At 37.8% G+C, this 144,179-nt stretch overlaps 7 protein-coding genes and 2 non-coding genes across 16 annotated transcripts; 6 read left to right on the top strand and 3 right to left on the bottom strand.

Annotated features, from left to right (window-relative positions):
* Window positions 1–45,328: 45,328 nt before the first annotated feature.
* On the top strand, window positions 45,329–49,084 carry LOC111878992 (MACPF domain-containing protein At4g24290). Of its 2 annotated transcripts, none has more exons than XM_023875456.3 (7): window positions 45,329–46,112; window positions 46,271–46,509; window positions 46,624–46,825; window positions 47,152–47,220; window positions 47,564–47,750; window positions 47,834–48,000; window positions 48,132–49,084. In XM_023875456.3, exons 1-7 carry the CDS (start codon window positions 45,825–45,827, stop codon window positions 48,822–48,824), a joined length of 1,845 nt encoding a protein of 614 aa, XP_023731224.1. In that variant the 5' UTR covers window positions 45,329–45,824; the 3' UTR covers window positions 48,825–49,084. The 2 variants fall into 2 exon arrangements, with proteins under 2 accessions (XP_023731224.1, XP_023731223.1); XM_023875455.3 differs by having other exon boundaries at window positions 47,561–47,750.
* A 390-nt stretch (window positions 49,085–49,474) lies between these two features.
* TRNAW-CCA (transfer RNA tryptophan (anticodon CCA)) lies at window positions 49,475–49,546 on the top strand. Its single transcript has one exon. It is a non-coding gene; the product is annotated as a tRNA-Trp (tRNA).
* A 12,304-nt stretch (window positions 49,547–61,850) lies between these two features.
* LOC111879022 (YTH domain-containing protein ECT4) lies at window positions 61,851–66,121 on the top strand. The gene is made up of 8 exons (XM_023875499.3): window positions 61,851–62,055; window positions 62,665–62,723; window positions 63,028–63,117; window positions 63,359–63,750; window positions 64,188–64,616; window positions 65,079–65,291; window positions 65,378–65,524; window positions 65,781–66,121. Exons 2-8 carry the CDS (start codon window positions 62,696–62,698, stop codon window positions 65,874–65,876), a joined length of 1,395 nt encoding a protein of 464 aa, XP_023731267.1. The 5' UTR covers window positions 61,851–62,055; window positions 62,665–62,695; the 3' UTR covers window positions 65,877–66,121.
* A 571-nt stretch (window positions 66,122–66,692) lies between these two features.
* Window positions 66,693–78,316, bottom strand: LOC111878996 (MACPF domain-containing protein At4g24290). Its single transcript, XM_023875464.3, has 6 exons — window positions 77,773–78,316; window positions 77,443–77,681; window positions 76,157–76,358; window positions 67,945–68,131; window positions 67,632–67,798; window positions 66,693–67,528 (listed from the first exon to the last, which is right to left on the bottom strand). Exons 1-6 carry the CDS (start codon window positions 78,049–78,051, stop codon window positions 66,905–66,907), a joined length of 1,698 nt encoding a protein of 565 aa, XP_023731232.2. The 5' UTR covers window positions 78,052–78,316; the 3' UTR covers window positions 66,693–66,904.
* An 8,920-nt stretch (window positions 78,317–87,236) lies between these two features.
* LOC111879013 (putative serine/threonine-protein kinase YPL150W) lies at window positions 87,237–90,574 on the bottom strand. Its single transcript, XM_023875491.3, has 5 exons — window positions 89,186–90,574; window positions 88,572–89,012; window positions 88,250–88,426; window positions 87,926–88,026; window positions 87,237–87,791 (listed from the first exon to the last, which is right to left on the bottom strand). The coding sequence occupies exons 1-5, from the start codon at window positions 90,212–90,214 to the stop codon at window positions 87,347–87,349; spliced, it is 2,193 nt and encodes a 730-aa protein (XP_023731259.1). The 5' UTR covers window positions 90,215–90,574; the 3' UTR covers window positions 87,237–87,346.
* A 16,058-nt stretch (window positions 90,575–106,632) lies between these two features.
* LOC111879034 (small nucleolar RNA R71) lies at window positions 106,633–106,739 on the top strand. Its single transcript, XR_002845993.1, has one exon. It is a non-coding gene; the product is annotated as a small nucleolar RNA R71 (small nucleolar RNA).
* Window positions 106,740–114,084: 7,345 nt separating this feature from the next.
* Window positions 114,085–117,242, top strand: LOC111879019 (uncharacterized). Its single transcript, XM_023875496.3, has 9 exons — window positions 114,085–114,452; window positions 114,543–114,599; window positions 114,755–114,832; window positions 114,930–115,066; window positions 115,192–115,291; window positions 115,382–115,444; window positions 116,329–116,577; window positions 116,662–116,722; window positions 116,801–117,242. The coding sequence occupies exons 1-9, from the start codon at window positions 114,204–114,206 to the stop codon at window positions 116,896–116,898; spliced, it is 1,092 nt and encodes a 363-aa protein (XP_023731264.1). The 5' UTR covers window positions 114,085–114,203; the 3' UTR covers window positions 116,899–117,242.
* Window positions 117,243–121,941: 4,699 nt separating this feature from the next.
* LOC111879021 (uncharacterized) lies at window positions 121,942–123,969 on the top strand. Its single transcript, XM_023875498.3, has 8 exons — window positions 121,942–122,069; window positions 122,181–122,264; window positions 122,372–122,452; window positions 122,542–122,681; window positions 122,777–122,897; window positions 122,968–123,040; window positions 123,335–123,397; window positions 123,474–123,969. The coding sequence occupies exons 1-8, from the start codon at window positions 122,008–122,010 to the stop codon at window positions 123,546–123,548; spliced, it is 699 nt and encodes a 232-aa protein (XP_023731266.1). The 5' UTR covers window positions 121,942–122,007; the 3' UTR covers window positions 123,549–123,969.
* Window positions 123,970–136,772: 12,803 nt separating this feature from the next.
* LOC111879005 (uncharacterized) lies at window positions 136,773–141,598 on the bottom strand. 7 transcript variants are annotated; one of them, XM_023875478.3, is made up of 9 exons: window positions 139,537–139,676; window positions 139,210–139,438; window positions 138,938–139,141; window positions 138,622–138,714; window positions 138,417–138,524; window positions 138,014–138,337; window positions 137,726–137,818; window positions 137,589–137,633; window positions 136,773–137,052 (listed from the first exon to the last, which is right to left on the bottom strand). In XM_023875478.3, exons 2-8 carry the CDS (start codon window positions 139,366–139,368, stop codon window positions 137,607–137,609), a joined length of 1,008 nt encoding a protein of 335 aa, XP_023731246.1. In that variant the 5' UTR covers window positions 139,369–139,438; window positions 139,537–139,676; the 3' UTR covers window positions 136,773–137,052; window positions 137,589–137,606. The 7 variants fall into 7 exon arrangements, with proteins under 7 accessions (XP_023731246.1, XP_023731247.1, XP_023731248.1 ...); XM_023875479.3 differs by having other exon boundaries at window positions 139,210–139,461; window positions 139,537–139,673; XM_023875480.3 differs by lacking the exon at window positions 139,537–139,676 and having other exon boundaries at window positions 138,938–139,136; window positions 139,210–139,412.
* Window positions 141,599–144,179: the final 2,581 nt, after the last annotated feature.

The following is a 144,179-nucleotide window of genomic DNA, read 5'->3' as shown; positions in this document are numbered from 1 at the left end:
CTCGGTACGTCTGGTCCGCCCTCTTGGGGCCTACAGCCTATCCGGACCGCTCGCTGGGCCTTCGGGACAACTGGTCCGACCTGGGTATCTTGGCCTACAGCACAAAGCAGGACCCGCCTCAACCCAACTCCAGTTCAAACAACCATGTGCACATAAACATACAATCATATAACAATCCACAGTCAACAAACCGATCAAACAGATCACATAACATATCATCATCCTAACCAGGATACCGACCTAACCGGTCACTAGCATAGCATCACCCTATATCTCAGGATACCGACCTCAACCAGGTCTCTAACATAGCATCACCCTATATCTCAGGATACTGACCTCAACCAGGTCTCTAACATATACCCCCCTAGCTACCAGGATGCAACATATCAAAGCAATATCATAACAACAAATACTCGGATCTCAATCCGATAAAGGGCCGGCCGTGGTGCCTTAGACCCTATTGATATAGTGAGGATAACTCACCTCGAAACTGCCGACTGAACAGATAACCCAAGCTGCTACGATCACTGATACGATCTCCACCACTGGACAACCACCAAAACACTGAACTCAAAACAATATCCAACAATTACCAAACTGCCCCTGGAAGTCAACTGGTCAACCCTTGGTCAAAGTCAAAGTCAACCCCTTACTAACTCTACTTGCTGAGTCAACCCGATGACTCGCCGAGTCCCCATGCTCAGAACTTTCCTCAATCCGCGACTCAACTCTCTGAGTCACCCCGAGACTCGCCGAGTCCATCAACTCTGAGTCCTTCCTCACTCGACTCACCGATTCATACCTTGACTCACCGAGTCACAGCTCAACCAGAAGAAACTTGGACCTCACGACCAGGCTCGCCGAGTCCAAGAACAGACTCGCCGAGTCTAAGGCTATCTTCAACCTACTCGCCGAGTTGTTCTTCCAACTCGTCGAGTTCCAATCCATCTTCAAGCAACTCACCGAGTACACCTTTGTGACTCGCCGAGTGCCTCTAGATCTCATTCCAAACAGAACCTTCCAGGCCATGCAATTGATCCAAAGCGTAGATCTAGCCTCCTACAACCCATCCATCACGTAAAGTGGCGAACTTTACGTGAATCCAAAGAGATCTAGGAATTTTACACTTTAGGGTTTGGGTTTGGGACAAGATAGCTTCACCAATCACTTATCAACAGGGACTTTATGCGATTTTGGATCACCACTACTCCAGATATGAGGTAGCATCCTCAGATCTATCTTCCAATCCCGAAATGACTCATGAAATCCTCCAAAAACCTCAAAACAACCACCATGGATAACAATAAGGGAAAAAGGGTTCAAGACAGAGGATTCTTACCCCAAAGATGAGCCTAACTCATGTAGACTTTAGATCCACAAGCCCTCTTGGTGCTATCCTCGAATTCCTTCAACTTCTTTTCACAATTTCCCTCTTCCAAGCTTCAATCCTCTCAATAATGGAGTTTCTCACGATTAGGGTTTTCTCTGGAACTCTCAGGGTAAATAGAGGCTGAAGAGAAGGCATAACATCCTTTAAATAGGGGGCAAACCCCGAAGATTAGGGTTTTCCTCGCCCAGCACCAACTCGCCGAGTCCAGCCGCCGACTCGCCGAGTTGGCCACTTAACACGCGACCAAAGTCGCGACTCTACTCGCCGAGTCCACTCATGGACTCGCCGAGTTGCCCTTATACATTTTCACTTTGAACCCTGAACTTGCACTCCTGAACTCAGGATGTTACACAAAGTTTCAAGCTTTAAGAAGCTTTGACCCGTCTTCATGTCCTAAACCCCTTCTTGAGCTTAGTGTTGGGTGTTATAGCCTTGTGAGGCCTTGCATGATCGTAAAGTTAGCAACTTTACATGGTAACTTAATACTAGGAGGCTGGATCTGGAGTTTGGAGCATTAGAATCGACTGGAATGAGTTTAATGAGAAAGGACTGAAGAACTCGACGAGTGGCTAGGGTTTTCCTTAATCTTCTGGACTCTACATGGACTCGACGAGTTTGCTAGCAACTCGGCAAGTTGACTCGGGTTTTCATGATTTACTGAGCACTGAGGAACTCGACGAGTAAATGAGTTGCACTCGACGAGTTGGGTCAGCTTTGACTGTTGACTTCCATTGACTTTAGGGTTTTGGTCAAGCTGTGGATTTTGGAGGTTAAGTAGGGTGGAGTCTACACCAGCAGTTCGAGTGTGGAATATATTGCTTTACTCTGCAAGGTGAGTATTCTCACTATACTTACCTAAGTGGAAATACTGTGTGACCGGAGGGTCTTATTTGAGTTATCTATTGGAGGGTCCTATATGCTTATACTGAGTTATGTGATATTATGCATTTTGTCTTTGTGATATATGTTATATTTTTGTGCCTTACCGAGTTAGGTCTTGTAACACCGTAAAAATTAAACAATTTTTCGCATTTGAAAAACACATTTTAGTTAAAACATTCATTCATAAATTGTCATAACATCATGTTTTTAAATCACAAATGTCTCCCAAGATCAAATACATCCAATCCCATAGGTGTGTACGAATCAAGTCGGCGCCTTCCCGCGGTCATCACTGGTACCTGAAACATATAACACTGAACACTGTAAGCATAAGCTTAGTGAGTTCCCCAAAATACCACACTAATCACATAATAGCCACTCAAGGCTATAACTCTGTTGACCCTCTGGTCAATGTGTCTCAGTGGGGCCCTCCAGCCCCAACTCTCTGTGGGCCCTCTGGCCCTAACTCTAGGGACCCGAAAGTCCCGACTCTGTAACTCTGAATCATGCATATCACATATCACAACAAATCACAACACATAATAACATGCAATCATACTAGCATATAACTCTATAATATTCTGTCTCTGAACTCTATTACCACACTAGGTAAAGTATAGTGAGAAGACTCACCTCGGGTATCTCGGTAAATATATGTCTCGGAATGAATGTGCTCTAGCCTCCGCCTAATCACACAAAGTAATACACCCATAAATACAACTAAACTCAACCCTACAGGTCAACAAGGTCAACGGCCAACTTTGACCGGACTCGGCGAGTCTATACGTGTCTACTGACTCCCTTGGATCCTCTCTTGATACGTCGAATATTTCCCTAACTCGACGTGTTCCACCTGGCATGAATCGCGGGGCCACCACGACTCAACTCGCCGAGTCTCAAGAAAAACTCGGCGAGTTCCAGCTTGACTCAGCCTCCCCTTAACTCTCCCTGACTCACTGAGTCGACCCCTCAACTCGGCAAGACCACTCGCTGAGTGGTTACGGGCAAACTTCATGCTACTCGCCGAGTCTGTTCTTCAGACTCGGCGAGTCCATGCCATGCATAAACTCAAACTCACTTCTGAGGTCAGATCTGTTCCATACAATCATAGATCTGGCCTCCCTAGGCATGATAATCATGTAAAGTCCAAATCTTGGTGCTCAAACAACAACTATTTGCTCATAAATGATGTTTTAGCCCCATATCTCATAACTCTAGGCCAATACTCTCATGAATCCTCATAAAGATTAAGGAATAAAGCTTCTCTGGACCTCTATGGATCTCATCTCAAGCCTCATCACAAATAGGGACGAAATGGACATCAAATCTAACCAACAAAGGGGTCAAGAAACCCTAAACCCCCATGTTCATCATAACAATAGAAAAGGGAGCCAAATTATACCTCCAAGATGATGCTTTGAGCTCCAAAATCGAAGGATGTCCACCTCCCTTGCCTTCTCTTAGCTAGAATTTCCTTTGCCTTGCCAAACAAAGCTTCAAAGGTCAACAATGGCCTCTTCTCTCTCCCAAAACGCTCAAATCTCTTTAGGGTTTCTCTCTGGGGGTTGGTGGCCGCAAATGTCGGCCATAAGCCCCTTTAAATAGGCCTCAAACCCTGGAAATTAGGGTTTCATTAAACAGCATGGACACGCCGAGTCCACTTTTGGACTCGCCAAGTCCAGACGCAAACCCGCGCCCAAAACCGCGATCCTACTCGGCGAGTTTGGACTCCAACTCGCCGAGTCTCCTCACAAATCACCCAAAAATAAAAGGATAAAAAAAATACCTGGGAATCCGGGGTGTTACAATTCTCCCCCACTAGAATTAGACTTCGCCCTCGAAGTCTTGCTCTGCAAATAACTCTGGATGCTGCTCACGCATCTCATGCTCCAGCACCCAAGTTAACTTTGACCCTTTCCGATGCTGCCACTGGACCTGCACCAGTGGCACCTCTTTATTCCTCAGAACCTTAATCTTTCGATCTCTGATCGCCACTGGTCTCTTAGCATAATTCAGGCTCGCATCCACCTAAATATCCTCTAGTGGCACTACTGCTGACTCGTCGGCTACGCACTTTCGCAACTGCGACACGTGGAAAGTGTCGTGAATCTGACCCAACTCTGCTAGCAACTCCAAACGATAGGCTACCCTGCCTACCCTCGTGACCACCCTGAAGGGACCAATATATCGGGGCCCCAAGTTGCCCCTCTTCCTGAATCGAATCACTCCTTTCCAAGGAGAGACCTTCAGGAGCACAAAGTCGCCGACCTGAAACTCAAGCTCGGATCGGCGTCTGTCCGCATAACTCTTCTGACGACTCTGAGCGGTCAACAACCTCTGTCTGACCTGGTGGATCTGCTCTGTCATTTGAAGCACGATCTCAGTACTACCCATAACACGCTGCCCGACCTCTCCCCAGCAAATGGGGGTCCGACACCTCCTCCCATACAACAGCTCAAAGGGTGGCATACCAATGCTCGAATGATGGTTGTTGTTGTAGGAAAATATGACATCCCTAAAAATCTCGGCCAGAAAAGACCGATTTTCATTTATGCTTTTAAAATAATTTCAGAGTAAATCCTTTTGATTTGAAAGAGTTGCGGAATTTGTTCCCAAAAACAAAACATGATAAAACAATGTTTACCAAAGCATTTCATAAAAGAAATGTATTTTCATTATATAATCAAAACTCGGGGTGTCAAGTTCCGATACAGACCAATAAGCATAAACGATAACATTACAAGTCATTCGAAAAATATATACATATACAGACTTGTAAACAAAACAACTTGATGGTTCGTCCATCTTATGCCCTTGCGCCACTTCCTGTAATACAATTAAAACTGAGTGGGTCAGGCTTGGGAGCCTGGTGAGCATATAGGGTTTTCAACCCACAATAAATAATTATATTTAATTTCCACCAACCAACAATAACCCAATTACCCATTCCCGTTATTCTCACTTTATGTCCCTAAAACAACTAACATAAGGGACCTACTCTAAGAATATTTCATCGGGGCGACAACACATGCTTCGGGGGTTCCTCAGCAATATAAGTCAAATAAGGCAACCATGAGGGGGATGGAGTACAGCGAATGAACACCCAAGTTCATTAACACCTACAGGTGGCGGACCTGCTACTGTTTCCACAAGACTGTCTAGAAAAGTCCGTGGTCGTCATCTAAACTCCGCTAGATGACTAAATCAAACAACAACGAGGCCTCTCATATGTTTATTACACACCAACTATCTACCCATGTTCTACCCAACATATTAGTAGATAAAAATATACATTTTTATACATAGTTTAAAAACCTGTAAAGCATGCTTTAATCAATACATATTTCACATAACAGATGAGGCACACACACACATAACACGTATTTCATAGAGAAATAATCAGATCTATAAGATAGAAGAAAGTGAATACACATTCACACATATAAACAACAATATACTTAATATACTCAAATCATACTTGTATTATTATCGTGTTTATGAAAGGTAGTATACACTCACTTGATCAGAAGATGATCGGACAGCACTACGACTTGCAGAAGTAGTAATCCTCAGCAGATCTGGAAGATCTTCACAAAAAATCGAACTTCTCGCGGGCAGAGCTTCGGCTCGGGAACCGCACTTCTCGGGATCTTCGGGATCTCGGGACTTGCCTCGGGGCTCGAGAATAATACCGGGGCTTCGGGGTATTTCTGGCACGCAAATCGATGCAAAACGGGAGAGAGAAGATAGAAAATAGCAAAAGAACTCGGTTGCCCTCGCATCCTATTTATAGGAGCCTGGAGCCTCGGAGTACGCGGGGCGTACGGGTCCGAAATCGTCACTGCTTACGTATCCGAAGTGCTCGAGTGCGAGTGTCGACATTCCTCGGTGTACGCGGGGCGTACACGAGTACGTGGGGCGTACTTTGGATCAGATCGGTGACTCCTTCGGATAATCATCCGAATTAAAGATTAAATTTAAATACAAATTATTTAATAAACTTCGGAAATTCATATCTTCTTCATACGAACTCCGTTTTCGACGTTCTTTATATCCACGTGAAGGTGAGACTACGCTCTATAACTTTGGTTTAGACTCCGTCGGCTAATTTTAACTTTATTTTTATTATTTATTTTTAATAGGCCGGGATAGAAAAACTTCGTTATAAATTCATAACTTCTTCGTTTGACGTCCGTTCTCGCCTAACTTTTTATCGCTTTGATACCAACAACGAGACCTTCGATCCTCGTTTAGATTGTTTCGGCTAAAAAACCCTCGATCTCAAATCGAGTAAAACAGGATGCATACCGCTAAGCCGAAACTTCGATAAATCATAATTTCCTCATACGAAGTCAGATTTGGGCGTTCTATATATATTCGGAAACCTCGTTTCAACTACTACAACATTATCCAAAGATATCAAGTTTATTTTACACTTCAATTTTTAACGCTTATTTTTATTCTTAATTAATCAAACCACATAATTAAGCAATTAAGCACAAAACACAATAATACTCAAATAATACAATCTTATTATTTCAAAACGGGTTACAAAGGTTAACCTAGACTATTACATTGCTAAAAATGGCAAGCCCGGAAACGCAGGCGTTACAATTCTCTCCACCTTAGAATGATTCCGTCCCCGGAATCACACATCAACAAACAAATGTGGATAGCGACTCAAAATGTCACTCTCCGTCTCCTAGGTGAGATTCGGCCCATTCGTGTGTTTCCATCGGACAAGCACTAACCCAACCATTTTGCGTCGCAACTTCTTAGTCTTTCGGTCAACAATTGCCTCCGGTTCTTCAATCAACCTTTTGTTCTCATCAATTCTCAATTCGGAAATTGGAATTATCTCAGGAACTTCTCCCGTGAACTTCCTCAAATAACACACATGAAAAGTATTGTGAGTTCCATTCAGTTCTTCGGGTAATTCGAGCTTGTAAGCTTGGTTCCCAATCCTCTGAAGAACTTTAAATGGTCCAATAAACCTTGGACTCAACTTTCCCCTTTTACCAAGTCTTATAAGTCCCTTCCACGGCGAGACTTTAAGCAAAACCGAATCTCCAACCTCAAAAGTCATCGGTCTTCGCTTTTTGTCAGCATAGCTCTTTTGACGATCCCGAGCTGCTAGCATTCTTTCTCTAATTATTTTCAACTTTTCAACGGTTTGATGGACCATCTCGGGACCCATAAACTGATTTTCTCCAGCCTCAAGCCCAAAAGACGGCGTACGACACTTCTGTCCATACAAAGCTTGATAAGGTGCCATCTTAATGCTCGAGTGGAAACTATTATTGTAGGAAAATTCTACCAATGGTAAATGTTCATCCCAGTTACCCAGGAATTCCAGGTTACATGCTCTCAGCATATCTTCAAGTGTTTGTATCGTTCTTTCACTCTGACCATCAGTCTGCGGATGGTAAGCTGTACTTAAACACAACTTGGTACCCAATTCCTCTTGTAGACTTTTCCAAAACCTCGAGGTGAAACGGCTATCACGATCCGATACAATCGTTAATGGAACACCGTGAAGCCTCACAATTTCCTTCATGTAAGAATTCGCAAGCTTCTCCATAGACCATTTCTCCTTGGCTGCTATGAAATGCGCACTCTTAGTGAATCGATCCACGACCACCCAAATCATGTCGTGACCACTTTTTGTTCGGGGTAGTTTAGTGACAAAATCCATCGCAATGTCTTCCCATTTACCCATAGGCACAGGTAAAGGTTCTAAACTCCCGTACGGTTTCTGATGTTGTGTCTTGACTCTCGCACAAGTCACACACTCAGCCACATACTTTGCAACATCAAGCTTTATCGTCGGCCACCAGTAGTAGGGTTTCAGGTCCCTATACATTTTAGTGCTACCGGGATGAATCGAGTACATGGTCTTGTGAGCTTCTTCCATCAGAAGATCCCTAATTCCTCCTGACTTAGGTACCCAAATACGATCTTGGAATACCTTTTGTCCATGACTGTTTACACCGAACACCAACGTTTTGCCCAAACGTTCCTCCTTTCGGTCATTCCTTTTAGAAGCTTCCTCTTGAGCTTTCTTTATACTTTCCACAATGGTCGAGACAACTTCAATTCTCAACGCTCTTGGCCTTTTCCTTTCAAGATTGACTTTCCGACTGAGAGCATCAGCAACAACATTAGCTTTACCGGGATGGTAAAGTATCTCGCAGTCGTAGTTTTTAAGTAATTCTAGCCAGCGTCGTTGCCTCATATTCAATTCTTTCTGATTAAAGAGATATTGGAGACTCTTATGATCAGTGAAAATTTTGCACTTCGTGCCATAGAGGTAATGCCTCCATATTTTTAGAGCGAAAACTACCGCTGCCAACTCCAAATCATGAGTCGCGTAATTCTTTTCATGCTCCTTCAGCTGTCGAGACGCATATGCTATCACCTTTTCTCTTTGGGTCAAAACACAACCCAATCCAACCCCAGACGCATCGCTATAAACAGCGAAGTCTTCAACTCCATCGGGTAAAGAAAGTATCGGTGCCTCGCATAGCTTCTTCTTTAGCTTCTCGAATGCTTCTTTATGCTTATCACTCCAAGCATAAGTAGCTCCTTTGTGGGTCAAAGCTGTTAATGGAGTAGCAATCGAAGAAAAGCATTGGATAAACCTTCGGTAATATCCGGCTAATCCTAAAAAGCTTCGAATCTTCATGGGACTCTTCGGTTGTTCCCACTTCATCACAGCTTCAATCTTTGCTGGATCAACCATTATCCCTTCTTGGTTGACCACGTGACCCAAGAATTGGACTTCACGAATCAAAAAATCACATTTGGAGAACTTTGCATACAACTTCTCCTGCTTCAAAACTTCTAACACTTCTCGCAAGTGTCTGCCATGCTCCTCCTGGCTTTTCGAGTAAATCAGAATGTCGTCTATGAATACTATCACGAATTTATCAAGGAACGGATTACAAACCCTATTCATCAAATCCATAAACGCTACTGGAGCATTGGTTAGTCCAAACGACAAAACCAAGAACTCGTAGTGTCCATATCTAGTTCTGAATGCAGTCTTCTCGATATCTTGCTCTCTTACTTTTAGCTGATGATATCCTGACCTAAGATCGATCTTCGAGAAATAGCTCGAACCTTGCAATTGATCAAACAGTTCATCAATCCTTGGCAACGGATATCTATTCTTTATTGTTGCCTTGTTCAGCTCTCTGTAATCGATGCACATTCTCATACTTCCATCTTTCTTCTTCACAAATAACACCGGAGCTCCCCAGGGCGATGAACTAGGTCTAATGCAACCTTTGTCCAATAACTCCTGAAGTTGCATCATTAGCTCCTTCATCTCCGTCGGTGCTAATCGGTAAGGTGATGTTGCTATTGGCATGGTTCTTGGTAACAAGTCAATTCTGAACTCCACTTGTCTATCAGGTGGTAATCCAGGAAGATCTTCGGGAAATACTTCCGGATAATCACACACCACTGGAATACTCTGCATCACCTTCTTTTCTTTCTTAGCATCAATCACGAATGCTAAATATGATGTACATCCCTTGGCCAAACACTTTCTGGCTTTCATTAGGGAAATGATTCCAGAATTTACTCGCCGTTTGTCCCGATACACCATAAACGAATCTTTCCCAGGCGGGTTTACTTTAACTATCTTCTTCTTGCACAATATTTCGGCATCATTGGAGCTAAGCCAATCCATTGCCAACACGATGTCGAAACCATTAAGCTTGATAGGCAATAATTCCTCGTGAAACTTATTCCCATTAAGGTCGATTAAGATGTTTTTCATATGATGACTAACAGGTACAAACTTGCCACTAGCAACTTCGACTAGTAAAGCATCATCTAGTCTATCAACAGGCAAAGCTAGTTTTCTACCAAACTCATGCGAAATAAAAGAGTAGTTGGCTCCAGAATCAAACAAAATTTGAGCAGGTAATTCGTTAACAAGAAAGGTACCTGAAGCGACATCAACTTCATCTTTCGCAGCCTCAAGTGTCATCTGGAAGGCTCTCGCCTTCGGCTTTGGTGGAATGTTGGGCCTAGCTGCTTCCTTCTTCTTCGGACAGTCCTTCAAAATGTGCCCCTCTTCATTACAACCAAAACACATCCTTTTGTTGTTCGGACACTCATTGGCAAAATGTCCAACTTTTCCACACTTGTAGCAGGTTGCATCCTCGCTACATTTCCCAAAGTGCTTCTTCTTACACTTATCACACCACTTCGCTTCGCCTCCCTTTCCTCCAAACTTTTTCAAATCAGATTTCGAAAATTTGCCTTTCTTACCGGAACCAGATGTTCCCTCAAACTTTCTCTTCTCACCAACCTCAACCTTGTCGGTGGTTCTCCCCTTAATCATGTTCTCAACAGACTTGGCAGCCCAGATAGCTGCCTCTAGAGTATGTGTCTGACGTACTAGCACCTCGTACTCCCATGGGAGTCCCTTCGCATACCGGTCCACCTTTGTCAACTCGTCTGGGACGATATGCAAGGCAAACTCCATCTTATCGGTGAAGTTATTGGTGTATTCATCAACTGACATGCTGCCTTTCGTCAATGTCAGAAACTTGTTCTCTAGTTCCAACAGATTTTGAGCCGAGCAGAACTTGCGCTTGAACTGCACCAAGAACTCTGCCCATGCCAATTGAAGTGGCTCATTAAGTCATAAAGTCTTCCCTAGAGTGTTCCACCAACGAAGGGCTCCACCTCGAAACTGACGCACTGCATAGATAGTCTGCAACTTGCCTCTGCAGCCACAAGTCATGAAGGCTAACTCCATTTCTGAGATCCAATCCATAACTCCAATCGGATCCTCCTTTCCATTGAAGGTCGATGGTTTGCAAGTTAGAAAGTCCTTGTACTTGCAGCCCATTCCATCATTCCTTCCATCATGGTTGTTTTGCCTAACTATCGGTGGGTTGGCTTGACCAACAGACCCACTGAAGTTTCCACCTTCCGAGTGCCCTTCATTTAATTCAGGCTCTTCCACACGAATTGACAGTTCTTCACGATTTTGTTGAAGCAACCGTCTAGTTTCATCCATCTGACGATCCAACATCGTCTGAATCATCATTTGCACACCAGCCATGGTTATTGGCTCAGGTGTTGCTGCTACGACAAGTACTTGTTCAATCACTGGTGGTTGATTCCTGTTTTCATCAGCATTCCCAACTCCACTTCTTGTTCTCACCATTTTGATCTACACACCGAATAAGGTGAAATTAGATCCTCAATCACGATAGATATTCAAATCATCCTTATCGCTCCGAAACGTTTACATGCTAGTTCTAATATCGTAGACGTACGCTTAGAATCCTACACACATAAGGTTTCTAGATCCGGTCGGCAACAAACCATAGATCCGAACAAATAATATCATATATGGCAACATATAACATTTAGCACATAAAGCATTTTAGGAAACTTTTCTAAAATAAACTAGTGCTCGTGTCTAAAATATCACAGACACACATCTCAAAATTTCCCTTAGCATTCTAAGTTTAAGTCTAGAAATCCTACAAATTCCTAGTTCGCTTAAACTAATGCTCTGATACCAACTGTGACATCCCCAAAAATCTCGGCCAGAAAAGACCGACACCTCCTCCCATACAACAGCTCAAAGGGTGGCATACCAATGCTCGAATGATGGTTGTTATTGTAGGAAAATATGACATCCCCAAAAATCTCGGCCAGAAAAGACCGATTTTCATTTATGCTTTTAAAATAATTTCAGAGTAAATCCTTTTGATTTGAAAGAGTTGCGGAATTTGTTCCCAAAAACAAAACATGATAAAACAATGTTTACCAAAGCATTTCATAAAAGAAATGTATTTTCATTATATAATCATAACTCGGGGTGTCATGTTCCGATACAGACCAATAAGCATAAACGATAACATTACAAGTCATTCGAAAAATATATACATATACAGACTTGTAAACAAAACAACTTGATGGTTCGTCCATCTTATGCCCTTGTGCCACTTCCTGTAATACAATTAAAACTGAGTGGGTCAGGCTTGGGAGCCTGGTGAGCATATAGGGTTTTCAACCCACAATAAATAATTATATTTAATTTCCACCAACCAACAATAACCCAATTACCCATTCCCGTTATTCTCACTTTATGTCCCTAAAACAACTAACATAAGGGACCTACTCTAAGAATATTTCATCGGGGCGACAACACATGCTTCGGGGGTTCCTCAGCAATATAAGTCAAATAAGGCAACCATGAGGGGGATGGAGTACAGCGAATGAACACCCAAGTTCATTAACACCTATAGGTGGCGGACCTGCTAATGTTTCCACAAGACTATCTAGAAAAGTTCGGGGTCGTCATCTAAACTCCGCTAGATGACTAAATCAAACAACAACGAGGCCTCTCATCTGTTTATTACACACCAACTATCTACCCATGTTCTACCCAACATATTAGTAGATAAAAATATACATTTTTATACATAGTTTAAAAACTTGTATAGCATGCTTTAATCAATACATATTTCACATAACAGATGAGGCACACACACACATAACACGTATTTCATAGAGAAATAATCAGATCTATAAGATAGAAGAAAGTGAATACACATTCACACATATAAACAACAATATACTTAATACACTCAAACCATACTTGTATTATTATCGTGTTTATGAAAGGTATGATACACTCACTTGATCAGAAGATGATCGGACAACACTACGACTTGCAGAAGTAGTAATCCTCAGCAGATCTGGAAGATCTTCACAAAAAATCGAACTTCTCGCGGGCAGAGCTTCGGCTCGGGAACCGCACTTCTCGGGATCATCGGGGTCTCGGGACTTGCCTCGGGGCTCGAGAATAATACCGGGGCTTCGGGGTATTTCTGGCACGCAAATCGATGCAAAACGGGAGAGAGAAGAGAGAAAATAGCAAAAGAACTCGGCTGCCCTCGCATCCTATTTATAGGAGGCTGGAGCCTCAGAGTACTCGGGGCGTACGCCTGTACGCGGGGCGTACAGGTCCGAAATCGTCACTGGTTACGTATCTGAAGTGCTCGAGTGCGAGTGTCGACATCCTCGGTGTACGCGGGGCGTACACGAGGATCAGATCAGATCGGTGACTCCTTCGGATAATCATCCGAATTAAAGATTAAATTTAAATACAAATTATTTAATAAACTTCGGAAATTCATATATTCTTCATACGAACTCCGTTTTCGACGTTTATATCCACGCGAAGGTGAGACTACGCTCTACAACTTTCGTTGAGACTCTGTCGGCTAATTTTAACTTTATTTTTATTATTTATTTTTAATTGGCCGGGATAGAAAAACTTCGTTATAAATTCATAACTTCTTCGTTTGACGTCCATTCTCGCCTAACTTTTTATCGCTTCGATACCAACAACGAGACCTTCGATCCTCGTTTAGATTGTTTCGGCTAAAAACCCCTCGATCTCAAATCGAGTAAAACAGGTTGCATACTGCTAAGCCGAAACTTCGATAAATCATAACTTCCTCATACGAAGTCAGATTTGGGCGTTCTATATATATTCGGAAACCTCGTTTCAACTACTACAACATTATCCAAAGATATCAAGTTTATTTTACACTTAAATTTTTGACGCTTATTTTTATTCTTAATTAATCAAACCACATAATTAAGCAATTAAGCACAAAACACAATAATACAATCTTATTATTTCAAAACGGGTTACAAAGGTTAACCTAGACTATTACATTGATAAAAATGGCAAGCCCGGAAACGCAGGCGTTACAGAAAACTCTGCCAAGGGCAAATACGTGTCCCAACTTCCCCCGAAATCCAACACACATGCCCGGAGCATGTCCTCGAGCATCTGAATCGTCCGCTCACTCTGTCCGTCAGTCTGGGGGTGATATGCGGTACTAAAATGCAGCCTAGTACCCAAATCCTCGTGAAACTTCTTCCAAAATCTGGAAGTGAAACGCACATCTCAGTCTGAGACAATCAAGATCGGCATTCCATGTCGTGATACCACTTCCCTCACGTACATCTCTGCTAACTTCTATGCGGAAGAGCTCTCACTGATAGCAAGGAAGTGGGAGCTCTTTGTCAACCGGTCCACAATCACCTAAATTGCATCGACTCCCCTAGCAGTTCTCGGCAATTTGGTGATAAAATCCATGGTAATCTGCTCCCACTTCCATTCGGGAACCTCCAACGGCTGCAACTTACCATGCGATCTCTGGTGCTCGGCCTTAACCCTACGGCAGGTTAAGCACCTCTCAACAAACCACGCGACATCCCTCTTCATACAGGACCACCAATACTCTCCTCTCAGGTCTAAATACATCTTAGTGGCCCAAGGATGGATCGAGAATTTCGACCGATGAGCCTCTTCCATCAAAATGGTACGCGTCCCTCCCACAAACGGTACCCAGATACACCCCTGGAATGTCATAAGGCCCCCACCATGTGTCACACCCCAAAACCAAGAACGGCGGAAACGTTCTGGGGCGGAGGACGTCATGTACAGTATCACAACACAGTAAATGTAAATAAGCAAACAACATCATCCATTGCATTAAATATATAATTTTAATACAAGTGTGTTCTGTATAGTTATAGACACCAAAATAATGTAAAACAAAATAATATGAGATGAGTCTTGAATGCACTCCATCTTCTCAAAAGCTGGCCTCGGTACCTGTCTACTGATGACCTGAGAATACAAGTTATTTTGAAAGAGTTTATCAGCATTAAGCTGGTGAGTTCATAAGTATTTTAGTGTCAATGTTTGTTGTCAAAACGTTTGAACCTGTCGCAAGTATAAGTTGAAAAATGTATGTAAGTGTTTGAAAGTGTTTGTAAAAGTTTGAATCTCTCAGAAAAACCTATATTTTCTATTAAAGTAACCTTCTACCAAGGCTTAGATGTTTTGTATACTCGTTCGTTGTAAAATTATGTGATTTCCCAAGTGTAACTATCATTTAATAAAATATAGTATGTACATTAATGCTTAAGTGAGGTTATCACTAAAATATGTAATGGGTAAATCATTGTAGTACTGTAGTTTTGTATAATAAGAACTACTGGTGTACTAATTATTACCTTAAACCGGATTTATATTAAGGTATAATGTGATAAATTGCACCATGCTATCAACTGGTAACAACGACATAATGAATGGTCGTAATAAAGAAATGACGTTTGGCACCCGCAGACCTGCAGGTCCGGCTGTAGCTAGCAGCAAGGTGTAGGATAGTCAATCCAGTATAGATCTATACGCAAACTCACGCTCTCCCTCCAAGAGAATTCTGGCTACAACTCGGGCCATGACATTTAAGGCATGCTCCGACACAGTGGATCACAATTGTTAACGTATTCATGTATATGTAATGTTTCTCGTTCTAGTATAGTTGTATATGTTCATGTTTCTAGTATAACTGTATATGTACATGTTTCTAGTATAGCTGTATATGTACTTGTTTCTAGTATAGCTGTATATGTACTTGTTTCTAGTATAGCTGTATATGTACTTGTTTCTAGTATAGTTGTATATGTACTTGTTTCTAGTATAGCTGTATATGTATGATCATGTGTTACCCCGATGGTAACTAACTAATGATGTACTGATAAGTATGAACATGGAAGTACTTTTATGTCTATACATGTATATATGATATATAAGTAATACGGAAACGACCTTCGGATGGTCACCCGAAATCCCACCAGACCACATCCAAATCGAGAAAAAGGAAATAGGGCGGATGACCTTCCTAAGCCCTTTAAACATTATTTATATATCTATACATATATGGTCATGCAATTGATAATATAAGGGCATAAATGACTTTTGAAAATACATTTGAAAGATAAATATAATTTCAAGAGAAGATCGGCTTGATGTCAATCTATAATACAATTTGAAGGCATAAGTTGATAAAACGATTTAAGTATAAGAAGCATTTGTTTGAATCACAGTCTGAAAATAAGTTTGGATAGTAAAAGAGTTTGTAAAACATTTCAAAGTAAAGCAGTTTAATAAACAGTTTGAACAGTGGTAAAAATCGTTGTTTTCCTAGTTATTAATCACATGTGATTTAATGCAATCACATGCGATTTGAAGCAATAACTATAAGTATTTGACTTGTATTCCCCCCCCCCCATAAAGTATTTAAAACATATAAAATCATTTCAAAGGTTGATTCAAGGGGTATGAACTCACTTGTGGTGAGCTGTACGAGTCGCAGTGTCGGATACCGTGCTAGATGGCAAACGGAGACTTGTTTACACGCACGGGCCTAGTTATCATATAATAAGCATATATATAACTAATTAGCCAAATAATAACTTAATAAATAAGTTAATACACTTAGGAATATGTAAACACTTTTCTTAAGTGTTAAAGGTCCTAATGGTTGCATCTAAGTTGCTACGGGACAAGGCAAAAGGGTTTGAAACATCAAATGGCCTTGCATAAGAGTTCACCACCCAACAAACCCCACCCATTGGAGTTTACGGCCGTAAACTCATGGGTTTATGGCCGTGAACTCCTCACATGGTGGTTTTGGGTGTTTTAAAGTGTTATCTTGATCCTAGAACACTCCTAGCTTTGTTGGAATAACACATGAAGTAGTTTAAGGCCCTAGAATGCTCCATAGGGGAGTTTACGGCCTAAAGTCCATTTATCCTAGAGTTTATGGCCGTAAACTCCTATGGGGTGATGGCTTTTAATTGTTTTGAGGCACTTGCACATCAAGGATGGCTTCCATGATTTTATCTAAGGCTAATGGGGACAAGAGGCACACTTTTGTGCCTTCACTTGGAGTTTACGGCCCAAGAGGTGTTCCTTGGCCGTAAACTCCCTTTAAGGGATGTTCTTGATGTCTTTTCCTCCCCATTCAAGTCCTAGGTGTTCAATGGTAATTGTCTTAAAGCCTTAGGGGTGTTTGGAATGCTTTTTACCCTAAAAAAAGGGGTTTACGGCCCAAGAGAGGTTCTTGGCCGTAAACTCCTATAAACTTATGATTTTGAAGGGTTTTGATGTCTAAATTAGGCACAAGCATTTGAGGGTTAAATTCCTTAAGCATTAGGGGTGGTTTAGGGCACTAAATGCCCTTGAAAAGGGGTTTACGGCCCAAGAGAAGTTCTTGGCCATAAACTCCTATTACTTGATGATTTTGGATGCTTTCTAGTCTATAAATATCATACACAAGGTCCTTAATAAGTTGCCTAACATGGGGATGGGTCTAGGAAGCCTTAAAGTTCCATTTTGGAGTTTACTCCCCCAAGAACGTTCTTGGGCGGTAAACTCCCGGATCTTGCAATCTAAACATGTAATTGATGTTATAAAGCATCTAATAAGTATTGAAACACATTTAGTAAAGTAGACTCACAATCTGGGATGAAAACCCGAAGATCCGTCAGAGAGAATATGGCTTTTCTCTATTTGGAATTGTGAATAATGAATTAATTTAATTCAGAAAACTATTTATAGTCCTGGAATATTTTGGCAGAAAATATTTTTATTCCCGATATAGGACTGTAATATTATGAAACTTGGAATGCTCAAATTTCACAAAACCAGGAGCATCCACTCTCCTGATATCTCCTTAAACATAAACCCTAATGTACACAAACTGTTTCGGAAAAGTGTGAAAATCACAGAAACTGGACTAGCCTCTATTGGATAGATAATGTTCGTACAAATGGAAATTTCAGGTTGTCACACAATCGGTAACGAACTCCGAAACCAACCCAACAACTCGCTCTTTCTTCTGCATCTCAGACTGCACAGCCTCAGCCTGTGCCCCACGAATGGCGTCCAATGCTGGAGCTATCACAGTCAATCTCAGACATACATCTCGCTATGGGGTGCTCTCCGCCCTGCGGCTCAGTGCATCGGCTACAACATTAGCCTTGCCCGGGTGGTACAGGATCTCACAATCATAATCCTTGACCACATCCAACCACCTCCTCTGTCGCATGTTTAGGTTGGGCTAATCCATCAAATACTTCAGGCTCTTGTGGTCTGTATATATCGTACACCGAACCCCGTACAGATAGTGACGCCAAATCTTGAGGGCGAACACCACTGCCCCCAACTCTAGATTGTGGGTGGGATACCTCGTCTCATGAGACTTCAGCTGCCTCGATGCGTATGCTATCACATGCCCTCCCTGCATCAGCACCGCTCCCAATTCCAAGATCGACGCATCACAATACACCACAAAGTCCTCCATCCCCTCTGGGAGGGCTAACATTGGGGCTTCACATAGCCTCTGGCGAAGCGTCTCAAAAGAGGTCTGTTGCTCTGGTCCCCATGAAAAAGCGACACCCTTCCGGGTTAATCTGGTGAGTGGCACAGCGATCTTGGAAAAATCCCTGATAAATCTCCGATAATAGCCTGCCAACCCCAAGAAACTCTTGATCTCGGACGGTGACCTCGGCACCTCCCAACTCATCACTGCCTCCACTTTGAGCGGGTCGACCAAAATCCCCTTCTGGTTAACGAGGTGCCCTAGGAACTGGACCTCTCGCAACCAGAAATCACACTTGGAGAATTTGGCGTAAAACCTCTCCGATCTCAGAACTTCGAGGATCTCCCTCAAATGCTCCTCATGCTGCTCTCTGGATCTCGAATACACCAAAATATCGTCGATGAACACGATCACCGACTGATCCAACATTGTCCTGCATACTCTGTTCATGAGATCCATGAACACTGCCGGGGCATTGGTGAGTCCGAAAGGCATCACCACAAACTCATAATGCCCATAACGAATCCTGAACGCTGTCTTCTGGATATCCTCATCTCGCACCCTTACCTGATGATACCCCGACCTCAAATCGATCTTGGAGAACCAAGATGCTCCCTGCAACTGATCGAACAAATCATTGATCCTCGGCAACGGGTAACTGTTCATGACCGTCAGCTTGTTCAACTCCCGGTAATCAATGCACATCCGGTGTGAACCATCCTTCTTCTTGACAAAAAGGATAGGCGCTCCCCACGGCGAGCTGCTCGGCCGAATAAACCCCTTCCCCAACAGCTCCTGAAGCTGCGAGGATAACTCTTGCATCTCTGGAGGTGCAAGGCGATAGGGCACCTTGGCAATACGCGCAGCCCCCGGAACCAAATTGATACTGAACTCCACTTGCCTCACGGGAGGCACACCCGGCAACTCCTCTGGAAATACATCCGGGAACTCATGCACTATCGGAACCTCCTCAACTGACCTCGGTCTCTCTGAATCAACCCGCGTATCCATCACATACGCCACAAAGCCCTTATAGCCCTGCTGTAGACACTGCCTCACCCTAGCGGCCGAACAAAACGCTGACCCAGAACGTGTACCCTCGTCGTACACCATAAGAACTCCCCCACTAGGGTCTCGTATGGTCACCAGCTATCGCTCGCAGTCGATAACCGCACCGAACCTGCTCAACCAGTCCATGCCCACAATGACACAGACATCACCCATTGCAATATGAACCAAATCAATCGGGAACTCAACACTGAAAATCTCAAATACGCACCCACGGATCACCTCTGTGGCATATATCACTCTCTCGTCAGCTATGCAAACTCTTAGAGGCCGACTCAAAGCCTCACGACTAACACTTATATGCTGACTAAAATCCAAAGATACAAAAGACCGACTCGCACTCGAGTCAAATAACACCAAGGCAGGTACAAAATTCACAAGAAAAGTACCTACGTATAACATAATATAAGCATAATATCTCAACATCAACATAAATACACGAAAGAATACATACCAGCCACGACATCGGGCGCTGCGCGGACCTCCTCCGCGGTCAACTAAAAGGCTCTCCCTCATGCCCTCGGCGCCTCGGCCTTCACTGGCCGACTCTCGGTAGCTTTGATGGCGGCAAGGGCAGATCCCTGAGCTGATCCCCGCAACTGCGGACACTCTGCCTTCCGGTGTCCGGTCTGGTTGCAGTGAAAACATACTGCAAACCCCTTGGGGCAGTCCTTGGCCATATGCCCCTCCTTGCCACATTTGTAGTAAGACCCTGCTCTGCACACACCGTCGTGGCTCTTGCCACACTTGCCACAAGTGCGGCCCCTCTGGCTCCCAGATCTCGAATCGGCGGGCTTGGCCCACTTGGCTACCGACTGAGACTGCACTGGTCGCGGATCCCTCCCCTGAGACTCAGCCTCCTCCTTATCCTGAGTCTCCAGCTCTATCTCCCTCTTCCGGGCATTTGCCTGAAGCTCGGCAAACGTCCGGTACATCGAGTTTGCCACGAACTCACGTATATCCCTCCTCAGAATGCTCAAATATCGACTCATACGTGCCTGCTCGGAGGACACGTGCTTTGGGCAGAACATCGCCCGCTCATGAAACATCCTCGTAATCATCGTAACTCAGTACCCTGCTTGAGGGTCAGAAACTCCTAGGCCAAACGCTCCCTCTCCACCTGGGGAACGTACTCATCTCGAAACATAGCAGTGAACCTCTCCCAGGTCACTACTGCAAGCTCAGCAGGCGTATAGTACGCCGTCACAAATTTCCACCAGTCCTTCACTCCCAAGCGAAGCTGGTTCAGCACGAACCTGACTCTCAAATGCTCAGGAGATGAGCAAGTAAAGAAACACCCCTCTATGTCTGAAATCCATCTCATCACCGCAATCGGGTCCTGGGTCCCGTCAAACTCCCGTGGTTTTGTGTTGCTGAACTCTCGGAACAGCAACGCATCACCACCCTACGGCCTCGTCGCAGCTCTAGCTGCAATGGTTGCAGCAACAACAGCCTCACAAAGAGCAGCGTAATTCTCATCAAATGTCTCTATCAACATGGTCTTGATAGACCCGAACATCTCTGGTATCTCTGCCCTGATGGCCGCAGCCACCTCCTCCTTCATGATCCTACGGATCTCCTCATCCCTCGCATCACTGGTCCCTGGCGTGTGGCGAGTCCCAACCATGATCTCTCTCTCTGAAATACAATGCAAGAATAATATCAGGAACTCACTCGAGTATACTCACACTCGAGTACTCCATCCTACTTGTTCCTTGGTACCCCAAGGATTCTTACTTGGACTGTGCACTGACCCGGTGTCTTCAGTAGTACGGGCCCAATACTACCGTCCACACCGCATCAGCATCCACCCTAAGTCCTCCTCCCAGAGTCCTAAGTCCCAAGCACTCTACTCTCTCTAATCATATGATACTCACAAACAGATCTCTCACAATCTCCTCGCTGCTACCTAACCACTCTGAAATATTCATAGGAGCAAGACTCCTAGACTCAAGCATCACATATCAGGCCACTCTAGTCCTAATAAGAATACCTAGTCTCCTCTAGCATGCATATCATAGCTCATCAAATAACATATCACATCATATATTATAACACTTATAATAATGGTATTTTGGGAAATCACCGTTCGGGCGCTGGCAGTTCGTACACACGACTCTGCTCTGTTTATCTCGTAAGTTCTTCTTTTGAAAACTTGTTTTATTATCAAAAAATTTCTCAAATCCTCGGTTTGAGTTCAGATACGCCCGAAGGTGCACCTGAATCCCTCAAACCTAGGCTTTGATACCAACTTGTAACACCGTAAAAATTAAACAATTTTTCGCATTTGAAAACACATTTTAATTAAAACCATTCATTCATAAATTGTCATAACATCATGTTTTTAAATCACAAATGTTTCCCAAGATCAAATACATCCAATCCCATAGGTGTGTACGAATCAAGCCGGCGCCTTCCCGCGGTCATCACTGGTACCTGAAACACATAACACTGAACACTGTAAGCATAAGCTTAGTGAGTTCCCCAAAATACCACACTAATCACATAATAGCCACTCGAGGCTGTAACTCTGTTGACCCTCTGGTCAATGTGTCTCAGTGGGGCCCTCCAGCCCCAACTCTCTATGGGCCCTCTGGCCCTAACTTTAGGGACCCGAAAGTCCCGACTCTGTAACTCTGAATCATGCATATCACATATCACAACAAATCACAACACATAATAACATGCAATCACACTGGCATATAACTCTATAATACTCTATCTCTGAACTTTATTACCACACTAGGTAAAGTATAGTGAGAAGACTCACCTCGGGTATCTCGGTAAATATCTGTCTCGGAATGAATGTGCTCTAGCCTCCGCCTAATCACACAAAGTAATACACCCATAAATACAACTGAACTCAACCCTAAAGGTCAACAAGGTCAACGGTCAACTTTGACCGGACTCGGCGAGTGCACTAGGGCGACTCGGCGAGTCTATACGTGTCCACTGACTCCCTTGGATCCTCTCTTGACACATCGAGTATTTCCCTAACTCGACGAGTTCCACCTGGCATGAATCGCGGGGCCACCACGACTCAACTCGCCGAGTCTCAAGAAAAACTCGGCGAGTTCCAGCTTGACTCAGCCTCCCCTTAACTCTCCCTGACTCACTGAGTCGACCCCTCAACTCGGCAAGACCACTCGCTGAGTGGTTACGGGCAAACTTCATGCTACTCGCCGAGTCTGTTCTTCAGACTCGGCGAGTCCATGCCATGCATAAACTCAAACTCACTTCTGAGGTCAGATCTGTTCCATACAATCATAGATCTGGCCTCCCTAGGCATGATAATCATGTAAAGTCCAAATCTTGGTGCTCAAACAACAACTATTTGCTCATAAATGATGTTTTAGCCCCATATCTCATAACTCTAGGCCAATACTCTCATGAATCCTCATAAAGATTAAGGAATAAAGCTTCTCTGGACCTCTATGGATCTCATCTCAAGCCTCATCACAAATAGGGACGAAATGGACATCAAATCTAACCAACAAAGGGGTCAAGAAACCCTAAACCCCCATGTTCATCATAACAACAAAAAAAGGAGCCAAAATATACCTCCAAGATGATGCTTTGAGCTCCAAAATCGAAGGATGTCCACCTCCCTTGCCTTCTCTTAGCTAGAATCTCCTTTACCTTGCCAAACAAAGCTTCAAATGTCAATAATGGCCTCTTCTCTCTCCCAAAACGCTCAAATCTCTTTAGGGTTTCTCTCTGGGGGTTGGTGGCCGTAAATGTCGGCCATAATCCCATTTAAATAGGCCTCAAACCCTGGAAATTAGGGTTTCATTAAACAGCGTGGACTCGCCGAGTCCACTTTTGGACTCGCCGAGTCCAGACGCGAACCCGTGCCCAAAACCGCGATCCTACTCGGCGAGTTTGGACTCCAACTCGCCGAGTCTCCTCACAAATCACCCAAAAATAAAAGGATAAAAATAATACCTGGGAATCCGGGGTGTTACTGGACTGGAGGGTCCAAACCGAGTTGTGAGACCGGAGGGTCTTGACTGAGATACAGGACTGGAGGGTCCAACCCAATCTGTGAAACCGAAGGGTCTTCAATGAGACACATGACCGGAGGGTCCACACCGAGCCGTCAGACCAGAGGGTCTTCACCGAGACGCATGACCAGAGGGTCCATGTTGAGTTATATCCATGAAAGGCTTATTATTTGTGTATGTGGTATTTTGGGGAACTCACTAAGCTTCGTGCTTACCGTGTTGTGTGAAATTATCAAAACATTTGTTGTCTTGTGTTTTGAACAACTTATACATTTTGTGTTTTGAGAAATATGAGATTGCGTTTAACGTGGTTTTAAAAATGAAAAAAAAAATATTTGAAAATTTAGAGTGTTACAATGATTGTAGGTTGAAAGTGATAGATCCACATGGATGGGAACATGAACACCATAAAATCTAAGTAGCAAAAGGTTTTGCTCTAATTTATGAAAATGAATATAAGGAAATTCTTTTGCTGGTAGATTTTAAAGATTTGATAAATATCATTTTCGTTAGTGGCTATGTTAATTGCCTTCTCAAATTCGTAATATGATTACGACATCCCTTTTCATAGTTCGAATTGTGAGAAATGGAAAGAAATAGTTTGACCGTTCAAGACTTATAACTATAAGTTATGAAAGGGTTTAAACACACACATATATGTTATCCAATGAAAGGTGTATAAGCTTGAGAAGTCTAGATGGAGACTTAACGAAGCATCAAAAATTTGTACTTCAGTTAGAAAGTCAAGAGTAATGATTTTTAGAAGTACAGTTTATTTTTGGGTACATGTCGAAGTTATTGGGAGCATAATTGTTATGCTGACTGTAACAACCAATTTTTTGCATTCAAAAATTTCATTTCTATAAATTACTTTAATTAAAACGTTCGTAGGAAAACATTGTCAAATCATAACATTTCATAAAACTATGCATAATGTCTGAAAATCCAAATCATAAAATAGTGATAATATCAGGGTACAATCCCAAGGAAAACTCATAAAGCAGAATCTGAGGTGTGTGTATGATGTGCAGCTACCGCGCCGGCTCCTTCCCCTTCGTTGAAGAGGTACCTGAAACAAAACTGAAAATTGTAAGCACGAAGCTTAGTGAGTTCCCCCACAGTACCACATACCATACAATATATTGTCAGGCAATTCTGGGGCGCCCGACTTACCCAGGTCAAACCATTCTGGAGTGTTTGACGTACCCAGGTCAAGCCATTCTGGGGTGCTTGACGTACCTGTCGGTCAATTTCACCCGATCACCAGGGATTATTTCACCACCTACTACTACCACATAAACACATAGCATAACATAATGTATTGTCATACAATTCTAGGGTGTCTGACTTACCCAGGTCAAACCATTCTGGGGTGTTTGACGTACCCGTCGGTCTATTTCATCCGACAACCAGGGACTATTTCACCCCCTACTGCTACTACCACATAAACACATGTCATGATAGCACATAAACATAACAGGTAGCAGCAAACCGAGATTAATATCACAAAGACAATCATCTAACATACAATTCCTACTAGTGGGCCGGCATTGTGGCCGTAGACCCACCGCTACTGGAAGGTAACTCACCTCGTAAGGCTGACTGTTGAAAAACTGCTCGGCAACTGAGTGAGTGCTGCTCCGGTAACCCTCCGGCTATAATCTCACAAAACACCCAGTTAGAATCTGGTATCTACTCTTAGGATAAAATGACTATTTTACCCCTAACCAAGTCCAAGTCAAAGTCAACTTCTAGTTGACCCGACTCGTCGAGTTGAGCCGCCAACTCGTCGAGTCCCTAACTCTCTACCTGTCCTTATCCACGACTCTACTCGTCGAGTTCAGTAACGACTCGACGAGTCCTCCCTTCTATGAACGTCGAATGAATCTTCATCCGACTCGCCGAGACGTATGAACAACTCGTCGAGTTCACCTTCATCTGATAAACAAGTCCTCTCCTCGACTCGCCGAGTTGTATGAACAACTCGTCGAGTTCATCTTGAACTATAAGGAGATTGCCTTGGGCTCGTCGAGTCCGTTCTTGCACTCGTCGAGTCGGGCATGTCCAAGTCTCATTTCTCGATTTCCAGCGTACAACTCTTGACCAAAAGGTATATCTAAGCTCCTTCAATCGCTCTAGCACGTAAAGTTACAAACTTTACGTGCATGCATGGGACTTTGAGCTCAAAAGGTCATAAAATAAGCTCTTATGATGCATGGGGCCTTAGATGGATGCAAAAGCAACCCCTAACTTCCTTGTGACTCCCTTAATGGCTTGATTTTGAAGTCTCCACCTCCAACCATGCTTGAAATCATGGTTGGTCACCAAAAATGGCTTATAAAAGCCCTAAATCTCCCAAAAAGGGGTCTAACAAAAGAAATGTCACACCCCCAAACCGGAACGGCGGAAACGTTCGGGGGCGGATGACTTCATGTGGTAACGTAACAAATGAATACATAGTAAAGAAAGCAATACAACCATCATATATATAACTGAAAGTTTACATTGTTAAAAGGTACATGTTCAAAAACCAATTACAATATGATGCCAAAATATGAATTTAAACTGGCGCCGCGGCGTTCCTTCTTCAAAAGCTGTTTGTTACCTGTAATTACTGAATCTGTGGGACATACAAGTAGTTTTGAAAGAGTAGATCAATATTTAAGCTGGTGAGTTTCATAAGTATTAAATGACAATGTTTGTATAAAATGAAATGTTTTGTTTGTTTTGTTTGTTTGTTCCTAGAAAATCCCATATTTTCTACCAGCATAAATGTAGCCTTCTATTAAAACCAATGTTTGTTTCTAGAAAATGTATGTACGTATAAAATTTCCAATACGTCTGAAAAACCCCGTAAATCAATGTGTTTTTAATACTCCATGTGAGTTTTATAACCATGCTATTGAGTAGAAATGCCTATACACAACGTTCTTCAGGCGTTGGAATGTTCTGACGTTTGTCACCCCAAATGGTGGACTGTAGCTAAAAGTCAGGGCGCAGGTTGTCAAGCCCGTATAGATCTATACACAAACACCATGCTCCCCCTCCAAGGGATTCTGGTATATAATACAAGACTTGAAATGTGTACTCGAACGTACGTGAAGTTGATGTCTCACAAAACTTAGTATAAAACAGATTTACGTGTGAAAATGTTCGTTTGTTCTTGTATATGAAAGTAAACTTCTTGAAATAGTGTTTCTAGTATGTAAAAGTTCGTAATGTTCTCGTAAAACTATACCTATTATAGTTTTCCAAAAATGTGTCTCGTTCGCATAGTAATCCCTAGTAAAATGCTCACTTGTTATGAAAAGTGTAATTTTTATAGTGTCTAAGATGGACACATATACATACAGTATAAGCAGAGTGTTTGATTTATACATATATATATCAACATTTTTCATTACAAAATATATGACGTTATCATGATATATTTTGCATGCGAATGTTTCCCTATAATAGTTATAAATCACATATGATTACGTTGATAAAAAGTGTATAATGAAACTTTATATAACACACGATAATAATCGTGTGTTTTACTTGTATTTCCCCCCTTAAAAGAATATAAAAGTATTTATAAAACATTAAAAAAGTATGGATTATAAGGGTATGAACTCACTTGAAAGATCGGAAAAGGCGAGATGAAAACCGAGCAGAATTTCGACTCGAGAAAGCGGATTTTCTCGGGATTCTCGGGAATCTCGGGAGCACAAACGACCTTCGGGACTTGAGCAAGATAATCGGGACTTCTGGGATATCACTTGCACGGAAAACGAGGCAAAACGCAAGAAAGTTGAAAGAGAACTGAGCCCTTTCTTCGGAACCCTCGCATCCCTTTTATAGGGGCTGGGAACCGCCTCCGTACGCGGGGTGTACTTGAGTACGCTGGGCGTACTCGTGCGTCACACATGAGCGCATCCTCAACTGCTTCGGACTCCGGATGGGACTAGACATAGGCTCGCATAGGGTGCGACGTGGACGATCCGAGGCCTAGGCCTTGTGTACACTGGGCATACTCGTGTGCGACTCAGCCTTCGGATAATACCGAAATTTCTATTAAAATTTATATTTTTAATATTTAATAAACTTCAAAAATTCATATCTTCTTCGTACGAACTCCGTTTTCGACGTTCTTTATATCCACGCGTAGGCGAGACTACGCTCTACAACTTTCGTTTAGATTCCATCGGTAATTTTTTAAATTACTTTTATTATTTATTTTTAAAAGGTCGCGGTAAGAAAATTTCGTTAGAAATTCATAACTTCTTTATCTGTCGTCTGTTTTTGCCAGACTTTTTACCGTTGAAATACCATTGTCGAGACCTTCGATTCTCGTTTAGGTCATTCCGGCCAAAAGTCGTTCGATTTCTGTTTCGAGTTTTTAGTTGTCTGTCTCTAAGCCGAACTTGGAAAAATCATAACTTCAATATACGAAGTCGGATTTGGGCGTTCTTTTTACGTACGATCACGGTTTAATGACATCAAACATAGTAGGTAATTATTTAGAGACTTTTTGGACATTTTATTTTCGAAGTTAATTTCATTATATCAAAAGTGGTTACAATACTTGACTTTTTAGCATTACATAGAGTTGAAATATCGGGTTGTCACGTCATCCTCCCGTTAGAGGGAATTTCGTCCCGAAATTTAAAGTAAGAAAGATACTTGTGAATCAGAGAAAAAGATGAGGGTACTTTTGTTTCATCTGATCTTCGCGTTCCCATGTGAATTTAGGTCCTCGCTTGGCGTTCCAGCAAACCTTGACGATGGGTATGCGACTTTGTTTCGTTTGTTTGACCTCTCGGTCCATGATTTCTACCGGTTCTTCCACAAAGTTGAGGCTCTCGTTGATCTCGATCTCGTAGAGTGGAATAACAAGAGTCTCATCGGACAGACACTTTTTCAAGTTCGAGACATGGAAGGTTGGATGTATGTTACTAAGTTCACTTGGTATATTAAGCTTGTAAGCTACAGGGCCGATTCTGGCGAGAATCTCGAAAGGCCCTACGTATCTTGGATTTAGCTTTCCACGCTTTCCAAAGCGTATTAAGCCCTTCCATGGTGAGACCTTCAATAGAACGCGGTCTCCTACCTGGAATTCCAAAGGTTTCCTCCTTTGGTCAGCGTAGCTTTTCTGTCGGTCTCTAGAGGCTTTCAACCGTTCACGAATCTGAACGATCTTCTCTGTCGTTTCCCGTATGATTTCCGGACCGGTGAGAGTGCTTTTAGGAACTCGTCCTTTAGCTAACTGGGTGTCGCCAATTTCAGCCCAGCACAGAGGGGACCTGCACTTACGGCCATAAAGGGCTTCAAATGGAGCAGCCTTTATGCTCGTATGATAACTATTGTTGTATGAAAATTCGACAAGGCGTAAATGCATATCCCATGCCTTTCCAAAGTCAATCACACAGGCTCTCAGCGTATCTTCCAAAGTTTGTATCGTTCTCTCGCTTTGTCCGTCTGTTTGTGGATGGTAGGCTGTACTCATGTCTAGCCTAGTCCCCAGGGAACTTTGTAGTGACTGCCAGAACCTTGAAGTGAATCTACTATCTCTATCGGAGATAATGGATATCGGAACACCATGCAGTCGCACTATTTCCCTTATGTAAGTTCTTGTAAGCCTTTCCATCTTGTCAGTCCCCTTGATTGGTAGGAAATGCGCGGATTTGGTCAATCTGTCGACGATGACCCATATGGTATCGAGTCCACCCGTCGTCTTGGGCAACTTGGTTAGGAAGTCCATAGTAATTTGTTCCCATTTCCATTCTGGTATCTCCGGCTGTTGTAGTAATCCTGACGGTTTCTAATACTCGACCTTAACCTTAGTGCAAGTAAGACATTTACTTACGAAGGTAGCAATTTCTGCTTTCATGTTAGGCCACCAGTACAGTTTCTTAAGATCCAGATACATTTTATCTGAACCTGGGTGAACGGAATATCTCGTGTTGTGTGCTTTGGCCATGACTACGTCTCTAAAACCACCATGTTTTAGTGTCCAGATACGGTCCATGAGGTAATATGCTCCACCACCCTTGATTTCTAGATTCTTTTCCATTCCTCTTAGGGATTCACCCGCCACATTTTCAGGTTGCAAAGCTTCCAGTTGAGCCTCCTTAATTTGGGTGGATAAGTGGGAATCGATAGTCATAGTCAGAGATTTGACTCTCCGACCAGTGTATTCTTTTCGACTGAGGGTGTCAGCTACCACATTGGCCTTGCCAGGATGATAACGAATTTCACATTCGTAGTCATTGAGTAACTCGACCCATCGTCTTTGTCGCATGTTGAGCTCCTTCTGATCGAAAATGTGTTGAAGGCTCTTGTGATCGGTGAAAATAGTACTCTTTGTTCCGTACAAGTAGTGTCTCTAGATCTTCAGAGCAAATACCACTGCTCCTAACTCAAGATCGTGTGTCGTATAGTTCACTTGGTGTGTCTTAAGCTGACGGGAGGCATAAGCAATAACCTTCCCTCTTTGCATAAGAACACAACCAAGTCCTTGATTTGACGCATCGCAATACACTACGAAATCTTCTATCCCTTCTGGGAGGGATAGTATCGGCGCGGTGCACAAGGCCTGTTTCAGTGTTTGGAACGCCTTCTCTTGTTTTGCTTCCCAGTCAAAGGCCACACCTTTCTGGGTTAATATACTAAGAGGTTTCACAATGCTAGAGAAGTTCTTTATGAATCTGCGATAGTAGCCAACGATACCTAGAAATTGACGAATCTCTGTAGGTGTCTTTGGTGCCGACCAGTTCTCAATGGCCTTAATTTTTTAGGGGTCCATGTGTATCCCCTTTTTTCTAACAACGTGGCCCAAAAATTCGACTCTTCGAATCCAAAATTCGCATTTAGAGAACTTCGCATAGAGCTTCTCCGATCGTAGTGTTTCTAAGACTTTTCGTAGGTGCTGACTATGCTCTTCCTTACTTCGGGAGTAGATAAGTATATCATCGATGAAGACGATGACGAACTAATCTAAGTAAGGACGGCACACCCTATTCATTAGGTCCATGAATACTGTTGATGTGTTGGTTAATCCGAACGGCATCACTACAAATTCGTAGTGTCCATAACGGGTTCGGAAGGCTGTCTAGGGAATATCCTCCTCTAGTACTCGTAATTGGTGATATCCGGATCATAGATCTATCTTCGAGAAGTAGTTTGCTCCTTGAAGTTGATCAAATAGGTCGTCAATGCGGGGCAGAGGATAACGATTTTTGACAGTAAGTTTGTTCAGTTCTCTGTACTCAATGCACATACGGAACGATCCGTCTTTCTTCTTTACAAATAAGACCGGTGCTCCCTAAGGTGAGAAACTTGGTCTAATGAATCCTTTTTGATGGAGTTCATTAAGCTGACTGGAAAGTTCTTGCATCTCTGCTGGTGCCAGGTGATAAGGCGATTTCGCTACTGGGGTAGCCCCTGGAACTAAGTCGATTCTGAATTCGACTTGGCGTTGTGGTGGTAATCCCGATAGTTCTTCTGGAAAGATATCGGGAAAGTCACGTACTTCTGGGATGCTCTTGATGTCTTTTAATTACTGACTCATGTCGACGATGTGCACAAGAAATGCTTGACAATCCTTCCGCAAACACTTTTGAGCTTGGATGCACGAAATGATGCGAAGGTTTGTACTTGATTTGTCGCCGTAAATCACTAATGTTTCGTTGTTAGGGAGGTTAAGACGAACTGCTTTCTCAAAGCACATGATGTCGGCGCGAAGAAGACTAAACCAATCCATGCCGACTATGACGTCGAAACTTTTAATTTGGACCGGCATGAGGTTGATTGGGAAAGAATGACCGTCTAAAGTTAATGTACAACCCATGTATATGCAGTTAGTGTTTTCCGTTTTCCATTTCTATAGTAAATGGTTTTTCTAACTTGCTACGTTTATGTTTAAGTAAGTGAATAAAGTTTTGACTCATGAAGCTTCTCTCTGCTCCACTATCGAATAGTATGCATGCATGTGAATTATCGAGAAGAAACGTACCAGCAACTACTGTAGGATCAACTACGGCTTCATCGTGGCCTATAGCCAAAACTCGTCCCACCCCGCCGGTATTTACTGCCTTTGGGCAGTTTCTCTTGTAGTGGCACACCTCGCCACAACCGTAGCAAGCTTGGCCTACACCAGCGTTGGGAACTTGAGTGATCGGCTTTGCGGGATCCTTGCAGAAACGGACAGTGTGTTCCTTTCTGTTGCAGTTGGAGCACTGCATTTCCCGACAAGGTCCATGATGGTGGTAAGTGCATTTGATGCACTTCGGAAGGTTACCCCCATAAGTCTTTGTTGGGTAAGGATTTGTAGGAACGGTAGTAGGTAAAGTAGCAGCATTCACTGAAACCAGTTGTTGTTTCTTCGCGGATTCTTGGGAAGACCCACCCTTCCCTTTATTCCATCCTCTCTTCCTGTTAATGTTGTTGTTGTTTCCCTTTTGTGGTTCTGGTGCATAAATTGTTGAGTTCTGATGACTTCCGTAATCAACAAGAGATTGTGCCAGTTCCTTGGCACTTTCAAAAGTGTCAGGTTTTGAAGCTAACACGCTTGACTGAATTTGGGGCAACAGTCCCCAAATGTATCTCTCTATTTTCTTTCTCTCAGGAGCAATCATATCTGGGCAAAGGATTGTCAGATCGCAGAATCTATTGGTATAAGTTGCTATGTCAGTACCAATCATTCCAAGAGTCCAGAGTTCGTGTTCGAGCTTTTGAATCTCTCCTCGTGGACAGTATTCTCTCATCAACATGATTTTCAAGCTCTCCCAGCTTATGGAATTTGCCACTATCAGAGTAAGTACCTTAACATGGCCATTCCACCAAGTTAAAGCTCTATCAGTAAGCGTGAAGGTGGCAAACTTAACTTTGCTGTGCTCGGGACAAGAGCATATTTCAAAGACTGACTCTGTCCTTTCTATCCACTGCCTCAAAATCATCACACCACCTGTCCCATTAAATATCTGGGGTTTGGCATTCGTGAAGTCTTTATAGGTGCATTCTCGGGGTTGTCCATGACTCTCGCCATGGTTGGAAGGAAGCGTGCCAATCCCCGAGCCAGTAGTAACAGGGGTATTGAGTTGTGACATGGCAGCCGCCACAGCTGCTGTGACTGCTGCTAGGAACATGGCAGCATCAAATTGAGGAGGTGGAGGTGGTGGTGGTATAGGTGCTTCCCCACCGTTGTTTCGTCTCGGGTTTCTACGCGGAGGCATCTTTCAACTATAGGTTGAAAAGATAAAGATAAGAATTCCATAGCATAGAAAATGAATGTGTCTCAAGAACTAAATTGCTATAGTTCAACAACAGATGATAGTATGAGTCTCAAAGATAGAAGAATGAAAGTTATTTGTAAGACTGAAAATATGAAACAAGCATATGGTTTCTCCATAACATTTTAAGGGTTGAACGAGATACTCAACGTAGTAATAATAGTGCCACTTATATTAATATAATAGATGATACAACGATCACGAAAATTTGACCCCTATAAGGGTCTCCGGTTACAAAGTTTAAGAAAATTAAAAACTATTAGCCGAGGTCCTAACTTATAACAAAATTTGGGATTTTGGCAAGCACTACTTGCGACGTAGGTTGCGCTTGGAGCTTGACTCCGTATCCGATTGCTTCGATTCCATAAGACGCCTATCAAAGGTTACAGCTTTATACCTCCAATGAACTGTGGAAGATGCACAAACTCGGGTTCCCTTGGTGTTCGCTTGTTTCCTCAAGCCTTTCCCTTCCTCCTTATGGTCACAACTAGCAAGATCCACCAAAAATGCCTTAGTTTTTCTCAAAAACGGCTAGGGTTTGCTTAAGGGGAGTTCTGGAAGCATTGGGGACGAAAGGGAGGTTGAGCAAGTGGTTTAAATAGAGTGCAAACCCTCATCTAGGGTTTTTTCCGGACAGCGCCTACTCGCCGAGTGCGGACGCGGACTCGTCAAGTAGGTCCTTAAACTTATGTGTCTAACACGCTCCTACTCGACGAGTTGGACTTCAACTTGCCGAGTCCATGGCCAAAGTGCAAGATACTAGAATAAAATACATACCAGGAACCTACACAGATAGAAACATAATGATTATGCTAGTGGAAGCATAATTGATATTCTTAGTGATGAAAGTTATCAATATTATTTATAGGAAACAAAGTTTTCAATTTGCAAGTTGCAATGCTTGGGAATTGTTTCGCAATAATAAGATTTGGGAGAGAGGGCATTCATACTTAATGTAATCTAAAAGCGTTTGGATTAAAGTTTTAATAAAACTTAGTCTTTGACATATATGAATATCGTGTTGAAATGATTCAACATAGGAAATTCGATATATGGAAATATTATAGCAAGAGACTGATCAAATATCATGCCTTTATGTAAGACATTATGTATCAAATCCTATATGCTTCGAAGACATGATTGATTACGTATGATATAATATTCACTTGTTCTGATTTTCCAAATTCCTAGGGCATTAAGAGGGAAAAGGACTAGAATTGGATGTGACTAAAGTTGTTGAACAATTGCCAAGAACATTTTGATGTTATACCAAAGAAGTGTTGCTTATGGATAGTTGGAAGTATAGCATTGGTTGTCAGGACCGTAGTGACATGTTTTAGATTGGGATGATTCTTGATCAAAATTGATGGTCATGTGGGAATATGGGAATGTTTCTATAGTGGGGGTTGATGATTAGAATCTACATGTGAGTTGGGAACTTTAATGCAAATAAGATGTTCAAGGAGTATAACTTGAATTTGAGACTTCATTGCCATGAAATTGTTTTAAGTAACAAAGTTTCAATGGAATATTTAGTAATATCGTTGGTAAAATCTTTGTGACTTTGAAGCCTCGACATCACAAAAGGATATTGCATGTAAGGTTGAACTCTAACACATTTAGTAGTAACAAGAATTTGAAATTGTGAAACGAGCATTACTAAAATAGTGTTCAATCGATCAGTTCACAAAGGAAGGACCATAGAGAGACATAGTATGCATGTTTAACATGACATGACTAATGTTTAATTCAAGTGTTTAGTTGATTACTCGAAACATTATACAATGAATAAAGTCTAATTAATATGGTGATTAAATAATAAAAGTTTTATTTATATTCAATAGTTTTAAGACCATAGTTAGTTAGGTTATTATTGTGTTTCACTTTCCATGTTTTACTTCCCGAATAATTGGATTATTCAAACATCCACAATCGCTCATACTTTTGGAGTAAGTAGCGAAAATGTTCATGAGTACTTGAAAATGAGGGTTTTAAGTATTGGATAAACCCACGATCAGAGAATTACTTCATGGATTTTATCACGAGTAATTTTGAGATGATAATATCTCATATTCTTGAAACAGAGATATATGAGTTGTTTACAAGTCAATTGTGTATTGATAATACATAAACGCATCAGGAACTTGATGTTATAAAACATATTGTTGTGCGTGATTTGATGAGTAAATAGTGCAAGCATATAATTCAAAGTTTATCTGTTCTTTTTTCCCTAACTGGAAAAGCAATATTTGTGGGCCCCTCGATGATTTGATGTCGACATCTGAAGTGCTTGGCCAGCCTGGACTTAATTGATGTGTTCAATTGGTAGTATGAATCAGTCGTCATAAATCGGAAATCAGGAAACAAAACTTGGACAATGAGATTGATTATAATCCATGCCTCATGTCTATACGATATCTTGTAGATTGGAGGAATATTTGATCACTTATCTTAGGACACGTAACTAACTGAGTCAGAGTTCAACAACAGATTTGAGAGCTACAATGTGCTAATAAGTTTTTGAAGTTATACAGACAACTATAGTTATTAGACTTATCCAAGTGGGAGACTGTTGGGTTAAGTGTTTAATCCCATAACTATAATTGGTATACACTTGAATTGATAGTAGCATAGTCCTTTTGGGTTGCCCTCAAACCTAGTAATTGGACAGGATGACATTTGGAGAGAGAAGTTGAATTTATTATTTTATTAATAAATTGAAATAAATGATTTATTAATGTATTATGAAAATAATATATTAATTATAAATCATATTATTTAATTAGTATTTAATCAGAAATTAATTTTGGGATTAAAAGAATTAATTAAAAGTGTTGGGTCTGTTTGGTTATTTATTGAAAGTTGAGGGAAGGAGTCCATGGCCTTATTGGATGAGGTGGACAAAAATCACTTGAGCAAGCCCAATGAATTTCGTCCAAGCCTTGCATAAGGAAAGGAATGGGTTGCCTGGTCGCCAAGCAAAGGGATTAGGGTTTCCTCCTTAAACCCTAGTTTTGACACCAAGGTACCTCAACTATATAAAGGCCTTCCTAGAATATAATTTCGTCTATGCCCTCCTTCTAAGAGTTTTGGACGAAATCTTGGTCCTCTCTCTCTCTCTCTATAGTTTTCCTCTTGCTTAGTTTTGGTGTGAACCACTAGAGGCGTGACACTTGTGACGCTTGCTCTCAAAGTTTAAAAAATACTAGGATTTCATTGTTATTGCTATATAACAATTATGGTATGTTTTTCTTAACCCTATTGGTTATTTCAAAATTACACTAGTAGTATTAGGGGTTCCCAATTGATTTTCAAATGTTGTATGTTCAATTAGAGAAAACATAGATCGGGAAAATTAGGGTTGCATGCACGCATAGGTTTTTGTTTGTTATGCTTAAAACCCATCATAAACACCAAAGCACATAAAGATACTAATCCATATGAAATGCAGACCGGTAGAAAACCAAATGTAGGGCATCTCAAGGTGTGTGGATGTGTTGCACATATGATGATAACAAAGGGTCATCTAAAGAAATTAGATGAAGAGAGCAAGAGGGTTGTTCATCTTGGATTTGAAAAAAGGTACAAAAGCATACATGTTATTCGATTCGGATTTTGGGCCATACCAAGAAAATCAGATGTGGGCTACTGGGGGGTCTCAAGTTAATAAAGTAGTAGAAACATAAAATTGGTCACAAGCCATAACTTCTCAAGTGGACCTTTACACAAGCCTATATCTGAGCCCTACGAGTACTCCACAGACGCACCCATCTACTCCAGTTACTCTAGCCACGTCAAGTTCATCAACCATCTCAAGTGTCATTTGGAAGTTAGAGATTGGCTCTACAAAGCTTACATGTTCATAGAAGAAGAAGCCAACTAAGCTGACAAGATTGCTAAGTTCACTTAAGGGGAGATTTGATACATGAAAAGTGAACCTCTAGCAATCCCAAGAAATCAAGTTCCAAAGTCAGCTTGTGTCCAAGATATGATGAAGTTCCAAAGGCAAATCAATTTCGAGATCAAGATGTTCAGAAGTCAGAAGTCTGTACATGCATTTAATGCGTTTTGTCTTTACTTTGATGTAATAGTTCATATGACTAAGACGTGTGTATCTTTTATGTCAGTTTGTCAAACACCGATCATTATCTAATCCTTAGAATGTTTTAATGGTGTGTACTATGTTCCTCCTTCACTATTTAAGGAGTGATTGTTTCAAAAGTTGGATATTAAAGTGTTAATCCAAGAATAACAATTATTCTCTTCACATCATTTTCAAATTTCTTTCAAGTTTAAGCTCTTTCTTTACATTCTTCTTGTTCTTAAATTACCTTTGTATTGATCATACTCAAGTTTACTTCATTTATTACTTGAATACTTTGTTAATTGATTATCTATTTTCATGTCTTGACTGGTTTACTAGACTTGACTGGACCAATACATCAGAAGCAGACATCGATTAAGTATTAATTCCATGTTTGAGTTTTCAAACCTTGTACGCACATAAATGTTGTTCTCACACAGGGTCCATGGTGTCATCACATACATTCCATTGTTTGAGGAAGACTTTTTCCGAAGATGGAATTATGAGAGGGCAAGACTAGGGTTGAATGTTTGAGTTAGTGTCGAAGATTTGAGAGTTTAAAATATATGAAGAGAAAAGATTCATTTCAATCTATTGCATTTCCAATACAATCTCAATGATTAATATTTGTAATGATTTCACATAATAACCATCGAAAGCTTTACGTCAATGCACTGTAATCATTAATTGTATTCCCACATTATAATATCATTTAAAATAAATTTATAAAACACTATATATATATATATATATATATATATATATATATATATATATATATATATATATATATATATTAACATAGTTACAAAATATTATAAATATGGCTTAATATTTAGGATTTATGTTAAATTCAAATTTCTAATCCTTAACATGCCTCCCTTCATACTTTAATATTTAACAATATAATTCAAGATAGACAATAGGGGCGAAGTTTTCGGCAAAGAACTGGTTTCAAATAGTCTTTTTTCATTGAAAACATTATTTCTTATACAACAAAGTCGGACTTCATTGTCTAATATCTCACTCTTCTCAATGAAGATAGTTTTCTATCTTTAGTATCATATATTATTTATACTTGGCATAGAGATGGTTGGTGGGTACGGAAGATTATCAGAAAAATATGCGAAAAATATTTGGTGTATTTTCTGCATCTAAAAGAATAGCTTGTATTCAGTATAGATGAACTAATGATTCATCAAGACTAGGTTGATGATGTTTAGGTTAATTTTTGCAAAAAAAAATAAGGTTACATTGTGTTTTTAAATATATGTTTTTTGAATAATGCAACTTTAAAATTTGTCTAATGGTTAAATTACATATTTGTTGATGTGAATAACTTGAGTTTGTGTATGTATTTGTAAGTCTCCATGGGTATATCGTATATCTTTGTGTACATGTTTAGGTTGGGCATGTTTGGATTTTGTATTTATATATGACTGACAAGTAGATGTTCTTTGCTTTAGCAAAAGTGGTATTTCCATTAGAAGCTCAACCCGACTAGGTGTAGATCACAAAGGTATGATTACGTGCTCTTTAGTTTACCATTAATATCTGTAAATACAAACATCTTATTGTATAAAAGTTCACAGGATGCTGTAATTATCTATTTTTGTTGTGAAATTTAAGTGAACCTGTTTTGAAGATCAATACTTTCATGTCCATGTTTACATGGGTCTATCACCTGGTATGATTATACAAGACTAAAGTCAAACAATATGTTATTTTTACGAAAACAAACTTCTAACTGTTCAGAAAGGTCTGAAAATAAATCCAAATAATTTTCAAAAATTGCATTGTAAAGAAACTCACAACAACTAGTCGGATCCTGTGAAGAATATTGCAAACTTCTATATACCCAAACATATATGACTGTTTTTTTTTATTAGTTATAACTTTTATTATTAATTAGTTGTACTTTTTTATTGATAAAATGTTATTTTGATTATTAGTTTCATATTTTTATTGGTAAAATTTTGTTCGTATTAGTCCCTGTGGTTTAGTGTAAATTACACGCTTGGTCCCTAACTTATTTTTCTAACTCGGACTGTCCTCAACTTTTAATTATGTAACCTGCCTAGTCCCTATTCTCACATTCCGTCAATTGTTTCCGTTAGACACCCCACGTGCCTTGCACGTTGGGGGTATAAAAGTCTTTTCACATATCCAATGTTATAGCGCCAAGAAAAAAAAGGACGTATCGTTGATCAACGTGATCGGACACAAGCTTCACAGACAAAACCTTTGAAAACCCTTTGAAAACCCTTGAAAACCCTTGATCGAAAGAACCCTACATTTGAAAACGACAATGGCGCCTTGGAGGATACGTGCTACCATGGACGAGATTGACGTTGCTCGTAGATATGGTAAGTGTTTACTCCCTCAATCAGTTAGTAACTTAAAAAGAAAAATGTGACTAACCAATCTTTCCGTGAATATACAGCCGGACATCCGACGATATTCTCTGTCCGATTACACCATGGTGGACAGTTTACAAAGTTCCCTGGAAGAAAGTACATCAAAGGCAAGCAAAATTATGTTGATTTACTAGACATTGACACCTTTTCCATTCACGACATTGACGAGATTATGGAGGAACTTGGGCATATTGATTCAGACGAAACACTACTCTATTATCATTTCCTGAGACCATTTGGCGATTTGGATTTTGGGTTATTTGCTTTTAGTTCAGATCAGGATGTTCATCATCTGGGTACGTATGTTGCTAACCATAAGCTAATAGATGTATATATTGAGCATGGGAAAACAAATTTACATACTTATTCTATGTCCCCCAACCCTAGTAAGGTTAAAATTGTTGAAATTAAAGAGCCACCAGCTTGCTCCAAACAGTTGTTTTTGGAGTGGAATGACTCTCCAATTGAGCATGAGAGTGTTCCAGACCTAACAGAAGTTGAGAATGATAGTCATTTGGACAAAGAACCATCTTTGGTCGACCATATTGAATTTGAAATGAATGTAGAGAATGAGGATGATTATGATGGTAGTGGACACAACAATGGCAGTGGAAATGATGAGTTTGATGATGATAGTGAGAGTGAAGATAGTGATTTTTTTATTGATGAGGACAATCTCATACATGATGTAGATGTGGATATGAAAGATTTCCATATGAACATTGACAAGGATGTAGAATGGGTTGGAGGTTCTTCTGAAAGTAATGTACCTGAAGATACACAACAAGGTGACTTAGAAGTGATCAACACAGAGGTTTTGTTGTCTGGGTCTTCATCAGATGAGGCAAATGATGGTAAGCGAAGGAAAACTATTAGGGCCATACAGAGGGCTTATGAAAATGATGCAGCTTTGGTTAGTGAGCCCTTCTACATTTTTCAAACTTTCAGTTCATCTAAGGACTTTAAGACACAAGTGAAACTACATTCCATAAGGACAAGAAGGGAAATACAATTAGAGAAAAATGATAAGAATAGGGTTAGGTTTGTGTGTAAGGGCACTATACCAAATCTTGCTACTAATGAAGAAGAGAAATGCCCATGGGTTATATATTGTAGTAAGTGGAAGCGTGACATAGATTGGATGGTTAAGACATACACGAAGGAGCATCGATGTCTACAAACAAGGAAAGTCAAAGCATGTGACTATAAGTTCCTTTCAGAGCATATAGTACAAGTTATTGAGACAAACCCAAAGATTCCTATTAGGGCTTTACGAGAGCAACTCCAACGTGAGTACCAGATGGACATTTCGCATATGAAAACTTTTAGGGCAAAGCAGCAAGCTTTAAAGCATGTTCAAGGAGATTATGCCAGCCAATACAAGTTGTTAAGGGACTATGTTTTAGAGGTACAAGCACGTAACCCAGATACTACGGTTAAAATTGATGTTGAAAGTGAAGCGAATCCAACTGTTGAGACAAGAACATTCAAGCGTATCTATGTTTGCATTGGAGCTTTGAAGCGAGGTTTTGCAGCGGGAAGAAGGGACTTTCTTGGACTTGATGGAGCCTTCGTGAAAGGTCCATATCCAGGCCAAGTTTTGTCTGCTGTGGTAAGATCTTCTTATTTCTTCTTGTATTGTATGTTCTTTATTTTAAGTAGTGTTAATTGACCAATGTTTTCTGGTAATTTATGTTTCTTATCAAAGGCATTGGATGGTAATAATGGGATATATCCTTTAGCCTATGCTGTGGTTGAATCAGAAACATTGAATTCTTGGACTTGGTTTTTAAGTAATTTGGGTGATGACTTAGGTTTGGGAACAAATTCCAATTTCACGTTTATGAGTGACAGACAAAAGGTATTGGAACCTATCCAAACTAGGTTTTATAGTTTTATACTATTGATGCAGTTATACTAACATACAAACATGTTACTGTTGCTAGGGTTTGTTGCCTGCGATTGCAACACTATTTCCATGTGCAGAGCATCGCTATTGTCTTCGTCACATACACGACAACATGAAAAAGAACTGGAGGGGAAAGGTGTTCAAGGATCTTCTTTGGGAATGTGCCACGACCTCTAATGTACAACACTTTCATCAAGCAATGGAAAAACTAAAGAAGCTTAACAATGACGCTTATGAGTGGCTGAAACAAATACCTCCTCAAAGTTGGGCTCGCTCCCACTTTACTGGTATAATGACTTTCGATCTCTACTTAATAATTTTAAAAGAAGGTAAATTGAATACTGACATAGAAGTTGTTTATGTTCAGGGAGAGCACATTGTGATGCTCTAACTAATAACCTGTGTGAAGCATTCAACAGCAAGATAGAAGATGGTCGTGATGCACCAATTATTAACTGCATTGAGTTCATCAGAGAGTACATTATGAAGAAGATAGTCAAAGTTGACAAGGAAATTCAGAAAGTTGTAGGTCCTTTGACTCCTACAGCTACAACAATATTGGATAAGATAAAGAGTAAGGCAGAACAGTATGTTGCAACATTTTGTGGTGCTGGAAAATATCAAGTTGTTGGACCATGGCAAGATCAGTGTATTGTGGATGTAGGTCAACAAAGTTGCACGTGCAAAAGGTGGGAATTAACAGGAATTCCGTGCAAACATGGTGTGGCTGCTATTTGGGACATGGGGAGGAATGACAAAGATGTGGGAATCCCAGAATCATTTGTGCATCCATGTTACTGGTTATCAACCTGGAAAGAGATGTATTCTTTTAAGGTTAGTCCAATCAATGGAAGGTCCATGTGGGAGAAGTCAGCTATACCAACAACTCTGTTGCCTCCAAAACATCGTGTTCCCATAGGAAGACCAAAGAAGAAGAGAACAATATCAATTGTGGAAAAGGAGGACTTTGTTAGAGGAAACACAGCATCGAGGGCCCATAGATCAGTAACATGTACGAAGTGTAACAATGTTGGTCACAATGCAAGAACCTGCAAAGGGCAAAGACCAATTGTTGGTGGGGGTGGTGGACAATCACAAGTCAAAGGAAAAGGGAAAGGGAAGGCAACCACTTGATGGTTTGTAATAGGGCTAGTCTTTTGTTACTTTAAATATGAATGGATTGTGTTATGTTACTGCTTGTAATAGGGCTAATATTTTGGTACATTATTTATGAATAGTTTGTAATAGGGGCAGTATTTTGATACTTGTTTTAGCCAATATGTTGGCACTTTTGGATGAACTAGTTTGTCACCCTCATTGCCCTGTAATAGTTTGGTACTAATTAATGGAATGTTTTCTTCTTATGATACACCATTGGGTAGATAATAATTTGGTTTATATTGATTTTTACATTTATATTTTCCATAATAGTTTGGTACTAAATTAGATTGTTATATTCTTCTTATGATGTCACCCTCATTGCCCTGTTATAGTTTGGTACTAATTAATGGTCAATATGTTGCTTATACATCACTTTAAAGCATAATCAATACAACACTGCTACAACCATTACAGTACATTTGCATTACAATACATAGACAACCTAACCAATACATAAACACCATTTTCATTGATCTTAAAAATCTTAACCATCTGCATTACAATACATACACAACTTAACCATTACAGAAAAGGATACCTTCACATTCACTGCTACAACCTAACCATTACAGATAATGATACCATCACATACATTGCTACAACCTAACCATTACAGAAGACTTTACCATTACAATAACAACTCATCCCCACCTTACAACTTGTAAACAAGTATCACCAAGAACAATACCCAACTAATAAATAAACATATTTTCAAGAAAAGATTTTCATTTTTCAGCTTCTTGTTCAACCTCACAAGCCAGGAGATTGTCAATCTGTCACCATGATCCTTTTCATCATCATCTACCCAAGCAATAAATCCTTTACGTGGTTCCTGTCAATTTCAAAAGCCACGGTTACAATACCTATAATCGCATACAGTGATATCCCCATCTAGGGTTACGATTACAAAATTCTCAACTACAACATACCTTAATTGGACATGCGTAAAAGGGTCTTCCTGGATTATTGTTAGTAGTTGAAGTCCGAATTACAGCAGCACGCCCACAATCGCATTGAACCATCCTTGATTTGAACATCCTTAGGTGTAACCGCTTCAAACGATGGAGGATTGAAAGAAACTCTAAATTAGGTTCGATCCTGATGAAAAATTAGTATTTGAAGATCGTTGGAAATGTGAAAAGACTTTTATACCCCCAACGTGCAAGGCACGTGGGGTGTCTAACGGAAACAATTGACGGAATGTGAGAATAGGGACTAGGCGGGTTACATAATTAAAAGTTGAGGACAGTCCGAGTTAGAAAAATAAGTTAGGGACCAAACGTGTAATTTACACTAAACCACAGGGACCATTCTCGTAATTTACTCTACTATCTTTTATGTATGAAAGATTGTTTAAGCCTTTAAGGATGAAATAAAAAAAAAAAAAAAAGGTAAAAAAACTGATATGATGGTTATATAGAACGAGATCGTTAAAGATGGGGTGGACAAATTACACCCGTGAGTTTTTAATATTTTTTAATATTATTTTACTTTTTCCATGTATAGATTGATATTAATACAACCGTATCAATAATAATTTTTAAAGAGAAAATTCAGAAAATAACCAAAAATAATAGGTGGTTTGAAAAAAATAACCAAGGAAAAACACATTTCAGAAAATGACCGAAGGATCCGTAGAGCACCCTCTGCGGAATGTAGCTTTTTTTTTTTGACCAAAGGATCCGTAAAGCACCCTCTGCGGATCTATTAAGCTCTCTGCGGATTTGCTACACCTCTGCGGAATGTAGTTTTTTTTTTCAATTTTTTTTCATTTTTTTGCGTTAATTATAGTTTATTAATATATTTTTTTTTAAATACACTAATACATTATGTTATTATTATGTAAAAATTTGACAAAAAATGTTTTTTTTTTCCGTTTTTTTTTTGCGTTGATTTTAGTTTATTTATATTAATTTTTCTTTTAAATACACTAATTATTGTATTATGTTATTTATATGTATTTCGTTTGTATTAGGTTATTTAAAAAAATATTAAAAAAAATTAAAAAACCAACATTCCGCAGAGCTGTAGCTAGATTCGCACAAGCTTTAATCGATCCGCTAAGGGTGGATTCCCAAAGAGTTCTGTGGACTGATATCAAACATAAGTTTATTATTTTTAACATTTTTTTGTCAAATTATTTACATAATCACATAAGGTATTAGTGTATTAAAAAAAATTAATATTAATAAACGAAAATGAACGCAAAAAAAAACGAAAAAAACGAAAAGAAAAATCAAAAAACATCAATTCCGCAGAGCTGTAGAGGATCCGCAGAGCATTTAATGGTTCCGTAGAGGGTGTACATTGATCTGTAGAGGTATCCACTGATCCGCAGAGGTGTATACTGATCCGCTGATAACGGTTCTGTGGATTCTCAAACAGTTATGTGGACTGATATCGAACATAAGTTCATTATTTTTAACATTTTTTTTGTCAAATTATTTATATAATCACATAAGGTATTAGTGTATTTAAAAAAAATATATTAATAAACGAAAATGAACGAAAAAAAAACAAAAAAACGAAAAAAAATAAAAAAACAACAATTTCGCAGAGATGTAGCGGTTCCGCAGAGTAGCTAATAGATCCGCACAGGATGTTATACGGATCCTTTAGTCATTTTCCAAAATCCATTTTTCCTTGGTCATTTTCTTCAAACATCCTTTTCTTTTTGGTTATATCACAAATTTTCTCATTTTTAAAAGGTTCCTATATTATAAATTTTTTAATATATTTTAATTTGATAATGTAGCAATTAATATTTTCGAAAAATAAATGGTTATATCACAAATTTTCTCATTTTTAAAAGGTTCCTATATTATAAATTTTTTAATATATTTTAATTTGATAATGTAGCAATTAATATTTTTGAAAAATAAAAACTCCTTTATAAATCCCCATTGTCATCCCTGCTCGGTTGCGTGTCTGGCTCATAAATCAATATCCAAATCATCACTTCACTCCTGTCGATTCCACCATCGAATTCGTTAATGGATTCTCTTTCTCGCTTTTAATATCATTAATTAAAGAACGATTTGTGGGTCAAAAGCTCTTCAAGTCTTGGTCAACTTTAGCCCCTGCTTTTTTTTCTTACCACCCCCAAATCCCTCGAATCACTCCATAGATCTCACACCCAGCTCTTCCATCTAGGGTTCTTGATGAAATCTCGCTCTTGAACCGGATTTACTGTTGTTTTTGCTGGTATCTTGCATGAAATAGCAGAACAAAGTTTGGCAAGTGTTTGCAGCGACTCAATCGACACCCACACGTCCATTTATATGGAGTTTTAAGTGGGGCTAACTTCGGCTGAAGTGTGTTAGACAACACTGGTTTATATAAACTGGGTGAGATGCATTTGTAGAGTAAATTCATTCTGCTCGGACTTCGGAGGATTTCAAGTTAAAAATGGCGCTCAAGCTTCCAGCTGCTGAAGCTGCAAATTTTGCGATTCAATCGATTGGATGTGGTTATGATATCTCATTAGATCTGAGGCTTAAGTATCGCAAAGGTGAATCTTTCTCAGATGTTGGTGCTAATCAAAATCGAAATTGCCGTTTGATCGAAATTGAGGAGGATGAAGGTAGAGACATTGTGCTTCCTGGTGGTCTTCTAATCCCTAATGTATCCAAATCCATCAAATGTGATAAAGGCGAGCGTACTCGATTTCGGTCTGATGTTCTCTCTTTTCAGCAGGTATGGATAACTTTACTTTTTTTGTGCTTTTAATTGCTACTTTATATGCAATGATGTATCTGCTTTAATCATGCGGTTTGAATTTCCTTATGCTATTTCTTTCTAGAAATGGATAAATTTGCCTTTAATATATAAGTTTCTGCATTTTTTATTGGCAGATGTCGGAGCAATTCAATCAGGAAATATCATTAACTGGGAAAATTCCTTCAGGCCTCTTTAACACCATGTTTGAATTTTCTGGAAGTTGGCAGAAAGATGCATCCAGTACCAAAACCCTAGCTTTTGATGGCGTTTTCATCTCTTTGTACACTGTTGCATTAGAAAAATCTCAAATGGTACTCTGTGATCATGTCAAGAATGCTGTTCCATCTTCATGGGAGCCTGCTTTGTTAGCAAGGTTTAGATTCAAACCCTTAAATCTTTCAATGCTAGAGATGTATATATGTCATCTGTCTTTTTATTCATTGATAAAATTATTTATTTTTCTTCCTTCTTCTGTTTATTCTTCAAGGTTTATTGAAACTTTTGGCACTCATATAATTGTGGGTGTAAAAATGGGTGGAAAAGATGTTATATATATGAAACAACAGCATGCATCATCCCTTGAACCTGCTGATGTACAGAAAAAGCTAAAGGCAATGGCAGACAAAAGATTTGTGGACTCTGATGGACAATTTATCATTGATTCTGAACACATTTCTCAAAATGACAAGGTACTTTTGTTATGAGCAAATTTCAGGAAATAGCAACCTACTTTACTCTTTTGTACCAATATAGGCAATTTACTTTACTTTTTAACCCTAATAACAATGTGTTTATGTTTCTTTACCCATAATAGCAATGTACTTACATTTTTTTCTTGGTAATAGCAATATATAATTGGTAACTTGTCAAATGTAATATAAGTATGTTGCTATTATGGGTAATATAGAAAACTACATTGCTGATATTGCTATTTCCCACAATTTGCCTTTTTTGTTATTTGTAGTTTATTCTTTAGATTGTTTATAATCATCTTATCAGGCTATTTTTGATTCAGTATAACAACAGAGAGCACAGACTAAGGTTTGCAGATACAGACCCCTCTAGCTCTTATACTTATAAGGAGGTATCTATCCTCTTGCAATTTTTTTCCCTATGATATAACTGAATTTCTGTCGTTTGTTTTAAGGTTAAATGTAAGAAATAGCAACATACTTTCATTGATATGTCCATTATTTCATCCTAATTGTATTTCTTCATATTATATTTTGAAAATTCTACCCAGTTATAGCAGTGTCATCCAAATTAAAAGCAATTTTCACTGCTTAATTTTGTAGATTTTCAAGGTATAAGAAAAAAAGTTGAAAGTAGAATGCTATAACATAAAGAAATGAAAGTAGGATGTTGTAAATAATACACAAATAAACCAAAGTATGTTGCTAAAATTGATTGTTTTCAATTGATAGCAGGATCTTGTAAGCATTTGCAAAAGGAGAGGTGGGAGTGATGACAGGAACCTAAAACATAATGAGTGGTTACATACAGTACAATCAGAACCAGATGTGATCACAATGTCCTTCATTCCAATAACCTCTTTGCTTAATGGTGTTTCCGGAAGTGGATACCTGAGTCATGCCATAAATCTCTATTTACGCTGTGAGAAAATGACCATTTTACCCTTCTTCCCAGATTAGGTCGATTTCTCAGTTAAAACTATAACTTTAAGGTTTTGTTTACAGATAAACCACCGATCGAAGAGCTCCATCAGTTTTTGGAATTTCAGCTACCGAGACAGTGGGCCCCGGTGTTCAGTGATCTCCCCCTGGGCCCACAACGTAAGCAGCAAAGTACAGCGTCTTTACAGTTCAGCTTTTTTGGGCCCAAGCTCTATGTGAATACCAATCCGGTAATTTCAACTTTTCTTTTTTCTCAATGAGCTTAATGGGTTAAGCACTTATCAACTTAATTTGTTTTGTTTTGGAATATAAGGGTAAAATGGTCATTTACTTTCTAATCATTTTACTTTTTGGTAAATAGGTTGATGTAGGAAAGAGACCCGTAACGGGACTCCGGCTTTACCTCGAAGGTAAAAGAAGCAACCGGTTAGCAATCCACCTCCAACACCTCTCTTCCCTCCCAAAAATCTTCCAACTAGAAGACTCCGTAACCGGAACCGGAATCTACAATTCCGATTCCGACGACCGTCGCTACTACGAAAAAGTCCAATGGAAACACTTCTCTCACGTCTGCACCGCTCCGGTCGAATCCGAAGACGAACACTCAATCGTAACCGGGGCCCACTTACACGTAGGGGACCACGGCTTCAAAAAAGTCCTCTTCTTACGTCTCCACTTCTCAAAACTTCTCGGTTGCACTGCAACCAAGAATCCAGAATGGGACGGATCCCCGGGCTTAGCCCGGAAATCCGGCCTCATTTCAACTCTGATAAGTCACCATTTTACCGCGGTCTTAAAACCGCAACCTCAACCCGTTGACATTAACATAAATTCGGCTATTTATCCCGGGGGCCCGCCGGGCCCGGTTCAAGCACCGAAGTTGTTGAAGTTTGTGGACACAACGGAGATGATGCGGGGCCCGCAAGAGAGCCCGGGGTATTGGGTTGTGTCTGGGGCCCGACTTGTTGTGGATAAGGGAAAGATTTCGCTTCGGGTCAAGTATTCTTTGTTGACTTTGGTATTGCCCGATGAAGAAGAAGAAATGGTGGATTAGGTGATGATATGTTTGTAGGTTGTTTTGAACTTTGTATTTTGGAGATATTAAGGTTATATAATGTTTTTTTTTTTCAAGTGATTTGCGTTAGTTATATCTGTTTCGGCTTTGGTTTTTTGTTTTTTTCCTGTGTGTGATGTGTAAAGAAAAGAAGGTACATTTGTGGTGTTGGGGGGTTGGTTTTCCGAGCAAATTGCAACGGTATGTACGAAGGTGACAGTGTTCAACTAATTTATTTATAAATGAAGTGATTTGGATAATATTTTATGTTTGAATTTAGTGGGTGAAATAGATAAGTTCAGCTTAAAAGGAAAAAGGTATGGGAGAATTTGAGGATCTTACATTTAATTGTTGCCTTGTCATCGATATGTAATCGATATGTATTCAATTATATTAGTCGAACCGTGAAATAAATCCATAATTTTCATTTTTAATTGTTTGTAATTATATAATTTAATATTAGATAAGAGACTTGGCTACGTAATTGGTAATTGAAGATGATGTGGAAGTCATTTTCAATCTGAAAAGTATAAAGAAATTTCATAATTGATCGACTCTGTTGTAACTTATAAAGGCTGGCGTCTGTAGAGTTGCAGAACTCATATTGTGTCGATAAAATAAATATATATTGCTTCACATTTAAAGCAAAGGGATCCGTGGCGCAATGGTAGCGCGTCTGACTCCAGATCAGAAGGTTGCGTGTTCGATTCACGTCGGGTTCAATACCCTCTAATATCCCGTACATTTTTTGTTTTTATTATCCTTACACTATTCTTATAGACCTTCCTTTGAATCATTTGTACACTTTCCTTTGCATCTTCGTCGTATACTCGAATTCAAGTGTCTGTGTGTGTGTTAAACGTGATTTACCTCATTATACACCTGTGGCACCTATATTCTTGTCACTAACATATACTTGAAAAGCAAAGTCATAACTTGTACTATAAATTATAACATAAATTAAATATACTTCTTTATCTTTTTTTCATATCCATGTAAAATGGTGATAAATGTTATATTTTGATAATATTTTAATATATATTTATCATCATTTAAAATAGGTAGGAAGAAAATTAAGAATAAAAATAAAAGAACATTTAATTTCTCAAATTATAATCATAATTATACTGTTTTAGTAAATAGCTTCTGATGTAAATTATTAATAATAATTTCGATTTTTTTGTCATATAGGAAATGTTTTCCTCAAGAGCACACAACTTTGAAGATCAAAGTTCTGTTACCAGTCGTAAGGTTAGGAGTTGACATGTTGGTGAAGGTGTATCAAGACATATATACATTAGAAAGAGTTAAGAAAGGTTGCAGAAATTTTTGTTTAGTGGATGATTAAATGTATAAGGTCAGGTTTATAAATTTATTCAGTTTATCTAGTAATTACAAAACCTTATGGATAATAAAATTCAGGTGATTTGAGGTAAAACCTGTCTAAAAAACCGAGATTGAACCAAAAAAGATTGGCCACAAAAAAAACGGATCGAAAAAAGACCGTTCCGAGACTGGTCCTAGAAAAAATAGAAAAAGACTTGACTGTTTTAAGATCAGTTTGATCTCAAAAAAGACCGAAAGCCAAAATATCATTTGTGTAATTAATTATATATATATATATATATATATATATATATATATATATATTTTAATCACAGATCACCCAACTTATTCCCTTCATTATTTTATTAAATTTTATTGTACCATTTTTAGTAATTCTTAATGTATTATTTTGAACCGAAGAAAGGTGTATGTAAAAAATGTGAGACCAGATTGAAAAAGATCAGCATCGGTTCTAAAAATACCGGTCCAATAAAAGAGTAGACCGACTCAAGATCATTTGAGATCGATCCAAAAAAAAAATAGAAAATTTCGAAACCAATCCCAAAAGAGCAAACTGTTTCAAAGAACGATAAAAAATTGTTGCAATTAGAGGTATAAAAAGTTCACAATTTCAATAAATATATATAATTCAACACAATTTGGCCCACACAGTTTGAACCTTTTTTTATTGGGATAAGTTACACCAATAGTTATTCGTGTATGTGTCAAAACACATGTTTACTTCCTATTTTTAAAAATTAACTTGGATTATCCATTGTTTGGTTGAAAGTTGCACATTTCATCCCTCGTTAGTTTAAATTTGTACATTTCATCCCTTACGAAACATAAAATGACTATTATTATTATTAGTTTTTTTTTAAATCTCAACATCCCCATCCACCCCACCCTACACCTTCCATTTACTCATCTATCTTCCTTCCTCTTCTGTTAACTCTTGAAAAAACATCGATCCGCCACTTTCGTCCAACCACCACCGGAGCACACCTCTTAAAGTCAAATTTCGACCACATTTTATTGTTTTGTTTATAGCCTCCCCTATTAACAGAACCATCAACCATTTCTTTTCATGAACACCACCTACACCATGAACCACTTCATGAAACGATCAGTTTTCACAAACAAAATTTTCATTTTTAATTAATGTAAAACACCATGTCACACCCTCGATTGGCGGCGATCGTGGATCACATGTATCAGTTATATTGATCAATACACATAAATATAACACAAAACATTACTTTTCATTAATAATCATCGGTTACATCATAGTTCACATTTTAAAACCCTAATCCCGAGTTGTGTCAGGAAAAAATACAAATTATTGTCATAACAAAGGTCGAACAAATATTACTCCAAACGGATCTCCAAGTACTACCATGCCTGACTTTCAGTTCCTTGAGAATATATGTGCTTTGAAAACATCAACATAATGTTGATGAGTTCACAAATTTGAATATAATTTGAAAATATCTTTTTAGATATAATTAACTTAGTTAAATATAAGTATTTTTAAATTTGGTATATTCTAATAGTGGTTATTGTTATGTTTATTACTTTCTTTAAGGCTCTTGGACAAAGTTGAAATGAGTTCCTATAATCGAGCTCCTGAAAAAAAAAATTGTGCCCCACACGACGCTTCATCAGACGTCGTAAATGTTTAGAGAGTTATCCATGTTGTTACTTACCGCCATGGTTGTCACTAGCAACTACAGGTTAGGGTGTCAACCACGTATAAATTTATACATAACTCTCTAGTGCATTTAAGATTAACGATTACAAGCAGAGTTTTAGCTAAAACTAATTAGCTATGGTGATGAATTGTTGTCTCATTTAAAGTCTATTTTGTTTAGCCTTTGAAGTACATAATAATTTCATCGTGTTGTTGTAGCCACACACACACATAACTCTCCCGAAATCAACACTACTAGAAAAACAGCCTTTTACGACGCGCAATGTGTGTCGTAAAACGCTCAGACGACGCAAAAATGCGTGTCAAGGAAGGCCGTGTCATAACGAGAGACGACATTTTTTTGTGCGTCGTCTATAGACGACGCGCATTTACGACACGCATTTACGGCGCTCATTTACGACACACAATGCGTATCAAGGAAGGCCCTGTCATAAAGGAAGACGACACGCATTTGCGCGCGTAACCTTATGACGCACATATACGACTCGCATTGTGTATCATTAAAGCCCCTGTCAAGAAAGGTCATGTCATAAATGAAGATGACACACATTTTTGCGTATCATAATTTTAAATGTTTAAAACAATATTATTTATAGATTTACTAATTTTCAAATTAAATTTGCATTTAATGTCTCATAATAATAATAAAATACCATATACAAAAAATACAATCCATTGTATAAAATTTAATATCATACAAATAATCATTCCATGGAAAGATAAAACAAATCAATAGAAGTTGTAACAAAAATTTACAAACTAATTAGATACAATAAATATGAAAAACTTGAAATCAATGAGATTAATAGTTCTAACAAAAGCTTCACATGAGATACATACAGTTTGACCAGTAAGCAAGGTTGTTCCCGAATCAACAATAGTTGCACATGAACACGTACATGATATCTTCTGCTAGAAGGTGTCGATCCAAAACTGTTGTTGAAGGTTTCCATGATAGCTGTTAAGATTTAAGCATAACAAGAAACCAATCAGTGTTGGGAATGAGAAGAGAAACTATCCAATATCTGGTGGCCATTGCTGCTCAAAATTCTTAAGATCAACAATGGAGGTCCCCGATTGTTGAATTGAATTATGGTTTGCAACAGAGAATCAAAAGGGGGAAAATTAATGAGATCTCTCCTCCAAATAGAAATCGATGAATTCATGAGACAGATTGATTTCGTTTTGACAACATCCATGAACTCAACTTTAGAAACAATAATAATCATATCGAGAGTGCTAGATTCAGATTCGCTTTCTATTCAAAATGTTCAATTTTTTGTAGGATATGGTCCCAATTTTTACATAGAAACCACCAAATCATTCAAAACTAGAAAAAAAAGTATGTGAAGAAACGAACAATAAATTGATTACCTAGCTCTCTGATGCGGAAGTTTCAAAGATGATGACGAGATGCAATCGACAAGCTAATGGAGCAAATGTAACATCCCCCTCTGGCACGTATCACAATATTGTCCACTTTGGGCCACTCGGCATGAGGACTTCCCAGGGGGTCACCCATCCTGGTACTACTCCCGCCCGAGCACGCTTAACTGCAGAGTTCTTATGGGATTTGCTGCCCTCACGGCTTTAAAACACGTTGTGACAAGGAAGGTATCCACACCCCTTTATAAGGAAATGTTTCGTTCTCCTTCCAAGCCGATGTGATAGGGAAGGTATCCACACCCCTTATAAGGAGTGCTTAGTTCTCCTTCCCAGCCGATGTAGGATCATATCTAACCCACTTTCACCCCCCATTATAGGGTTCGACGTCCCCGTCGAACACATTGACCCATGCCCTAGCTCTGATACCATTTGTAACATCCCCCTCTGGCACGTATCGCAATATTGTCCGCTTTTGGAAGTCCTCATGCCGAGTGGCCCAAAGCGGATAATATTGTGATACGTGCCAGAGGGGGATGTTACAGCAAAGTTACGGTTCTTCGTCTATGTGTTTTTCGATTTATCCGTGGGGAATCAGAAACAAGCGAGAATCAAGATTTGCATTCCTAATATTGATACTTGAGAGTATAATACTGAATTAGGGCTTTTTCTGACAATTTCAACATCGAGTGGGAGATATGGTGGTTCCAGTGGGTAGAAGTAAGTGAGCCTTGATCGATGTCAAAGAACGAGGAACAATCGGTGGCGGCGGTAGGAGTACAAGGGAAAGAAGCAAGCAACACCCGATGTAGGGAGGCGGAGGAAGACCAGAGAAGATTTTTGTGATCAAAGAACACACCCAGAGCTAAAGAGGGAAACAAGGAAGGAAGGCGGGTTTTCTAAATTTTTTGATTTCCTTTTTCCTGCTGCTAGTTGCTGAAGAGCACGTTTGTAAAATTATAAAGCGACATTTCTAAACGACACACCTTTAACATAAGTACCCTCCATGTTTTTTTGTGAGACACTAATTTTAGGGCACGCAAAAATGCGCATCCTAAATTCTTCAAATTTCTAAAGATCTAACGTTATTTTTAGGGCACGACCTTTTGTGTATCATTAATCAGTGCGTGTCGTAAAAATCGTGTCATTAAAGGTCTGTTTTCTAGTATTGCAAGTATATTTTATTATCTATTGAATCTTTATCAAAAGAGGCACATTTGGTGTTACACCCCCAAATCAAGGATGGCGGAAACGTCCAGGGGTGGAGGATTTCATGTATAGTATCACAACAACGAGTATAATAGTGCTCAAAGTAAATACAACCATTCATAAATATAATCAGGAAAGAATTACACGGTTTCAAGTATTACATATTTTAATGATTGATCACGACATGATATAAAAATAGTTGTTCAACGTCGTAGCGTTCCATCCTCAAAAGCTTGTGGTTACTTGGTTTCGTTGATTTCCTGAGAATACAAATAATTTTGAAAAAGTGTCAACAATTAAGTTGGTGAGTTCATAAGCTTTTTAGTTAAAGAGTTTGGAAACCGTTCTTTGTAATGTGTTGTGTGTTACCAAGAAAAATCCAATATTTTCCTTATAAAAGTTATGTGGTCCTAAATCCCAGGACCAAGAATAAACAAGTATTTGCCATACTTAAAGATATAAACGTGGTTTTAAATCGGCATAAAACCCTTTTTGATTTGAGGAAAATCCCGTAATGGATGACGTGTAGTCTTAAATACCAAGACCGAAAGTGTACAGTAATATCCGTGCTTATTGATATAGAAAATGATTTTAAATCGACATAAAACCCTTTTTGATTAATAAAAATTCCCGTAAACTTTATGTGTTGTTAACTCCCTATGTGAGTCGCTATAACCATATACTATAACTTGGTTAATATTATTTACTCTAAATAATCTTCCATCAAAAAGTCATTTTTAACGCTTACTGTGTCTAAATTAACTAGCCCGAGTCTGCGGGCGTTACAAGTGACTCATAGTACCAGTTCTTGGATTCGGGTGAGCTGTACTGTTTATTTGTTAGATTGCGAAGTGAGTTTTATAACTATAATTTGTACTGTATTATGTATCCTTTGTGTGCAGGATGTTGATATGTTGTAGTGGTTTGTTAGATTGTTAGATATGTTATGATTACCTGCATTTTTTGGTTATTATTTGATTGATTGTTTTCATACGTCGACATGTTGTGGTTGGGTTGAGGCGGTTCGGCTTTGTGCTGTAGGCCATGATACCCGAGCTTACGATTGTGGGTTTAAATGTTTCAGGTACTTTAGAGGATCGATGGAAGCCGCAGGCGTGATTGTACATATTACCCCGTTGATTTATGTTTGAGAGATGTTATTAATACTTTGATTTTTAAGGTTATGTTTTGAAACAATGAATTGGATACCTTATGATTTTATGAAAATATCTTTCGAAAATGAAAAAAATTACTATATTTTTTGGGACGTTAAACCACTACTCTTATATGCTAACATATAATAATATATAATGTAACACATAGTATAGTGAGGAAACTCACATGAATCGAAGACCCAAGGAACACGACAACACCCTCACTCTTTGCACTAGTTGCTCCTGTGAACCGACTATCACCGAACAAAGATAAATCCTTAATCAATAACCCAAGTCCTTCAAGTTTGATCCAAAGTCAAACTGGTCGAAAGTCAACAATTAACAATCAACAAAAGTCAACATTCAACCAAGTCAGCGTTTACCACGATGCGAAGACTTGTTGGCCATGTCGTGGGCATGTCAGGAAAAAATAATCAACATGCATGACACCTTCACATCGTAGGAAGCCCTAGTCCATGTCATGGTTCTTGGAAGAATGTCATATTCTTCATTAAGAGGTCAATCCTTACAGATCTAAACCCATAACTTTAGATCTAGTACTTTTTAATGACTTAATGGATAAAGTTTCAAATTTTATCTATTAGGACCTCACCCTAAGACAAGATCTAAAACCCTAAGTCCATTAAGTCCTTAATATGACCAAAACTTAAGCGTGGACACAAGGTACTCTAAACACGACTCTTTATCATATTAATCAAAAGCCTATTGACCTTATAAATCCATAACAAACTCTAGAGTTCCTCAAACTCTAAGAGCATCCATGGAAGGGGTCAAAATCATACCAACCGAACTTAAACTTGCATCAAGAAGAACAAAGGTCAATATGTAACATCCATAAAAATCATGACAATTTTAAACTTTTTAAATACAACCCAAATCCGTAAAGTGTTTACAAAATAGTTTTCAAAACATTTCTGTCATCAGATTTTTCCCAAAATCATAGATCATAACAAGAGGATGTGTACGGTCACGCCTTCGCTTTGTCACGGTCATCCGAAGTACCTAAGACATACCCCAAAATTGTAAGCCAACACTTAGTGAGTTCCCCCAAAGTACCAACACATAACCAAATAAAAAATACAATAACAACATGCAATGGGTCCACAACTAAAAGATTGGATTGTCCATGAGCCCACAACATAAGTTTGACTTGCCCTGGGGGCCCACAATATACGTCTGTCTTGATCCCTAATCAGATCAGTCATCAGACTAAACTACCATGAAGCCCTCAGTACGAGTCTGACATACCGCCCAGTCCTCAGCTCGTATCTGGAATGCTCATGAACCCTCAGTATGAGTCTGGCATGCCCTACTCGACCCTTAACTCATATTTGGATTGCTCTAGGGTTTGTTGGCTACCGCACGGAGCAGTAAAACCTCAAACCAACCCAATATGTCGACATATACCACATAATAAACATATATAGATAATCACGCAAACAGAATCACAGGTAGTACTACAGATCTACCAGACTAGCATATGAATAACTAGCATAATCATGCACATCTATTCCATATTCCGCATATCAGTGAATATCAAACCAATGGGTCGGCCTTGGTGTCTTCGACCCACAAATAGTAAGGAAAACTCACCTCGCAAACCGGACAAAAGCTGATGAGGTCTCGACTCCGAATCTCAGCTCCAACCGTCTCCTATTCCAACCATATGACCAATCTCAATCAAAATCCCAAATACCCAAAATACACTAAAGGTCAAAATTAATCAAAGTCAAAGTAAAAATGGTCAAACCAACTAAGTCAACTCAGCCAACCCAACCAAGTCAACTCAGCCAAATCGACTCAGAGTAAGTACGTAGGGCGTACACGAGTCCTCGCATCTTGACCACCATCGGGGTGGTTGACCTCGTATGCAGGGCGTACTCCCAGAACCCCAAAACTCCCATTAAGATCTTAATGGCTAAAGCTCTTACGCGCATATTGCAAATCCATGGCTAAAATACTCCTAGGAGTCATAAAGTCTCCGAATTTATGACTTAGCGTGCCTAATAAGTGTTTAACTCAAGGTCTTAATCCATTAAGACCTTTTACAAGATGCATGGAGCAAAACTAACCATTTAGGGACCCATTTTTATGACTCAAGACCCTCCCAAAGGTCTGAAAGGACGAATTAATGGATCAAGAACATGCTTTGTTCAAGAACCATCATTTTGGGAACAAAAAGAGACTTTAAAGGCTTACAAATTGGCTTCTTTTTGCTCTAGGGTTGCTTGAGGGTCGAAATCTATGAAAGAGGCTGGATAAGAATAGGGTTTATGTCCATAAAGATGCTTAAATATGAGCCAAGTCCCCAAAATTAGGGTTTTGCATGCCACCCTCGTACACCCAGTGTACTGAGGCATGCCTTAGTACGCTTAGCGTACACCCACATACACATGGCATACTCATCCGACTTAAAATCCACTAAAAGCCACATTGGGCCTCTTTTTACCATTTCTCAACTTATGGACCAAAATTCAATGTACAAAAATCATAAAGCCCAAAATTAGAAAGTACCTTAACATCAGGATGTTACACAATATATGAGCTTTATACATCTAACAACTCAGAAATATGAAGAAGATGATGGATCCAAGCTGGTTCCTTGCTTCCTTGCACCAAAATGATTTTCTCCTTCCTCAAGCTTCATCAATATCTAAGAACAAGGCATTCATCAAGAAACCAAGCTCTCAATCATCCATGGAGGTTAGGGTCTCATGTTGTGACAACCCGATATTCAAAGTCAATGTAATGTCCAAAAAGTCAAATATTATAATCTATTTTGGAATCAATAAAAATAATGTCAAAAATAAAAGGTTCAAAAGTACCAATTGGGATACATAAAATGTTAGATATTGTGTCAAGGTTTTCAGAAATATAAAGAACACTCAAAAAACCGAGTTATAACGAAGTAGTTATGACCAATCAAAGATTCGCGACAAAACTGGTAAAACACTGTTAAGCATGAAAAGTGATATTTCAATAAAATACTTTTTGGCCTTAAGTATCTAAATGAAAGTCGTAGATAGTAAAAAACAGTGAGCATACATAAAAAGAACGTCCAAATATGACTTCGTATGAGAAAGTTATGATTTTTATAAGTTTCAGAACAGCAGTTGACAGCTAAAAACTCGAAATAAAGATCGAACGATTTTTAGACAACGCAACCTAAGTGAGAATTAAAGATCTAGACAATAGTAATACAACGGTAAAAAGACAGATGAAAGTCGACATCCGATGAAGAAGTTATGATTTTTTAACGGATTTATCCTGTCCCGGCCTGTTAAAAATATATTACTAAAAATAAAGTCAAAATTAGCCAACGAAATCTAAACGAAGGTTGTAGAGTATATTCTCACCTACGCATGCATATAAAGAACGTCAAAAACGGAGCTCGTATGCGAAAGTTACGCATTTTTGAAGTTTTTGGCACACACTTCGAGGCTTATCCGAAGGAGTACGCCCAACGTACCGAATGAAGGGTCTCGGATCGGCCACGTCGCCCCTACACCCTCTACTGCAGTCCCATCCGAAAACCATAGACCGGAGACGTCATCGCTGACGTACGCCCAAAGTATGAGGTACGCCCCGCGTACTTCGATGTACGCCTAGCGTACAAAACCTGGGAGCCCTCCTATAAATAGCATGCGATGCTTCCGAGTTTTGATTGCAAATTTCCCATTCACTCTTCCACTTTTCCACTCTCGAGCCTCCCGAAATTATCCTGACACCCCAGTTTCATATCCAAGCCCCGACGAAGGTCTGAAGCTCCGAGATTCCTGAAAAACTCACCACTTCCCGGTCGAAGTGCTGCCCGAGGAAAAATCCCGTCTTCGTTAAATCACCACACTTTCCAGGTGAGTTCATACCCCTACATTTTTCCCGTTTTCTTTAGTTTTAGGGGGGGGGATACCAGTTAAAACACCAAAATATATTTGAAACTTATATTGACAGCGACAACAATGTTGTGCCCTATTTACAAACTATTTTACCCAACCTAAACTTGATTTTGTTACAAAACCGTCGAGTACATGTTAAGAGTTATCCACACCTTGTAACATGTTGAGCAAGGTGTGTACAATTTACGCTCATTATTTCAAATGTCATTTTATGGAAATACAATGACTTGTATAACATGGTTTCATATGAACACACACAACACTTTTGATAAACTATAATAGGTATAGTTTGAACACTTCGTTTGACAAAGAAATAGTAACTCAATGGACTTACAAAACAAATATTTCATTGCACACTACGTGAACTTGTTAATGAATAAACTTGCGAGACATTCTCCTTCGGGGTACTCTTAAGTACCACAGAAAAAGTCCTGTAGTTATAATCAAAATCTCCTAGATGGAGAACATGATAGTTGTGTATAGATCTATACTGGGCTGACAAACCCGCACCTAAGCTGCTTGCAACAGCTAGACCGACAGTTCTGGGGTGACAAGTGTCATAACATTCCGACACCTGAAGAACGTCGCATACGAGGTCTTCTAGTCTTTAGTATGGTTATAACATCTCTCATGGGGTATTAACAAAACATAAAGTTCACGGAAATTCTAAGATTTTGCACAAAAGAGTTTTATTTAAATACAAAACCACACATAAGTATGACGATTTACTTACATATACTAAGTCTCAGTTCTGTTAAGACTACAACAAACCTTTTTGAAAATATTGGATTTTCTGGTAACAAACTTGTAACAAAGTTAAAGTAACTACATTTATTCTTCACTCATAAATTGCTTATGCACTCACCAGCTTTATGCTGATACTCTCTTTTCAAAACAACTTGTATTCTCAGGTAATCAGTAATTCAGGTAACCACAAGATTTCTGAAGTCAAGACGCTAAGGCGTAGATTCTTTTGCTATATTTTGAACATCATATGTAATTTATTTGGAAACAATGTAACCTTTTAAATTATATTTATGATGATTGTATTTGCTTTCTTCACTATGGTTATGATACTGAGCATGACGTCCTCCGCCCCCGAACGTTTTTGCCGTTCAGGTTTGGGGGTGTGACACATGTTGAAGGGGTGGAGGCTGAAGAGGATGCCCTAATCCTTGAGTTTAGATACCTAAATATAAAGAAACCCTAAAAACCATGGGCTTGGGCTGTAGCAGTTGTCACATTGTGGCATTTCTCTTGCCACGCCGTGACGACTATCAGATGCACGTTCCATGCAATTGGCATGCCATGTCGTGGTGCTCCATTCACCATGTTGTGTCATAAGGTTTTTTTCCCAAAAACCTTGCCTTTGATACCTTTAAGTCCTCAACTGGTCCATCATGGAATATGGGTGTTACATTTCATCCGGAACACGTTGGCCTATCACGAAACCCAACCTCTACACCACTTATTTCCAACCTCTTCACCATCGAAAACAACAACCATTGCTGCCACACCCTCGAAAATTGATGCCTTCAACTGCCACCACCTAACCATCAAACCTAGTATTGAATATCGACTACAATTTTTGAACCTTACCTTTACCAAAACCGCCTAGAATTGTCACCAAATCAGCCCCTGAAAACCATCTCAAAAACTGCCTGAAATGTAATCCCCTATCTGTCTCCGTCGTCGATGGGAAGATTTGGGTTCGATATGGACTTGCTTCTTCGATATGAATCTCCTATTTTTTGATTTACAGGTTTAGGGGTCCTTTTTTGAGGTTTAGGTGATGACGGGTGGTGGTTGAAGGAGGTGATGACGGTGATAGGTAGAGGTGTCGAAGCTTAAAAATAGGAGGAGAGAGAGAGAGAGAGAGAGAGAGAGAGAGAGAGAGAGAGAGAGAGAGAGAGAGAGAGAGAGAGAGAAGAAATGAAATTAGGGAAAGGGAAATGGGTGGGATGATGGAGATATTTTTTATTTTTAGTTTAAAAGTGATAAATGAATTAAAGAAAATTAAAAAATAAATTATTAAGAGCTAAATAGTTTTTTTTTTCTAATGTTTAAAGGTTGAAATGAATAATTTTTAAACAAACAATCAACGAACGATCCAAATTAACTTTTAAAAATATGGATTCACATAAGTTTTGAAATATACCCGAAACACAATTGGTATAATTTACACTTTTTGTTTTTATAAAAGAAGTAGAATACTGACAAAAACAAAAAAAAAATATAAAGGCATGCAAAGAGGGATTATCCTAATCGAACGGTCCAAATAAGTTCCCTATTAACTCCACAAAGCAAACATCAGACGTCAGATCATCATTCAGGGGTTTAGCTTTAGAGGGCCCCTCTTCCTCACACACTCTTCCTGTACTACTACTCTGTTTCACACTGAACACTCACGCCTTTCTTCCCTCCCTCCACCGCCACCTTTCTCTCCACCACCGTCTTCCGGCCAAAAATCTTTGCCCCTCCGCCTCCCTCGACGGTATCGCATCGGTTCATCGTCTCCGATCACTTTCCAGGTCAGGTTCCGGCCGAACGACTCTCTTTCGTTGGTCATTCTTATCGTTTCTGACGCCACCCCTGCTGCTCATCTCTTACAAGGGGGATTTTTCTTATGGTGACAATTAGAAAGAAAAAAAAAGGATATTTTCCCCATTATTTTTATGTTTTCGGAATAAATTTCCAGCCAAAGTATTACATTGGGGGTTTTTAATCTCTTTGATATGCTTACGTTTATGCAATTTAATGAAAATTCTCACACGAAACAACTAAACTTTTGAAAAAGCTCATCTCTTTAATATGCTTATGTTTATGCAAATTTGAAAAACTCTTTTCCTTTTTCATTTTTCCCTGCTGAAAGAATCTTATGTTTTCATCCACAAAAAAAAATAAAAAATAAAAAAATTAAAAAAAATCGAGTTATTTAAAAGTTAAACTTCATTTTCTGTTTGAAATTTCTCTATTTCTTACCAATAATCTGAAATAAACTTACGCTGTCAGAGAGAGTATTAAATTGACAAGGGCTTTCGTGTTAATTTCTCTGATTGTCAGATAAAATATTAAATGACAAGGCTTTGGTTTTAATTTGGCGTGTTCTTTAAAACTTTTATTACCTTCACTTGTTGCAGGTGATATAAGCATAATTATTGAAGATCGATAATGCCTGGGGACAAAATGATTAATAATCGTATCCTTTTTCTTGTGCATTTATAGGTGTATGACACTTAATTCTATGTTGGTAGAAGTTTAGGTGGTCAAAATTGCTGAATTTATATTCTTTCGTGGAAATTATGTTCTTTCAAATGTTTGCTTGAATTTGTAACTACTTAAAATTTAATCATAATTTTAGCATAAAGGGCTGAATTCTCTGAAAATATGACACTTATAGTTTTTTGTTCTTGGGTGCTTTAAATGTTTTTCTTTATTGAATTATGAAATAGTTTGTAGTTGTCCCTTTTTTTGGCTTTCAAATATTTTCTTATCATATTCAGATAATGCAGTTTCTTCAGTCATTGGTAAGGGCGTTACAGATCAAAGTGAATATTATCCTCCCACAATCTGTTATGATCATCATCATCCAGGTTTAGAATTCACTCAATTTTGCCTTTTTGGGCTTATTTTTCGATGATGAAAATGAGAAGGGCATTCATGTCTTTTTCATAGACAAAAGGTAGAGGGCGAGTCCCTGTCCTACCTTTTTAGGTGGAGCAAAAATTGCAGTTTTTGTTTCATTGACATCAGTCTTAGTCTTGTCGTGTCATCTTTATTGTGGATTTTGATGATTTATTTGAGATTGGATTAGCTTATATTTCTCTTTTACAGGAAATAACAAAACCTATAATCATTCGGATGGTTCTTGTCATCAAAATTCCAGTGGGGCCTCATTCATGGATAATAATGGTTCACTTCTCTACTTTATGCCTGGCTACAACCCATATGCAGGTCAGACTTTCTTGGGTGTTGATGGGCAAAATCGTCATTTCCCATCATCAGAAGGCATGCCACGTTACTTGTGGAATTCTGCATACAGTGATGCAGGATACCAAAATTCCACGTCTTGGGGCTCGAAATCTGCCATGGTTTCTAATGGTTTAATGAAGTCAAATGCTTTTAGTTCCCAAAGATTCCCAAATTACCTTCTTGATGATATACAGTCAACATCTAATATCTCTCAGTCGTTTCTTCAGACTCCACAACTCTACTCAGTTAACAAGGTGTGTAATCCTTTTTTCAAAGTCCACTTCTTTTGTCCCATAATAACAATGATTGAGTTGACACATAGTTTAATAAGAGTACTTATATTACCTAAAATGACCCTTGATATTACAAAGAGAACCAAAATCAATGTAACAAATGCCTTTTAATGATTGCTAATGGGCAAAACACGTAAATGTGAGTTGGAATCTTACCAAAAAAGATAACATCACATTAAAGGGCAAAATAAAGAAAAAACACTTGCGTACGTTTAGCCATTTAACTATTTTCTTTAGAAATTAAACCATTACACTTTTTTACCATTAAAAAACCAATTTCTCTAGTCACCCGACTTTGAAAAGAGCAATATATACAAAAGCACAACGTATTTTCACCATATCTTAATTTAGCCATGAAACTGTTGTTTTCTTTTTTATGATTATTATAATAATTGCAGTCTGGAGGTGTTGCAAAAGGGTATCAACAATGTTCAAATTTCTCATCTTTTCCCTATCAAAACCAAGGCCTTTTTGCAAACTATTCCATGATCCATGCTTCCAAAGTGAGAGATAAATCATACTCAAATGGAGAATCTGAAGAATTAACTTGTGGGCCTAGGGCTCAAAGCAGCAAACTCGAGCATCAAGAATTTGGGAATTCCTTTAAAAGTGATCAGTATAATCTTGATGGGTTTCAGACTAAATATGAACAAGCTAAGTTCTACATAATCAAGTCATACAGTGAAGACGATGTTCATAAGTGTGTTAAATATGATGTTTGGTCAAGCACGCCAAATGGCAACAAGAAGTTGGATATTGCTTTTCTTGAGGCTGAAGGAAAAAGAAGAGAAACAGGGTCAATGTGTCCGGTTTTCTTATTTTTTTCAGTAAGTGGATTTATATCTTCTTGAGTTATTCAGGACATGACATGACAGTTTGTTACTGTGTCAATGAGACAAAAAATGTAACATTTTTTGTCTCATCCAAAACATGGGAGTGGGAATGAGACTGATGTGATGTCAATGGGACAAAAGTTTTAATTTTTTGTCTCATAGAAAAAGGTGGGAGAGAGACTGAGACCGATGTGATGTAAATCAGACAAAAAATTGAAACTTTTTGTCCTATTCAAAAAAGATAGGACAAAGATTGAGACTGATGTGATGTCAACAGGACAAAAAGTTACGGTTTTTGTCTTATCCAATAAAGTGAAAAAAGGTGGGACATGGACTCACATGGATATATGCAAATGTTGTGAATGAACTTTTCATTCTCATCATTAAAAAGTAAAAGCGGATCTACAAAGTTTGTTCAGTTATATATACAGTTATATATGTCTTGTGATTATGCAGGTAAATGGGAGCGGACAGTTTGTGGGAGTTGCTGAAATGACAGGGCGAGTTGTTTTTGAAAAAGACATGGATTTTTGGCAACTTGATAAATGGAGTGGCTTTTTCCCATTAAAATGGCATATTATAAAAGACATCCCCAACACACAATTAAGACACATTATTCTTGAAAACAATGATAATCGGCCTGTTACTTACACTAGGGACACTCAGGAGGTATCTTTTAGCCATGTCCCAATTAAGTCCATTAAGTAAATAAGGAAAAATTTAAATATAGCTTACCATATTAAGTCATGTATCAGGTTGGATTACAACAAGGTTTAGAAATGCTTGATATTTTCAAAAGCTATCCATCAAAAACATCTTTGCTAGATGACTTGAGCTTCTATGAGAATCGTGAGAAGTCACTTAAAGCCAGAAGGATTCACAAAGTTGCCTTCCAACCAGAGGTGCACATTCTTAGGGCTATTTCTGTTGGTTAGGGTAAAAAGGGAATTCATGTCCTTTGCATGGACGAGAGATGAAGAACAAGTTGTTTTCCGTTTTTGGATCAGACAAAAATAAATGCAAATTTTGTCATGTTCACATCGGTCTCCATCTAAGTTCTAGTGTCATGCATGCCAGACAGAGTAAAATCTATCATGTCATGTCAAATATAATACAGTCTGTTATGTCATGTTATTAAAGTTGACTTTATGTTTGCAGAGGAATTTAAAATCGGGAGAAGGATCAATGAGCACAAATGGGTCGTTGGATCCAACTTCATCTCTCATCAATCTACGAAATTTGTCTCTTAGTTGAAATCTTCCAAGAGATAAGCATCCGGCTTAGGTATTGACTCTTGGGTTTGTGTAGATGGTAGGATTTTAATGAGTTGGTTGTGTTTTTTGTTGTTTATTTTACTGTAATCTTATAATATGCTTAGAGTAAAACTCGGGTTTTAATATCCTACCCTTCTCATGATCAAATCACTGTTGGTGAGTTTGTTTTTACACTTGTCCTATCTTGGTTATGCGAAAAAAAATTCAGGAGTTTTAAGCGTTCAAGTTTTAGTTATGTATGTGATTTTTTAATGGAAAAGTAAGTGTTTTTACCACAATTATTTTCATGTTTTTCAAAATGCATGATGATTTTACTTTTAAAAGATCCTCTAACTGACTTTATAAGACACTTTTAAAGACAGGGTCAAACAGTCGAGAAACATACATACTATTATGCGCTTACAGATTATCCTTATTTGAAACAAGCATTGAAGAGAAATATCAATATGTAAAGTAAGCAAACACGATCCTTGACAAAATCCAAATTCTTTGATTACCAAATTCCCTATTTTAACACAATAGTGTAGTATAAAATCATCATTTTAAGAGAAACTATTTATGCAATCAACATAAACCATGTATGAAATTAATGATGCCCAAACATGGCGTAAGATGACTCGACTCAAACTATACGGCTAAATCTTCATGAGGACCCAAAGGAATTAAACATTCAATATTGAAAAAGTCCCAAAGATGATTAAAAAAAAACTACGTGCATGTATGTCAATGATGCGTAGTAGCAGAGTAATTTGGTCTATCATGGATATAGTATACAAATTAGATATACAACATACAATTAGCAAGGAAACTATTTAATATACATGTTGCAAACATTCACATTAAGTACGCTTAAGTTATGATACAGTTCACCTTTACATGTAGAGATAAAACTTAATCCACATCAGTTGGTTTATTATGCTTTTTCACACATGAAATGAGGAAAAACCAATTTCATATATTTACGAAAAACAAAACGCGCATATCCAAAAATCGCCTAATCTGCCATATTCAGAAATACGAGACTTCATCATCATCATCATCAGGAAAGATGACAGTTAGCAGAGAATACTTGACCCGGAGTGAAATCTTTCCCTTATCCACAACAAATCGAGCCCCTGACACAACCCAATATCCCGGGCTTTCTTGCGGGCCCCTTGTCATCTCCATCGTGTCCACATACTCCGACAGTTCCGGCGCTTCACACGGTGGCCCACCGGGGTATATAGCCGAGTTTATATTGACCTCCTCCGTGGTTTGAGATTCCAATCCCGGTGAACTGTCCCATTCTGGAATCTTGGTTGCAATGCAACCGACAAGTTTTGAGAAGTGGAGGCGTAAGAAGAGGACTTTTTTAAACCCAACGTGTAAGTGGGCCCCGGTTACGATTGATTGTTCGTCTTCGGATTCGACCGGGGCGGTGCAGACGTGGGAGAAGTGTTTCCATTGGACTTTTTCGTAGTATCGGCGGTCGTCGGAATCGGAATTGTAGATTCCGATTCCGGTTACGGAGTCTTCTAGTTGGAAGATTTCTGGGAGGGAGGAGAGGTGTTGCAGGTGGATTGCTAAACAGTTGCTTCTTTTACCTTCCAGATAAAGCCGGAGGCCAGTTACGGGTCTCTTTCCTACATCAACCTATTTACCAAATTCAACAAGTATATTATTATTATATTTATAATTAGCCATGATGTTTATGGTTTCAACGATTATAGAATTAATTAATTAACTAACTACCTACCGGATTTGTATTGACGTGGAGCTCCGGCCCAGAAAAGCTGAATGTATTTTGGTAGTCACGTTGTGGTTGTGGACCAAAGGCAAGGGACAGATGGCTGAATACAGGAGCCCATTGTTTAGGTAACTGGAATTCCAAAAACTGACGAAGCTCTTCAATTGGTGGTTTATCTGCAAACCAAACAGCCCTAAACTTTATAACTTTCACGCTAAATTTGGTTTCTTAATGGATTTTTTTTTTTTTAAAGAAAACCGACCTCCAAATTAGCTTATATTTAAGAAAGGCTAATTTGGGGGAGAGATGTGATGTTGCTCACAGCATAAATAGAGATTTATGGCATGACTCAGGTAACCACTTCCCAGAACACCATTAAGCAAAGAGGTTATTGGAATGAAGGACATTGTGATCACATCTGGTTCTGATTGTACTGTATGTAACCACTCATTATGTTTTAAGTTCCTATCATCACTCCCACCTCTCCTTTTGCAAATGCTTATAACATCCTGCCAATTACTAAAAACTTACTTATACCAGAAAACAAACATTTCTGCAAACCTTAGACATTGTATTAAATAAACTACAATATGGAGAAGAAAAAAAAATGTACTTACATCTCCTTACCAATAATAGCAATATACTTTATTTAATACCCATAAGAGCAACGTACTTGCATTTTGCTACCATTATAGGCAATGTACTTTATTAATCATATTTCAATTTAAATCTTTTTTGTTTTACTAATTATCAGACAAATGTTATATATATATATATATATATATATATATATATATATATATATATATATATATATATATATATATATATATATATATTAGGCATTAATTACATGTTTATATTCTAGAGGGATCATAGTGTAAATATATCTATTATTAATACTTATGTAATCGTGACATTCTGAGAAGATATACAATTCACGTTTTACCAATTTAACTTGGTATCAGAGCCGCTATTCCCTAACCCTAAAATTGGCGTCACAGCAGCCCTCAAGATCATCAACCGCACTAGACATGTTAGATTAAGTTTATGTGTTGCATTGTATTTTACTTAAATTAGAGGGTACCTAATTGTATTTATCTAACCTATATATATTAGGTTCATATGTATCGTATCTTTGAGATAATCAATAATAAACACACGGTTTGATTTGGTATCAGAGCCAAGTTAATCTTTACCTTATTGGCGGCATCCTCACAACAGCCTCTTACGCAAGATAAACCCTAATCACCGATCTGTCAAGAAACTTCATGGCGACCATTGCTGCTTTCACTACACAGGAGAAAACTTCTCATAATTCTCATAAATTCGCTTTTACCCTCACACCCACAAACTATGGGTATTGGAAGGCCATGCTAAAACCCTTTCTCGTCTCCAACAATCTGTTCGGTTATGTCGATGGTACAATACCATGCCCTGAGCCCAAAGTCGGCACAGGAGAGACAATTACAGACAATCCTAGTTACTCTCGTTGGATTTCTAATGATGCTCATGTCCGTATGATAATCATCTCTACCATCTCAGAGGCTTCTTTCCAGCATGTTCAGGGTACCACCTCACGAGATCTATGGCTACAATTAGAACGTGTTTATGCCCCAACCAATTCTTCAAGAGAGTATACATTAAAAACCCAGTTGCTAAAACTCACCATGAAAGGCGATGAAACTCCTCTTGCCTATCTTGCACGTGCACAAGAATATGCTACTGCACTTGCTAATATTGGTGAACCTGTTAAAGACAAGGATCTGGTTCTTCTTGTTATTTATGGGCTACATGAAGAGTATAACGGACTCAAGTCTACCCTCTTAGCTCGTCACCCACCTGTTACCTTCATTGAGCTACATGCCCTTTTGAGTGATCATGATTATATGATAAATAAAAATCTTACTGCTGTCCCTGCATCACAGCCACACGTGTTTGCTGCTTCAACAGAAACATCACTCAACATTAACAATTTTCAAAGCCAACTTCAGTCTCTACAAAGCATGGCGTCCCAGCTTGGCTTCCAACTTAATCCGATTGCTCCATAGAGTGCAACTCCTCAAGCTTTCTATGCCTCACGGCCCCCAAACAACAACCACAGAGGAAATCGTCGAGGAAACTCTCGTGGGAATAATTCGCGTTGGAATTTTCAGAATCGATCTCATGGTGCCAACTCAGGTCCCTCCAGGAAATTCTCTTGGGCCTCCACACAAAACACTGTATTTGGTCATTGCAACCGTTGTGGTATTGGCCATCTTCCATCCCAGTGTCCAAATAACCAAGATGCAAGTAACTCGTCAAAACCGAATTTGCAGGCAAATTTCGCAACCTTTGCTGACAATGTCTCTACTTTCGGCACTACTTGGTTCCCTGACACAGGTGCAAACTCCCACACCACACCAGATCTGTCCAACCTTGACACCTCCGAGTTCTATCGTGGTCCTGATTCTCTTCATGTTGGTGATGGTAACTCTCTTCCTATTCTTCATATTGGATCCTCAAAATGTTATTCATCTAATAAAACCTTTAATCTTTCCAATATTCTTCATGTTCCTGATGTCAAGAAAAATCTCTTATCTATTCAACAATTTTGTCAAGACAACAATGTTTTCTTTGAATTTCACTCCTCTTTCTTTGCTGTGAAGGACGAACGTACTCGCACCACTCTTCTCACGGGACCAAGTAATAACGGTCTCTACTCGCTTCGTCTTCCAAGTTTCAAGTCTTTACCAAAGTTGGCTTCACAGCAACTAAAGCTTCCTCAAGAATCTGGCACCACCGCCTTGGTCATCCACATCAACGTGTTTTTGACACTATTGTTTCTAGTTGTTCGCTTCCTGTTTCTACAAAACATTGTTTAGATTTATGTTCTGCTTGTCGGTTAGGGAAATCTTCCAAACTTTCTTTACCTAGTTCATCTTTTCGAAGCAATAATATTTTAGACTTAATTTATTGTGATGTTTGGGGTCCCTCACCTACTTTATCATTTGATGGCTGTCAGTTCTTTTTACTTTGTGTTGATCATCACTCTCGCTATATGTGGTTTTTCCCATTGACACATAAATCTGATGTTTTTCAAACTTTCACCAACTTTGTCAAGATGGTAGAACGACAATTCAATACCAAACTCAAAAGTGTTCAAACCGATTGGGGAGGGGAATTTCGCAATCTATCTTCCTTTTTCTCATCACTTGGAATCATTCATCGCCGCTCATGCCCTCATACTAGCGAGCAAAATGGTTTTGTTGAGCGACGTCATCGTCACGTGGTTGAAACTGGCCTTACTCTCCTTGCTCATGCCAATCGTATCTTTGAGATAATCAATAATAAACACACGGTTTGATTAGACAGCTACAATCATCCACATCAACCTGCACCTGTTTCTACTCTTTCTTCCTCTTTTCTCTTGTCGATCAGTACACATTGACATTAGCCAATACAATGGCGCCTCTCACAGCATTCACTACTGCAGAGAAAACAACCCACAACTCTCATAAATTTGCCTTTACTTTGTCCCCAAACAACTATGGCTACTGGAAAACTATGTTACAGCCCTTTCTGGTTACAAACAACCTGTTCGGGTATGTTGATGGCACCATACAGTGCCCACCAGCCACCATCGTGTCCACCACCCCTACAGGAAAAGAAGGCGACACCATGACCACATCCACATCTACTACTAACCCTTGTTACAATACATGGGTCTCTAATGATGCGCATGTTCGAATGCTTATTCTGTCCACCATCTCTGAGACGTCTTTTCAGCATGTTCAAGGTAATACATCACGTGATCTTTGGCTGTCTTTAGAAAGTGCTTATGCTCCTCATACTTCTTCTCGTGAATATACTCTTAAAACCCAACTTCTGAAAATCACAATGAAAGAAGATGAGTCCTCATCTGCTTACTTAACCCGTGCACAAGAGTATTCTAATGCTCTTGCTAATATTGGCGAACCAGTTAAAGAAAAGGACCTTGTCATGCTGGTTATCTCTGGCTTAAGAGACGAATACAATGGCTTGAAATCTACCCTTTTAGCAAGACAGTCTCCAACAGCCTTTGTTGAACTTCATGGTCTACTGTCCGACCATGACTACATGATTACAAAGACCTCCACAGTGGTGCCACCAGCCCAAGCGTTCACAACCACCACTAGACAGCCCGGTTCCATGGTTGCTGGTTCGTCTCTATCACAAGATGAAGCAATCCAAGCTGTTCAAAAGCTTGCACAACAGCTGGGGTTACAGCTTCAGCCAACTAATTCAACATCAGCCCAAGTTTTTTACACAAATCGATCAGGAAATAATCGCAACAGCCGATCAACAAACAACCGTGGGCGTGGCAGCTACAACAATCGTCCACAAGGAGGAGGTAATAGAAACCAATTTAGTTGGGCATCTAATCAAAATACTGTGTATGGTACATGTAACAGGTGCGGTATTGGGCATGTTCCGTCTCAATGCCCTAATCGAGATCCCTCCACCATACGTGTGAGACAACAACAACCATCCGCTAATTTTGCAGATTATCGATCCCGGGCCTCCTCTACCTGGGTCACTGATACTGGGTCTAGTCATCATGTTGCATCCGATCTCTCGAGCTTTGATCACTCCGAGGCATACCATGGCCATGACAACTTACATGTTGGCAACGGTAAAGGTTTACCCATTCTTCATATTGGCTCCTCTAAACTCTATTCTCCTAATAAAACTTTTCATCTCTCACAAATTCTTCATGTTCCAGAAATCAAACAAAACCTTCTTTCTGTTCAAAAATTCTGCGATGATAATAATGTTTATTTTGAATTTCACACTTCCTTTTTTGCTGTGAAGGACGAGAATACTCACACTACCCTCCTCATGGGTCCAAGTAGTGGCGGCCTTTACTCCTTCCACCTTCCGCAGTTGCAGTCTACCTTGTCTAAAGTTGCTTTCTCCGCTACCCGTGCTTCTTCCGTCACTTGGCATCAACGACTTGGACATCCCCATCCGCAGCTGTTGAAGTCAATGATTTCTAGATATAGTTTACCTTTATCAAACGATTTTGTCAATTCACCTTGTGATTCTTGTTCTATTGGAAAATCTTCAAAACTTCATCTATCATCTTCTAATTATAAAAGTTCTCATATTTTAGATTTACTCTTTTGTGATGTTTGGGGACCAGCCCCTGTTACTTCTTTTGAAGACCATCGATATTTCTTACTATGTGTTGATCATTTTTCTAGTTTTATGTGGATTTTTCCCTTAAAATCCAAATCTGATGTCTTTAGTACTTTCCAACAGTTTCTTCTTACAGTAGAACGACAATTTCAAACCAAACTAAAATCTGTTCCAACTGATTGGGGAGGTGAATTTCGAAACCTCTCTAAGTTTTTCTCATCTCTCGGCATTACTCATCGCTTGTCTTGTCCTCACACCAGTGAACAGAATGGCGTTGTTGAGCGTCGTCACCGTCATGTGGTCGAAACCGGCCTCACTCTTCTTGCTCAATCCGGTGTTCCACAACGGTTTTGGCATTATGCTTTTGACACAACCGTCTATCTCATAAATCGTATGCCTTCTAGAACCAACTCTAATATCTCACCTTTCGAACATGCTTTCAAACATAAACCTGATTTTTCCTTTCTTCGTGTGTTTGGTTGTCGATGTTATCCACATCTCCGTCTGTATAACAAGCATAAAATGGATTTCAGATCTCTTCCGTGCATTTTTCTTGGATATAGCACCTCCCACCATGGTTATCGGTGCTTTGACCCTCTTTCCGAACGCCTTTATATCGCTCGTCATGTTCGTTTTCATGAACAATTATTCCCTTACCAAATCAGCCCATCATCTCCACCCACATCTTCCTTTGATCCTTATACATCCTCTGTACCTGTACCTGTACCTGTACCTGTACCTGTACCTGACATATCAATTCCTTCCAATACATCCCCTACACCTCCTACGTCACCTACACCATCTCCTTCCAATACATCCCCTCCACCTCCTATATCACCTACACCATCTCCTTTCAATACATCCCCTACACCTCCTACATCACCTACACCATCTCCCGCATCATCTTCTTCCCCTATATCTCCACATGAACCTCCTCTTCCGCCTCTCCTTTATACCTTTGCTCGACGCCCTAAAACTACCACCACCTCTCAACCAGAAAACACCACATCTCAACTAGCACATTCTACCTCCCAACCCGACAGTTCCTCCTCTCTACCTCGTCCTCGTCCCTCTAATTTGCGTCCTAATCCTAAACCCTCTCAACCATATAATCTAGCCTCCTATCATACTACTACTGTTCTTACCAAACCAGCCACCTTTAACGTTGCTAACAAATCGCCTCAATGGCGTCAGGCCATGGCCGACGAGTATTCTGCTCTTCAGCGCAACAACACCTGGTCCTTAGTTCCTCCTCCATCGAATGCTAATGTTGTTGGTTGTAAATGGGTCTATAAGCTCAAACGTGATCCAACTGGGGCAATTACACGTTACAAAGCGCGTCTTGTTGCAAAAGGTTATCGTCAGCAACATGGTCTTGATTATCATGAGACTTTTAGTCCCGTTGTCAAAGCGACTACAATTCGGGTGGTTCTATCCTTGGCAGTCTCACACAGTTGGCCCTTACGACAACTTGATGTTCAAAATGCCTTCTTACATGGTGATCTCACAGAGACAGTCTACTTGCAACAACCACCGGGTTTTGTTGATCCGGACAAACCTGATCATGTTTGTCTTCTCCACAAGTCTCTCTATGGACTTAAGCAAACTCCCCGAGCATGGTTTCATCGGTTGTCAACTGCACTTCATGCTCTTGGTTTTCGTGGATCTAAAACGGATCCTTCGCTGTTTATATACTCCTCTAATGGTGTTCTCTTGTATATGCTTGTTTATGTTGATGACATTATTCTCACAGGAAATAGTACCGCTGATATCGACCGGGTTGTTCAGCATCTTAGTCGCATTTTTGCTCTACAAGATTTGGGGTCGTTATCTTATTTTTTGGGGGTTGAAATTATTAAGCAGGGGTCCGACATTGTTTTGTCTCAAAGAAAATACATACTCGAGCTACTTGAACGTGCGAATTTGTCTAATGCCAAATCTGTGCCATCTCCGATTACTACCACCGCCAATCTTGCCCTTGGCGACAGTCCACCATTTGAAGACCCGGTTAAATATCGTCAAACAGTTGGTGCACTTCAATATGTGACTCTTTCACGGCCGGATATTTCGTTTGCGGTAAACAAAGTGTGTCAATTTATGCACTCTCCAACTCAGAATCATTGGTCTGCGGTTAAACGCATTTTGCGTTACTTACTTGGCACAGTAACAAGTGGACTTTTATTTCAGCGCAATTCCGATAGTGTTCTTCATGCTTACACAGATTCCACTTTTAATGTCTTGAATGCTTTCTCTGATTCTGACTGGGCTGGTTGTTCGGATGATCGTCGATCCACTGGGAGATATGCTATATATCTCGGTTGTAATCTTGTCTCATGGTCTGTTAGGAAACAAAAGACTGTCTCGCGATCATCAACAGAATCCGAGTACAAAGCCTTAGCCGATACAGTTGCTAAACTCACATGGCTTCAAACTCTTCTACAGGAACTACGATTTTCTACTCGTACTGTTCCAGTTCTATGGTGTGATAATCTTGGTGCTACATACCTATCTGCTAATCCTGTCTTTCATGCTCGTACCAAACATGTTGAAGTTGACTTTCATTTTGTTAGAGAAAAGGTTGCTCAAAAACAACTCCTGGTTCAGTTCATCAAAACAGATGACCAGATTGTAGATGTGTTCACTAAACCACTGCCTTCTCAACGTTTTCAGTTCTTGCGGTCCAAGCTAAGAGTCGCTCCCCGACCTTAGCTTGCGGGGGAATATTAGACAAATGTTATATATATTAGGCATTAATTACATGTTTATATTCTAGAGGGATCATAGTGTAAATATATCTATTATTAATACTTATGTAATCGTGACATTCTGAGAAGATATACAATTCACGTTTTACCAATTTAACTCTAATTAGTCTATTTATTTTATCATATATGCAAAATAAAATGAATATTTGTATAGACAAAATATCATTTAAAGCATTTGTGACACCAATACCAAATCTTACAAAACATAGCCATGTTATGTTATTTAAATTGTCTTTTGTTTTTATAAAAACATACCTGGATCAAAATGACACCAATATCAAATACAACTGTGCTTAAAGACCAATATATTAGAGAAAGGGGCTTTAAAGAACACTTAAAACAGATGAGGTAAGGATACATGTTTAATTGTTAGAAAAAGCTATTACATTGGAGAAGAATTGTGACGATAGATTTATGTTAGATAAAGTGAGTGAAATGTTGGTGTGGCAAAAAGAAAAACCCTTTGAAAAGGTTAACCCTGTGAATCCCCTAAGAATGTTGCTATGACATGTAAAGAAATGTAACTACATTTCTCTTATTATAAATTACATTTTATATATTGCTATTATCAGGAAATAAGATGCAACTACGTTTCCATAACAAAAATACCTTGTCATCTTGGGAAATATGTTCAAGATCAATGACTAACTGTTCATAGGAGTCCAAAAATCTCTTGTCTGCCATTTCATTTAACCTTTTCTGTACATCAGCAGGTTCAAGGGATGATGCATGCTGCTGTTTCATATATATCACATCTTTTCCACCCATTTTTACACCCACAATTACATGAGTGCCAAAATTTTCAATAAACCTGAATATACAGAAGGAAGATGGATAAATATTTTCTCGAAGGGGAATGCTGCAATTTTATATTACTTGTCTCAAGACTTTCACAATACAATCATGTGATGTGTGCATCTTTGTTTAACATCTTGCACAAGATGAAGTAAAAACCTACAATTCAGAAAACGGCTTGCAACTATTCAGGATTGATTATACTACAAACACTATACTTTTTATTATTTTTTCCTTATTAAGACATTGCTCTTTGAGAAATATACCTAGTTATAGCATTGTATTTCCAATCATTTTCTTAGGGGGTGTTTATGATTTGTTATTTAAGGTGCTTATTAGCTTATTGCAATTTGGTACCACTAATAAGCACTTTTGAGTGTTTGGATGAAATAATAGAAAAAATTCTTATCGACTTAAATAAGCAGATTTTGATAAGTTGTGTCCTTCTATCTTATTTGAAAGTGCTTACTAAAAGACAACGTATTAGCTTATTACGTTTTGCATACTAGAAGCTAATATATATATATATATATATATATATATATATATATATATATATATATATATATATATATATAGAGAGAGAGAGAGAGAGAGAGTTAGGTTCAAATGTTTTCACTAACTATTGTGTGCATGTATGACTGATTCTGGACCAATCATTTTAGTTATTTTAAGAAAGTAATTAATGCATATTAAATGCTGAAGATGTAATTAATATTCATTATATCTTCAACAAGTAATATGCATTAATTACTTTCTTAAAATAACTAAAATGATTGGTCGAGAATCAGTCATACATGCGCACAATAGATAGTGAAAACAAAATAACCTAACCCTATATATATATATATATATATATATATATATATATATATATATATATATATATATATATATATATATATATATATATATATATATAAAGTTGTTTTGAATAAGGAAACATCCCCTAATTAGGACGTTAATATTTAAAAATCTACCCAATTATAACAATGAAAATAGCTTTGTAATATGAAGAAATGAAAGAAGGAAGAAAACTCAAAATAGTCTCTAGCAATGGAAGATATAAAGGGTAGGAAAAGAGAATGTCTAAAACTGACCTTGCTAACAAAGCGGGCTCCCATGATGATGGAACATCGTTCTTAACATGATCACAGAGTAGCACCCGAGTCTTTTCTAATGCAACGGAGTACAACGAGATGAAAATACCATCAAGAGCAAGGGTTTTAGTACGTAATGCATCTTTCTGCCAATTTCCACGAAATCCAAACATGCTATCAAAGAGGCCTGAAGGAATTATCCCAGCTAATGATAGTTCGTGGTTGAATTGCTCCGACATCTGCAGAAACTTCTATACGTTAATAAAAAAAAATACAATTATCCAAAAACAAAAAACAATGTATTTGCAAGAATCGCTCATAGCCTCATACCTGCTGAAAAGGAAGAACACCGGATTGAAATCGAGTACGCTCGCCTTTATCACATTTGATGGATTTGGGAACATTAAGGACTAGAATCCCACCAGGAAGCATGATGTCTCTACCTTCATCCTCGTCAATTTCGATCAATCGACACATTCGATATGGATTAGTACCAATATAAGCACCTTTTACATACTTAAGCCTCAGATCTAATGAGATATCATAACCACATCCAATCGACTGGAACGCAACAAAAGCAGCTCCATCAGCTGGAAGCTTAAGCGCCATTTTTAACTGGAATTCCTCCAAAGGGGAAAATTATTTATTCCGTTTAACAAGCGTTGTCAACCCACCTCAGCCCCAGTTGCCCCATTTAAAACTCCATCGAAATGGAAGTGCGAGCGGCGATCGACTCTTCTGTAAGAACTTCCCAAACATTGTTCTGCTATTTCATGGAAGATACATCCGTTTCAGCTGCGAGATGTCATTAAGAGCCCTACATTGTAGAGCTGGATTTGAGAGTAATTTGGTGTGTGTGTGTGGATAGAAGAAAGCGGCAGATTTTTGGGGCAGTCTATTTTACCGTTAAGAGTTTTGGGGCAGTCAATTTTATCGGTTACTTTTTATTATTTTTTATTTATTTAATATAGCATGTTTTTGAGGTTATTATAAATTATTTTTTGAAAAAAAATTCCTTAAGTTTATAAATATTTTACAAAAAAACCCTTAAGATTATAAACATATAAATAATTTTCTAAAAATTAAATGTCAAAAGTTTATATCAAACCAATATAAGTTTTATTGAACTTATATTATGAAACCAAAATTGAAACATATTTTTAGTTTTACATACAGTAAAATTTATATTGCTTTAATATAAACTTTTTCTATTTAAATTTTAAAAAATTTACGTAGTTTTACCAAAATTTGAATATATTTCTTAATTAATACTTAAACTTTTTAAAGCAAAACTAATAAACGTCTGTTAGTTAATAATTAACTATGCTAAAATAGTTAAACATATGAATAATATGACATTAATTACATTTAATTATTTTTTTAAAAAGGAAAATAAAAATATTTTATATGTTTCAAAGGTTTGTATTTCAGAAATAATTAACTATAGTATTTTTTATAAAAATAAATATATTTATAGAATAAATTAGACAAATATATTTATATTTCATATGTTTAAAATGCTTACGTTTATTTTTGATGTTTAAAATGTTTATGATATTTCATAAAAAGTATGATAATATTATTATTTATTTGAACATATAAAAAATACGATACGCTACTATTTCTGAAATATAAACCTTTTAAACATATAAAATATTTTTATTTTCCTTTTAAAAAATTTAATAGAATGTAATTAATGTCATATTATTCATATGTTTAACTATTTTAGCATAATTAATTATTAACTAAAAGACGTTTTTTAATTTTGCTTTGAAAAGTTTAAGTATTAATTAAGAAATATATTCAAATATTGATAAAACTAGGTAACTTTTGTAAAATTTAAATATAATTAGTTTATATCGAACCAATATAAAATTTAATATAAGTTCAATAAAACTTATATTAGTTTGATATAAACTTTTGGCATTTATTTTTTTAAAAACTATCTAGTTTTATCAAAATTTGAATATATATTTATATTTTATATGTTTATAATCTTAAGGGTTTTTTTGCAAAATAATTGTAAACTTAAGGGTTTTTTCGCAAAAAATAATTCATGGTAACCTGTAAACCTACTATTACAGGTAAAAATGGCAAAATCGACAAAAAATGACAAATTTGCGGTATAAATGAACCAAAAATCTGCCGAAGGGTAAAACCGACATTTTCTGCCAAAATTAAGGCTTTTTTATGACATTATCCCTGTAACATCCCAAAAATACGAGCCAAAAATTTCATTTTTAAAACATATACTTAGCGAAACATTAGGAATAAAACGTTCAACGATCATATCATTTCACAAAAGATAATGCATGTCTGGAAAACATTTTTATAAAACATAAAAGTGTTAGAGTACAAATCCCCAGGAAGATCTCATGATGCGGTATACAAGCATGTGTGTGATGTACCGCTACCGCGCCAACTCCTTCCCCTTCGAAGAAGAGGTACCTGAAACCAAAACTGAAAACTGTAAGCACGAAGCTTAGTGAGTTCCCCCCAACATACCACATACCATACAATCACATAACATACATATATTGTCAGGCATATCTGGGTGTCCGACCTACCCCTTCGATCCTCTCAACCGGATACTGTCTAGTACGTCTGGGAGCTGTCCTCCCCTTTGGTCCTCTCGACCGGATACTGACCAGTATATCTGGGAGCTTGCCTCCCCTTCAGTCCTCTCGACCGGATACTGACTAGCATATCTGGGTGCTGGTCTCCCCTTCGGTCCTCTCGACCGGGTACTGGGGACTATTTCACCCCCTACTACTACCACATAACACATATATCACATAATCTATCTAGCATGGCTGGGCATGACCGCCCATTCGGCCCTATCGACCGGTAATCTGGGGGACTATCTCCCCTACTGTCACTAGCACATAGCATCATATCATACTAGCACAATAACGTATCACAGGTAGTAGCAACCCTAGATGAATATCACAGAGACAATCATCTATCATACAATTCCTACTGGTGGGCCGGCATTGTGGCCGTAGACCCACCGCTACTGGAAGGTAACTCACCTCAAAGTAGCTGCTGATCGGTGTGGGAATTGACTGTCTGCTGCTGCTGCCGCTCCGGAAATCCTCTGGCTATAATTCCCACAAAATACTCAGTCAAACACCGCTAATTGCCCCTTGAGTAAAATGACCATTTTACCCCTGATCAAGTCAAAAGTTAAAGTGAGAGTCAACTTCCAGTTGACCCGACTCGCCGAGTTGGCTCGCCAACTCGTCGAGTCCCGTCCATTCGATTGTCCTTAATCCCGTCTTTACTCGTCGAGCTAGGCATTGACTCGACGAGTTCGCCTTCTAAACTGATGTCCAAGTCCATCATCCTACTCGCCGAGTTGTATGAACAACTCGCCGAGTTCATCTTCATCCGATGAACACTTTATGCTGTGACTCGCCGAGTTGTATGAACAACTCGTCGAGTCTGTTCTTGATCTAAGAAGGTTGCCTTGAACTCGCCGAGTCAGGGCATTGACTCGCCGAGTTCCTTCATGGATGAGTTTGGCTTCCAACTCACCAAGTCCACCCAAGACTCACTACTTACTCGGCATAAACGAAAAGGGGGGAAAAAACTCGGGGACTCGCGACTCGACTCGCCAAGTTCGATGAGCGACTCGCCGAGTCTGCCACATGCAAATACTATACACTCGATCTTGTTCGAATCCAGTTCATGCCATTTACAGATATGGGTTCTTAGGGCAGGATTTTCACGTAAAGTTTCCAACTTTACGTGTAGAAATGCATAGAATGGGGATTAAAGGCGAAATAAGGGCTAAGAAGGTAGATCTAGGACATTCAAGCAATTTAATCCCATAAAGGTTATAGATCTGAGCTTCTGGAGCTCAAACATGACTAGATCTAGTGGATAATCAACCTATTACGAATTCTACTTCATGCACAAGCTTGGAAAAGGTTCAAGAAGAGCTCAAAAGGTGCTCTAATGGGGTTTTGAGCATACAAACAGAATGGAGCAAAGATATACCTCAGAGAACTCTGAAATAGCACCAAGATATCCGGTCTCCTTCTTCTCTTCTTGATCCACTCACCTTCTTCTCCCAAAATCTTCAAGGAATCACTCTAATCACTTCAATCTCACAAGAAACGAGTTAGGGTTTGATGTAGGGCGTTCTGAGGGTGAAAGGGGGCGAGCTTGGGCCGCACAAGCTAGCTTAAATAGGGGGCAAACCCTTGAAGTTAGGGTTTCATCAGATAGCGGGGACTCGCCGAGTCCAGAATATGGACTCGCCGAGTCGTCAACTTAAACGTGTTCCGGATCTCGTCTCTACTCGGCGAGTCGGACCTACAACTCGCCGAGTCCAAGGCTAAAAAAAATTGAAAAACACTAAGATAAATTTTACGTACCAGGAACCAGGTGCTACTATCCCATTTTTTAAAGACATCAATTTCCTGGTTTTTTGGAAAAATTATTTTTTTACTGAATATTTTATTTAATTTATTGGTTTTTTGAAAAACCAATAAGTTAATAAATCATTTTAAAAAGTACTTCCAGACATCCACTAAGTTCCGAATTTGTATAAAAAAATTCCTATTTGTTCAAAAAAATATTCAAATTTGTATAAAAATTTTCATTGAAGTTTATCCGTTTCAGGAAATACCAATAAACTAAAGAAATCGTTCGAAAAATGTCATATAACTTCTCATTTTTTCATATTTTTTTCCATGTGGTAACCAGTATTTCGATTAGAAGGTGAAATTCACATGCCATCAAAAAATAGAAGCAAAAACCATCTACTTTTATTCTCTTCTTCTTTATTTTTCTTTGGTTCAAAGGTAGCTTAAGGTGGCGATGATCGGTGTTACAAGGTAGCGGTGGTTGATGGTTTTTCGGAAAAAAAAAGTGTATGGTGGTGTCGACTTGATAGTTAAAGGTGATGAAAATAAAGGTGAGATTAACCAGTAAACCTCCAACCCACATTGTAACGCCCTGTTTCGAATCGATTTCTAATCCGAGGATGTGACCCGAAGACCGATTATCATAAGGCTTAGGGCCTTGGGGAAGAAGGGAATTAGCCCTTTTTGGATGTGGGTGTTATAGATTAAGTAATCCAAGTGTTCGTTTGTGCTTCGGAGCCCAATGGTATAATTATAATTTGGCACTCCGGGCCTTTATGAATTTTGGAGTTTTGTTCGGGAAGTTTTAAGGCAAGGGTGGGTTGATAGAAGTGTAGGGATTCTCGTCACCTTTGTGAGGATATAAAGTTCGTTGGAAACGGACTTAGGAAGAAGGAGTTATGGCCAATAGATTTTGGAGCTTGGTCGAGTACGCGGGGCGTAGTGGCTAGGTGGATCGCGGAAGTCTCTCGAGTACGTCGGGCATACTCCCTTCATATGGAAACCCTAGTTTTTAGGGTCTTGACCATATTTAAGCCTTATTTATTCTTGAGCCTTGTCCCTTATTAGCCTCCAAGCCCCCCTAAACCCTAATATTTGACCCTCAGCCACCATCTTGGAGTTCTTAAGCTTTTGTGAGGAATCTTGGAGTGTTTTGTGCATTTTGAAGACATTGAAGGTTGTTGAGGGATCATCATATGGAGTGGGGCTTGTAGATCCATAAATTTCTCATATTTTGCACTCCATTGAAGGTAAAAAGCTCCCACCTTGGCATTTCTTTGGTTAGATCTTGTTTGGGTTGGTTTATGGCACATTTTGGTCCCTTTGGTTTGTCTTTATGAGGTTGAGCTTGCCCCAGTAGTTTGGACACTAGATCTGAATATTTTACGTGTCCCAAATGCATAAAAATGCGACCTTGATAGTTGATATCAACTCACGCGTGTGTTTTAGCCTCTTTGATGAAGTTATAAAGTAAGAACTTGGATTTAGGATCCTTTGAGCCATGAAAAAGCTCAAAGTTAACAACTTTATGGATTAAGGCATGATTTGGATCTAGATCTGAGCAATTGGCGTTTTGGCTTAAGGGGTTAAGACCTTTTCTAAGTGGAATGTGGGCAGGGTGAGTACGCGGGGCGTACCTTCTAGTACGTGGGGCATACCTCCTAGTACGTGGCGCATACCAAGTCAATTGGGCGTATGTGGGGCGTACCAACTGAGTATGCAGGGTGTGCTCATTATGATGAGTTTTTCCTGATTTTTTGACTTTTTGACCATGGACCATTGACCAGAAGTTGACCATTGAATATTATGGGCCTTTTAGGATATTGGGCCCTCTCGGTTAGGCCCATGATGGGTTTTAGGCCCAATTTGGATATTTGGGCCTTATTGGGCCCTGTGGTGTCATGTAAGGGATTTGGGCTTATGATGCTATTGGATTGGTCTTTAGAGTTTGGCCAAGTAAGGAAAGGGGTAAAATGGACTTTTACCCTGAAGGCTTGGTCATTGGACTAGAATTCGTGGTTGGACGGGAATCAATTATTGATGAAATATTATCTGATGATGTCAGTGCGAGGTTTTCCGGTAGCAGCAGTTAGAGTGCTCGGTATCTTGGTTAGAGGTGAGTTTTCCGCACTGTACGTTCGGTTCGAAGACACCAAGGCCGACCCATTGGATTGTTATCCTGGTTTATTGCATGTTGGTATGTTGTAGTGATTTGTTAGATATGTATCATGGTATATAGGATGATGCCATGCTTAGTGATCGGTAGATCTGTCTGTTATTCGCTTCCTGGATATATGTTTATTTGTGGTATATATAGTCATAGTATGGGTGGGTTGAGACTCTACTGCTTTGTGCTGTCATTCAACAAACCCGGTAATGTTTATATCGATATGTTGTTATGGTTTACTGGGATTATATATGTATTGGTTATGTATATGTCGACATGGATATGTGTGGTTGTGTTGAGGCGGACATGTGTAGACTGAAGGCCAAGAGACCTAGGACGTCTCGGATAGACTGTGGGCGTGAGGGGCGTACCAGTCAGGCCGAAGGCCCGGTGAGGCCTACCAGTCATGATGAAGGTTCTGTGAGCATACCAGATAGACTGTAGGCCGGTGGGGCATTCCAGCCATGTTGAAGGCTTTATGAGCATACCAGATAGACTGTAGGTCGGTGAGGCGTTCCAATCAGGCTGAAGGCTCTGTATGTATGCTGTTTGTTTGTATATGTTATTTGTATGTGGTGGTACTTTGGGGGGGGGGACTCACTAAGCTTTGTGCTTACAGTTTCGGTTTATTATTTCAAGTGCTTCAGATGATCGTGGCAAGGTGAAGGCGTGATCGTACACATCATTGGTTTTACAACTGACTGGATCTTGGGAGACTCTGATTTTAAATCATGTTTTGGAAATAATGGTTTCGTAAATACTTTTATTAGTAAATGGGTTGTTTTGAAAATTTTAAATCTGTTGAAAATTTTAGGATGTTACACATCCGTCATCCTTATACCACCTACATCACCAAGAACCGGTTAACTGTCATGTCATTCCATTGCACCCTCATCATACTAACATCAAGAACTACCCTTATACCCACCGTAACCAGCAACCACCAACAAACCATACACTACCTTCAATACCGCCACTACCATCTCCTTATCCACCCATTTCATCCGAGATCACCATCCTTAGAAAAAGAAAAGACAAATTAACCCTTACCCTGGAATACCCGGTTAGGCGGTTACCACATGGAAAATTAAGAGCAAATAGAAAGTTAGATTGTATTTTTTTGAACAGATTCGTTAGTTCATTGGTATTTTTTTTATCAGGGTAAACTTCACTGGTATTTTTTGTAGGGATTTGAAACTTAATTACCTTTACGTCATTTTCTCAAAAATCTTTACGTCATTTTCTCAAAAATCAACTATAATTTCTATAAAGTAGATTTTTTTAAATAAATAAATCATCCCTAATAAATGAAAATAAATTTGCCACTTGTCAATCTTTCATGAGTTTTGACACATGTCATTTTGTGATATTTTTGAAATAAATATTATCCACTTATCACTTTATGGTTAATTTCGATTTTTAAAATTAAATTCGTATACTTATATATGTAAAGTATTAAATATAATATATATGATATTAAATTGCAATGAATACATTTCTTCCTTTCTTATTTTAATGTTTTACGTTAAAATATATTTAGTGTTTATAATTTAATTTTTAATTTTTTTTTAAATTAACCTATGTAATATACGGGTCTGACACCTAGTTGTAGAATAAACCTTAGTTTAACCTACCTGACATGTTGAAAGGGACCTGGTACTAACAATAACGAATACAGACAACAACCAACCAAACAAACTTCGAACAATAATCAAAACGGATGAACGATGAACAATACCAAGCGATGAACAGTGTTGAGCTGATGAACAGTGAAACAACGAACAAAAAAACATGTCACGATTTCACCGGTCACACCGCGAAGAACCTTTTCAATCGTAAATCTTCTTGTAATTTCACTAGTCACACCCCGAAGAACCCTTTTGGTCACAAACCTTGATGCGATTAAACCCTTTCGGTCATAAATCTTGACGCGATTAAACCAATCACACCTCAGTTTTTAATGAGATGCAACTCTGAGAATCGATCAAATCAGAATAAGATGAACGAAAATAACAGCGACAATCAAAACCTCAAAATCGATAAAATCAAAGCAAAGGGAATACATAAACAAATCAAAAAATCATACCGAAAATCTATCTCCAAAATGCCACAACCTCACAAACAAGTCGCCCCAAACAATCACAAAACGAATGATCGAAATAGCGTTAATATCATGTAAACTAATAACAATTTAAAGAAAAAAAGGCTAGAGTTTTATTATTGAAAGAGAACTGTGTATTACAAATAATGTAATAAGACTATAAATAAGAAATATATTTAGAGTTAACCTACCTAAAGGACTAAACAAAAGATCCAACATATTTTTATTGTGCTAACAATACTATACTATAAAACATACATTTTCCTTTTCATCTCGTACATTTGAAACCTTATACTTTTCCAACCTTCAATATAATATATTTAATTTATTAGTTTATATATATTATTAAATATAAAATATTATCATATTGCAAACATTTTGAATTATCAATATAATATTATTTTGTTAATTCAAATATGATGTTAAATTCAAAAGCTAAATCAAAATATCAAATAAATTTAAAAATATTTAAGGATTATTTTTTAAAATAGCTACAAAGCACCGCACAACATGTGATGTTCACCGCACCATCATGATAACATCTCACATCACCGTGATGTGCGGTGGAGATATATTTACTAGCCTTACAGACAAAAGAGAATTCATAATATAATTTTTCTAGAATTGGTCAACCACAAACATCAAATACTATCCCGATCACATCTCATAAACAAACTAAGATCTACTTTCAACTCTAATGTGTTCGGACCACATTGCATAGCTTGGCCCATCTTATATTTTTATTATGTTTATATAATTCCATAATTTCCATTTAACGAGAGAGGATCAGTATGGAAAATATTCTGCTATCAATGCCATCCAAACATACATGATCATTATGGAGAATATTTTACTATCAATACCCATCCAAACATACAGGTGTTCATACAAAATTCACAGTTCAATGAAATTAAAGAGTTCAAGAAAAAAAAATTAACTTATGAGTTTTGCTGAAAACAATCATATAGTTACCGACTCTAAAAGGCCTAACGTGAAATTTTAGTTAATATCATCATGAATTACTTACTGCTTGTGTGAAGCTCCTTCCAGAAGAGGTTGAGTTCAATTTGTGTCTAGAACAGCATGACCATGATTAGGTCAAATTATTCTTACATAAATGTAAGGATATAGGAAATACACAATTGCCAAGATATGAAAAAGAAGAAACTATGGACCAATCATCACCATAGGTATCAATTCAACAATAGGCAAAGCAAACTTCATTATTACAATCAGTTCATTTCCAATCATAAGTTAGAGAACCTAAATGACTTTAAACTCAATTCCTTGCACCATAAGCCCTCTAATCCTCGAGAAAGACTTAAGGTTGAGATAAAGATCCATTTTGTGAGTAGTAGTATAAGGGGCTTGACATTCCCCTACTTGTACTTCCATCCAACCATCGTTCCTTCGTTGTGGAACACCTTTCATTTTAGTTCTCTTTAATAGGTTTTGGGTGTTATTGTCATTAACCTTTCGTCTAATAATCGGGGTTTCAGGCAAAAACAAAAGGATATGCTGTGGATCATACTTTGCACTCTTTCTGATCCAACCATGATCACTCACTTCCACAACTTGCCCAACATTAGAGTTTTTTGTTTGTATCTTGTAAACAAGATAACATGCATATCCTGTATAGGGTGACAATATTTTGGAAGTGCAGGTTATCGAAAAGGTTTTTTGAGTACAAAAAGCCACTTCTTTAAATCTGCAAAAAAAAATATTGTGTTTAGGAAAGATAACCTTGTTAACAATCAAATTTGAGCTACAAGACGCCTATATATGTTACACGTGACATGGCTAGTAGCTACAAGAAAACTAGGTGAAAGATAGAGAAAGAACCTTGATTCAGGTAAAGACCTCCAACTCCACTCTGATTTTCGCAAAACCATTCTTGCTGGTAACATATGACATTTCTTCCCATTTTTGGCAAGGGAGAACCACTGTGAACCATAATTGTGTGAGTACTTAGATTGACATACTCATACTATACTGGAGTTCATCCCTTTGAAGCGGTAGAACCATGTTCATAGGTTCCACAACAGTGTTAGACTGTTAGTGTATCTCATATACTGTCCAATAAGTACTTTTTTTGAGAAACAATCTTGGACATCACATATATCTTACAAACAACTACGTATATATGAGAAAAGATAGGAAATGTACCTCGTCACCATTATTGATTAGGATCCCTTTGCAAAGAATGGAGTAGAGTTCCTTCTTTGTTGTCCATTGCACATGACTATCTTTTGCCAGCCTGATTATGTCTTTATAATCACTTGGTAATTTTTGTTCCCAATATGTGTCTGGCATATCCACCTCCTCATCCTCTTTTTTCTCTACCTATAATATAAAATACACATTACATTTTGATATACTACAAAAACTCGTATTCTTCAAATAACTAACTTCTTCTATTTGATACCATCAATCTAACTCACGCTAAGAATGTTTGAAACACAAAGGAAAAAAAAAATTGTGGGCTTACTACTCTCTCAATAGGCTGAAACTCGATGCCTTCTACTCTCAATTCATGTTGCTGGCAATCAAACGTGATATTAAGATCAGCACTTCTCTTGACGCTAGTAAACTGATACAATGTAGTCATGAGCCTTCCACCTTCTCTCTTATATGCCAAGTATGAAGTCGAATAGTATATCTCCTCGGCCAATTTATAATTGAGGAATAAAAGTAGGTCCGTACTTTTGTGGTCAATAATATCGAACACAAGGTTTACTGCATATGTGACATGTGGTGACAAAAGTCGTGGTTTGACGTGCATTTTGAATCTCCAAACAGATGGTGCACTGTAGTTTGCTGGAAATATGCGGGAAGATGAATAGCTGGGAGATGGAGGGAGAATAGGAATCAAACATTCTGCTGCAGATATCATTTCGCAATGTTCACCATTCTTGTTTAACGAAAACCACTGTCCATTAAAAAACCTCAAGTTAGGACATGAATACACTGATCAAACATTTATGAGATCTCATCTAGTAGAGAGTTGTTTGTGGCCCAATGCATAAATCTAGTCAAAATGTGTTTCTAATCATATGAAAAACATTTTACAAATAAGAAATAAAAAACAGCATAGCTAATTACCGTTTTTCCGTCGTTAACCAACATTCCTCTGTAGAGAAGCATCCGTAGTTCCTCTTTGGATTCATAGACCTGAGGAGCTACTGAAGTTTTAATCATCTCTTCAAAGTCCACTGGTCCTTCTGTCTTCTGAATATGAAGTGCTACCTCAAGTTCTTCCACAACAGTAGACATCTTTGGTCGTTCTTCACGAGATTTCTGCAGACACCGATAAGCAATGTCTGAAAATTTTTCCAAGGAACTCAGATTCATCTGTACCTTCATATCTTCAAAGATAATCTGATCTAGTTTCTTCTCTTCATAGCTTTTTTTCCACATTGGCCACAAGCTCAAAAAATGACCATTGTTATATTCAAAGCATAGTCTCCCACACAACACTTCGAATAAGACCATTCCAAAAGAGTATACATCCGATTCTTTTGTTAGGAAATACGTCTCCATATAAAGTGGATCTATGTACCCATACGTACCTACAACATTGGTGGCAAGAAAGCTGTGCTTCTGATTAGTAGGTGCTATTCTCGACAATCCCATGTCAGAGATTTTAGCATTCCAACTCTCATCCAGTAGAATATTGGAGCTTTTTATATCTCGATGAATGACTCTTTGAGGTTCTTCCCCATTGGGCTCATGAAGGTAGCACAGCCCTTTTGCGGCCGTGAGGCATATTTTGAGGCGTTTCCACCAGGTGAGACTGGCGGAACTTAAGTGGCGATCCAGACTTCCGTGAAATGCATGCTCATACACAAGGATCTTCTCATCATCTTCATCACAGAATCCCAGGAGAGAGATGAGATTTTCATGTGTGTAACGGGAAAGAGTCAGGATCTCTTTCAAGAACTCGGGGTTTCCTTGTCCATGCTTACGATCTAAACGTTTAAAAGCAACCTTAGACTGAGAGAGTACTCCTTTGTACACCTTCCCAAATCCACCTTTTCCAATCACTTTGTTGTCATCAAAGTTGTTGGTAGCTGATTTTATCTCTTCCAGTTGGATTTTAAGATGTTGGGTCTCTTCCAGAAAGGCCTCCATTATTTGTTGATCAAATCAAAATGGTACTGGAAGCAATTGCAAGTGCAGCAGTACTTGGAAGGAGATTCATGTAAATCTACTGAAATTATGAAATTTGGGTGGGGTGCTAGCTAGCCTTTTACATTTTTTTGGGTGGGGTGGGTCATGGGCTCATGGCTAGGATGATGAGGAGGAGGCGGCTTCCATGAAAATGTGTGGAAGCAAAATTCCAATTGAAATGTTGGAAGCAATAGGCACCACAGAAGGCATCCATGAAATTCAGTGGGTTAGGTGAGATATCCTAATCACACATAATAATATATATAACTGGAAAAATGTCATTTTAACCCTATAACTTTTTTATTTGTTTTAAAATTTTATTTTAGGGGAACTAATGCGACTATCACCCGTTCAAAAAATTCTTTAACCTTATATTAGCGGCATGCCACGTAGGATAGATGCTGATGAGTTGAACCTGAACGTTTAGTAAGGGGTATTGTAGCACCCTTTGTCATCAGATCACCTATTCAAGCAATCAACTCGACGAGGATGATCAAATCACTTATTCAAGAAAGAGAAAACACTCCCAATCTCCGGTAATCACACCAACCAATTCAACACAAGTAAACCCTCTTTTCAAATGATCAATTCTCCTTGCTCATACGTTTACATACAGTCTTCATAAGCTCCATGATTCTCCTTCTCGAAATCCTCTCAAGATTGCCCCTGAAATCAGCTTTTAGGTTCAAATGTGTTTGCAATCAATGGCGAGCCCTAATTTCCCAACCTACATTTTCCCGTTTCTACTTCTCACATCTGCTCACCGAGACCGCATCGTCTCGAAGCTTACAATTTCTCAAAATTCTGTCTTTTTTCTCTCTACTTTCGAAGAACAACAACAGTCTGATCAATTCAAAATCTTAGGTTTCAACAATGGTTTGATTCTATGTTTTTTATTTGGATCTCTGGTTTACTATGTTTGCGATTTAGTAACCAACCAATGGATTACTATACCTGGAGGAAGAGACAAATCCCCAAATCGCCACCATAGAAATCTGACAGCCGGAACTGGAGATATCGCCTGAGCAATATGCGTCACCGGAGAAGGGAGCTCTGCCGGAGAACTGGGTGACGTCGGATAAGAGGGTAGTTTCTTCCTGACAAAATTGCAAAAACGGTCCTGTCTCTGCAAATTTACAGGTTTTGGTCAAAACTAAACGTTGCTATATTAACTTAAAATGTATGGTCCAAAATTGGATTTTTTATTGGTTTTATCCCTATCAATTTAAAAAGACTATTATATTCCTTAGATTTGTTTTTTTATTTTTTTGTATTTATCATAATATTTTTAATTAATTAAAAATAATAAAAAAAAAACCCCGGTCTCTATCTGGTTTTATTCACAGACACGCACACCGAAGAGAACACACCCATAGTTGCCACTATCACCACCGACTTCCATCACTTGTTTTCAATATCACCGACTGCTACCACCGTCCACCGCCAACCACCATCATCTGTCGTCCACCCACACACCTCCATCTCCCCTACGTCGGAAAAACATGCTTAGATCGAAAACCGATGTCACATTTGTTGGGAACCACCGTCAGAAACCATCTGAGCCATCCATACCCAAACCACCTTCAACGACGCCATCTTAACATCAGATGGTTTTACAGATCTAGAGCGTCAAAGCCACCTCCCTTCTCATCGGATATAGGATTTTCAAAAGGCTCTCCATCCCAATTGTGATTTGCAGCCTCTCCCTCTCTATCGTCGAATCTTAAAACCATTGTCAAACCACCTCCACCAAAGAAGAAGACTCGAGCTATAAATCTAGACTGCGACACTATAGGTTTCTCCACCACTCTTTCTCCCTCTTCTACTGGTACGATCGTTATAGTTTTCCAAAAGAATATAAGGTTTTCGATGGAGAGGACGAAGACGAAGGGACGTGCTACCGGAGATGGTGGTGGTTTCTAGCTAAAAAAAAGTAGATATGGCGGTGGTTTTCTACTGAGAAAACGAAGATGAAGGGCAGCATTACCAGTGACGGTGGTGGTTTGTGGCTAAAAAGGGGCAGATCCGACGGTGGTGCTGTCCAGTGACATGTAGAAGGTGGTGGTCCAGCGGCGGTGGTTCGGTAGGTGGTGGTCCATCGGCAGTAGTGGTGTCAAGAAATGAAGTGTGAGAGGGAAATGGAGTCAATGTAAGGAGTGAGAGATGTAGGGGGGGTGTAACTTAGGAGGGGTTGGGGTGGGTTGGATTTTTCTTTTTTTGTATTTATTTTTAATTAAAATAATAAGAAAACAATTTAAAAATTTTCAAAAAAGTTATTTAAGGGTATATTCGTCATTTCAGGCGGGGTATAGACCAAAACCACATTAAAATGTGAAATATGGGGACCAAAACCACACAAAGTATTCAAAATTAGACCAGTGGTGTACCAACGTTTCGTTTTAGACCAAAAACACAAAATTTTGCCAACCACAGGGACCATTTTTGCAATTTTGTCGTCGGCAGTAATGGTGTCAAGAAATGAAGTGTGAGAGGGAAATGGAGTCAATGTAAGGAGTGAGAGATGTATGGGGTAGGGTGGGTGTGACTTAGGAGGGGTTGGGGTGGGTTGATTTTTTTTTTGTATTTATTTTTAATTAAAATAATAAGAAAACAATTAAAAAAATTTCAAAAAAGTTATTTAAGGATATATTCTTCATTTCAGGTAGGGTATGGACCAAAACCACATTAAAATGTGAAATATGGGGACCAAAACCACACAAAGTATTCAAAATTGGACCAGTGGTGCACCAACGTTTCGTTTTGGACCAAAAGCACAAAATTTTGCCAACCATAAGGACCATTTTTGCAATTTTGTCTTTCTTCTTCGACTTAGATCAAAAGTTAGACTAGATAGTCTATAAAGTCAACAGATCTACTCATCCACCAATTCTTCCCTTTTATCTTATGTACCCCTTCAAAATTTTGAAATGGACTTCTTAAATCAGAAAAAACCTGGCATACCCAGGAAGCCAAAAAAAACTATAGAACATTGATTCGAAAAAGTTTGTTGGGTTTAAATGCGTTTTTATCTTATTTATGGTTGTAAGGTTGTTCTAAGTGGGCTTGCTAAATGGAGTCGCTATAGTTGCTAATGGAATCGAAACATCACCCTTATCGCTCACTACGAGGGTCCCGTTTGGAGCTTGGTGAGATGAGAGAGAAAGATTTGGTGGAAGCTAATTGGCGGAGAGGAGTGTGACCGGATTGCATTGACCAAAACCAAAAAATTTTCATTTAAATAAGACAAAACTTTATAAATGGTCCTTGTGGTCTCACAAAATATGAAGTTTCGTCCCTAACTTTAAAAAACCTCACGGATGGTCCATGTGGTCTCAAAACTTTTAATGTTTAGTCCTTATGACTAACTCCGTCAGTATTTGTCCGGTAAGGGCATTTTCGTCATTTCACTACTTAGGGACCATTTATGAGGTTTTTTAAACAAAAAATAAAAATTAATCTCTCTCTCTCTCTCTCTCTCTCTCTCTCCACCTGCTAAAGCCTAGACCTAAATAAAACCCTCTTTTCTTTTAGCTAAACAGCCGCTCCACCCCTTTTTCCCCCCTATATCACTTCCCTGTCTCCGTAATCCCCAATTTCTCCTAATTTACACTTATAAAGCTTCCATTTTTGCCACCCAAAATGTCGAAGGAGATAGCGAGAACCATGGGGCTAAATTACATTACCCATACCCAAATGGGTATAAATCTCTTTTCCTCAAAGGCCCTAAGCCTGATGATACTCGGTCTTCGGGTCACCACCCCCACATAGGAAACGATTCAGTACATGGTGTTATAACTCTCCCCACTTAAATTGGATTTCGTCCTCGAAATCACTCCTTATCACCCACCTGGGAACCGAACACTCTGGCCTACACCATAACTGTGAACAACACTGATCCTTTTACTAACGAACCAACATTGTTGTTGAATCCGAACCCTAAACTTACGTGATCTCCATGCGGGTTGACCCAAATACAGAGTCTTCAACATGACTGGATCTCCTCAACCCAATATACCATCACATAAACCATTACTTGTTGATGAAAACATCTGATACATCAATACCATGGCGACTCCTAATGTAAGCCTCATCCATTAACCGCTGCAAAGAAGCACACACAACGCCAACATGATTGATATTGCCATATTTATAGATATTTTTAGGAAATATTTATTTACATTTTGATTAATATTTTGGTTATTTGCATAGATAAATGATACTTAAAAGGTTAAATTATGTTTTGCAACCAAAAGAATACATTTTGAAGAAAAAAGACTGAAAGCGTTAAGGATTGGAACTTTGGAGGTTAAGAGTTTAAAAGATGAAAAATCCAGCAAAAAGCGTTATCACGACGTGAGCTCGGACATTCTAGAAGACAGACATTGCGAAGCATGAGTCCGTGTTGGATACAGATAATTACTGGACTCACGACGTGAGACTCCTATGCTCACGACGTAAGTATGGTTATTTCGAAAATTATATATATCTTTGATCCCTACGAATTTTAGAGGTTGGTTGGCTGGAGAAAAGTTCAGAAATCGTTTTTCAGAGGTTTAGAAGGCTAAGAATTTGGTTTTAATACCAAGGAAGAATGAGAAGAACATAATTAACTTTCTAGATTGGTACTTTACTATGCTTTTGATTATGACTTGTTTTAGTTCAATTGCTAGTATGAGTAGCTAAATCTAGCTGCTTCTGTTAGCTAGATGAAGCTGGAAGTCATGGTTTATTTATAATAACTTAGACTTTTCTTGTTGGTTAATGTTTTGTGTTTGATTGATTACACCTAGCATGCTTGATTTGATACTAGATTGCTTTAAAGTCTTATTATGTGTAGTTAGTGACCATTAATCTGCATGAATTTGATTACCTAGTAATTTAGTGAACATTAGATTATTAGAGCTAAGATTGAACCAATTTTAGATAAGTAATTGAAGTATTGAATTTGGCTGTGCTGGAGAACTAATATTATGAACATAATTATGTTTGTTAGCTCAATCTTACGTAGCTCCAATTCTATCTAATAACTGATTTAGTGTTAAATTATGTGTGACTATGCATAGATCTACATGAATTAATTCAACATTAGTTAATTTGGAATTGAATTGCTAATTATACATTAATTGGTAACCAACATGAATTGTCATAATTAATAGCTAAACCATTGAGGGAAAGTGGATTCAAACTAACAGAAGTGTTCTAATTACTTGAGTGAATTTTGTTTAAGAATTTAAGTTTATCTAAACTTGCAAAATTAGATAAAAACCATTACTTTGCTAGAACTTTAGGTTAATTTAATAGTAGGTAAATTAATTAATTAAAACTGTTCTCTATGATCGACACACGACTTACCCAAACTATTCTATAATTCGACTAGGTACACTGCCTAGGTGCATTTTAGTTAGTTAAGTTAGTTAGGTTATAAATTTAAAACTAGTAGGTATTTTTGTGCACATCAATTATCTACAACTTCCTAGCTATAAAACCGAACTTCTAGCGAGAACCACAAGGCTAGGGACTCTCAACTAAATCACCAACCCAGATCAAACAATCTGCCTCTCGAGACCGGAAACCCATCAGATGTAAACTTTAAACCCATATTCCAGAACTGACATTCAACCATTCATTAAATCCACCCCCTTGCCGTTGAGTATGATCACTACCAAACACGCGGAAAAGGACTCAAACATACCAATCGTGAATTTTCCACCAGTTCCAAATCCATCATATTAACCAAAAGCCTTTAATGAACCCTTGACTCCCTGACACGCTATTTCCAACCACTATTCCTACGAGAAAATATGAGAAATCCAAGAATTTTCACATTTGCCTCCAATCCTTATCAACTCAGGTGTGATGCCTTTTGGGCTCACCAATGCTCCTGCCACGTTTCATGGATCTCATGAACCGCGTGTGTAGACCGATTTTGGATCGGTCTGTGATAGTTTTCACTGATGACATCCTGGTCTATTCCAAGACTCGGGAGCATCATGAGGAGCACTTGCGGGAGTTATTGGATACTCTTAGGAGGGAGAGCTTGTATGCCAAGTTCTCCAAGTGTGAGGTCTGGTTGCGCGAGGTGCAGTTTCTTGGGCACTTTGTCAACCGGGATGGGATTTCAGTCGATCCGGCCAAAGTGGAGGTCGTGATGAGGTGGGAGGTGCCGAAGTCTCCATCTGAGATTCAGAGCTTCCTGGGATTGGCAGGGTACTATCGGAGATTCATTCAGGACTTCTCCAAGATAGTTGTGCCTTTGACCCGGTTGACAAGGAAAGTCGTGGTCTTTCGTTGGGGGTCAGAGTAGCAGGCTGCATTCGAGACTCTGAGACAGAGATTGTGCGAGGCGCCAATCTTAGCCCTGCCAGAGGGCATGGATGATTTTGTGGTATATTGCGATGCATTCATCTCGGGTTTGGAATCGATATTGATTCAAAGGGGGCATGTTATTGCCTACGCTTCGAGGCAGTTGAAGCCTCATGAGGCGAACTATCCGACGAATGATTTGGAGTTGGGGCAGTTGTTTTCGCCCTCAAGATTTGGCGTCATTATCTTTATGGGGTCCGTTGTACCATTTACACGGACCATAAGAGTTTGAGGTACCTTATAGATCAGCCGAATCTGAACATGAGGCAGCGTCAGTGGCTTGATGTGGTGAAGGATTACGATTGTGAGATCCTCTACCACCCGGGGAAGGCCAATGTCATGGCTGATGCGCTTAGCCGCAAGGCAACGTCGATCAAAGACATCTGCTTAAGGATGACTGTGGTGATTCCGTTGTTAGAGCGGATTCGAGAGGCCCAACAGGAGGCTATGAAGGAGGAACATCGTAAGAGTGAGCGTATTGTGGGCCATGTTTCCTCCTTCTATTATGACAGACGTGGACTATTGACTCTACACCGTAGAGTGTGGGTCCCATAGCATGGAGGTATGCGCCAGGTACTGATGGAGGAGGCGCATAAATCTTGGTTTTCTATCCATCTCGGGGCGACGGATATGTACAGGGATCTTCGTCTTGATTATTGATGGCCCTGCATGAAGAGGGATGTAGCATGGTTCGTTGAGAGATGCCTGACTGCAGGAAGGTCAAGGCCGAGCACCAGAGGCCTCACGACAAGACCCAACCATTGGATATTCCGCCGTAGAAATGGGAATACATCACCATCGATTTCATCACCAAGCTTCCCAGGACTGCACAGGGATTGGATTCGATTTGGGTCATCGTGGATCGGTTGACCAAGAGTGACCATTTCATACCGATCCAGGAGAGCATCTCAGTGATTTCGCACTGAGACATGCGGTTTACTTCCAGATTCTGGAAGAAGTTTCACGACGAGTTGGGTACTATTATGCACTTCAGCACTGCATTTCACCCGCAGACGGATGGTGAGAGTGAGCGGACCATCCAGACTCTGGAGGATATGTTGTGGGCGAGTGTTTTAGACTTTGGAGGTAGTTGGGATACTTACCTTCCTTTGGCTGAATTTTCCTATAATAACAACTATCATGCGACCGCCCTCCATTTGAGATGTTGTATGGGAGGAAGTGTAGGACCTCGATATGTTGAGGTGAGGTTGGCCAGAGGGTCATGGGGAGTACCGAAGTGGTACTCAAAACTACGGAGATGGTCCAACAGGTGCAAAGCAAGCTTCAGACTGCTCAGAGTCGGCAGAAAAGTTATGTCGACAAGCATCGTTCTGACCTGGAAATCCAGGTCGGGGATATGGTGCTCCTGAAGGTATCACCTCGGAAAGGTGTCATCTGGTTTAGAAAGCAGGGAAAGTTGGGCACCAGATACATTAGAAATTTCAGGGTTGCAGTTCGGGTGGGCAAGGTGGCGTATAGGCTGGACCTGCCAGCCGAACTCAGTCAGATTCATAACACTTTTCGCGTCTCCCAGTTATGGAAGTGTCTGGTGGACGATTCGACAGTGGTGCCTTTTGAGGACATTCAGGTGGATGACAGCCTGAACTATATCGAGCGACTAGTAGCTATCCTTGACAGGAAGTCGAAGGATCCGAGGAACAAGAGGGACGAACTGGTGAAGGTGTAATGGAAGCACTGCAAGGGCTTGGAATGGAGTTGGGAGCCGGAGGACGAGATGCGGGAGCACTATCCTGAGCTTTTTTGGGGCTCAACAGCAGACTTCGAGGACGAAGTCTAAAACAAGTGGGGGATATTTGTAATACCCGGTTCCTGGTACATATTTAAATTCAAGTATTATTGTAATTTACTATGGGACTCGGCGAGTTGGAGGCCCAACTCGTAAAGTAGACTCGACTTCTGATCGGAGGTTTAAGTGATATACTCGACGATTCGGGAGACCTACTCGGCGAGTAGGAGTTGTATGGACAAAACCCTAATGTTTAGGGTTTTCACCCTATTTAAACACTTTATCTCGTCCCAAACCAGCCTCCATCACCCTCCCAACTCAAAGAACCCCTAGATTGAAACCCTAAACCCTTATTGAGTGTTCTTGAGCCTTTTTGGTGGTTTTTGTGTGTGTTTGAAATTGGAGAAGAAGAAGGAAGCTTGGAATTTCAAGTAGAAGCAAGGAGATCCATAAGTTTTACTTCATTCTCAGCTCATTCAAGGTAAAAAGCTATAACCTTGACCATCTATCTATTAGATTTTGATTTGGGGCTATTTCTACCCTTTTTATGAGTATAGAGAACCAAAAATCGGATTTTGTGGGTGTGCTTAGAGTTGCACTTCGGATTTGGGGATATTGGGGGTCTTTATGGCATAAAGGTGCCAACTTTGTTGCCATAAACATCCCATGCATCTTGTAGACCTCCTTTTATGGATTTTTGAGCCAAAGGCCCCATGTATGTACATCAAATTTGTAGCTTTACGTATAAAATGGACCCTAGGAGGCCAGATCTATGGTTTTGATGTGTTAAGACCCATTATAATTGATCGTATAGTTTTGGACAAAGAGGGACTCGGCGAGTCGTTCTTGGGACTCGGCGAGTCAGGGTGTATTTTCCACCAAATCCTTTATGTTTATGGACCAGGCGTTAAGATCAAAGGTTTCCCAATTGTTTAGGTTCACTAGGGACCTGGAAATCATAGGACTCGGCGAGTTCAAGGCAATGTCCCAGCCACATGAAGACGGGCTCGGCGAGTTCAAAGGGAACTCAGCGAGTCATAGACTGAACACCTTCTTATGGATGAAGATGAACTCGGTGAGTTCAAGGACGAACTCGGCGAGTCGGTTGAAGATAATCCGATGTGTTGTTGAAGGCGAAATCGTCGAGCTCTTGCTAGACTCGACGAGTAGGGATGAGATTATGGCATTTTGTGGATATGGGGACTCGACGAGTTGGCGGGCCAACTCGGTGAGTCGAGTCAACCAGATGTTGACTTTGACCAAGGATTTGACTTTAACTTTGACTTGGATTTGAGTAACTCTTGTAAGGGTTATGAGTATGAGTTGATAACTTAGAAAAGTTGTCGTGTAGGGATTTAGGAGTCGGGGAAAGTCGATTTTCACACCAAAAGTAACTCTTGTAAGGGTTATGAGTATGAGTTGATAACTTAGAAAAGTTGTCGTGTAGGGATTTAGGAGTCGGGGAAAGTCGATTTTCACACCAAAGGCAGTGCAGACACTACATGACGTTGATGTGAGTTACCCTTCAGTGGAAGTGGGTCAAAGGTACCAAGGCCGACCCAATAGTAATTGATTACAGTTGAGATGATTGTCTTTGTGATAATTGTTTGGTTTGCTATTGTTTGATGAATTCTATGTGCCAGTATGATATGTTCTATGTGATAGAGGTAGTAGGAGGGGAATAGTCCCCTGATTCGGTCGTTAGGACCGAAGGGTAGGTTGGACACCCTAGATATGTCTGACAACATGTTTATGATATGTTATTATGTGACAGTACTAGGGGTGAAATACTCCCCGTGACCGGGTGAGATAAACCGAAGGGTAGGTCAGCACCCCAGAATGGCCTGACATGGGTAGGTCATTGATGCATGCAAATAGCTACACCTAATTTTAATATTTATAACCTAACTACCTTAACTAACTAATTGCACCTAGGAAGTGTACCTAGTCAAAATTATAGGATGGTCGGGTAAGTTGGGTGTCGATCTCAAGGAACGGTATTGATTAGTTAACCTATCTACTATTAAATAAACGTAAATTATCAACAAAGTTGGGATTTTTATCTGATTTTGCAAGATCAGACGAACTTAACTCAAATTCAATCAATTACTAAAAACACTCTTGTTTAGTTCGAATCTGCTTCTTCTTTATGGTTAACTAACAATTATGGATTATCAACCTGGTTATTATTGTATAAGTGATTTAAGTCTAAATTTACTAATATTAAACTAATTCATGTAAAACTATGTATGGTCACACACAATCAAACACAAAATAAGTTGTAGATTATGAATTTGCTATGTAAGATTAGGCAAATACAATTATGGTCAAAATTTATGTTATCTAGCACAACTAAATTGATTTACTTCAATTACTATCTAAGATTTTGGTCGATCCTAGCTCTAGCAATTTAATGTTCACTAAATCACTAGGGGTTCAAGTTCATGTAATTTAATGATCACTAAGCTACGCATAAATCTTCCTAACCTCAAGGTATTTTTGTAAAGCAACCCAAACATACATAAACTAGAGAATTACAACTTTTAAGATACCACACTATGGAGTTCTTGAATTCTTCACTTCTTTGATATTTGATCCTCAATTTCTTTGAAGTCGCCATCTTTTGTAATTTTTGGTATCTTCAACTCTTGATACTTCGGAATTTTTGATCTTTAATTTTCGTACTTCTATAACTCCAAAAATTCTTCAATTTTTTACTTTTCGTAATTTCTCACTTTTTTTATATTACATGTACTCACTTTTTTTTTCACTCAAAAACCTACATGCTTAAGTAGGGGCGCTTTACTTCAACCCTTATTGGTTAAGGTATTAGTTTTTCTGGATACATTTCAAGTGCAGGCTGCTAAACATATTGCATTCCTCAAAGTAAACGAGGTTGTGTTTTTGTCTCATGATTTCACTAGAATAAAAGATGCCACAAATGCACTATAATGTATATTGGCTAAACTAAACATTTGAGCTCTCATCGGATCATCCCACACAACGCTAGCAACTTAAGTTTGGATTATCATTATTACTAGAATTGTTTATTTAGATTATTATTTCAAATTTATTTCTAAAAATTTTTAAATTTACTAATTTCTAGCAATTTACTTTTCCGACCCCTATCTCACACTTATTTCATACAATGCCCTCATTGTATGCATAAACTAAAAAAAAAACAATAAAAGGGAGAAAAAGGAACAGACTCCCCTGGGATAGTGGCGTGATCGAACTCCAGATGTGTGGGCAAAATGTGCATCTCGAATTTGGAACTCTTGTAAATAAGAACTCGGACTTGAACTTGTGAAATATGAAAATGAACCAACAAGTAACGAATCGAAACTTCAATCTTCAAGAAGAGTGGATGCAAATCTTCAAAATGTGTAAAATAATGTGGGAAAGCATACGTCACATTTATAGTAGAGGAAACGAGCCATAATAATCATCATAAGAACTTCAAATATGATGGTGGTGATCCATGTAGTGAATAGAAACGAAAAAGCTTTAATACGGTGAAAACAGAAAACTCACGACGTAAGTAATATGTCCCACGATGTGAAATCGCTGAACTGCATATTCTGAAATACCTCATAACCCAACTCGTGACGTGAGAATTGGGCGACTGGAAATTAAAACTGCCCATTCTTCTTACTAATTTTGGCATTCCACCCCAATATCTTAATGGATAAAGACACTTCTAAATGGAGAATTTTTATGACGTTTCGCTAAATTCATCCTCTATCTTGACTCACCCCACATTATTTGCAATTGTGGGTCTCGACTCGCGACTCTAGACTATAGACAACCCTTGGCTAGACACATACACTCTCGACTCGACCTTCTTTTCCGAGACTCCAAAGCAAATCAGAAATAAAGCCACCAAAGGACGACCAAAAGTAACATAATAGCTGATAAGTCTTACAAACCATAACAAGTTGAAAAACCAAACAAATGCAAACCAAACGAAATTAAAATAAAAACTAAATAAACTAGAAATCAGTCGTCATCTTCTTCATCCTGTGCTCCACTTGTACCGGCTCCATCTCCCCCTTGACCTCAATACTCACTCCACCTAGGGAAAATTGGGTAATGATACCCCAGGTGAGGAGGTTGCTCCACCTGCAAATGCTATACTAGATTTTCCACAGTCCCTCCAATCCAATTGACACTTAACGAAAGCTGTTCGAAATACCCGACTATATTACCCCCAAAATTTGGTCCTCCCATGGGTGCGGGTTGATGCACCGACTGTCCTCTCTCTCCTCATCCTCGTCCTCGCACATTCTACTCCGAGGCCTTAGCTGTGGTTGTTGCTCAGACTATGCACCAGGCTGCCCTCCAACATCACCCTCATCATCAGTATGAACAAGGCCTCAATGAGACCCAAAATTCCGAACAACCCTCATTGTCTCCAAGTATCCCATAGTGAACTTGTTATCCTCCATGCAAGTTAACGAGTGGGTAATATAGGGAACGATTAAACCATAAGAACGGGCTAATCGAGTGATGAAGTGGCCCCCACAGATAGGGCTCCCGGGGCGGGAACTTGTAGCAGAACCAGCTAAGAAACGAGCCAGGAAATATGGAATATTACAACACATTCTTGGCTGTAAGATGCACCATAAAAAAACAAATTTTGCTTCGTGAACTTATCCCCATGGCGCCTATGATGGATGGAGAAAGTGATGAATCGATGTATCAAGCGGTAAATGGGGGATCTTATGCTGCTCTCGGGTGACACTCCGAAATTAAATATTTAGGATGCAATATTGTTCCAAAACTCAAGCCTCGAGGCCCTATTTTCATATCCTTGATCCACCTCCCTTAAAAACATAACAAATTCTGGAGTCATAGCTTCCTGAGTTTCATATAACCCCATTCTCCAGGAAAATTCAACCAAACTGCATTCACGATATTCACCACCGAGTCTAAAAACTAAGGCTTGCAGAAACGTAGGTTCTTGGACATTCTCATGGAATGCCATAGTTGCGAAAAATTCCACGCATAGTTCCTTATATACCCTCTCTTGGATACCAAATAAATTATGCTAGCCCTTGCACGTGAATGAAAATCCATTTCCCAAAAATATCTTTGTAAGAAACAGAGACAACCGATCAAAGATTCCGAACTCCCTCAATCTTGCCCAATGAATTGTAAGGGCAACAACAATTTCCCTATTGTGCAACCACCCTAGCCCGTTGTTGCAACGTGCCAAAATATCTCGTGGCATGGTGGTCGGGAAAACGTAGAATGGGTGCAAACTTGCAACCCCGATTGGAACCTCGCGTCTTGGAGCCATTCCTGTAAAAGAAAACAACAACCAACCTCAAAACAAAAACAAATCCAAGAATTATAAGAAAATAGAAAACTGTAATATTCATGTTCAGGATTCACATCGTGAGTTCGTCGCGGCTGGTCAAGATTGGTCAAGATAGAACTCAAATCGGGCCAAAAACTTTGTTGGGGTTTATTCCTATGTAAAATCTAACCACAATCTATCAACATGCAAGTGCTCTATCACGAATTTTAGGTCACATATGAACAATTCACTAATGACCAAACCCTAGCCCCAAAATTCAACTAGTAAAGTGATATTATCCATGAAACATAAGAAATCATTACCTTAGATTGCTGATCACATAAGCAAAAAGGGAATAGAAGTTGGAATTTGGCCAAATTCAATAAGATAGGGGGGACCAAAAGACAGCCTGACTTCGTGGGGGAATAAACAAAATGGCTTGGTCAAAAGAGTCTGTTGATTACTTGTGGTCTCGTGTGTTTCAAAATTCACGTCGTGAATACACTTGTATTCACGTCGTGAGTTTAGTGCACTGATAAATTGGGCCATTAAATTAAGTAAGAAATGGGTTGGGGCATGTATTGGGCTAACAAATAAAAGTGTGTAATTGTTATTGTACTCACGTCGTGAATACAAACGATTCACGTCATGAGTTCTGTTTGGGTAAATTTTCAATAACTCTCAATTTTATTACTATATTTCTTAGTCTATTTCTACTCAATTTAGGACCCCACACTTAGTGTTCTAGTATGCATAAAATGATTTAAAGGATATGATTGATTTTCCTAAAAAAATGCTACAACTAAGGAAAACGAAAAGAAAAATCCAAACCAAACTCGGGTTGCCTCCCGAGAAGCGCTTCTTTTTTATGGAGTCGTGAGCCAAACTCTGTGTCTCCTACGTTGAGCTGTCAGAGGAGTCCACCACCTGAATCTTTTGCTCTTTCCATCGCCTCTTGTATGCTTGAACTCGTCTAATATACGTCTTCTTTGAATTTTCCTTTTTAGCCTTTGCCTCGTCTATGTCAAGCTTCCTTTTTGTCCCTTTTGTTTCCAATTTTTCTTCATTCTTCTTTAGCTCAATAGGAACCTTCTCTTCTTTCGCCACTGGAACCGTCTCCTTGGAAGTAGCCTCATCTTCATCACTCGACAATTCATCGTTTTCCTCACTCATCAAAGTTGTTGGTTTTGTGTAGGTAATGACTTCAACAAAAGAACGAGACGGATGCTCTCGGTTTGGTGCGTTTGATTTGATGAATTGTCTTGATTTCTTCCTCCATGAGCTTTTCCAAATCTTCAAGATCGTTATATTCTTCCATATTGAACACCTCACCTTTCACATCTTTTCTTTGAAAACCATCTTGTATTCCAAAAGTCTCCTCATTATCACGAACTCTCAATGTAAGCTTGGATTCACGAACATCAACTAAAGCTCTAGCAGTATTAAGTAGAGGGCGACCAAGAATAATTGGAATATTAACATCCTCCTTCATATCCATAATCACAAATCAACTGGGAAAACAAATTTCCCAATTTTAACAAGGATGTCTTCAACAATTCCCCTCGGGTGAGTCGCCGAACGATTGGCCATGTGGATGGTCATCTTTGTAGCCTTCATTTTCTGAATATTTAGCTTTTGATAGAATGAATAGGGCATCAAATTTATGATAGCCCCAGAATCGGCTAAAGCATAAGTCTTCAAATTGTTACCAAACTCGCATGGAAGAGTGAGGCGTCCGGGATCTCCCATCTTCTTAGGTATCTCTCCCAATACAACTCTTGAACTTTGTTCACTAAAAATTACTTTAGAATTCTTCTTTAATTGTTGACGAGTATCTACGTATTCTGGAATTTTTGAAAGTGAATCTATAAAAGGGGTATTAATAGGAATACCCTTTATTTACTGAATAAACTCCAGATGTTCCCTTTCCAATGGACTGAGATGTACTCGAGACAGAAACGGCAAAGGCGGTCGGTAAGTCGGAACGGAATCTGAATTTTTCTGTTCAGACTGAGCCCACGTCGTGAGCATGTAGAGCTCACGACATGAGTCTGGTAATTCAGCAACATCTTCATTTTCAAGTTTTGTCTTCTTTGGCTTTGGTCTGGATGGCTTTGGCTCCACTTCTAGGGCTTCTAAAAACTCAGAGATTGCCTCTTCTTCAGTATTAATTGCCATAACATGGGATTGAGTCTTCTTTTCAGGAATTTGAGGAAATAGCTTTTCATTCACCAAAGTTGTAAGTTGGCCAAGTTGAGCTTCAAGGTTATTGATGGAGGCTTGCTAATTTCTCAGTGAGTTTTGTTGGTCAATCATCATGGCTTGATGATTTTTCAGCAAGGTCTGCTGTTCCTTCATCATTGTTCTTTGATCCTTCAATGCTGCATCAGTATCATCATGTCTCTTCTCTGAAGCTTCCATGAAACGAACCATTATAGACTCCAAATCAACTTTCTTCTCAGCTGGTAGTTGCTCTTTTTGGTAAAAAAACCTCAGCCAATTTGCCTGAATTTCTCCTCCTTCTGTTTCTTGTACTCATCATAAGGCAGCCACTCCTTCTTTGGCTTCCTCCAATCATCATCATACTTGTCCCCACTTCAGTAGCAAACTTGAGCCTTCGTGTTCCCATAATCATCCAAATGGCAATCCTTAGTCAAGTGTGGCCCACTGCATTTCTCACATCCAACTCTTATTGCATGAATTGATTGGTCCATTTGGGTAAATCTCCGGTCCATAGTATTGAGCATCGCCATCATAGCAACCATCTCTTTAGAATGTACACCCCCACTGCCTTTTGCTCCGTCTTGTCTTGGGTTGTGGTACTCACGAGAGTGTCTTGTGAATTCTTTAACTAACTCCTTGACCTCCCTTGGATTTTTCTTTGTCAATGGCCCTTGAGAATCAAGGAGTTGTCTTTTCTTAACATTGACCCCATCATAGAAAATAGACATCTCTTGTTGAACATTAAGATCATGTTGAGGACAATTCCTTAACAACCCTTTGTAGTGCTCCCAAGCTTCATATAATGAATCCCCCGGTTGCTGCTCAAAGTTGGCTATTGCCTTCTTGAGTTTGGCTATCTTAGAAGGTGGTCAAAACTGATCTAGAAATTGCTCACGCGTTTGAGCCCAAGTAGTGATTGTACCAGGTGGAAGTGCTTTCAACCAGTCTTTTGCAGCTCCCTTGAAAGTGACTGGTAGCATCCTCAGCAAGACAGTATCTCTATTGACATTTGGGACATTGAAATAGTCAGAAATGTCGTTGACTTCATCTAGATGTTTAAATGCATCCTCATGATCCTTCCCATAAAATAGGATATCCTTAAGTGCAGTCAAGATGTGTCCTTTCAGCTCGAATGTGGCAGTGGCAGGTATCGCTGGTTGTACTAAACCTGGACCAACATCTTCTTGAATTCGCTTCTTGTAAGCTCCCATTGACATTTCTTCAATGTTTCTCATCTCATTTCTTGGCTTGTTCTCGGGTTCACTCGTATAAAGTCCAAACTCGGTCTCGGAGTCGTACTCGGATTCGATTGGGAAAGGTATTTGATCTTTGTTTTCAACCTTGCTCTTGTTTTTTGAAGATGAACTCGACTCTTCCGTTTTCTTCCCCGACTTATTTGAGAATACTAACTTGAATTCTTGTAAGGGTGTCTTCTTTGGTGTTTGATCTTCTTTCATGTTCTTATCCTTCTTTTTGTGAAGGGCCGACTCTGGATCTTTAAATGGTGGCACCAAAGATGTGTTGGAACACCTGGTCATGAACTCCTGCAAAATGTACAAAATAAAAACGTAAAATTGAACAAAAACTGAATAAAAACTTCCTATTGACTGGCCACCATGATGTGGTAAAGGCTACCACCTCGTGTTGTCGCAGAAAAGCAAACAAAAAAGAAAAACGAAAAAAAAGAGAAAATATTGAACTCACGTCGTGAGTCTAGTACTGTAAAAAAAACTAAGCTGGAAAAAGTAACTTTTTGCAGGTTTTACCCCACAAAAGGATCGATTTATCTAGATCAAATAAATAAACTATCAAATAATCCGTTCCCCGGCAACGACGCAAAAAACTTGATGCGTGCAAATAGCTACACCTAATTTTAATATTTATAACCTAACTACCTTAACTAACTAATTACGCCTAGGCAGTGTACCTAGTCAAAATTATAGAATAGCCGGGTAAGTCGGGTGTCGATCTCAGGGAACGGTATTGATTAGTTAACCTATCTACTATTAAATAAACCTAAATTATCAACAAAGTTGGGGTTTTTATCTGATTTTTGTCACACCCCCAAACTGGAACGGCTGAAACGTTAGGGGATGGAGGACGTCATGTTTAGTATCACAAGACATGCATAATAGTAATCAAAGTAATAAACAACCATTTCATTAGAAAGAAAGTGTTTACAAAGTATGTGGTTCACAAAACATAGACTACATATGTAAATAACAAAACAAGACATGAAGCGACTATACTTCATCTTCCGAATCACAGTGCGCGTATCTGTCTATTGGTCTCCTGAGAATACAAGTTATTTTGAAAAGAGTAGATCAACATTTAAGCTGGTGAGTTCATAAGATTTTAGTTATGTAAGTAAGTTGTAAGTTCTTTTTAGAAAAGTTCGCCTATTCCTTCAAAAAATCCTATATTTCCTGCTTTGATGAAAGATAAGTAAAAATGACTCTACAATCCTTTCTATGAGTACTAAAGGGATACAAGTTATATAAAACCCAGAGTAAACAAACAATCAACTGTGTGTATCTGCCCTAAGCCCACAACCAAACAAGGAACAGAGAATAAGGTGAAAGACACACATCCCATTGTTTGTTAGATCATCGTTGTATATAACCTTGGCGTATTCACTTGGTACTCACAGAATTAATTGTAATAGTTCCTTTATATTTGATGAAAAAATTCTTTAAGAAAACCCTTATTTCTTTTAGTAAAAATGGTAACCACAATGGTTCCTTCTAAAATCACTTAGTTTATACTAGCTATATATAATATAATATCAAATAGACAGTTAGTTGTGTGAATCCGCCCTAAGCCCACAACCAAACAAGGAACAAGAAGTAAGGCGGAAAGCACACATCCAACTACCTATCGGGTATTAATTATATATAACCCTGATTTATAAACTAAGGTATTATAGAATTTACCACTTAAGGTCCTTTAAGTTATATTGGTTTAATAAAATGGATTAAACCCTTTACTGATAAGTTTCTAGTTTTTTCTACAAAATGTTCTATTTGAAATGTATGCTTTGTACTAGAAAACGGTGTATTGAATTTGTATACTATGACCCGACCCATACCTGATACTCCTTATGATTACTTGGTGTATATATATATATATATATATATATATATATATATATATATATATATATATATATATATAGCTAAGATCGGGTAGATAGTAGGCTGGGTGAATCTGTTCTAAGCCCACAACCAAACAAGGAACAGGAAATGAAGCGGAAAGCACACATCCTACTACCTGTCGGATCTGAATAATATATATATATATATATATATATATATATATATATATTCCTGGTGTATAAACTAAGGAATCATAAAGTTAGCATTATAGGCCCCTTTCTACTGAATGTACTATTACTCGACTGTTCTGTTTGTCTTTTTGTAATAATGAAAGTATACAGTAGTATTTTAAAGTGACTACTGAAGTAATGACTACCTTAAAACCAGTTTGTTAATTAAGGTTAAGATGTGATGTGGTTGTAACCATACTGATACGACATGTGATGAACCTGACGACCTAAGTCGTCAACGCGAAATGTGATATTTGTCACCCTTGGACGTGAAGTCCTATTGTAGCTAACAACAAGGTGCGGGGTGTCAATCCCGTATAGATCTATACACAAACTCATGCTCTCCCTACATGAGACTCTGGTTGCAAAACACAACCTAGCAAGTAAATTGCTAAGTCGTGAAGTAGTGGCTCACATTAATGTTATAATATTATTGTATTAGTATTGTATGTTCTCTCTGTTATACTGTATTGTATGTTCTCTTTGTATAGTGTATAGTATGTTCCTCCCTGTTTCTCATTATAGTATGTTCCTCCCTATTTCTCATTATAGTATGTTTGAACTCATAAACTATACCTATTATAGTTTACTAGTATGTTTACTTGAACTGTTACTAACTTGAAGAAAAGACTCAATTTATCTATGAAGTAATGTTTGTACTCTAAAAACGGAGTTTTGCAAACTATAAAGTAACATAACTTTAAAAGAGTTTTGGAAATGTTTTGATCACTTATTAATACATAAGCAATCCTTTAAGATATGTTTATAACAAAACATTTACACAATTAACATTGTGTTCAACTTGTATTCCCCCCTTAAAAGATTTTAAAATAGTTAAAAGATTGATTATAGGTGTATGAACTCGTCTTATGTAGGTGATTCAATCGAAGGTTTGCGTAAGGATGAGGAGTTCCACGAATGTATTCTTGAGACACAAACGAGTCCTAATGACATATAATGGCATATAATGGCATGAATTTAGTGTTTTAAACAACTAACATGCTAGGAAACACCCTTATGGACTTGGACTAAGTGTTAGAATCACATGTGATTCATCTAAGGGATGTTTATGGCCACCAATTGGTGTTTATGGCCATGGAGTTTACGACCGTAAACTCATGGAGAAATGTGCACAAGAGGGTGATTGGATGATAGGGAAGCTTGTGGGACTATTGCTTAACAAGAGGATGAGCAAAACTAACCTTTTGGAAGGTTTTGAGATGTTTACGGCCACACCAAGTGTGTACGACCGTAAACACTCCAAATGGTGGTAATTGGGTCTTAAATCAAAGGGGTTTCAAAGGTTCATGTGTTCTAATGGATAGCAAGTACTTAGAAGTGTTTAAGGCTCAAGATATGACCAAAACAAGGGTTTACAGCCATAACCAAGACTTTATGGTTGTAAACTCTTGAAATTTATGAGATTGATGATGTTTCAAGACTATGATCTAGTGTTTAACATGTCTAACTATATGATAGATGGAATACTCACACTTTTGAGGGCCTTTGAGGAGTTTTCGACCACCAAGAACAAGTGTGTGTTCTTGGTGTTCTTGGTGAAAGATGAAGATTTAAAGATCTATCATAAAAGAGATGATTTCATGGATGAATCAAGAAATGCTTACAAGATTAAGAAGGATAACAACTCAAAGATGGAAGAAACACTTACGTTTTTGAAGATCTAGGATGAAGAATTCGATGATACTTGAGAGAGAATGGAAGGTTTCTTGAGTTGAAAGTGTAAGAATGAAAGAAAAGTGAAGGAAATTGAGACTTAAGGGGGGAGTTTACGGCCAACCTTGAGTTTACGGCTGTAAACTCAAGTGTTGTGGCCGTGAAATCCTGTTGGTGGTGTTTAAGGCTTGAATGTTGTACAGTGACTCTAGCAGGTACTTCCTAACACTCATTCCTTGAATGTACTAGGCTTAGAACACTCAAACAGACTCTAAACAGTGCCAAAAGATAGCAGGAGTGAGTCTGACTTAAGGTTGATTGGCTTGACTGGACTTTCAAGACAAAAAATTTTGGGTTGTCACAATTTTGCAAGATCATACGAACTTAAATTTAATCAATTACTAAAAACACTATTGTTTAGTTTGAATCCGCTTCTTCTTTATGGTTAGCTAACAATTATGGATTTTCAAGTTGGTTATTATTGTATTAGTAATTTAAGTCTAAATTTACCAATATTAAACTAATTCATGTAAAACTATGTATGGTCACACACAATCAAACACATAATAAGTTGTAGATTATGAATCTGCTATGTAAGATTAGGCAAACACAATTAATTGTCATAATTTATGTTCTCTAGCACAACTAAATTTATTTACTTCAATTACTATCTAAGATTTTCGTCGATCCTAGCTCTAGCAATTTAATGTTCACTAAATCACTAGGGTTCAAGTTCATGTAATTTAATGATCACTAAGCTACACAGAACATGAATTCAAGCAACTAAAGAAACAAATATTAACATGCTAGTTAGTAAGAAATTAAACACAAACAAGTTACCAACTAAATAAATCCATTTTCAATAAGCTAAACCATAAGTTAGAAACTTCATCTAGCTAAATGAGAGTAGCTAGATTCAGCTGCTCATAGCCACAGATAAACTAGCACAAATCATAATAGAAGTCATAATGAATGTACCAAATAAACTATTAATGTACTTTCCTCTCCATAGGTGATAAAAACCTTTTCCATAACTTCTTTCCCTCTCAAAATCGTCTCTGGGTTTGCCTTCTATCAGCCAAAAGTCTCCCAAATCGTAATGGCCAACAATATTTATAACTTCTGATTTTGACGAGTTCACGTCGTGAGCCAATAAGTCTCACGTCGTGAGTATGAGATAAACGTGTTCGACAAAGATTCGTTCATCCGGATACATATCTTCTAGAATACTCCATTCACGTCGTGAATCTTCAATTACTCACGTTGTAAGTATGACAATTTCGTGGATTTCTTTTCTTTTGACTCTGCAAGTCTCCAAAGTTTCGATAATTATCAATTTTGGTCCCTTTCTTTGACAATGTTTCACTTTGGCTGCAAACAACAATTTATCCCTATAAGTACCATAATTCTATGCAAATAACCAAAATATTAATAAAAATGTAATTAAATATTGCCTAAAAATATGTATAAATATGACAATATTAGTCAGCACCCCAAAATGGCTTGACATGGGTAGGTCGGGCACCCTAGAATTGCCCGGCAGTATGTATGATTGTATAGTATGAGGTATGTTGGGGGAACTCACTAAGCTTCCTGCTTACAATTTTTAGTTTTGGTTTCAGGTACCTCTTCAGCTAAGGGGAAGGAGCCGACAGGTAGCAACGCATCGCACACATATGATTTTCGTTTTGAGAACCCTGAGATTGTACTCTGATATTTTACTATTTGATGATATGGTTTTTGAGACTTGTGATTTGTGACTTGATGTTTGAAATGATAACACTGATGTTTTCCGTAAACGGTTTTCATAAGTAATATAATCAAGCAAAAATTTCCGGGTCTCGTTTTTGGGATGTTACAGTTTGTTACACTGATTTTGGATGTCTGACTCGGTAAGCTAGATCTGAGCAGAAAAGATGAGAGATATCGGCTGACTGGGAAAGGGATTAATGTTTCCAAAAATGCCCTTGCCCTACCGTTCCAATTTTCAGAGTCTCCATCCCCTTTCTTCTCTCTTTCAGCGACGATCGACAATTTGAGCATCTCCCCCACCCACTGATCGACGATTCAAGCCTCTATCTCCATACCGATCGACAATTTCTGCTTCTTCTCATCAGGTACTGCTTCTGTCTCTTCTTAGTTGCATTTTTTCTATTTCTGTTTCGATTTTTTGTTGATTTGCTCATGTTTGTTGTTTATTTTGATTTCATTAACTCAAATCGATTTCATTCTTGATTCAATTTGTTTCGTCGTAATTTCTTGAATCAAGAGATTTGAAACCAAAAAATTTCTTGTTTGAGAACAAGAAGGAATTTCGCCTCTCAAAATGGTGAAGAGACTTTGCCTTCTTTTTTATTTCTTGTTGTATTTTAAACTATGCTTTTAGATTTTAAGATTCTTCTGTGAAAATTGATGAAGAGACTTTGCGTTTCTTTTTAATTTCTTATCTTTTTTCAGAGCCTAAGGATTCTAGCCCATATAATCTTTAAATAATATAAGCTCCTCTTAGTTGCAATCACATTTATACATAGATCTGCACAATATAACCAATGTTCTTTTAGTAAAGCAAAATATCAACATAGACCTGTATAAAATCATAGAGTTTTGTAATTAGTTATAGATTTGTTTTCAAACTGAAAGCCGCTAATAGAAGTTTCATGAATTACCAGTTGACTTAAGGCTGATTCTTGAACACTGTCATATAAACCGGTCCATTCATTGCTCACTTCGGATGACAAACACTGTATATATGCAGAGCTGCAATAAGTTTTGAATATATTGTCTACAAGTGAATTAATTCTTGGTATTTGTTTTGCAGGGTGGAGATTTTTATTTCAGACGAGAAAAGTCACTATGTTCATTACTTGTATTTTTTGTTTGAATGTTGATGATCATAATTTCTTTAGATAGTTTAGGATTTTATTTAATTTGTTAAAAGTGTTTGTAAAACATATTGAAATAAGTTTTTTAGCTTTTGTTTCCCCAAAATTCTATGTTTATTTATATTTTGAGAAAATGGATTTCCTTTTGAATTGCTTGTGAAGGGTAAAATGATTATTTTCCATTGGTCAGCACATTCAGTCATATGTACAATCAAACAGTATTTCTTCTTACTCGGTCATAATTTCTTACTTGGATAGATTGTGGGTAAGTAGCTATCAAACCTTAGAAAAGAAATAAAAGATATCATTTTTTGTGTTTTTGGAAGTGTGGAGAAAAAAAATGTGGAAAGTGATGCCCACCACTCTAAAACCTTACGCCCAAACGCTCCTTTTTCAAATCCTAAAACCTTGAAGAACGCGGGGGAGAGTACACAATGACAGACGACGATCAATCGCAGCCGTTGGGAACTGATCACTCGCCGGATAATCGCCCTGAATCCCCCAAGCGGCCATTGAAGATCGCCAAATTATTCGACGAAGCAGAAGCGGGAGCAAATCGAACAATGGGGCAAAACCCTAGGACAATTCAAAGGTACTTGCTTGCCATTGAGTACATTGGAACTCGATTCTCTGGTGCTCAGCAACAAGCACCTAATTGCAGGACCGTTGTCGGCGTTCTCCAGGTAGTTTCCCTCTTTGTTATTACGTCAAGCTTAAAACGGCCTATTGATTGATAATGACAGTAAAATTGACATGTTCGCTATTTCATGTAGAACGCATTTCACAAGTTCATCGGTCAACCAGTTTCCATTTTCTGCTCGAGTCGTACAGTAAGTTAACAATCCGGATTTACTTTCTATTGCTTTACACCTGGCAATTGTATTGATTCTCTCTATCAGAAAAACTTAGCTAAATTTCTTTTTCTTTCTCATCTCCTTTTACATTTTCATCTGCTGTTTCAAATCTATATCCTTTACATGTACAGGATGCAGGAGTACATGCTTTATCAAATGTTTGTCATGTAGATGTAGAACGAATAAGCAAAAGAAAACCAAGTGAAGTGGTAACTTCCATATAAAATTAGATTTTTTTTTCTATGTTTTTTCTCTCTATTTGAGTTTCAATGAAGGCATGAAGCTTGAATTTATCAAAATTTGCAGTTGCCACCTCATGAACCTTCTGTGGTCAAGAAAGCTGTCAACCATTTCTTACAGAAGCATGAAGGTGATATAACAATTATTGATGTTCGATGTGTTGCTGCTGATTTTCATGCTAGATATAAAGCTCAAGAGCGAACGTAGGTATCAATAATTATACTATCAAGATTTCATTATGTTAATATCAATAAGGTTGTAATCTTTCGATGATGAGGATGTAGGGGTATTTATGTCTTTTAATCATAATGTGTACATGTTCCTGTAGTTACTTCTACCGGATTCTATCAGGTCCAGAACATTTATCAACTTTTGAGAAAGGTCGGGCATGGCATGTGCCTGAGGAACTAGATCTGCCCGCAATGCAGGTTTGTTTGATATTTTGTCCATGAAGTATGAGTTTATGTTTTACATTAGTTTCGGGGATTATTAATTCAAACTATAATTTGTTGATGAAGAAAGCTTGCAAAATTCTTGTGGGACTTCATGATTTCAGTTCGTTTCGCGCTTCTGGTTGCCAGGTTCTCATCTTGTCCTAAATGAAATACATTAATTTCCTTGTACTTCTCTTTTTGTTGTATGATAATTATAAGGTAGTATGTTAGCTAGTGATTATGGTGATCATATTTGGTCTTGATTAAAAGAAATGGGTCATTCCATTGGAATGAAAAAAAAATTGTTTTGCCTGATGGAATGGATCAGTTCTGAAAGAATCTGATTCCTTTCATTTTGTTAAGAGTAAATTACAAAACAGTCCCTGTGTGTGTGTGTGTTTTATCAAGTTTACTTGAATTGAACTTTTTTCAAAATTTGTCCTTATTTCAAGGTTTCATATCGATTTTGGTCCCTTGAACCTTGAAATATGGACCAAAATTGAAAAAGGTTTCAATTTTGGACTGAACATGGTAAAAATCAGAAAGTAGAATGACCATTCTTGTAGTTTACTTTTTTGTTAGTTTTCATTTCTTTGGCAGGGGTGTTTTTACATTCAATCATGGAAATGAAATGAAAAATTGTAACATAACTCATTTCTATTCATAAAATTTTTGGTGATGAATATATATTTAAGAGTTTCATGATTTTATTTAAATTATATTTTTTATTTTCTTATGATAACTAGAAAATATTTTTAATCATAATCTTATTTGGGTTTTAATGAACTTTTTGTTTGTGTTCAATTTTATTTTTAGTTTTGTAAATATTAAACTCTACAGCTATAATTAATTAAATATAATATAAAATTTCATATGAATATTCATTCCATTCTTACAAACCAACTAAACATGATCATGGAACGTAATTACTCATTCCATTACCATGGCCATTCCATTCCATCCAACCAAACAGACCCATAATTTTATGTAATTCCCTCGTTTCATTCTCAATGATTCTTCACATTTCACAGGCAAAATCACCAATCAGAAACTTAGATGAACTTAACGTTATTGAGGTTTTCCCATCTCCATATTTCCCATCAGCAAAGGAAAGGGAAATACAAAATTCTGCATGTTCTGAGTCAGAGGGGCAATCTTGTAATTTTAACAAAAATAAAGTTGAATGGTCTGTTGGTGAGGCGAGTCTAGGGTTTGGAATGAGGAGAAGGCACCGATGCTTTGTGGTTACTGCACGAGCGCGTTCTTTTCTTTACCATCAGGTTGGTATTAATTATTAAAGGGTATTTTAGACATTTGACTAATGATCAGATATTTTATTTGATTTTATAAGTTACCTGATACAGGTTAGGCTTCTTGTTGGTGCTATAAAATCTGTGGGTACCGGAGATTTCACGGTGTCTGATGGTAAAATTTAGTAATATTATATGTTATTAGGAGATTAATTTATTAATTATTTATCCAATTTGATGTGTTTTTTTTTAGTTGAACGAATCTTGGAAGCAAAGACAGTAACAGCTAATGGTCCAATGGCTCCTGCTTGTGGTCTTTACCTTGCTCATGTCAAATACGATCTCCCATGATCTGTTTATGACAGGTGGCAAAAGGTCTTGTTTGTTACACATGACAACTACTGTCTTTGGTCTGCATTGGACTGAGACTGATACTTTTTCTGTAGGACAACAAGGACTCCCTCTCAATCTAACATCAAATTCGTACACCATAAGTAATGTTAGAAAGGGGGTGTGATGTTTTTGACATTATTAATAATTTGTAATTTGTAATGGTATAGCCAAGTGTAGCATACCAAAAAGAATGTTGTTTTGGTGTTTTATTTTTAAATGAGGTTAGGGAAGGAGAGTTGATAGATTATTCTTTTTTGTTCTTGGATTAGTGGAATTGACCCTCTTTGGGAGTGATTTTGTTACTTTATTTCCAAGTTATTATTCTGTAGATGGTGTATCCAGGTTATGGTTTGACTCCACAAGGAATTGGGTTCGGATTTGAGTCTCCACCACCCTTTGACCACGAGTGCAATATTCAAGGCCCGAATAGATCTAACACCAAGCCCACCATTTTCTTTAGTGTCAGTTACTTTATCTCATGATACCCAATGTTACCCAATGAATCTTGTTTTTACCTTCATGCCTTCCCCATAAGAACTTTCTCCGGATCTTTTCTAATGTTTCAATCACCCTAATTGGTGCTCTAAACAAGGATAAATAGTATGAGGGGAGATTCCCTAACACCGATTTCATTAAGGTCAAGCAACCCCCGAAAGAGATTGTTTTAGATTTCCACATTGAGAGCTTGTATTGAAATTTATTAATTATGGGCTGCTAATTCTTTTTTAAATTCATGTTTGCCCCCACCAGGACGCTGATATAGGTAAAGGGAAGGGAACCCGACACACAACCAAGGATGTTGGCCCATTGAGCTGGAAACACTAATGCCACAAACCTTAGGCTTATAAAAATTCACCTTTAGTCCAGAAGATACATGAAAACATCATAAAATACAGGCTAGGTTTTTTTCAGGTTTGATCTAAACCATTTATCAATAAATAAGGCATCGTCTGCACAGAAAAGATGACAGATCGTTGGCCTATCCAGGATTTTGATACCTTTGAATATTCCTTTCTCTTTAGTCTATTCTAACGCCACATTTAGCATTTCCATTGCAATTATGAACAAAAATGGTGAAGAGGATCACTCTATTGGACACATTTAGTTATATTGAATTCGTTAGTGGGAGAACCATTAACAATGATTAATGCACACGTAGATGATAAAACAGCCTCGGATCTAAGATCGCCATCTATTACCAAAGCCCATAACCCATGTGTAGTAGGATAGAGTCGAGGTACTCCCAATTAATCGAGTTGAATGCCTTTTCGAAGTCAACTTTGAAGAAGATGATCTTCTTTTTGACATGTTTAGCCAAGTCTCATGTTCATACGAATATCTAGAACGAAGGAACAATTGATTACTTATCTAAGGGATGAATCCTAATTAATTTAGTGTTAGTGTTCGATAGTTGCATTGGATGACTACTCTTAATCCCAATTAATTCAGAGTTCGACATTTGCATTGGATGACTAACTCTAAGAAATATTGGACCTTGCATAATTGATGACTTGTCCAAGTGGGAGATTGATTGAAATAGTGTCAGAGGTCATTAACTATTGGTAATATTTCAAAACAATAACAGGGTCCTTTGGATTGCCCACATGGCACAAATGAGAAATTAAAAAAAATAGAATCAAGGAGAAAAAAAGTTTATTAAGTTATTATGTTTAATAAATTAATCAAAAACTATTTTGGAATATGGAATTATTTAATTCAAGGGGTTGAATATTAATTTGTTAAAACATTGACTAATTGGAATATTCCAGAACCCTTATCAAGTAAGAAGATTTCGAAATATCCATCCCATATTGGATGGGAAGTGATTTTTGAATTATGTCTTCATCCCACATGTGATGGGAGATAAACTCGGCAAAGGCTTTAGGGTTATAAATAGGGTGCTAAGGGTTTTATTATTTTTTGCACATTAGCTAGAAAAACTGCCTACTTCTTCCCACCCTTTCTATGAGACGAAATTTTTAACTCTTTTCTAGGGTTTGTAGAAATTTGATTCTCTCCCAGTTTTCTTTTGGTTCTCTCGTTGGAGTCTTGGGTGTGATTTCATTAGAGAAATTTTTGATTGGATCATCTCATCCAAGCAACATGATTGGATCAAGAAGGTTCAAGACAGTCAAGATCGAGTCACACAATAGGTTAGTAATTATATATTTCTTTAGTAGATTTAAAAAATTTAAAGTATGTTGTTATAATTAGTAAAACCTAGATCCTAAGGTGCGGTGCTTGTACACATAGAGATTAAGTTGTTCATTTTGTTGCGCTAATCTGGTGTGTATTTATGTATTAAAAACCCAACAGATGCTTTCAGATCTTTAGACCCAGTCAGGCCTTGACTTAGTCATCAACTATGAAATAACTTATGAATCATTTTTCTCAGCTTAACATTGAATAGCGGGTTATAAGGCGCGTACCAAAAAAACAATTTAAACGGTGAAAGACAAAATAATCGGTTAGTAAACATGTAGAAAATTGAATATATATTACCTTATTCAGTCATTGTTTTCATAATTGTTTAATTCACCTATTTTCTTTTCTTTCTTTTGAAAATTATTCCCTTTGATTTATGATTTCATTTAGGGTTTTTTTTTTTTTTTTTTTTTTTTTTTTTTTTTTTTTTTTTTAAATATAATTACTGCAAATCTAAAACAATGTTTTGATCAAGAATTCTAACACTCCACTAGATAGATAATTGATAGTGTAATAAGAAGTCAAATTGTTTGAAGCACCTAGCATTGTTTGGCCTAATGAAACTTAATCCAGTAAACATATTAGTAAATGACTCGCAATATTCTTCGTCCAATGGTATGAATCCAGAAAAGAAATAAAAAAGTCGAATTGAGTTGTTTTAGGGCTCACATAATCAAATACGACAAATTAAACTTATATTTAGAAGAATCGACTAATTGAATTTGAATACGAACTTGGATTCGTCACAAACCGTATAGACGCGTACTGCTGATGGCTGTTCTTTGTCGTGCGACATTTCCTACGATTGTGGACGACGGTGAGTGTGTTGTTTGTGCTGATTAAAATGCCAAGAGAGTAATTACAAATTTGGTTCCAAAAGTTATATCAACTTACAATTTTAGTCTATGTATTTTATTTTGCGGAACTCATCTCTAGACAAGTGTTTTTTTTCCATACACATCAATTTGTGTTTAAATTGTTAGATTTTACAACTCTATAAAACATAAATTATTATGTATGAAGAAAAAATTGTTGTATATGAATCATTTCGGTTGGATACTAATCACTAGGCGACGCTTAAGAAGTTATTATGAGACTAGAGACCCAATGCCGAAACAAAGAACAATTTGGTGTCAATAGTCAGCTATATATCTAACATTAGATGATAGATAAAGAAAATGCAAAAAGAAACCAATAAATATCTTTCGGTATAAATCAGTGATGAACACTTCAACGACTTTGCCTCTTTTTGTTGAAAAATATTGAAATAGTTTTTTCAAAACTTTTAACTTGCTAAATGTACAAGTTAAGATATATCAACTCTTACTTCTAAAAAAACATGAAATCGTAAATCAAAGGTCATAAAAAATAGGTGAATTAAACAATCACAGAAAAATGATTTAATATGGTAATATATTTTCATTTTTATAAATATTTACTAATTGATTTTTTGTACATTCCTTATAACCGGCTATTCAATGTTAAGCCAAGAAAAATGACTTAGAGGGTGTTTCGTAGTTGATGACTGAGTCAAGGTTGATTGGGTCTGAAGATCTGACAGCATCTGTTGGGGTTTTAATACATAAATACATACTAGATTAGCACAACGAAATAAACAAATTAATATCTATGTGTACATGCACTGCACCTTAGAATCTAGGTTTTACTAATTATAGCAAGTTTGCAACATATTTTAAACTATAAACCTATTGTGTGGTTCGATCTTGATCGTCTTGAACCATCTTTATCCCTTCTTGATCCAGCCATGTTGCTTGGATGAGATGACCCAATCGAGAATCCTTCTAATGAAATCACACCTAAGACTCCAAAAAGAAAACCAAAAGAAAACTAGGAGAGAATCAAATTTCTACAAACCTAGAAAAAGGTTAAAAATTTTGTCTCATAAGGGAGGGAAGTAGACAAATTTTCAGGCTAATGTGCAAAACATAATAAAACCCTTAGCACCCTATTTATAATCTTAAAGTCTTTGTCAATTTTTATCTTTCATCCCATGTTGGATGGAGAAATAATTCAAAAATCACCTCCCATCTAATGTGGGATGGATATTTCGAAATCTTCTTACCGTTAAGGGTTCTAAAATATTTCAATTAGTCAGTCTTTTATCTAATTAGTATTCAACCCTTGAGTTAAATAATTACAAATTCCAAAGTAGTTTCTGATTAATTTATTAAACATAATAAATTAATAACCTTATTTTCTCCTTAATTCTATTTATTTTAATTTCTAATTTGTGTCATATAGGCAACCTAAAGGACCATGTTATTATTTTGAAATAGTACTAATATTTAATGACGTTGGACACTATTTCAATCAATCTCCCACTTGTACAAGTCATTAATTATGCAAGGTCCAATATTTTTCAAATAATCAGCAAGGAGTTTGTCATCCAATACAAATGGCAAACTCTGGATTAATTGGGATTTAGAGTTAGTCATCTAATGCAACTGTCGAACCCTGAATTAATTAGGATTCAACCCTTAGATACGTAATTAGTTATTCCTTTGTTCTATATATTTGTATTAACATGAGACATGGGTACCTAGTCTCATACTAAGTGTCGCCTAGTGATTAGTATCAAACCGAAATGATTTGTATATAACCGTTTTTTCTTCATACATAATAATTTATGTTTTATAGAGTTGGAGAATCCAACAATTTAAATATAAATTGATGTGTATGGAAAAACTTGTTGTGTATGGATGATCTCCACAAAATAAAATACATAGTATAAAATCAAACTGTAAGTTGATATAACTCTAGGGACCAAATTTGTAATTACTCTCTTGGCATTTTAATCAGCACAAACAACACACAATCACCGTCGTCCACAATCAGAGGAAAATGGCGCGCGACAAAAACCAGCAACCAGCGGTACGCGTTTATACGGTTTGCGACGAATCCAAGTTCGTATTCAACTTCAATTAGTCGATTCTTGTAAATATAAGTTTAATTTGTTGTGTTTGATTATGTGAGCCCTAAAACAACTCAATTGCGGATTTGTGATTTTGATATAGGTATTTAATCGTGAGGAATGTTCCTGCATTAGGTTGTGGTGATGAATTAAGGAAATTGTTCGAAGGATATGGTGATATTGACGAGTAAGATATCTTTTTCACTCTTTCGGAAGTGTCTTCAACCATGATGTTAATTGTTGTTTTTTACTTCTTTTATGAATTCAATTCGACTTCTTATTTCTCTTTTGTAGATTCATACCATTGGACGACGAAGATTGCGAGCCATTTACTGATGTTTACTGGATTAAGTTTCATCAGGTCAACAATGCTAGGTGCGTCAAACAATTTAACTTCTTATTTCACTGTAATCGATTATCTATCCGGTGGAATGTCAGAATTCTTCATCAAAATATTGTTTTAGATTTGCAAAAAGGAAGTTGGATGAATCAGTGTTTATTGGAAATCGGATTCAAGTCTCATATGCACCTCAATATGAGAACCTTAGTGACACAAAAGAGAAGTTGGAAGGTAGAAGAACAGAAGTTGTAGCTAGACTTAATCGTAAGTGTTGTATAATATCATATTTTATATTTACAAAGATTTTGTTTTCTAGATGGATTAAATACCTGTATAGTTTGTTATTGCTGTTTTTTCAGCTGGAAGATCCAAGGGTTCTGGTGTTATGAATATGCGTGCAGTTTCTTGTAGTCAACCTAAATTGAGTTCAACTCAATCTCAGACTAATTTCATATCACAACCATTAAATATCCAACACAGGTTTGAATCTAGATCTTATTGTTTTATCCTATCTCTATTGGCATATCTGGATTATATGTTCTTGTTGCAGGGACCCACTGGAGCCACATGCTCAACATACTGTTCACAGTCAAACTCTTCCCTCAACAGTTTCGTCTAATCAGGTTTAAAACATTTTATATTATCTCATTTTTAGCATCTCCAATTTTTCTGAATTTTAGAAAATGAAAAATGAAAAATTTCTGAATCACCTTAACATTAGTCAAAATTCGGGATTTTACAAATTATTTTTTCATACTTTTGACAAAATGGTAGATTACTTATTTTTATCAGTTGTTTATAAAACAAAACAAATACTTACAAAAAAAGAAGGGCATTTTTTGTCGTTTTTCATATATACATTCCATATCCCTTGACAAAATGGTGACTCAAATATTATTTGTGAAATATGATATCAGGATTATTTTCCATTAGAATCGATGAACCAGACAGTTCGATTGGTCAGGGAAAAACTAAACAAGGTGAGTCATGAATTACAAATTTTCTCTCCATTTATCAGATGAAGTTTTTTTTTTTTTAAATTTTTCTCTCTTTTAGATTGAATCGGATACAGAGACTTTAAAAGCCGGGTCTTCTAAGAAACCACGAATTGACAATAGAAGAAGAATTTGATATCCATTAGCTCGTTTCATCAAATTCTTATGAGGAGGGCATTCATGTCTTTTTGCACATACATGAGATTGAGAGCGAGTCTGTGTCCTACCTGTTTGGATGGGACAAAAATTGCAAATTATGTCCGTTGACATCAGTATGAGTTCTAGTCCAATACATGTCAAACAGAGTACAACACTACGACCCGTTGTGTCATATCTTCACATGCTTAACAGATGAGGCTTAATTGTTGTATTCTATTGTGAACATGGTTCAAGGGGACTTGAAGAAAAAAGAAATTGAAATTTGTGTACTTATATGAAATTGGGGTTTGGTTACTAATGAATTGTGATTATAGCCCAATAGCAAGGTCAAATAGTTGTAAGATTTTGGTTAAATGGGATCTCATGCATCAAGAAAAAAAGTTGTATTTGATTTGTTATCCTTTGATATTTCCACTTCATAATTTTATCCATCCACTTAAAAAACAAATGTTTGGACCTTTTTACCCTTTAGTTTAAATCAATGACAAGCACATGAACATTGTTCTTCTTTTTAATTTTATTTCATTTGATTCTAGAACTCTTGAATCTATCCCCCTTATTCGCCCAATTACTGCTATATATATGTCCAAGACATGTTTAACTGCCTAAGTCATTAACGAACGGGGGATGCCCAAAACTCTGAACCAAGGCTGTAGTAAACATAATCTTTTTTCTTTTTCTTTTTGTCCTTTCTATGTGATTTAAGTTTCAGTTACAATTGCTTCAACAAATGGGAATGTATTCATCAAATAATAAACAACTTTATCTATCGTGCAATCATTTTTTCCATTCCAACTGTCATTGCTCTGGCAGCTTTCTCCAATTTGTATAAAATCAATTCAGCCATTTCACAATATGAATAGATTTGGTTGTATGCATATCATACATCTGTTTTTTCAACCAATCAAATGCAACTAGATTTGGTTAGAAAATTTCTTTTTAGTGCAATTCCTTTCTCTGGTGCATGGGGATTATAGGTGGGGCAAGTTTCAAGCAATAGTTTTCTTGCTAATTACTGTACTATGCTTGCTAACTAGTTGTGTTACTTATCGTTTAATTATTCTTTTACACATCTCATGGAAGTCATAGGCATGACTCATCATTTGGTATTCAATTTGTTGCATGCTACACATACATTTTAACTTCATTTTCTTGAAATGGGTTTAAACTAAAAGGTTTTAATTTCCACATTGTACACAAATTATATGTTCAACTACAGTTCGTTTCAAGTAAGTATGGTAAAGATATACATAAAGCATGAGTTACAAATTTTCAGTAAAAAAAGAAATTCTAAATCATATTTAATTGAACTCTAGAACTCAAATTAACGAAATTACTTAGTTGAATGAAGTCTAGATATAAAACAGTGCTAATAACCAAAACTAATATTAATATATTTTAATTAACTAGGTGTAAGACCCATGTATTACATGGGTTTATTTAAAAAAATATGAAATTCTAAACATTTAAAAAGTTTAAATTTATAAGAAAAATTAGAAAAATATTGAATTATTAAAATTTAAGTGTTTTTCTCTTTTAAATTTAAACAAATAATTTAGATAGATAAACAAAAAAAATTAATGGAGTTTTAATTTAGAAATTTTGAAATTAGAAGGAAAGTAATGAAATTGATATGCAATTATATTTATATTTTTTGCAATTAATACATTTAATCAATTATTATATGAAATTTAATAAAAGTGAAAACAACCACAAAATGCCATGTGGAAAAAATTTAATTGAAAATAGCCACAAAATGACAAGTGGAAAAATCAATGAGAGTGTGACATGTGACAAAAAGATTTTCATTTATTAGAGTAAATACCAATAATACTAATGTTAAAGGGAAGGAAAAAATACAGAGACAGTAATTGTTGGCCCCTTAGCCAAACTATAAGTACGAAACAAATAGAATACATAGAAATCCTTGGGCCTTAGGCCTTACAAGTAAAATATATGAACAAACAAAGCAAAAAACAACCTTTGGCCAAATCGAGGTTTGAACTCGGACGTGTAATATAGTCAATGAAGCGCTTCATCCAAGTCAACTACATATTCTTTTATTTAATTTGTTCAGCTATTTTATATTACCTAGAAACTATATACATATATATGCTAATCATTATTTGAAGGGCCCCGAGATTTGGTGAGGCTCGGGGCGATCGCCCAACTTGCCGACCCCTAGGACCGGCACTAAATAGAATAGTTTAGTTGAATTTTTTTTTGTTTCCTCTGTTTACTTGGAAAAAACGGCCAACATTTTTCTTAATAAAATTCTATGAACATAAATGCTAACACATTTAATGGAAAAAGAAGTAAACTTTTTTTCATAAAAGAAAGTGAACAGTGGATACTATTTATAAAAATAATCACATCTCTCTCTTCAATATTAAAATAGAGGATCTTTCTCTCACTTTTCAATATTAAACTTAAGGGTAAAAAGGTTCAAATATTTATTTTGAAGTGGAAGGATAAAATTGTCAAGTGGAAATATGATCACCTTTCCTTATAAATAGGCCGTTTACTAGATGAATGTTTGTACATTGCATAGTAATAAAATTATGTAGTGAAAACATTAATAAATATGTTTTATTAAAAATATTGTCATTAACTATGTAATAATAACTTTATACAAAGTACATAAGTTGATGTAAAATAATGTCATAATCTTGAAACTTGAAAGATATGATAAAGGGGATATTTATTAAAAAGCAGGAAGTTGAAAATTTGTAGTAGTTGAATGCAACTCATAAAAAGTTCAAGTAAGTATGGTTAAAAATATATATTTATCTCAATTATTTCTATCTATGGGTTGTGCCTGAACAAAGTTATTTATAAACTTTGGTTTAAAAATATTTTTTTAACAAATATTATAGCTAAATAATGCTTTTAAAACTTTTAATTTGTTTATTTTCAGTTTTGATCACCATGTTTTTTTCAAATAAAACTTATTTTTGTTTCAAGGTAGCATAATTTCATATAATATTTAGTGAAATGTAATTTTTTATTTAATTATTGTTACTTCAAATAACATCTACTCATCTAGAAACTAAAACACCGTTAAACAATAAAAGGGAACGCAAATTTATAAATGATTAAAATAAATATTTTTCATAGAATACGAATTATTTCATTTGAATTACAAATGATAGTATTTTTTTTTTCTCTTTTAAAATTTATAATATATTATTAGTTTGTAATAAAAAAAAAATAGCATCTAATAATCGAAAGGTGTACATCAAGTTCTTGGATTTCACAACCATCACATGACATTCAGAAACAGGAACTAATCAATATGTCTTGGGTGATTGGGATATTTCAGCCTTCTTCCTCTCCTGATTCTTGGTCATGTACTATTTTACTCAGATGGTCAATAAGCTCTCGACATCCTCAAACATAATATTGACCAATTGCACATCTCATCCATTGAAACACCAATTAAGTGGTTAAAAGAGGGACATGTTAAGGTATTATGTTTTGCTTGGTTAGCTAAAGCAGGGCAAATTCCTTCTTGTAATTTGGAAGATGAAAATGCATATCACATTTTAATCAATTTTTCTTTTGCAAAGATCGTGTGGAAATGGATTTTTCATTGGTGTTGTATTCCAGTAGCACAATTCACAATGGTGGGAGACATTTTTGGATTTTCAGCTAAATGGGGACATTGCCAGAAAAAACAAACTTTTTTTGTTTAAGTATTTGTTATGGTATCCTTTGGTGTATATGGAAGGCAAAGAATGACAATATTAAGAAAGTATTTAGTTCAACTGCATAACATTCGATCAATGGTGTTCATTTTTGTGTTGGTAATATGAATTTTGTCTCCTTGTCTGCCTCCTCGTGTAGTGTCTTGCTAGTAGAGGTGGCAAAAATTGACACGACACGAAACCCGACACGAACCCGACACAAAATAAACGGGTTTGGGTAAGATATTTAAACCCGTTTAAATAAACGGGTTGACACGACACGAAAATTAAATGGGTAAGGTTAGAGTTGAGAACTCGAATATGACTCGAAAATGACTCGTTTATTTATATGCAAATATTTTGAATTATTTAAATAAACTAGAGAGATACAAAATCAAAACCATAAGTAAAAGAAAGCCTTCGAATTGAATTGTTTTGTAATGTTGAAATGACTTAGTCATCTAGATCAAGACTTCATTTCAATTTTTCATTGTCTCCCAAACTACCCAGTATCTTTCACCACTCTCGCATCCTCATGACATTTGTCATCCGCCTCCCCAACTCCCACTCTTTTATTTTTGTCATTTGAACTTGCTATTACTTCATCTATTCTGCCTCCAAACTATTAGTTTTTCCTTTCTACCTACCTAACTCCTACTCTTTCAACATGCTCAATCTTTTAACCTCACATGACACGACATATTTCGAGCTATAGCCCTAACCCGAAACCCGACACGAACTCGACACGAAAATAAACGGGTTGACACGACACGACACGTTAATTAAATGAGTCGGGTTAGGGTCAAGCATTTTCAACCCGTTTAGTGTTTCGACACGACACGAACCCGACATGACACGACACGATTGCCACCTCTACTTGCTAGGCTTGGGTTGTTTAAATATATTTCTTATTCGTCGGTTCCAATAAAAAAAACTATTTAAATTACTGTATAATAACTAAGGAAATTTGCTAAAGGCTATTATGTTTAGGCCTTATGTTTTTTTAGTCAATTAATTCCCAAAAACCGGTAAGTATATTCATTTGATTATTTTACCCTATTGGTCATCAAACTTTCAAAAATTACACTTTTGGCCTAGATTTTAAATTTTATTACAAATTTGGTCCATAATTTACTCTTTTGGCCTACATTTCAAACTTTACTACATTTTTGTCAAAAATTTACACTTTTGGCCTAGATTCCAAAAGTTTGTTACAACTGCATCCTAAATTTAGTTTTTTTACATCTTATTTTATTTTATTTTTTAATTTCGAATATGTTTTTTCTTTATAAAATCATATTTATACAACAAACACATTTTCACATAAAAAAACCCTTTTTTGTATAAAAGCTTTTATAAGTCTATTTTTTACTTAAAAAAAATATACAAACGTGTATTTTATAATAAAGAAATATACAAAAACCTATTTTATAATAAATGCATTTGTATACAAAAACATTTTTATAAACTAATTTATACAAACACCTTTGTCATTATATATATATATATATATATATATATATATATATATATATATATATATATATATATAATGAAAACATATTTGTTATTTGTCTATATTTTTTATAAACACCTATTTTAGAGTAAATTACACGAATCGTCCCTTGTGCATAAGCCAAAATGCGCGTTCAGTCCCTATTTTCGAAAATTAACTCGGAATGTTTCTGTATAAAAAAAATTTCACATGGGTCAACGCTGCGACCGTAAAATAACTATTTGGCCCTTAATAATTTCTTTTTTATTTTTTATTTTATTTGTTTGTCATTTTTGTAACCTCCCGACTCCCATGTATAATTTTCGAAAGCTTATATTCATTTTATTGAAGGAACTCAACGAGTTGGAGGCCCCAACTCGTCGTGTCGAACCTAGTCAGCCCGCGTGGTTTTTGACTCCTACTCGGCGAGTCGGAAGACCCGGACTCGACGAGTAGAGGTTGTGCGTGGAAACCCTAATTTTTAGGGTTTGCACCTTATTTAAAGTGCCTTAAGTCCTTTCCTCCAGCCCCTTACCACCTTTTGACGGCTAGAAGAAACCCTAATCAGTCTAAACCTTGTACTTGAATGTTTGAGAGGCTAAAGTGTGTTTTTGGTGCTTTTGATTGAAGAAGCTTGGAGTTTTAGAAGCTTGGAACGAGAAGAAGAAGGTAAATTCAATATCTACATTGTCTTGGCTTGCATTTTAAGGTAAAAAGCCTTTACCTTGGCATTCCATTTGTTAGATCTCTTCTTAAGTGAGAATATGGGCATTTTGGTGCAAAAATGGAGTTACTTTCGGATTTGAGCTTGTTACATTGGCATAGTTTTAGATTTGGACTCCTTTAGGCCCTTATGGACATAAAGCCTCAAGCTTTATGAAGTTTTGGCTCTCCTTCATGTCCAAAACCTTCTTCTAAGGATGGTTATTAGTGTTTTAGCTTCATACCCCCAACAAATAATAGTTTGTAAAAGTATTTATGAAGTGTTATGTAACATCCCAAAAATACAGGCCAAAAATTTCATTTTTAAATACATTATTATGTAAAACCATTGGCATAAAAACATTCATATTAATATCTCATGTCAAAACCAAAGTGTCAATAATCAAAACATATTATCATAACACCATATCAGAGTGTAATCCCAAAGATCTCATGTGCGGAAAACATAGTGTGACGCGCTGCGATCAAGCCGACTCCTTTCCTTTGAAAACAAGTACCTGAAACCAAAACTGTAAACCGTAAGCACAAAGCTTGATGAGTTCCCCCATCATACCAAATACCATATAATCACATAGCATACATACTGTCGGGCAATTCTGGGGTGCCCGACCTACCCGTGTCAAGCCATTCTGGGGTGCTGACCTACCCGTGTCAAGCCATTATGGGGTGCTGACTTACCCATATCAAGCCATTCTAGGGTGCTGACCTACCCATGTCAAGCCATTATGGGGTGTTGACCTACCCGTCGGTCCTAACAACCGACCCTCGGGGACTATTCCACCCCCTACTGCTACTATCACATATATCATAACATAAACATACTATCAGACATATCTGGGGTGCCTGAACTACCCTTCGGTCCTAACAACCGAACACGGGGACTGGTCCCCTCATACTACCTCTATCGCATATAACATAACAAGTCAGCATGCAAACATATCATCACATACTGTCAGACGTATCTGGGGTGTCTGACTACCCTTCGGTCCTAACAACCGAACACGACTACTATCACATACAACATATCACGCTAGCATATAACATATCAGGTAGTAGCAAACCTAGATGATATCACAAAGACAATCATCTATCATACGTCTCCTACTGGTGGGCCGGCATTGTGGCCTTAGACCCACCACTACTGGAAGGTCACTCACCTCACACTGCTGAAGTCCCGAAGACATAATCCCACACTTGCTGAAGTCCTGTAGACTCGACCCCAGCTGCTGGCTGACAGACTCCCGAACTGTCCACACCAAAATAACACCCAATTAATAATTGGGTCCCAACACATAACCATAATACATACTTGGATAATTACTTCATTACCCTAGGCTTGGCTTATATAAGCCCAAGGCCCAATCCATAGGCCCAAAGCGAACTAGGAACCAAAGCCTAGCACATGGCCCAATTTTCCAAATTAGGCCCAGGCCTATATGTGGTCTTATTCTAAGGCCCAACATTATACAATCATTAAGGCCCAACTATGGTCCATCTATGGCCCAATTTTCCAAATTGGGCCCAACCCCTTACATGGGACTTACCCTAGGCCCATTAAATTATTTTAGTCCATATAATTATTCTTGGATGGCCCATTAATAATCCAATCATCAAGGCCCAATAGAAAGGCCCAACAATAAACCCAAGACTTACATTCTAGCCCCCAACCCCATAAAATCTTCTCAACTTTAGTCCAATACTTACCATTCAGCCCTTAGCTTCCAACATCTCTTCAAATTAAGTCCGAATTACATTTTAACCCCCCCAAAACTAACTCTTTGCTGTTCTATTATGCTTTTAGGGCTATTTTCATTTATTAATTTGTTCATTTATTTATTTATTTAACTAATAAATAAACGGGTGTTACATGTTAATAAGTAATACTGTAATACTTAAAATATAAGCTAAGTAAAGATTATTTATATGGTTCTAGGTGTTCAGAGAATTGAAAATCCATCTTAATCACTTCAATAGTTTATTTTGGGTTTGCGACATCAAGTAAGTTTTCTCACTATATTTTGTATTGCAGTATGTATCCTTGTGTGTAGGATGTTGTTATGCTGTAGTGATCTGTTAGACTGGTAGATCTGCTATGATTACATGTTTTTGCTTGTTATTGTTTGTGTATATATGTTGACATTTTATGGTTGGATTGAGGTGATACTTCTTATATTGTAGGCCAACAAACTCGAGAGCGATCTAACTTTATGTTGCAGGCTTAGGAGCGGTCCAACTTTATGTTGTAGGATCGGGGGTGGTCCAGTCTTGTGTTGTAGGTCCGATGTGCATGCATTGTATCTGTATTGTTGTGTGGGGCATTTTGGTGAAACTCACTAAGTTTTGGCTTACAGTTGTGGATTTAAATATGTTTCAAGTACTTATCAAATTGCGAATGCGAGATTGTACACACGCACATCAACAATTTTATGATTCGAGATTCCACATTGTTTTCCTTATAACTTTGATTTTGAATTGTATTTTATGAACAAATGGTTTGACTTAATGTAATTTTATAAAAATGGGTGTTTATTCTATTTTAAAAATGAAAAATTATATACTAGAATTTGAAACATTACATTCTCACCCTGGTCTGAATTAGGACTTGCCTTGGAGTCAAACCGAACCTATATTGAGGAACTTATTGACATTTATAAAAACACTAGGATAAAGGATAAAAAGGAAAGTATAACTAAAAAATTGGATTTTTTGAATCTACTCAAATAAGAGTACTACTTCGGACATCCATAGTCGTCAAAAGATTAGTCCATAATATGGATGTATGTAGTTGTCAAAAGGAAAACAATGATTACAGTTATCTATAGTCATCAAAAGAGATTGTCGAGCTCGTCCCTTCACAACCAACACAACATGACCATGAATCCAAAGTTGGAACACTAAAACAATGAAATTTAGTGTACATTTTTATGAAATTTTAAAGACAAAACTTCAAAAATGGTCCCTGTGGTTTTCAAAAATATCAAGTTTAGTCCCTAAGTTCAGAAAACCTCACAGATGGTCCCTGTGGTTTCAAAACTTTTAACAAATGGTCTTTTTCGCTAACTCCATTAGCTTTTGGCCGTTAAGTGAAGGATATTTCCGTCATTTCACAAAAGAGGGACCATAATGAAGTTTTTTGTTATTTAAAAAAATATAATTATTTAATAAAGGGTCCCACCCTCTCTCTCTCTCTCTCTCTGCCTTCCCTTGAAGCCACAACTCAGGAAAGATGGAAAAACGGGATGTCGGCCTCTCCATCTCCGATTCTCGACTGTTCCAGCCCCATCTCCATCCTTGCTTCGTTAATTCAACACCCATCACCTGCTTGTTGTATTTTCAAGTACCATCGACACCCAAAACAGCCTCCTAGCAAGGCTTAAACTGCTGAGAAACTGTCACGAGAAAAGCACCGGCAGCTCTCCTTTAGACAACCAAAAGCAGCCTCGAACACCCCCTCATTCCCTTGACTTACAGATGCTACTACTGTCTCCCTTCTGTCGGGTTACGGCCGGCGATGAGGCAAAATGAAAGAAGGAAACCACCGGAGTAGACCTGTACAGCCGACGCCCCCTCCCCCCTTTCTCACGATCGCCAGCCACATGATCACCACTTTGACTGCCTTCGATCGCCTGATGCCTTCTCGATCTAATGAAGACGAAGATGAAGACCGAGGTCCCTTTCTCAGTCATACCTTGTGATCTGCTTAAACCTCACTAGTACCCTCGATTTTTGATTGCTTCCATTCGTGTTCTTCCTCGATCAGACGAAGAAGACGCACCATCTCACTTTTGCATTTGAGTTCATTGACGAAGTGAAGATCCAGTTTAAGATGGGTTCTTTTGAGAGAGAGAGAGAGAGAGAGAGAGGGTGGTACCCTTTATTAAATAATTATATTTTTTTAAATAACAAAAAACTTCATAAATGGTCCCTCTTTTGTGAAATGACGGAAATACCCTTCACTTAACGGCCAAAAGCTAACGAAGTTAGCGAAAAGGACCATTTGTTAAAAGTTTTTAAACCACAGGGACCATCTGTGAGGTTTTTTGAACTTAGGGACTAAACTTGATAATTTTGAAAACCACAGGGACCATTTTTGAAGTTTTGTCAATTTTAAATGAAATATGCCTCTTTACATAGAAAGATACCTTAGTTAAACCTATGATGAGCATCCTCTTCAAGGCATCATGGCTACAGTACAAATACAAGATATTAATAATGAAGATACGATTGTACTAGGATTACACCCCATTGAGAGATTCATTGACCAGACATCTTCCTTTCCCTTCCCAAGCTCGAATCACTTCCAACAAGATAGGATAGGCGAACATCTCAACTATATGAACATCCATAAATCTTCAAGAGATGATGACACATACATCCCTCTTTAATCTCACATTCTCACCCTTATTATCCTTACTAACTTGACCATTAACGTGGATTGCTAAAGACCTTCCTTAAGACCAAACTAATGATTCTTTGTGTTGTTGTTAGGTCTACACTATTTTGACACGCTACATATAGTGTACAAAGATCTGACGCATAAAAATCTTATTATACCAATCACCATATATAATCCAAACAAACTTGTTCTCCAATAAATTTACTAATTAATAGTTTTAATATAAATATTAATTGAAGGGATATAACAAAAATTAGACTTATGAAAGATGTAATTAACAAAAATTACCAAGTTTTTTGTGTTTTAGTTAAATGACCATTTTTCCCGAAATGGGTCATTCTTGACTGATAAAAAAATATATATTGTGTAATTTTTTCATTTGCATAATTTAACAAAAATATATGTCTACTCATGTTTAAAATAGATACAATGCAAGGGCTTAAATTTATTTTAAATCATTGCAGTGTGTCTATTTTTCTCTTTGTTATGTTTCTTTTAAATTTTTGTTAAATAAAAATGAAGTATTTTTCAAAATCAAAAATTAATTATTGGATTTCAAACTTGTTTTTGAATTTCAAAAATAATGTACTTTTTGTCCAAAATTTAAACTAAATTTTTTTTGTTAAAAACATATTTCTGTTAGGCAATATAAAATCGTCTAGAATCAATGGCGGATGCAGAACATTTTCTTAGGGGTGACACTAAAAAAAATTTCCAAATAAATATATATTAGTAGTGTCACTCGTGTTTTAAGCCGGTGCACCCAATAGAAAAAACATTAAAAAAAATTTACACTACGTGTCGGTGTCGGAGCAGTGGCCCGGGACCCCTGAGGCACCACTAAGGTCCGCCACTGTCTAGAATTATTCATTCCTAAACATTGGTCATTTGGAAAAAGAAAATTGATTATTTTATTCTAATTAGTTTAAAAAGAAAATTGTTTAATAAGGGTTCTTCTTTTATTTTAAGCCTCTGCATAGCTGCATTGCATCTATTTTCTCTTTGCTATTTTTCTTTAAATTTTTGTAAAATAAAGATGAAGTAGTTTTCAAAATTAAAGAATTAATTGTTTTTAAGGGTCAGTTTGTTTGGCTGGAATAGAATGGAATTTGTGGGAAAATGATTTCAATTCCCTCAAATTGGTTCAGCTTCAAGGGAAGAAAAAGAAATGCTAAATGAAATATTTTCCGTTCAAATGAATGAAAGTTCATTCCTTCATAATCTCAATGGAATTAATTACTTCATAACATGGAAAGCATCAGATTATGATTTTTCCCCTGCTAAACATTACCATACCCTTCATCAGTTAACCTTGATCGTTCAGCTCATTCTCATTGAGCCGACATCCATCATCTTCATGTCTTCTCCACTTCGTCACAAGGTTCGTCCGACGACCTTCATTCCAACTAATCTCTCTCTCTCTCTCTCTCTCTATATATATATATATATATATATATATATATATATATATATATATATATATATATATATATTCGAACCAAATAGCCCTATGAAGCAAGACGTAATCGATTCAAGATTTCAAGCTAATCGATTTCTTCACATTCTTTTCTGGTTTTCTGAATTCGTCTACAACAACCGGTAGTGAAGTTAATCAAGTTCTTATTTTCTGTTTTTCTGATTTTCTAAATTCTCCTTTTCACGATTTCAGAAAAAGCGAAATTATGTTCTTTGATTTCCTTTGTTTTAATTTTGGAATTTAACATGATTGCGATTCCTTGTATGTTCTAGTGTTTTTGAAATTTTTTATGAAGTTGTGAAATCGTTGCTATGAGAAACTGAACAAAGAAAACATGTCTCGGTTTCTTGCTAAATCGATAGAACATAAAACATGTTGTGGTTCCAATGGTATTTTGTTGTTTTGCTATCAATATATGCCATTTTGCTGTTTTGCTATCAATGGAATATGTATACCGTTTTCCTGTTTTACAAAAAAAATGTCCCAACTTAGTTTAACAACACGCAATTGTAGACATAGGCAAACTTCATTGATTTTAACATTGTGGAACGATGTTTTACACGGTGTTGTAGTCCTTTTGTTAATGATATTAAAAAAGAAAGTAAAATTAAGCAAAATAGACAAAAAGGACAATTTTGTCATTATACATAGATTCCAATTCCAATTCCTATAAACCAAATAGAATCTGGAATTAATTCAAATTCCATTTACTGTCAACCAAACAAGATATGAAATTTGATTCAAATTTCTAACATTCCTTTTCCAATTCTAAATACAATTCTCTCAGCAACATTTTACGAACCAAACAGACTCCTTAGGATTAATCAATCTTTCCGCACATCCTTTTAGGATTCCAGTTTCTTAACTTATAAATATAAGGTTTAGTTTAATCATTCTAACCATCACAAATTCTTGTCTCACATCTATTGAGATTGTACCCCTTCTACCTTCTTTTATTAGTTTTATTAATCTACATATAGGGCAACCTAGTGGTGCACAAAAAAACCGGTTCAATATCCGAACCGGTCAAAGAACCGGTAAACCGATTTACGCTGAACCGGTCCACAGTGAACCGAACCGGTTTGAGAACCGAACCACCAGTTTAATCCCGTTCGAGATTTTAGTCATTGAAACCGGTTTATATCGTGTGAACCGGTTTGGAACCGATATAAAACCAATCGAACCGGTTTATAATCTGTGTAACAGGTTTAGATATGTTCGACTAATTTTTTGAGTGAACTGGTTTGAGGTTGAACCGGTTTTGCTTGGCTAGGTAGTGAACTGAACCTGTTTGAGGCTGAACCACGTTTGCTTGGCTAGGTAGTGAACCGAACCGATTTAAAGAACCGGTTCGGTTTGAAAAATGAACCGGTTTGTGCATGCCTAGGGCAACCGATGTTTGTTAGATTTATTTTCATATGTAATATCCAAAGATGTGACTTTTTTATATTATATATCCAAACTCTTTTATAACAAAATTGCTGAAAAAAAAACAGCCTATTGCTTCCTCGCCTCTTAAAAGCAACAGTTTTATCTTAAAAAATCCTACTACATACAATGATCAATACAAATTCATGTTCCTTAACAAGTTAGTTGGTTAATCTAGGATATCTTGTAACAAGATATCAAATCATAGTACCATTAGCTCATGATTATGACAATGTGATTGGGATTGATCTCACCTCTCCACCAACCTTGAATCATCTGCCCATCAAAATATACAAAAGAAAACTCAAACAAGGGTTTAATGCAAGAAACATCATTGATTTGTTATTCTACTTTCATTTCTTTCTGTTACCATAACATAAATGATAAATCTACCCAAGTATAGAAATGCCATCCAAAATACACTGCAATTTTCTCTGCTAAAATGTTATAGCATACCAAATTTTAAGCACTTAATTTGGACAACTTTACTATACATGGTTGTTTCTTTCACTTCATATGGACAAAATGACTTAATGTGTTAAGCCAAAAAAAAAACAAGGCTTAATGTATCAAGACGCTAACCCTCTAACTATTTGTCTGTTTGCCCTTTTTTTGCTCCCATTTTAAAGCTGATGAATATTGTGAAATTTCATTATGGAATGTAAGGGTAAAATGGTCATTTAGTATCTCATGTCCCCCCCAATTAAGTCCTTATAGATTCAGTTCAAAAAAGAAACAGACTTTACGTATAAAGAAATAGCCTCTAAATCATGTCCCCATTAAGTCCTTATAGATTCATACGAGAGACATACCTTGCTGATTTGATTTCTCTACCTTTTCTTTGGCCTTCCACGACTCTGCAACATAAATCAGGCGGTTATGTAAAATTCAATTTTAACCTTTTAACATCTAAATTACAAAACATAATAATAAAAATAATAAAATCCACCTTTTTTACAGGAACTTCATGATTAGATGTAGTGTTTGGAGATTCCAACTCACATGGAGTATTATTATCCACTGGAACCAAATTGACATCAACCTAATCAACACACACAAAACTTACACCATTAAACAAAAAGTTCATCATTACTTTCATTTGTTTCCTAATATGACATTATATATAGATTTTTCAAACTACAACTGTTGTAATAAGTAATGAAAGTATGATGCTATAACAAACAAATCAACAAAAGTATACATTGCTATTTCTTGCAATAAACAGTGAGAAACTTACAGCATTAGGAACATTTCCCTCTAGGGAAGGCTTCTGCATGGTGGCCATCATTGAGAGCATTTGAGACATTTGAGCAGCCATCTGTGAGCATGTTTGTTCCACTGATGCAAGTCTCTCCTTCATTTCAACAACCTCAGCATTCTTCTCTTCAACCATTTTCAAAGCCTCAACATGTGAGGGAAGAGGAGGAGGAGGAGGAGGAGGGGTCCCATATAATCCAATAAGGGACCCACCACTTTTTGTATCCACTCCCATTATTCGATTATATACATCATCTTCAACTTTATTCTCTTCATTTTGTGTTGTAGATTCACAAAGTTGTGTCTGCAATCAAGATGATAAACTCATCTGACACGTTAAATGAAAACTCGACAAAATTAATTAAAAAAAAAAAAGATCATACAATTACAGCAGCTGTTGCTTCATTCACAGGTTTCCCATTTTTACGTGTACGAGTTAATATAAATAGTTCTGCTTGTGAGGGTTCCTGGCCATCGGGCCTTTTTGCCTTCTGTTATAGTAGAAAAGGGCAAATCAGTCATTATGGTGGATATTTAATATTTACAGAAGGAAGAGAAGTGAATTTTGAAAATGAGTATAATGTTTACCTCCTCTTCACGTAATCTGGCAAAGCTTTTTTTGCCTGTGGTGTGGCTGAATTTTAGCTTTGCACGATTGGCCTTATTTGTGGCACAAATATTCTGAAAAAAAAAATTGGACATAAATATATATCGTTTGAAATGTACTTTAAAGGGTGAAATGCAAAAAATAGCAACAGACTCGCATTTAGCAATGTCATTCAATTACAAAGAAATTTAACTCTTAATAGAAAGAAATGAAAGTAGGATGCTATGATAAACAAATAACTGAAAGTAGATTGCTATTTCATGGAGTGTGAGTGTGATACAAAAAACAAACACAAACCTGCCATTTTTCAGAGCTCCAGAGTGAAACAAGGGCTGACCATTGGTCAGGAAGGACCCTCTCATCACAATCTGCAATTCTCTCTTCATCAGTCTCATGAACATCATAATGAGTAGCCTTAAGGCGAGACTTAAAGTTTCTCCATTTAGTTCTAAGTGACATCAGCACCCATCCTCGACAACTGGGCTCCATATCATACCTTTTCTATAAAAATATATACAAATTAATTGACATCACCAAAAAAAAAAAAGTTTATCCAGGTAAATAAATACCAGAACTTTCTGCCACATGTTCTCTTTGTACTCTTCTGGCATTTTAATCCAAGTGGCATAAGTTAAAGGAGCCAAGTTTCCATCACGTGCTATGAAACCAAGAAAGCTTGTTAATTTGCATGCCTCGGGCCCCACAGGCTGGCCCAGTTCATTGGTCATGATTTTTATCCTTTTTGCTTATTTGATAGTTCATCATGAAATTGGCGCTTCTTTTGAATACTTCTAGAATCTGTTTTCAGCCACCAAATATAGCTAAACAAGTCACATATATTATCATATATATGCTTTACTTCTTATAAAAGATAATGAATTTTGTAGACAGCTAACCAGGAATACAATATTGGGGATCATCATCCTGTTCTGACGAAGATTGTGGAGTAGAGTTCTGTGGGGTTTGATTTTGGACTTGACCTTGACTTTGACTTTGACTTCGATTTTGTATGTTGATCGGAATGGGATCAATTTCTGCTACTTGGATAGGGCCAGCCTTGTTTTGAGGTGGGAGGGTGACATTATTGGCAGGTGGGGACAATGGGTGGTCTTTTTCTTTCAAGATAGATGACTCTGTTTATCAGAAAAGTGAAATCTTGAATTGAAAATGGTATCATGATTTCAGAAAAGCAAAATGTTTATGATAACAATGTGGGGCCCTTACCAATAATAGGGGGTGATTGTGCGGTTTGTAATCCGGCTGCTTTCCAGTACTTCATGAAGGGGGCCTTCACACGCTTCATGAGCTCCAAAATATAATCGCCTTTTTTATTATATTTGACACAATTATACCAAATATATTGTACATCTTTAAACACATCTGCTGAATTCATGTACTTTAGGCCATTTTCAAGATTGTTGCATATTGTACCAAAATCCATTGGTGTATCGATCACATCTAAGTAATCCTGGTTCAAAATCAACCCAAATCACTATAAGAATATAAGATGCAACAATGCACAACAGAATCACATATTTGTAGAAAGAAATAAAAACAAATGCTTACAGGAATTCCAAGTTCAACAGGATCCACGGGTCTGTTAAACGGATCAGCTGCATCCAACTTCATGGTCTTTTTGATCACCTACAGTAGAAAAATTGACATCTATAACATATGAAGGCACTAAAGGTCTAAAGCAAAGATGAATAATGTTAATTATAAAAATATATAATAAACCATACTGTTAAAGCAGCATCTAATTCTTCCTGGTTGTATTCTGGATTTTGATGATGTTGGCTTTCTTTTTCCTCAAGATCCATGTCAGCATGAGGTTGCTCCATCTGTCCATTGCTGATTGAGTTATCAACTAAGCTCTTTGTAAGGTTAGCTAAGCCACCAGCTTCCTTGGAAATCTCTTTTAAAACAGTTACAATGATGTCACCCAATGCTTTTGGATAACCTGTCATCTCCCCATAACCAATTTTTCCTATCTCTAAATCTGTTTGTCTACTTCTAATGGTGGCGCTAGTAGTAGTTCTTGGATTTTCAGTTTCCATGTGCACTGAAGTAATCTTTTCAGGTTCATCATTCATCACATGTTTTTCTGCCATTAGAGCATCAATATTTTGAAGTCTCTTCTTTGCTAATGGCATTTCAAGTTTGTCCTTTTTAGGTGCACGTTTCCGCTTCATTGTAATGTACCTAGAAGCAATGTTGAATAAATGAAAACTTTCATGACATAAACAAGATCTGGGTTTTGCATTACTCCATTTTATCCTCTTCACATGATAACTTTTCACAGGAAAATTAACGAGTATTACATTAGCAGAGAAATGATAGAAGAAATTCACAATCTTTGTTGCCAAGAACATTAAAAGAAACAAGCTCATTACTAAAACGAGTGACATTTTTGTCATGCAGTTTTATCAATCCATTTTTCTATTCACATACTGATGCAAACAACAAAACGACTAACCCACACTTAGGGTTTGGGGTAAATCTCTAAGCAGAAAGATAGCTATATCGCTAACCGTCACAACCATGAAACTTCAATACGAAGCAATTTCCAAACATAAATTCACACTTCATTTCCTCAAGCTGATTCACGACCAGACCATAAAGGTTAAAATAATAATAATAAAAATAAAAATAAAAATAAGTACATGAAGTTAATATCTAGTGCAAAATCAACTGATTTTTATCTTGCGTTGGAAACTTAACAAATTGATGGAACAGCGACTTATACAATCGATAAGGGTAGGAATTGAGTAGGGAGAGTGATAAACCCTAGTTGAATGTAAGCATAAAGAGTAGATGAAGATTTACCTGTGCTAGGGTTTTCTCGGCTACTTGGGAGGATGACAAGAAATGGGAAAAGTAAGTACGGATTCACAGCTGATAAAATTAGCCCTTTTGGTGACACCTGTTCATGATGTTTACCTCCGTCCCATATATTATTTGCAAGCCTTTCGAAGGGGTTAATCAATTTAATACTTGTTAAAAAAAACATTTAAAACCTTGGAAAAAAACATTTTTAAGTAAAAGAGAAACAAGATTATTACGAACTTATACATTTATAAATACATGTTGCAAAAGAAATTATATGAAAGTCATTATGTAACAGCCCGGAATCTCCGGTATTGTTAAATTATGTTTTTGGGGTGATTTAAGAGGGGACTCGGCGAGTTAGAGCCTAGACTCGCCGAGTAGGATCGCAGACTTGGTCGCGGGTTCGCGACTGGACTCAACGAGTCCGATATGGACTCGGCGAGTCTACGCTGTTTAGCGAAAACCCTAACCGTTCATGTTTGGGTCGTATATAATGCACTTATAGGCCGTCATTGTCCGTCTTTAGTCGACTGAGAAGAACCCTAATCGGCTGTGGGCATCTAGAGCAAGATTGAAGGATATTAGGGTTTTGAAGAATTGTTGTACAAAGAGGAGAAGAGCTTTGGGCTAAAGGAACAGCAAGGGATTCGAGTTCCGCGGTTTGGGGACACAGAGAGTGCATATTTCAAGTAATAATTCGGATTCCTTCTGTTATATTGATGTGTGCATGGATTTAGGGTTTATGGAACCCATTTGGTGATTAGATGAACTAGTACCTTGTTACCCAACGACTATAACCCTGTATTAGGACCTTTAGAGGTCCAGAAGGTCTCATGCTTGTGTATTTCGGGACGAAACTTATCTCAGAAAGCAGTTTGATCGACTGCATGGCGTGGACTCGCCGAGTCCGACGAACAGACTCGGCGAGTAGCTTGGAGATTGACTGGAACTCGTCGAGCTGTTCTTCAGACTCGGCGAGTGGAGTCGGGGTGGCCCCGCGATTCTTCCAGGAGTAACTCGTCGGGTCAAGGGGGATACTCGACGAGTAGATAGGGACTCTCAGAGAGTTGGAAGACGTCTAGACTCGCCGAGTCGCCATGGCACTCGCCGAGTCCGGTCGAGTTGACCGTTGACCATTGACCAGAGTTGACCTAAGTCTGACTTCTTAGGGATAGTCACACTTAGAAGATATAAGTGTTAATGAGAGATATGTGATGTTATAGGGAGGTTGTAGCTCGTCGGGTTGTGCACGAGTGATTTCAGGATTCGCTAGCTTTCAGCACTTACGAGGTGAGTCTTCTCACTATACTGTACCCGGAAGGGTTTGACTGTGTGACCGGAAGGTCAGATATGATATGTGATATGTATGTTATATGTGGTAAGCTGTTTGTTATATGTGTTATGTATGTTATGGGCCGGAAGGCGATTATATTATGGGCCGGAAGGCAATATGTTATGGGCCGGAAGGCAATATGTTGTGTGATGGACCGGAAGGTCGGCATGGGTAGGACCGGAAGGTTTACCCAGCAGGGACGGAAGTCCTCTGAGACACATGGACCGGAAGGTCAGGGCCTGGAAAGGCGTATGTGTGTAAGTTGTATATTGGGGAACTCACTAAGCATTTATGCTTACAGTGGTTATGTATGTGTTTCAGGTACTAGCGAGGACCGTGGGAAGGCGCCGGCGTGATCGATACACACTGGAGAATGCTTTTATGATCTTGGGATTTTGACTATTTGCATTTGACAGAATACTTAAACTATTTATGCCTTGTTTTGAATGAAATTACTCTATTTATAAAAAGAAAATTTTGTTTGAAAATTTTGCGTTGTTACAATTGGTATCAGAGCCTTGGTTTGAGGGATTCGGGTGCACCTTCGGGAGTAACTGAACTCAAACCGAGGATTTGAGGAAAACTTTTTAAATAAAGGCATAAACTTTTGGTAAATGGTTTTGTGGTAAGCAAGAAAGAAGCAGTGTGTACGATCAGTCAGCGCCCGAACGGTAAAGATCCCCAAAATACCTTACAATGTTATATGATATAAATTGTTATGCATGCTAGAAGACTAGGTATTCATGATAGGACTAGAGTGGCCTGATTTGTGATGCCTTAGTCTAGGGAAGTTTGCCGATATGAGATGCTTTGCTAGTATGCGGGTAGATAGTGCATATCAGAAGTAGAGTACTCACTATCCGGGGTTTGGGGAGGAAGACTTGGGATGAATGCTAATACGGTGTGGTCGGTAGTATTGGGCCCGTACTACCGAAGACACCGGGTCAGTGGGAGACCCAAGTACGAATCCCTGGATATCGGAGACTGAGTAGGGTTGCGTTATCGAGTGCGATTATACTCGATGGGGTCTCTGATAGTTTTATGTTGTATTTCAGAGACATCATGGTTAGACCACGCCACGGAGCGAGTACGAGCGGTGTGAGTGATGAGGAGATTCGTCAGATGATTCATGAGGAGGTGGCGGCGGCGATCCGGGCTGAGATCCCGGAGATGTTTGGGTCTATTAAGACCACCCTGATGGAGACGTTCGATGAGCGGTACGCCGCATTGACTGAGGCTGCAACCGCTGCAGCTACCGCAGCTGTGGCCGCTGCTAGGCCACAGGGGGGTGACTCGTTGCTATTCCGAGAGTTCAACAACACGAAGCCACCAGAGTTCGATGGGACGCAGGATCCGATTGCTGCGATGAGGTGGATC

This window comes from Lactuca sativa, chromosome 9 (genome assembly GCF_002870075.4).
Source record: "Lactuca sativa cultivar Salinas chromosome 9, Lsat_Salinas_v11, whole genome shotgun sequence".
NCBI lineage: Eukaryota > Viridiplantae > Streptophyta > Magnoliopsida > Asterales > Asteraceae > Lactuca > Lactuca sativa.
This window is presented reverse-complemented; position numbering and strand designations above follow the sequence as displayed.

What these genes read in the sequence shown, in the direction of transcription:
- LOC111878992 (XM_023875455.3), top strand. Translation starts at nt 45,825, where the DNA reads ATGGCGCTCAAGCTTCCAGCTGCTGAAGCTGCAAATTTTGCGATTCAA. An exon ending in GCTCTTATACTTATAAGGAG is followed by an intron (nt 47,221 to 47,560) that starts GTATCTATCCTC and finishes TTCAATTGATAG; the next exon opens with CAGGATCTTGTAAGCATTTG. An exon ending in TCTATGTGAATACCAATCCG is followed by an intron (nt 48,001 to 48,131) that starts GTAATTTCAACT and finishes TTTGGTAAATAG; the next exon opens with GTTGATGTAGGAAAGAGACC.
- LOC111879022 (XM_023875499.3), top strand. Translation starts at nt 62,696, where the DNA reads ATGCCTGGGGACAAAATGATTAATAATC. An exon ending in AACTCTACTCAGTTAACAAG is followed by an intron (nt 63,751 to 64,187) that starts GTGTGTAATCCT and finishes TAATAATTGCAG; the next exon opens with TCTGGAGGTGTTGCAAAAGG. An exon ending in ACACTAGGGACACTCAGGAG is followed by an intron (nt 65,292 to 65,377) that starts GTATCTTTTAGC and finishes GTCATGTATCAG; the next exon opens with GTTGGATTACAACAAGGTTT.
- LOC111878996 (XM_023875464.3), bottom strand. Translation starts at nt 78,051, where the DNA reads ATGGCGCTTAAGCTTCCAGCTGATGGAGCTGCTTTTGTTGCGTTCCAG. An exon ending in GTGTTCTTCCTTTTCAGCAG is followed by an intron (nt 77,682 to 77,772) that starts GTATGAGGCTAT and finishes AAGTTTCTGCAG; the next exon opens with ATGTCGGAGCAATTCAACCA. An exon ending in CATAAATCTCTATTTATGCT is followed by an intron (nt 67,799 to 67,944) that starts GTGAGCAACATC and finishes TTTGGTTTGCAG; the next exon opens with ATAAACCACCAATTGAAGAG.
- LOC111879013 (XM_023875491.3), bottom strand. Translation starts at nt 90,214, where the DNA reads ATGGAGGCCTTTCTGGAAGAGACCCAACATCTTAAAATCCAACTGGAA. An exon ending in TGGTTAACGACGGAAAAACG is followed by an intron (nt 89,013 to 89,185) that starts GTAATTAGCTAT and finishes TTTAATGGACAG; the next exon opens with TGGTTTTCGTTAAACAAGAA. An exon ending in AGGTCTTTACCTGAATCAAG is followed by an intron (nt 87,792 to 87,925) that starts GTTCTTTCTCTA and finishes TTTTTTTTGCAG; the next exon opens with ATTTAAAGAAGTGGCTTTTT.
- LOC111879019 (XM_023875496.3), top strand. Translation starts at nt 114,204, where the DNA reads ATGACAGACGACGATCAATCGCAGCCGTTGGGAACTGATCACTCGCCG. An exon ending in AAAGAAAACCAAGTGAAGTG is followed by an intron (nt 114,833 to 114,929) that starts GTAACTTCCATA and finishes CAAAATTTGCAG; the next exon opens with TTGCCACCTCATGAACCTTC. An exon ending in TATAAAGCTCAAGAGCGAAC is followed by an intron (nt 115,067 to 115,191) that starts GTAGGTATCAAT and finishes ATGTTCCTGTAG; the next exon opens with TTACTTCTACCGGATTCTAT.
- LOC111879021 (XM_023875498.3), top strand. Translation starts at nt 122,008, where the DNA reads ATGGCGCGCGACAAAAACCAGCAACCAGCGGTACGCGTTTATACGGTT. An exon ending in CATCAGGTCAACAATGCTAG is followed by an intron (nt 122,453 to 122,541) that starts GTGCGTCAAACA and finishes ATATTGTTTTAG; the next exon opens with ATTTGCAAAAAGGAAGTTGG. An exon ending in CAACAGTTTCGTCTAATCAG is followed by an intron (nt 123,041 to 123,334) that starts GTTTAAAACATT and finishes ATATGATATCAG; the next exon opens with GATTATTTTCCATTAGAATC.
- LOC111879005 (XM_023875474.3), bottom strand. Translation starts at nt 141,057, where the DNA reads ATGACAAAAATGTCACTCGTTTTAGTAATGAGCTTGTTTCTTTTAATG. An exon ending in AATTAGATGCTGCTTTAACA is followed by an intron (nt 140,285 to 140,382) that starts GTATGGTTTATT and finishes TTTCTACTGTAG; the next exon opens with GTGATCAAAAAGACCATGAA. An exon ending in TCCCCAATATTGTATTCCTG is followed by an intron (nt 139,439 to 139,536) that starts GTTAGCTGTCTA and finishes GGCTGAAAACAG; the next exon opens with ATTCTAGAAGTATTCAAAAG.